General features: G+C 38.1%; 1 protein-coding gene across 5 annotated transcripts; it reads right to left on the minus strand.

Annotated features, from left to right (window-relative positions):
* Nucleotides 1-60,317: 60,317 nt before the first annotated feature.
* On the minus strand, nucleotides 60,318-104,188 carry CRISPLD1 (cysteine rich secretory protein LCCL domain containing 1). Of its 5 annotated transcripts, none has more exons than XR_012833786.1 (15): nucleotides 103,915-104,188; nucleotides 102,633-102,953; nucleotides 83,507-83,625; nucleotides 83,247-83,379; nucleotides 81,656-81,771; nucleotides 80,934-81,034; nucleotides 79,650-79,829; nucleotides 79,497-79,557; nucleotides 79,307-79,373; nucleotides 78,525-78,655; nucleotides 74,149-74,192; nucleotides 73,983-74,055; nucleotides 71,280-71,355; nucleotides 62,630-63,888; nucleotides 60,318-61,905 (listed from the first exon to the last, which is right to left on the minus strand). XR_012833786.1 is itself a non-coding variant. In XM_075743866.1 (15 exons), exons 5-15 carry the CDS (start codon nucleotides 81,715-81,717, stop codon nucleotides 61,854-61,856), a joined length of 978 nt encoding a protein of 325 aa, XP_075599981.1. In that variant the 5' UTR covers nucleotides 81,718-81,771; nucleotides 83,247-83,379; nucleotides 83,507-83,625; nucleotides 102,886-102,953; nucleotides 103,915-104,170; the 3' UTR covers nucleotides 60,318-61,853. The 5 variants fall into 5 exon arrangements, 4 of the variants coding, with proteins under 4 accessions (XP_075599981.1, XP_075599980.1, XP_075599978.1 ...); XM_075743866.1 differs by having other exon boundaries at nucleotides 63,758-63,888; nucleotides 102,886-102,953; nucleotides 103,915-104,170; XM_075743865.1 differs by having other exon boundaries at nucleotides 63,758-63,888; nucleotides 102,761-102,953; nucleotides 103,915-104,170.
* Nucleotides 104,189-144,179: the final 39,991 nt, after the last annotated feature.

Raw genomic sequence — 144,179 nt, forward strand, 5'->3', positions numbered from 1 at the left:
GTCCAGCAGAGGGCCAGAAAGATGATGAGGGAACTGGAACATCTCTCTTATGAGGAAAGGTTGAGAGAGCTGGGACTGTTTAGCTTGGAGAAGAGAAGACTGAGAGGGGATCTCAACAACGCTTATAAATATCTAAAGGGTGAGTGTCTAGAGGATGGGACCAGACTCAGTGCTACCCAGTGACAGGACAAGGGGCAACGGGCACAAACTGGAACACAGAAAGTTCCGTCTGAATATGAGGAAAAGCTTCTTTACTTTGAGGGTGACTGAGCACTGGAAGAGGCTGCCCAGAGAGGTTATCCTTCTCTGGAGTCTTCTTCTCTGGAGATATTCAAAACTTGCTTGGATGCAATCCTGTGCAACCTGCCCTAGGTGATCCTGCTTTAGCAGAGGGGTTGGACTAGATGATCTCCAGAGGTTCCTTCTGACCCCTACCATTCTGTGAATCTGTGAATCTGTGAAACTGGAACAAGAAGGAACATGGAAGAAGTTTCAGTAGCTCATTGCCAGAGGGACTTGACAAATCCTGGCCATCAGAAAATATTAGTGCCTGAACCAAATGAAAGATTAAAGGTCTGATTCCTTCTGAAATCAAATAGTTCACTGTCCTAGAAAATTTTTCATTGTTCCTCGCTATAAGACTTAGTCTGACTTCCATGGGGAACCCTGTGAGTTAGATCAGGCTATATGCAAGGAACATCTTTCTTTTGGGATGTGAAAGGAGAAGGAGGAGTGCACACAATCTGTGAAACCAGAGAAAGGTGTGAAGAGAAACACTCCTATGTCTCTGCTGCTTATAAAAGGTCATGCTTACATCAGTATGGATTTACTGATGATCACTCTTTTTTCATTCGTTCATTTTATATTTTCTTATAGAATTTTAAGATAGTGTCCTATTGACACTCATTTTAAGACACAATTACTCTGAAGAGTGTAACAACCTTATTTTCATAGCTTGCTCTATGTCTTCAATGACTTAGATTCTTCAGTGGCCTTCCTGGTATCAGCGCATAATGGGTTGTGCAATCTGAGCTCTTGGCAATTTCTGGAGGCTGACAGGCTGCTTGTGGGACGTGTGTACAAGTGGGGACCTGACCAACACTCAGAATTGCTTCTTGTGTAATAACGCAATAAATTAAAAATAGGAAATTGCTTCTGTTTTTTAAGATGCCAAGTCTACAATATAAAATTATCAAAGACTGCAAAGGAAGCATATGTTCATGTTTCGTATCAGAAGTCCATATGAAAATGCAATGGCAAAGGGCTGAGTTGTTTCCAGTTTGCTTTGAATAGCTGGCCTAGGATTACAGTTTGGAAACTGTATTGGCTTGAAATTAGGTTTTGATGATTGATGAGAGCTTTATAGTGCTGGCGTGACAAATAATATCTGACCTTGATGGGATCCTCCACACTTCTAATTGTTTGATCTTTGAAATTATTTTGACCAAAAGAATGCTTAGAAAGAATTTCAATTTTTATTTGGTAGGATTCAATTATATAGCCCTTACCTGGAAAACAGAAATCCCCTGCTTTTATCTTTACAGCATAAAAATACAGTATAAGGCATATTAAACCACTATGCACTTTTCCCTTCCTTATCATTCCTTAAAGAATGAGAAGACTGAACAATTCCTAGTCCCTCTGTTTCTGACCCTGGACTATGGATCAATACATGGAATTTTGGACATCGGGCAAACTTGTTTGCCAGTCCTGATTGAAGTTTTATTTATTTTATTTTATTTTATTTTATTTTATTTTATTTTATTTTATTTATTTGCTTTTTCCTGAAGAGATTTCACAGTATTCTTGGAAATGTTTTTATTTTCTGTTCTTTGAGGTGATAATACGTTAAAATAACTATAAAGCACAACTTCAGCAGCATTATTGGGGAGATGACAACAGAGGAAAGGAAGAACATAAAGGCATTTGCAATGATTGTAAGAGGTCAGATGCATACACGGAGCTCAGCATCTTGTCTCTGATATAGACCAGTAGCAGAAGCCCAGGGGAGAGTATGAGCAGGGAAAGGGCATACTGGTCCCCAAGCACAACTACAGGCTGGTTGGAGAATGGATTGAAAGCAGCCCTGAGGAGAAGGACTTGGGGGTATTGGTGGATCAGAAGCTCAACATGACCCAGCAATGTGCACTTGCAGCCCAGAAAGCCAACCATATCCTGGGCTGCATCAAAATAAGTGTGACCAGCAGGTCGAGGGAGGTGATTCTCCCCCTCTACTCCACCCTCATGAAACCCCACTTGGAGTACTGCGTCCAGCTCTGGGGCCCCCAACATAAGAAGGACATGGAGCTGTTGGAATGAGTCCAGAGGAGGGCCACAAAGACGATTGGAGGGCTGGAACACCTCTCCTATGACAACAGGCTGAGAGAGTTGGGGTTGTTCAGCCTGGAGAAGAGAAGGCTCCAGGGAGACCTTGTAGCAGCCTTCCAGTACCTGAAGGGGCCTACAGAAAAGCTGGAGAGGGACTGTTTATGAGGGAGTGTAGCGATAGGACAAGGGGTAATGGGTTCAAACTGAAAGGGGGTAGATTTAGACGATTCTATGAAAATGGTCTGAGCTAACAGGAAAAGCATTTATATGGAACATGGAATTATAAGAGGAAAACTGTACAAATGGTGGGTTTTTTAGAGCTAAAGATAAATTCATGCCTGAGAATAGTACCGATTAGGTCAAGTATAAGAAAGCTTTCTTTTTAATGCTCTCTGCCCAGTCCAGCATGGGTGGCCCCATAGCCCACAAAACAAGGTTTGTACTGAGATTGTATCCCATGTCCGTACTTAAACTGTAATATACAACGCACTTGTTCCTATCATTTTTTTTTCTTCACAAATGACACAGATATATGTTTGTGTAGAAATACATCTGTGTTTCAACTTTCCAGTTCTGAGCCATTGTTGAAAAAACTCAACTGCATTTGGCATATTTCATTTGGTTTGCAATGAGGCACAGTGTGATGAAAGTGTTGACTTCCCTAACCTGTAATGAAATGCCCAAAATCTTTCTGGAAGAAAAGTAGAAGAGTAGAACATAAATTGCTTCTTTCATCATGGGGAAGTCTCTTCCAGTCAAAAGTGACTTCAGCTGGAAATTAATGTAAATCAGAGAAACAAATACAAATTAATTGGGTTCATAAACTTGCCCTTATATTCTATATAATAGATTAAAAACAATTTTTTTTTTTTTAATTCCCATTCTTTGCTTATCAGAGAGGAAATAGGAGCAATATGGAGTGTTGGACATCAAAAATTTGTATTTACTGTGTATTTTAATGGTGAGCAGAACTGGAGATAGAAGAGAAATCTACAGTGATAGTAATTTATAAGTCGTAGACTTTAGAAAAGCTGGTAAACTGCTGCCCTTTTCTAGTAATAGCCCTGATTCATGAGAATCAAAAAGGGGCAATGTAAACATTTCCTTTATTATTCATTAGGAACCAGATCCAAAACTCACTGAAGTAATTTCAGTAATACATCTTTTTCTTCTGGTGATACCTTGCATAATCTAAGAAGATTTACTTTTTCATGGCTGTGTCACATCAGTGGCTGTAAACATATGGAAAAGTTAAGTATGAACCCCACTTCTTGAGAAATCAGGGGAAGAAACGAGAAACAGAGATGACTTCAGCTAGCGGCGTCTGTCCATGATAGCACACACTTATGTCAGGGACAATTAATGTATTAACTGTCTTCCTGAGTTTTTCCAAGTCATATTGTTTGCTTTGAATGATAAACATCCCGTTTCTAGCAGATTTTTCTACATTTTCATTGATTTCATTGATTTATATCCCCACAATCCTCTGATTGGGGTAATTGAATTGGGTAGTACATAACAAACCCACATTTTTGAAGGCCAGAAGCCTTTGTGAGATATTTATAAGCAGAACTCACTTTTCTGAAGTGTTCTCAGTAGAATAATGCATTTAATCTAGAACAGGAAATTACTTCTTTTCATTGCTGAGTCTATTGCACAAAAGTGTCTTAGACTACAAAGAACAGACATGCAGTATGTTATGAAATCATTAAAAATGTAGTAGCAAAATACGGATTTAGGTTTTATTTGCTCTGAATAGCTAGTATAGGACTAGGATTGAGAAACAATGCCAGACTGGATGTAGGTTTTGATAATTTATAAGAACTACTCAGTTTTGGCAGGTGTGAGTGAGATCTGAGCTTCACAGACTCTACAGAAGTTTGATAGCTGTTTGACATTATATGACAAGAGAAGAGTAGAGGTTTCTCTGTTAAAACCAAGTTAAATAATATATCCTAGAATTACATTTCCCTTCTACACCACTCTGATCTCTCATAGCCATATCAGCTGATGCATCTGGGCCTATCTTCTCTTATTTTGTTTCTAATGGAGAAGTTCCCATTTTATAGCATAAATTCTTGTTAGCATGCTTAAATGCATGACCTTGGATTTTTATTCTTGAATAAATTGCTTTTGAATTTTCTTTTTTTATTATGTCAGTCCTTAAGACATTTAGCAACATTAAGGAATTTAAAAAAAAAAAAATTCTATGAATGATAGAATGAATGAAACTTGGCTACTAGAATTTCTCTGCTGTATGGATTCTCCGATGTCTTATTAGGATTTCATCAAGGGTTTTAATTGTGTCTGTCGTCTTCTATCTAGCTGCCTTTTTCCACAATGCTTATAGTAAGTCTTGAGCTTCTAAACCCCTAACCCTCTCTCAAATAGGATTCAATCTGGTCACTTAATTCTGAACAGACACATACAAAAATGCATCAGGCAGACTATGAGTTTTATTTTATTAGGAAAATTGACTGAAATTGGATAAGCAGGCAGCAATAGGAGCTCTTTTGAACTATAAGAACTGGAGAGAGTTTGAATCTATTAAGTAATCCATTAAATAAGTTTATCACTGCATTAATATCTAGTCCTTCTTCAAAGCCAGTTTAAAATGTCTGTATCTATAGATCTTCCATTGCTTCCCATGATATACTGATCCCTGACATAGTATATCTCACTGATAGGAATTTATTCCATCTTAATTTCATCAAATTATTCATAGTTATATTCCCCTGTGACACCATAAATAATTTTTCTTCATCCTTGGGGTGAAATCTCAGACCCTCAGAAATTATAAGAGTTTTGCTGTTGTGAGGCCAGAATTTCACCCTTGGTTTTGCACGCTTGAGATACTTTAGAATGTTATAATAAGTTATCACTTATGTAGGCCATAAATATATATCTGTTTTAATCAATCACTGGAGAGAGCTTACAAGAGATATGAAGATTGAAATATGAAGTCAGAGCACCTCATTGGAAAGGCAAAAGCATTCATCCAATAAACTGTCATACATGATTAAACAGGTTAGAAAAGAAAGACCACCTGGCAAGTAGAGGCTAAAGAAAATGCTGAATGTTGATTGAAAAATATACATATCACAGAAGAATGATCTCTTAGAGCATGAAATCCTTCCCTTTGTTGAAATGTCTTTGTCCTTCTATATGAAGCTTTTGGAATGGGGGGGGGGGGGGAAGTAATTGTTGGGGGGGAAAGGCATTAAGTAGCAGAACAGAAGGACAAATGATTTCCAGGGAAGGGAAGGGATGGGAAGGGATGTAATTTTCCTGAAATTCTTTCCATATCTTTCTCCAAGTTCCAGGACTCATGATTATTCTTCCACCATATTTTCCTTCTTTCTTGTCCCTACCACAACGTTCAGAAGCAATAATTATTGCTACAACATTGAAAAATACAGTGGTAAAATGAGGCGGAAAATAGAATTTGGAAAACAAAGAAGCAGCTCTATGTTATAATTTCTTGTATATGTTTTTCTAATTTTTATTTTTCAGATTTCTCCTTTGACATTTCTGGTATTGTTGACCTTTAGCACAGAGTTAGGATCATTTGACTAGCCTTTTGCTGTTGCACAGGTAGGTAAGATCTAGGTAGAGGAATATAATATTGAAAAATCAAAGCCATGGTGAATATGCAGTGCCACGACATTCACCCTTTCAAAGAGCTTTATGGATGAGAACATATTTAAGACTGCCAAGTTTACATAGAGTAAACTCTTCTGCACTGAGGTCCCTGTCATTATGGACTGAGTGACTCGTAAGCCTTTTTCATACTTTACATTGTTTCCTTTCTCATTTCTTGCGCTTTCAGGCTACAGGCACAACTATCAGTGATACACAGCACAGATGAATAGTGTATTTCCATCTGACAATGGAAGGCTTTCCTTTAGGATAATGATGGCATGATATCAAAGAAAGAAGAGTGTTTTAGCAGAATGATAGGGTGGTGACGTGGTTTAGCTCACTCACTGCTCGCTCACTCCTCCCCTGGCGGGATGTGGAGGAGAACGGAAAAACAACGGCAAAGCCTCGAGGGTTGGGATAAGGGCAGTTTACTGGGACAGCAAGGGACAGGGAAACAATCAACAACAGTGCTGATAACAGATAGTAACAATGGGTGATAACAGAGAACGATTTACCGATCGGACGGAGACCAGACACTCGTCCCGGAGCCACGCCAACACGCCGAACCCGCCCCTGCCCGACTAGCCCCCTTTTATGGTGAGCATGATGTCACATGGTATGGAATAGCCCCCGGCCAGCTGGGGTCACCTGTCCTGGCTCCTTGTGAAATTAACTCTATCCTTGCCAGAACCAAGACAGGTGGCTTTAACTTTAAAAGAGATGGAATTAAACTTCAGTCTAAAAGACCCATGGCACTATTTTCAGCTTGTATTTTGCAACAGAAGCCTAAACAGAATATTTATATAGCATGAAGTTCTGATGTTTTGACTCTTATGTAAGCATTTTGAAATAATTATAAAAGACTCATGTAAACCAGATATATCTAATCTCTTTGCTTGGAATGTTTCCCAGTTGCTGGATCAGAATAACTCAGAAATTATCTATCATTGAAAACATTTGACAGAAAAAGACTAAATATGCCATCATCCAATATTAAATGCTGTAACCAACCAAAGTTACACCAACCTTGGCAAGTTAGCCTGCCAATCTATAGTTACTGCCAACACTAATAAGAAAAAATTAACTGTGCAACTATCCAAATAGATACAGTTGAAACTGCTACATAGTTTTCATACTATACTTTCCATTAGTCTCCTACTCCTTTCCCTATGTACAGAAATTACTTTTTCAAAACTTGCAGGCATTAAAATAAATGACTGAATTGTTCAGGTATTCATTGGCTTAACAAAGGTCTCTAATGTGGAGTTTAGGTGAAACAAGATGCCTAAATCCAAACTGTAATCAGAAAAACTCTTTTCAGCACTACGTGAACATGTAGAAATATTTTTTTTTCCTTTATTTCTTTTTTTTTAACTACAAAATTTCCCATGTGCCTATATTTATGAACAACTAGAAGAACCCATTCTGAACAGAGCAGTGCAGTTATGCACTTTGCTTAGAGGGCTAAGTCTAGTGGGGGTCCAAAACTGAGACTTTCCTCAGCATGACTACCCTCTCTGTGTGTTCTCTGGATACAATTAAATACAGGAATAAGGCTCGATTCCTTGCCTAGTGAAATGCTTCCTCCCACTTTCTTTAAAACACAAGTTGAAGAAATACTATCCATGTTGTTGGCTCCTCCACATAGGGTCTACCTCAGGGTCTGTGTGAAATAATAATATTCAGTTCTTGTGAGGAAAATCCAGTCACATGACTAACATCCAGTGAAGCACTCCTGTCACTGCCCATCTGTAGGTTGTTCAAGGCTGGGCTGATGCTCCAGTCTTCTTGTAAAAATTATACTGCTACAGGTAGGGATTTAAGCAAGAGAGGAGTGAATTGCATGGTGAGTAGGATATTCATTTGAGAAGCAAGACTCTGGAGTCCCACTTCTTCTTCCAAGTAATGGTCCTGAATTTTAAGAAATTACCAGAATTTCAGGATAGGCAACCTTTTGTAAGGATTACATTTATGGATGCAGTTAAACTACTCAGGATTTTGAGTTAGCCAAACTTTTACATGTATCCAAAAAAAAAAAAAAAAAATCTAATTTAAAGTTTCATTGGTATTTCAATTTCTCTGCACTCCAGAATTCTGCATAAGTTTTTGTCATCCCCATATTACATATCCAACCCAATGTTCCTATTGCAAATTTCATTATCTCTCTAGCCATGAAAATTTAATCTCAGATACGCCAATAGGAAACACAGCAGAGAAGTTAGCAGAGCTTTAGCATTAATCTTCAAGGTATTAAAATTTTCCTCAAGTAGAAAAGAAAATATTTTATCTCCTGAAGTCACACTGAATATTGGTAAGCATTAGAAAGAATTTTTTCAGTTTTTTTTTCACTTTATCTCCAGCAACAGCCATTAGGCATTCTGTAAAGAATCGAATCTGAAGTCACTAGATGTATTTCCAAAGACTTAGCAGAAGCTCTCTCAATGGCATTCTACCTAAGAATTTCTTATTACAAATGATGGAAATGCAGTTCAAAATAAAGGAGTTTTCCATAATGAGATGAGTTTTTCATAACTGAGATATTTTCTAAAAGTTTTTTTTAAAGTTAAAATATAGATAAATAAATACATCACCAAGCTTCATTGCCTTTTCCTATGATTTTTTCATAAAAGAAGTAGAAGTAGATGAATAAAAAATGAAGAAGAATGAATCAGATTAAAATAAAAATACACCAAAGAACTGGCATTTTTTCTCATCAGACCATTTTTCTACAATCATTCAAAATGAACTAACAAAAAAAGGCAATCAAAACAGACTTAATATTCCCTGCTGTAAGGAATTAAGTTAACACTAGGAATTAAGATGCAAATTACCTATCAGAGATGTAGGACAACATCATTTTGGTGGAAGAAAAAAGAGAGAGGGAATTCAGCTGCCAAATGCAGAATATTTCTACATATAATTTTTTTTTTGGTGAGTCATTTGGAAAAATGCAAAAAGAAGAAGAAAGTCTGCAAGAACTCAGACCCATTTTTTATGTTGTCTTCCAAAAATGCTTGATGTACCATTCATATTCTTAGGCATGGCCATTCCCAAGCATAGCTGCAAGCTGGCTTGGTAAACACAGGTTGTCACCATGCTATGCCATTGTTAGTTACTCTATCAAAATGGTCTGGAAGTGACAGATATGAGTTATCTTTTTCAAAGTGAACTGCATATTAGAATAAACTTTCTGAAATAATAATTTCTTTCTGAAATCAAAAGTTAGAAAATCAATCTTCCAACATTTTTACCATGTAGACTTAATTTTGAAAGTTAGGTATACAAGTTTTAATTAATTTTTTGGGGGAAAATGTTTTACTGTTATTTTATCAGTATCCATCAGAGATTTTGCCAGAACTTTTTCTCAGCTTAATTTTTAGGTTGCATCCAAACATACTGCATTTTTCTTCCCTCTAGTTCTCATAAAGGACAGTATCAATAATGACATTACTGAACAGAATGAACCCAAAAATGTTTATAGCTCCAAACTGCTGCGGAGAATCCTTACTTATATGTAAAGCACGTTGAATTTGTTTTGAACAAAATCTGTAGACAGGACTTTTTAATGCAACGAAAGAAATTTTAAATTGTGTCCTTTCTACCAGACTTTGTTTATTCTATTGAAACACATACTATTGTTCCCATCTGTGTCATATCAATGAAAGGTAAGGATTTTTTTTTTTTGTCTGCAGGATCTTGCTGTCCTCCTTAGTCACCATATTAACGAACAAAATATGAACAATACAAATGATAATACACAGCAATGTGCATTTAGCTTGGTAAACTTAGGTCAACAAATGCCTGTTGTAGTACTCTCTGATTGATAGGTAAAAAAGCCTGAAGACTTTTGTTTAAAAGTTGACAAAGTCATTCAGCATCTTGATGCTAGTGTACCATATCACGTAGGGGAAAATTGCACTTAATTAAATGTTCATGAGATTCAGAGCACTCATCTTCATCACTACTCTCTCCCTGGAAATAAAAGTATTATTTCTGATAGAGCTTGTCTAAATCAATCATGTGGTTTTATATTTCTCAGTGTTTTACCAAGTATGCCTGACAATTGCCTGAATTTCCTCCCACATTCAGTAGATTTCTCAGTGGACAGTGGGATCAGACATTCAGATCTGTGACTGTTAATGCCAAGGTACAACGCAATAGGCTTTCTTATGCAAGGATGAAACTGAGTATAAATACAGAGGACAAAGTTTCTCAGCCAAGAGGTGACTCGAGTCAGAGGCACATGGAAAACATGCCACCTTTCGATACACTTGAGTGTAGGAGGGGGCTGCAGGAAGTGGCATAAGTGATTGTGGGCAGAGTTGTGTTCTTTGAATCAGTAAAGAAGCTGTGGCTTTTTACGGTATTGGATAGATATGACCTGCACTGGTGTTTCTGCAGCTAAGAGTGCTTTTTGTCATAGCCAAGGGAAAATGGTTATTAAGGATCAATACAGAAGTGTCTTATCTTTCAGACTCACGCGTTAATCACTAAGAAGACTAAGAAGGAGTTGCTTGTACTTCCCCAACACTGGATTTGTTGCCATGGCCGTATTTGACTATCCTTGTCAGGGGCGCTGCTCCAGTATCAGGAACCTCTTCCTAAACCATACCTTGCCTCTGTAACATGCAGGGCTGCAAAGTGCTTGCATGACAGCAACAATCTAGCAGCCCCTCCTTATTCTTACATGCTACTTATCCTGTCACGCACCCAGCAGGAATTTCTGCCGCTGCACTTTATAGCCGTGAAAGATGGCAACAGCATTTGGCCTGATTTGATTTGTAAAAGTCCTCCCATTGACCCTAAGATCTTCTGCTGTTTAGGATGTGGTGCAAGGTATGGGCACCGCCTGGAGTTCACAGTTGTTTGTGTAGAAAAGATACTATAGTCATGATAGAACTGAGGAAGAACCACAACAAAACATGGGAATTATGCACATCTGTATTAGAGATGTGATCTTATTTTCCATGCATGATCTATATTTACATATCAGGACCTGCTATTTGTAGCTGACAATTGAGACAAGTTTTATAGTGAAAGTTTATACTCCGTTTCCTACCACAGCTCCCTCAAGCTATTGTTCTGATTTCTGTATTTATTTTTCATAATCTGAGGCAAGAGTCAGACCTGTTATGAGAACATACCTCTCTTAAACCTATAAGGAAGGAAATGCTTTATGTAAATATTAATTCTTACTAGCTCAAAGGGAGAGTTAGGAGGCAGGAACCAGCCCTACATAAAATAAGCTATAGAGACCTGGCTGTGTAAAGTTAAAAGAACCGGTCCCAGAAAACGAAAGGCAAGAAATGCCTAAATGATGCACAGTGAAAGAAGGAAGCCAACAGGAATGGGGCTCACAGGAAAGGACTCCGAGGTAGGAGCCTGAAGTACGTTGTCCTTGGTGTTACCACAGCACCTCGCCCTGTATTCATAGCCCTGTAGATTTAGCACCGCCCCAGAGAATACAGTATTTTTCCATATGACTCATTTGTTTTAAGACTTCATAGTCCCCCCATTAGTGTGGGATGCAATGAGTGGAATTATTGTATAGGTTTACTGTGCCCAGTTAAACAGTTCTTGGTTTTCAACTTACTGGCTGTTCTTCAGGAAGGTGTAAAGAGGTACCTCTGTATTAGATTCTGCAAAGCCCTCTGGCTGATATTATATAAATGCAAAATATTATATTATTTTAAAGCATGCTAACACTGGAACCCAGAGGGATGAATATATTTTTGGTTTTTATTTTCAGTGGAGAAGAAACTGAAGCTGAAAATAAAATATGGTTCCTGGATAGTCAGTCTACTGTATACAGAGGATGGAGAAACTAAATGAAACCCATTCACGTAGGTTAAAGTTGGCCACAGGAGGAGCTGACATTGGAACATTACTAGAGAGACCATGTTGTTGAGAATTTATTGACAGCTTCATGAACAGCAGAAATAAACAGAGCACTGGGTTTTAATTTTAGGGTATATTTGTACCCTACTAAACTAAAGACCCCAATGACGTCTGTGTCAAGTAACTGCACCACCTCTGGTTTTTTTAACGAATGCTGATAAAAGATAATTCAGCACTGGAGAGGTGCACTGAGCAGCATGTGTGTTGTCTTTATCTGAGTTATCAATAAGCACTACTTTCAATGACTGGTATAATCTTATTTTTACCTAATTTCATTGCATTTAAAATAATTCAGCTTTGAAAGTGAGAGGTACTCTCCTATGATGACAGTCCAGAGAAATATTGGCTGCATTCCCCAGCTTCCTCAGCACTGTGGAAGGGATCCACAGTGAAGGGATTGCACAGCTCTGATGAGAACTTGGTGCGTGGTTAAAGCATTTTGTACCCATAAAAAAGCAGAATGAGTGTTGAGGGCACATAACCTGTGAAAGATGGATACCTGTAATCAAGCAATGGCTTTCCCCCCCCCCCCCCCCCCGAAAGTGCTGACCTTCCTTGAATACTACAAGGAGTCAGGACAAGGACTTGAGAAGCAAAGGCCTGGCAGCATTCAAGAGTCAGATATAAGAGAATCTCCTTTGCAAGTGTTTGAACACTCCAAATACGTTGGAATCTTTAATTTGAAAAGTATTATTTAAGTAGTGTCTCTCATGTAGTTTCTCTCATGTTATTTAATTCCAAACTTGCTGCTTTTGGGTGCTAGGCAGCTAAGTAAGTCTAAGTGATCTGCCTGGATCCAGATACGTATAACAGTAGTCTGTCTCATGACAATTCTTTATGGATTTGTTTTGTTCTACAGACTAAGTCACAAGACATGAATGTTTCATGGGGTGGTCTTCACCCTGCCCTGGACATATGACCTGAAACACAGATCATTCCAGTAGTGTTTTGATGCCTGGTAAATATATACATTAATAGCTATGGTTCCATGGGGGCAGTAACTGATGACCCCTCCCACTCATTCACCATCTCTGTCTTTCTCCATCACAAAACATAGTCCCAGAGGGCAGATCTCCATGCCTCAAAGAAAATACATGTCTGCCTACACCCACAAAGACTGTCTTTGTCTTGACTCATACAATACAACTGTGCCAGTTGTGATACATTTCTTTGCTTGAGAAGAGTTGAATCTTACTTTTAAGTAAAACTTCTGGGTAGTAGATTCAGGCTACTTGGTTTAATTGTTTTTTGTAAGTCAAAAGACTGCTGAGAACACTTCTAAGCAGTTTATAAGTGTAAATAAGCAGTGCATAGTTAGCAGAGTCAGTACTAATTATGTTCACAAACTGGTGGTCATGACATGAGCAAAATTTCTCTTCCATGATGAATTCTTAGTGTTATAAACTTAGAGGTAAAATAAACAATTGCTGGCCAGAGAAGTGACCTAAAGCCAATGTGGCCTATTTTTTAATGTGGGAATCACATGAACTTCTGAGAGAAGCTGAGGCTCACTTTTCTGTTGTAATCTTGGTGGGAGAGCATTTACACAGACAGAAATGTAAGGAACTCAATATATGCAAAAGCACAAAGTTTTATTACTGTATGCAATGTCTTTTCTGCAACAGACTGTCTGAAAATACTAACTTGCTATTCCATGGTTGCCACCTTCTCCAAGCACAAGAGAATATCTTGTATCTATTGTACCAAATCTTCTAGCAGGAAAAGAGTATTTTAGTCTCAAATTGCCAAAATTAAAGTTGTCCACATGACAAATCTCCTCTCCAGAATTCATTCAGAGATTTGCCATTAAGAGTATGGTCAGACTAAATAAAGACAATAAACTTTGTTAGATAGAATAGAGTATAAATGTACTGAAAATTATTTTAAAGAAGAGATAAGACAAAATATTGCTTTAGAGAGAGGGTCTTCTAACAAGGCCCAGGCAGGATAGTGTTTGTGTTTAGAAATATTCAGACATCCTTAAACATCCATTTTCCCAAATGAATTATTTACTGTCTCACATACTGAACATATTTTTCTGTTCAGCTAGTGTTCATTAGTTAAGTGTAATTTCCTTGACTTATTCATTATTCAACTATACTTCACACTTATTCAATGAGAATTTCCCTACCAGGGATTGATCATTCACTCAGTATTTCAGTCTTAGATAATCCAAATTAAAGCTGTGTTGGTTAATTGTAATTATTCTCGTATGTCACATGCTATTTTTCCTGAATGAATGAATTTAGTGATTATAATCTGAACAAAGGATTAAAGAGGTCAGTAGAGTTTGAGGTTCCCAGGAACAGGCATTCATTTAATGAGCAGTAAAAGATAAAAACTGCATCCTGAGGATGATGACAGCACTATCTTAAAGGTCCATGTGGGAGGAGACAGGTCCATTTCATTCTGGCACCTTGATGGAAAAAAAATCACTTACACACCAGGTTGCTTTATAATGTCTATGGGCCTCAAAACAGATGGGCTAAAGAACATTGTTTTTGCTGAAAAGGTCAAATTTCTCACTGAAGCAAAGCGAATAACTGTATAAGGCTGTTTTGAAATATTATATCACAGTGCCAAAGTTATAAAACAATTTAGTTTCCTAATTTCATATCTTTTGATTGTTTAACTTAGAAGCTTACCTTCTGAATTGCATGTGATAACTTTTATATGACTTGATTACAGTTATATAGTAAAAAATTTTACTTGCAGCTGTATCTGGCGTTTGGGTTTTGGTTTGCTTTTGTTTGGGTTTTTTTCAGATAGATTATCTCTTTTTTTCTGAAAGCTAAACAGTATATTCAGAACCTTGGGAGAGCAACCAAAACATCATGTGGTAGCTGCTACTGTTTTCTGTACCTCTAATAACCATTTTAGTAATCTATAAGCTGCAGGGCTGAAAAAAAGTGCGCAAAAGTGTCCACATGCTCAACCCCATCCTTTTCTAGGCACTTTTAGAACATTAGTCATATTGGCAGGTGATCTTTTTTTCAATGTTTAGCATAGAAAATAAAATCTTTCAATTTCTTCTTTCTTTCATTGCTAATAAAAAAATGTAGACTTCTCAACCTTTCCCTTTGCACGTTTTTTTTTTTAAGCTTATGGCTGAAGTTGCCTTTACCCCAGTAACAATTTTATCCTCAACACACTCTTAACTTTCCCTGCATATATAATTTTAATTAACAAAGGATCAGAAAAATTCTTTAATTAACCTGTATTTCTGTTTTCTCCAAAATCAACTGCTCAACTTTCCTGGGAGTGAGAATTAACTTGGAAAAAGAGATACTGCCAGGGTATGCTGCATTGGTTATTTCTTTCTTTCACTGTGTGTCAGCACAGAAAGAAGCATTATTGGAACAGATAACTTAGTTGTTATTCTTTTACAGTTCTTCCAGGATACTCTTACTCAACATATGGCCTGTGAACAACTTCTGGTTCTCAATGTGTCAGAAGGTTGTCTGGGAAATGATAAAGACATCATTTTTTCCCAAGGAAAATTCATTCATCCACAGGGTTCACAGCATTTTGCAGTTTCCAAAATCTCTGTGAATTATCTATTTGAGAGCTAGTAAGATTTTGTAATTCTATTTCCAGAAAACTTTGATGAAATATTTTCACTAATTAAAGAAAGAACAGAAATCATCTTTTCTGTTCCATGTTGTTGTCTATTTTTCCAACAGCTGTAATGATTACACCCAGCAAAGGCTGGATGAACAGTGAAAATGAGATGTTTAAATTATTGGCCTGGGGTCTAGATGTGTGGTTTTTCTCCCATTTATATGTTTTTCCTTGGAACTTCAGTTTTATTCTACTTTTCAGATTCCAAGATTTAACACCATTTCCATGTTTTTCTGTCTTTTGAGTTACATTTTCTTTTTGTCTGCTCAAAGAAGGTAAAATTATTCTATAGGTTAAAAAATAAAACAACAAATAAAATTTCTAAAGAACAGTGCTCAATCCCAGACACATAATAAAAGTTTAATGTTGACCTTACATATTTTTGTGCACAACAGAGAATATTTCCAGACAGTGCTGTCCTTCCTCCTCTTTCTTCCTAAGGAAAGGCATGATGTTCTTTCACCACAAAACTTCTTTTAAACCCTTCTGTTAAAGGTCTTGAGTGGCACAATCTCTGAGCTTCTAAAATAAGCAGTTTCCAAGCTATAATCTAGGATCCCTGGGGAAATCCCTTGGATCACAAGTGGTCCACAAAAGGTAACTGAGAAAACTATGCCTACTGAAAGCTTACACACACTGTGCCCAGACCTGCTCCCTCAGTGGAAAAAAAAATCAAGGGTGTGCTTGTTGTAAACATTAAAATCCACATCTAAGAGACCTAAATTGTTTGTAAACAAACTCTTAATACAGGAAACACTTATGTTTATTGTTTATTTTACAATGTATTCATGTAACTATCATTATTTAAAGAACATGATTAGCAAAACAAACACACATATTAGAACAAACTAAACAGACTGTGAAGGAATAAAACATTAAACTTTTGTTTAAAAGTGGAATGAGCCTCACAGGTCAATGCTTACAACGTTTGTCTAAGGAGGTAATGAATTCTAAGACCGTCTTTGGAGAATATCTTGTCTAACTAAGTGCAAAGCTTAAGGTCATTTGACTAATGTCTGGCTACGTGTAAATGAAAGTTTGGATCTGGAAGGGAGAATCCATATCCAGGAATTAATCTGTATATAGTTTCATAAATTAAAGCCACATGACAAAAACTCTAAATTACAAAAAAAAAAAATAATTAAAGAATCCCATTTCATAGCCAGTACTATTAAGCAGTCCACTGCCTATCCTCTGTATTTCAGTAGTTTTGATGCCTCCAGAAGTTCATCTGAGTGCCTCCAGAAACTCAGTGTTCAATACTGGCTAAATCTTAATCACACATGACTTAACTTTTGTCATCCTTTGGCATGGATCTGTTACCACAGAGGCAATCAATTTGTCTGAATCAAGGCAGTCTGAACAATGGAGTAAATGGAAAACTCTTCACAGCAAGAAACATTCAATTTCATTCCTGAGCAAAGACAACTCAGATTGTCTATTCTGCCTGCCAAGCAAGACAATTCCATTGTTCAGGACTTAACAGGCATTGTGGCAAAGGACATGAAAACTCTTTTTGTTTCCAGCAATGTTATGGCACAGCACTCTAAATCATAGATCTCGATAACTATTTTACATTAGGACTTGTCAAATTTGAAACATAATATTTACCACCATGATCTGGGCACATCTCTTCACTCCTTTTGTCACAAACCATGTATCTGTATTCTGGTATTTCTGTGCAAAACAGCAAAGAGAACAGATAGTAAGATATTAACAGCCTTAAATAATAAAAAAACCAATAATAATTTATAATCACTTGGGGAACTTAGGGCCTGCTCAATATTCTTCCTCCAACAGATATGAAATCTCTGTTTTTCAGCTTCTTTCCCTTCCTAATTTTGTCCTTTCACCTACTTCCAAAAGTAGCCATAGTTAAATAAGCCACTATTTGCTCCATTGTTAACCACATTTAAGTAACAATTTTATTTACAAGTAATAAAGGAAATACATATCGATAAGCAAGGATTGTATTTTTTTTCAATAACTATGAGCTTATTTATAAAATACATGGCAGTCATCCATTTATCATCAATAACTCTATCACTTAAATTTTACTATCCTGGCTTCTCTTCAACAGTGAACTTTTTTTCAATTTCAAAGTCAATAGACGAAGTAAAATGACTTTGGAGTATTAAAGACAAATCAGTGTGAAAACCCCTTTGTTTTATACTGTTTATATCCTGCAAGAAGATTTACTTGCTGAAAACACACAGCATTTTTTTTTCTTTTTCTTTTTAGAAAGCAATGGGCTAAAGTTTCTGTAGAAATCTAAGTGTACCAGTTGTTAAACTCCATTCCACAGTTTTTGCTCCAAGATTGCCTTATTTTTGAAGGAAGATTTTCCTAAGGACAGGCTGCTACTAAGCTGAAATGATTACACAGGTGTCTGAAATATATTTTGATGGCTTTAATTTTTTGAAAGATACTAGCGTGATTCCAATACAGGAGCTTTATGGTACAATATTCACGAGAGTTATTAAAAGCATAACGTACTGAAAGACCTAAATTTCACCAAAGCAATGTTTTTGTGGGGAGTAAATCTTTTACTTTTGAAAAATAAATATTTCTTTAATCACATATTAGAGACATTTTAACCACGGATTTCTGAAGAGCACATCTGTTCCTATGTCCACAGTGACGCATCATGTGGTGACATATCCCATCTATTTATGTATGTCAAGTAGGCTACGTTACATCAGTAGGACACCATGTTTAAGAGAATAAGGAATTCTTATACATATAATACAGAGAAATATATACAGAACTGGGAATATGCATGTTTGTATGTGTGTGCCAAAAAGAAACGAATGCCTTCATATTAAAAAGAAGGATCTTGGATTCACTTCTGATTTCAGTGGCAGTTTTGGCCAGTTAAGCTCAGGATGTGGACTCAGGAAGGAAAATATGTGTGTATGTGGTATGAATCCAGGGGGCTTACTCTATTTTTTAATGGAAGTACAGTAAGTAAAATATCGAAATATGGAAGGGTATTGATGTCTTCCTGTCTACATTTAATACTACCATCCCATTATATATCTGATTCTGATATCCAAGTCCTTCTAGTTTTTTTCCAAGGGAACAGCAGTTTCTGAGAAGTTTTTAAATGTGATCTGCTGTTACTTGTTTCCTATTTGAGATACTGGAATTTGAAATACTGTCTGGTATTTCTGATTTCTTGGAATGTTTCCAAATTTTTTCTGGCTTGAAACCAAATAACTCGGCCTAAAAATATCACATTCTTTTGAGTTCAGTCAGTCTTGACTGTTAGTATCATCAGGTTTTTAACAATGATGTGCTCATTTGTTCATTGAAAGTTAGATAGATAGCTAAATATTCAAAAGTCAGACTAAAATCACAGAAGCAGACAGAAATGTTAACAATACAGAAAAGAGAAATTAAAGAAGTCAGCTATGCAGCTAATCCTGTAAAATTAACTATGCACTGCTCAAAATGAAAAATCAATTATACAAATGTAAAGTAATCAAGAAATTTCTCAACCTATAAATGAGTGATCAGGAAAAGAGAAAAAGGCTTACAACTTCTTAGAAATTCAGTGCTTTGTACATTGCTTAAATGACAACTTGAAATAATGCTGTGAATGTTTTCAGATAGTCATGGCAGAGGTAGACCAAAAGTGAAGTAATAAGAGGCTTTGTTACATGTCACTACAGGCTTCAATCTCCCTTCCAAACTCAAATAAATTTCCCATACTTAGAACTGAAAAATGTTTAAAGCTCTATTATAAAGGGACTAAATATGGAAGAAGACAGCCTAGGTATATAAAAATGTAATACAACAAATTTTTGGCAGTCTTGAGATTAATCTCAGGGACATCTACTTACTATTCTACTTGCTATGTTTATGCATGTTTACCTACAAAATGACCTTACTGTAAACACACCTAGCCCTTGCAGAGATCATGAGCAAACTTTGCAAATATGTATATAGTAATTTAAGAACATAAAATTTGCCCTGTTTAAGACCCTAAAAATTAAAAAAAAAAATATTTTGAGTTTATATGCAAGCTTACCAGCATAAACAAAATTGGCTAGCTTTAGCAAATTCCCTCTCTTTTCCATAAACTTCACTCCCTGCAACATGGTGCCTTATGACCCTCATTTACTTCATTGCAAAATGACTATGAAATGCTACTTTTCTGATAGTAACATTCATGTACTTTATGCAAAGCAGATACAAGATTACTTGGATTACTTTAGGAATGCATTTCCAGATTTGCAAACTTTTTGTTCCTAAAGTACAAATTCATTCGTTAAAGTAAAATACAACGTCTACTATAGCACTTTCTTGAGAGATACCAACGTGTTAAGTTCAAATTCAAACTAAATCTTTTATTTTATAACTTGCTCATAAGACTGCAAGTAGTGCTATATTTAGAGCTTCTCAATTTTGTCACAAGCAGTTTGGCAGATCTCAAAAGAAAATCTACTCTCTCATTTCCTAGCTTCTCAAGCTGTCTTTTGAATACTCTATTATTTTCAAAATTTTAAACAGGTGTAAAGCTGGCCTTTGTGATTAGGCAGCCAGCAAGACAGAATCCATTTCCAGCCATAATCAGAAGGATCTGTAGTATACCACAAAAGCCTGAAAGTTAAATATTCACTTCAGAATTTTAAGACTTGGCATCTATTCCACAACTGGGTCCCAGTTATTTCTGCTTTTACCAAATAATCCTCAGCTTTGTTTAAATATTCTTCAGCATTTGCTTCTTTCCTCCACCAGCTATGTTAAATTAAACCAGCTGACCTAGCAGTGGCCTGTGTGAATATATCATCAATGAACTATGAAAAATCTGTTTTCTAAAGAAAATACCAACCCATATCAAAATTTGCTACATGTATTCAAAAGGTATATCAGAATTATTTTCTTCCGTGAAACAATGACATGGAGGAAAGATCAAAGGCACTTTAGAGGTGACAGTCCACTACTGTTCATCAAATTGAGAAAATAAAATAAGCAAGACCCATTTATACAGCAGAGTTATCCAAAGCACAGGCCTTTGTGGCAATAAGGAATACAGCTAACCTCATATCTACTGGACAGACACTGTCCCATTTGGGGACATTCTGAATAATATCTAGAATAGCAAGTAAGGAAAGCAATTATTGGATAGAAAGAAGAATTATTCCAGGAACTGAAACTCAACTAAAGTCCTACAAACTGAAAATTGGGTCTAACAGCTAAGAATGAGTATTACATGAGTACAATATGAGTATGAGTGTAAACAGCTGATTGGAAGATTATTGCTGGTTTACTCTGAACCTAGAGGGATACATTCCACACTATCACTATAATTCCACAGCTGCCTGTCCTGGGTGCGGTCTATTTTTTCATTAGGGACATCGATGATGAAATAGGGAGCATATTGGTTCAATTTACAAAAATGCCATGCAGAGACAACCCACAAATATTTAGCAAGGCAGGATTAGAATTTTAAAATGTCTCAACAGAACCATCTTGAAAAAAACAGCATTCAGTTCAGTGAGAAAATCAAATGCTATCTCTATGTTAGAATAATCAACTGAATAAACATACAATGAGAAACAAGTAGGTAGACAGTGATGAGGAAGGGGTTTAAAGGATTACACACTGAATGTGAGACATCACTACTATATCCATTGTGGGGGAAAAAAATCTAAATGCTATAAAGAATAAAAGAATAAAGAATTAAATCTACATGACTAAATTTAAGAAGTAGTCATCAGAGATAAGAGACTCAAAGTGGAGTCCTGTTTGGAGCACCAGCAGAAAAGGTCTAGAAGAATGATCAATTGCCTAGAAAATATAGTAATCAGCAAAGATATAGCTACAGAGCAAAAGGTATAGGAGATAGATGAGAAATATCTTCATACAAAAATGTGATCACCACAGCAAGGAAAGAAATTAATTGTTTTCTATGTTTATTGGAAATAAAATATAATAGATTTAAAACTAACAGGGGCAATTGGACAACACAAAAAAACCCCTCAAAGAGATGGAAAGCTGAGCACAGGCAAAGACAGTTCAGGCATATTGCAATATCTCCATCATAAGATGAGGTTTACTTATGATTTAGATATAATCTATCCTGATTTAGGGGGGGAATATGGACTAGACAAGGACTCATGCTATGCTTAGGGGTTTGTGTCCATTTTCAAAATACTTGTCCCAGAATTGCTGAAATCTTGTGAATAATATTATATTATGAATATCCTATTCATAATGGTAGAAATAAGACACTACAAGCAATAAGACACTACTACTGTGGGCCAAAATCTAGCAAAAATATCCTTCAAGTTTTTTTCAGGTAAAAAAATCCAGCATCTGAATTTTAGTCTAACCAAGACTGCTAATGCATTTGTTGTGCAAGTGAAAGATGGTTAGGGTATCAGTGGCAACTCCCTACAATAAGCACAATATAGTTTTGAAAAAAAAAAATAAAATAAATAATCCAAGTGTACTGTGTAGAATTCATGTTCTTCAAGCCTTTGATGGTTGCATCTGAGCCTGACTATGCAACAGGAAGCATCTGAATTCTATCTTCTACCTAGATCAGCTATGTTTCAAACAGAAAGGGGTTGCATTGCAAGTCTTCAATGGTCTTTCAAGACTTTTCAAGGTCTCACTCAAATAATTAATTTTCTATTTGAGCAAGTCCAGAGGAGGGCCACGAAGAAGATCAGAGGGCTGGAGCACCTCCCCTATGAAGACAGTCTGAGAGAGTTGGGGTTGTTCAGCCTGGAGAAGAGAAGACTCTGGGGAAACCTTATTGTGGCCTTTGAATACTTGAAGGGCGCTTATAAGAAAGATGGGGACAGACTTTTTAGTAGGGCCTGTTGCAATAGGACAATGGGTAATGGTTTTATAATAAAAGAGAATAGATTTAGACTAGACACAAGGAACAAATTTCTTACAATCAGGGTGATGAAACACTGGAACACATTGCCCAAAGAGGTGGTAGATGCCCCATCCCTGGAAACATTCAAGGTCAGGTTGGACAGGGCTCTGAGAAATCTGATGTAGTTGAAGATGTCCCTTCCAACCCAAATTATTCTATGATTCTGTGATTTTATGGTTCTATGAAACAGGATAATATAGATCAAAACTAGAAAAAAGAAAGTCATACTACAGACTGGAAACATATCCTGTAAACAAGAATGAACGGATACATCATATGTAGAGATTCATAAATACTTTTATCAAAATATGTCAGTATTTACAAGATTTCAAAGACAGAAGAAATACATCCTTGATACTTCTTTCTTTTTATAACATTGCCTTTTCCATTTTTCTTCACTAACATTCAGACTAGCTGTAAGCATATTTTCACTTTTTCTTCAAAATTTTATGTCATCAAATTGTAAATCCATAGCTAACATATTTTTAGCCCCATCTATAATTTCATAAATCTTCTCATGCACACAATGGTTGAGAAAGCTATGAAGAGAAGCATGCACGGAAAATGTCCTGTATCTGTGTTCTCAATTACTATTTATTTGATTTGTGCTAAACCTTACTAGTGTTTATTTTAATATAAATTACTATTAAAAGTTCTAACTTTAAGGGTTTTTTTTTCATTCAGATTTGATATTTTAAAATTTTCAGAATCAGAGTCCCACTTACATTTATATGGAAGTTACATTGAAAATAGTCTATGGTCATACAATTAAAGTGCTTTATTTAACCATGGTAGCTAAACAGTAAAACCCAGATTTAGTTAGTAAATGTATCAAAAGGTCCAGGGGATGCTGAGTGCTGCTGGAGCAAGCCAAGAAGTGTTGGTTGGACACTTGGTAAATATTTAAACCACAGAAACTGGATGGGTTAAACGATTTTTCCTTCAGGGGTGTTTTTACTGCTAAACTGAAAGATGAAAATAAAAAACAGCAATAACAGGCAGGAATCCTATTCAGTGCCATTCAAATAATCCCCCTAAGGAAGAAATAATAAAGAGTGATCATCTTTTATACGTTATTACTACATTGTCCTAAGCAAGTAAGTATTGCTTGGATAAACAGAACTTCCCTATTATTCCCCCAAAATCACTACATTTACCAGCGTTTTCAAAGTAAACAAATTACTCCTAATTTTTGCCACAAATTATTCTCTCCGCTATGGGTCTCATGTCTTTTCATTTCTTTGATTATGAATTGCTTACACAAGAAATAAAGAATCAAGAAATCAAGGTTATGAAATAAATTTAATCAATAATATTTCAAAAATAAAATAGTAGATAAAGAAGCAAAATAAAAAGCCTCTGACTATCTTTTTACCTTTTTTGGTTGCTTTCATTAATTGCACACAGTAAGAAAATATTTGGAGGATCTGTAATTTTTACCATTACTACTTAAAATATATTTTGTACTTTTTTTCTGACATCATCATAACAACGTGGCCCTTACTGAGCTAGAAACTGACAATGCACTTAAGGAAAGATAGTTCCTAAACGGAGACTGCTCCACCTAAGTGAGAATTAATCACAGGCTCATTTGAGTGATATATAGAGCCCAAAATGCATTAGAATCTCAGAAAAACTGTCAGTTTACTTTTCTTTTCACTCTGCATTTCTTCACAAACTAGCAACTGCTGGTGCCATGCTTTTGGTCAAAGCCAGTGAGCAAGCATATGTGGGAATAGAGATTCAAGGAATAAAGTGCAGGTTACTGTAAAACATTATCTTAAATATCCTCAATTTTCTCTAATGAGGCATTTAAATCTTGCTTCATTTTAGGTGCCTTTTCACATGCTGAATAACTGGAGGTTTAAGTTTCTTCTCTGAATCTTGCTGAATTTTTAATTATTGTAAAATGCTCAAAACAATTAAGCAGAAGATTTTCCAGAGCAAATAATTATTTATCATCATCAGTTGATGAACCCATTAGAAAGTATTTTGAGATAAGTTTGCAGTATATAATAACTTGGGGAAAGTTTCCATTATGTGCACTATCATGAGAAAGTAATCAGACAGAAATCACAAATTTCAATGTTACGGTTCCCAAAGCAGTTGTAAGTAATCCAAGATAAGTTATAAATGCTTCAGGACCTCTAATTTTAAATGTCATCTTCTTGTTTATACGTAGCACTTTATATCTCTATAAACTGTACCTTCTTTATGTCTCACATATATGCATAATATGTTAACTTAATGTTGCTGTGGGAATCATAATTTGGTTGATAAGTTTCTGACTTGTGCTGTTTAAGTTCTCAACACATCTTATGACTAATGTTGCATTAACATATTATTTGCACAAAATTCTCTTGCTCTTAAAAACTGTGGTGAGTAATTGCACATAAAACAGAAAAGCATCCTGTGTCTCTTTTGAGGGTGTGCGATATTAAAATGTTAAAAAAAGAGATAAATCTGGCAAGGTAAAAAAAGAAAGAGCTTGCTTGATTGCAAATTGATATAAATGCGTGGAGTCATTTGTTTCAATGTGCAATGTGAGATTCAAATGTGATAATATGCATCCATCTGACATTCTGTGGAATGCTTTCTGAAATGGCTGCACGCTGAAATAAACATGATGAATTTCAGCCCAAAGAATAACCTTTCCAGAAAGTTATAAGGGCTTGAAAATTGCTGTTTGGAAAGAATATATCTCCTGAACCATAACGATAGACTAGTTCATCTAAAGTTTCTGAGGTTTTTTTCAGATCAGTCAAGGGCTACAAAGAAAAAACATGTTTAAAGTGCTATTTAAACAATAGATTATTTAAGTTTTTTACAGTATGAGGAAATGAATGACAGAAGCAAACAAAAACTCTAAAATTCTAAAACAGTTTTTGGGAAGTTATTTGAAATATCTTGGTCATTTGAGCAATTAAGTTGCAAACTTCTTGCAAAAATATTTCAGGATTGATAGAAAATGTTATTTTCCAGCAGCCAAGGTCTTTTCTTCACTGCTTTGATCTTGCCAGAGCTGTCAGTCCGGAGTAAAAAAGTCCTAAATTGGGTCCTAAAAGATAATTACAAGATTGTCTTCAAGTTTATGTCAAATGTATGTAGTTTTCTTTACAGGTCTGATCTTGGCTTTAGATCTCTGTCAATGTATATCTCATACTTCAAACCTATTTTATCATGAGGAAGCTCCACACTGAAATATTTGTGATTTGAAACAGTTTGTTACAGTCTTTCCCACTGTTTTTGCACACCACCTGAATCTCTTTGCAGAGTCACATTTTACTTCTTAACTGGGTACGAACACAGGAATTCTGAACTCACACGCTCTTTACTTAAGAGAGTGTAAGCAGGCCCATAGCCGCCTCACATCATCGTCGTCATCCCAGAGACTTTCCAGAAAATTAATTCCCCTTGCATAATCCTGTGTAACTCCATCATAGCACTTTACATGCCACAGACGCCAGGTATGGTGTTTTTTCTCTCACAGTCTTTTGAAATAGTACTTTACAAAGAAAGTACTCCTGTTTGCATCACTGTTAAGTGCTAGATGAGCCGTCTGGATTTTTCAGTAAGAAGTTCCAAACTTCTCTATTGATAGATCAAATGCAAGGATAGTTTCACATGGGGGAAAAAGAGAAAGAAAAAAATGAAAAGACCGACTAAACCGCACTAAGATCATCTTCAGCTTCCTATCAAACCTAGTAGATCATATTCCGGCCATGAACACATTAACTGAGTGAACGAAGCTATTCTAAAGGCTTTATATTTACATTTTTTGTTTCAGAAGATCTCGCCTGAAGCAGAATGTCTTTATTGAAAGTCTGCAGGAGACAAACTCATTAATGTTCTTTGTGGCACCCTGTCAGCAAAGTACCTTTGAACCTAAAGGTTGTGTTAAAGTCCAGTGTCTTACAAGTAAAGTACATCCTTAAATGGATTACAAAATGAAATGTATTTATGCTCTTGCTTAAAGGCAAGTATGTGCATAAACACTGCTGAACTGATAATTTTATGATTGCTCATTGTCTAGAATAATTGCTCTTTCAGAGTGTAAGATTCTTATGTAACTCCCATTTGCTTTGTGGGAGTCTTTTATTAGCTTCAAGGAAAATGGGAAAGAATTTGGTATTTGTATGCAGAGTTAGATGCCACCACTTCCCTCATCACCTGATCCTCAGTGTATGCTGGAGCAGTGTTCTTAATGAGGAGAGGAGGTAGGGTGGAGGGGGAGAAGGGGCTAAAGCCCATTAGCTTCCCTGTTAAATCCATGCCTGGGATTTTATGAAAGGACTCAAAGAAATTGTAATGCAATAGTATCCGGTCCTCACAGCTATTTGCTCAACAGCCAGTGACAAGTTCAGATGATGTAATGCTTCTAGCATGTACATTGTTACTTAAGTGAAATGCTAATTAATACCATGCTGAAAGAGCTTTGGTTGGGTGTCGAGCTACTCGGAGTTGGTCTCTGCAGCTTGGGGAATGTTTCTGCTTTAGTTTCCTGTGTTCTTACTGTGTGCACAAAGTTGTTTCTAAGCAAGTCTTTTTTTTTTTTTTCTTTTGGGGGTTGGGGTGTTGGTTGTTTTTCTTTTCCCCCCTCAGTTGCCTCAGGGCTCTTAATTGCTACATGCACAGCACATGACAACTGCTGTTCCTAAGTTATTCTAGCAAAATGAAATTTCTTGTGTGTCCTGGCAAATTATCATTAAGTGACACATTATCATTTAGTGACACCAGAAAATCATCCTGGTGTTACTTTTCTGGGACAGGACCTGAACTGTTAAAATATTTTTAGCATGGAATGGAAAAGCTATTTGAGAATGATCCTCTCCAAATATCCGTTAGAAAGCATGATATACACATCATATGCTCTAGGAATGCATGTGATATTTTACATGCAGTTGTTTTTCAGTATTTGGTGTGTAAAGCAGTTCTAGTGTTTAACTTGTATGCTAGGAATAAAATACATGTCCAGTGTCTGCAATGAGCTTGCTAGATAAATTGGAAAAGGTCTTCAAACTCAGTGATGTTTAGAAGTCTAATACCTACACATGGTGCCTATTTCCAACTGAAGCAGCAGAAGTTAAACACTTACCTAGGAACGACTCATACAATACTTTCAAGAAACTAGTCCTTAGCAGCCCTTTGCAATAGTAATACTTAATGTCTGATGTTTCCTGATATGTAATGAATGTAAGTAATACTTAGAGGAAAGGAACCGGAAATAGAATATATCGTGTGTATTAATAGAATCTCTTATTTCCTTCCAAAGACAATGCTTATTCTCTGAAGTGATATCAACCAAACTGTGACACTCAGCCTCAGATCATTTGTGTGTTTCTCTCATGTAGTTTCCCTTTTTATTTACAAACCAGACGCAAGTATATTTATATCTGCCTGCTTTACCTACAAGATTTATAAACTTCAGCAAGCTTTTTTTTTTTAAATTAAATAAAGACAAAACAATCAAGAATGACCACTGAATTACACACACACTTCTCATCGCTGAAGTCACTGACCAGGGTTAATATGAAATAAACTGTTATTAAAATGTATTCACAGTTAGAGCTGTCTCTGGCTGTGACTATCTGCTCTCATAGGTATATAAACACATCAGCATGCCTGCATCAGGATCACACTTCCGTGCCTGGCACTACATCAAAGGTTACAAAAAAAGCTTCCAGCAAACAGATAAACTTTTTTCACAGATCAGCTCCAGAGAGCAATACACCTAAGCCCATCGTCAAATTAATAATTAGATGTGATCTATTTGTAGCACTGGAATTTCATTCAGGATATCTACTTTTTTTGGAGAGTTCAGAAGAACTGGCTAAAACTGTATCTGTTGCAGCTAACGTCCTATTGTCTTGCTGTGGTGGGTTGACCCTGGCTGAGGGCCAGGTGCCCACCAGAGCCGCTCTATCACTCCCCTCCTTCACTAGACAGGGGAGAAAAGGTGTAACGAAAAGCTTCTGGGTCAAGATAAGGACAGGGAGAGATCACTCACTAATTATCATCACGAGCAAAACAGACTGAACTGAGAGAGGAAATTCATCTAATTTATTAACAAGGCAAAACAGAGTAGAGGAATGAGAAATAAAACCAAATCTTAAAACACCTCCCCCCACCCCTCCCATCTTCCCGGGCTCAACTTCACTCCCGGCTTCAACCTCCGCCCCCCTCAGCGGCACAGGGGGACGGGGAGTGGGGGTTACGGTCAGTTCATCACACGGTGTTTCTGCCACTCCTTCCTCCTCAGGGGGAGGACTCCTCTCATCGTTCCCCTGCTCCAGCATGGAGTCCCTCTCATGGGAGACAGTCCTTCACGAACTTCTCCACCGTGAGTCCTTCATGACCTGCTCCAGCGTGGGTCTCTCCCACGGGGTGCAGACCTTCAGGACCAGACTGCTCCAGCGTGGGTCCCCCACGGGGTCACAAGTCCTGACAGCAAACCTGCTCTGGTGTGGGCTCCTCTCTCCACAGGTCCACAGGTCCTGCCAAGAGCTTGCTCCAGCGTGGGCTTCCCACGGGCCACAGCCTCCTTCAGGTGTCTCCACCTGCTCCAGCGTGGGGTCCTCCACGGGCTGCAGGTGGAATCTCTACACCCCCTCATCCTCCCTCCATGGGCTGCAGGGGGACAGCCTGCTTCACCATGGTCTTCACCACGGGCTGCAGGGGGATCTCTGCTCCGGTGCCTGGAGCACCTCCTGCCCCTCCTTCTGCACTGACCTTGGTGTCTGCAGATGTTCTTACATCTTCTCACTCCTCTCTCTGGCTGCAAAAGCTCTCTCTAGCTTGTTTTTCTCTTTCTTAAATATGTTATCACAGAGGCGCTGATTGGCTTGGCCTTGGCCAGCGGCGGGTCCGTCTTGGAGCCGGCTGGCATTGGCTCTATCAGACACAGGGGAAGCTTCTAGCAGCTTCTCACAGGAGCCACCCCTGTAGCCCCCCCGCTACCAAAACCTTGCCACGCAAACCCAACACACTTGCAAAACTACCTAGACCCAGGACACATTTCAATTAATTACTAGGAATATCAATATTTCATTATAGCTACTTAAATGTGATTGGCAAATATCCCATTCGGTTTATCGGGAGAGAGATAACAGTCCCTAAAAGAGATTATTGTAGGTTTGCTGAAAGCCAGCTTCTCTGAAAAAGCTATGAAATATTCCCAAATGCCACTGGATTTTCTGCTTGAAGTAGAGCACAACGTCCTGAACACCATGCCTATAAAATGATAACAGAAAAGCTGTTTCATATGGTTAATCTGTATGGTTAATCTGTGAAGGTTGTGAAGGTTAATTTAAGGCAATATGACAAAAGTCAACCACTAAATGACTGATACAGTACCCATGTTATGTTTATATTACTTTTAGTTAAAATTTTGAGTATATGACAACTCATGAGGAATAGAGTGTGAAGTGTGGAGCAGGATTGATAGAAGTCCTTGGTCAAAATGCTTGAATGTCTTAATTGTTTACAAACAGTAAGACTAAAGTGATTTCAGGGAAAAAGTACACTAGTGTCCCTAGCCACATTTCTTGTTTAGAAAAATTATAATATCTGGTGTTGTTCTTAGTTAATATTAATCCTAGACTGTCTTCAGAGAGCCCTGGATGCATTAGCAATAGTTCCAATCTTCAGAGAAAGAGCTAAGTGGCAGAGCATCAGAAATAAAGTGCACATGTCATTGCATCATGTCTTAACTAGGTTGATGTCAGGATGATCTGTTAAATGCAAATTCAACAGGGACTATGTAGAATTATATCTTGGTTCAAGCTCCAGGTAAGTTTTTTGTGTTATACATAGTAATGACTCAATCAGTGAAAGAAAGCATAAGGAAGGCTTAGATGAAATTTGCTTATTTTCAAGCTTTCAAAACTAGAATATGCCAAACTGCGATATCAACATACTATTTCTCTGATACCTAAAAAAAAAAAAAAAATTAAAAAAAATCTTCAAGTATATAAAGCTAGAAATTTACCTTATTTTCTTTGTTTAGGCCAATTCAGAAAGCCTAAACCACCTAAAAGCTCCAGGCAGGTTTTCCTGTGGAAGCTGAGAAGAGTACAGAATAGTATAGAATTTTCCTTAAGGGCATTAATGGTTTTTGATACATATGTCTAAATTTTTATTCCAAAATCCTCTGGTAGGTGACTGGTCCTTTCCCTGGACAGCCATATAGATACGCTGAGACATCACAAGGATCCTGTCCTTACAAACATGTTTTTCCTCCGTGTCAATTCAATGCTTTTCATTTAATAACCTGAAACAGCTAGAAGAAGATCACATGATAGGATTAGATCATCCCCAATGAACACCTAAATCTGACTTCAAAGAGACAAGACACAAAAGCAACATTTTTATTTGTAAACTAAACATGAACATAAGGTGAATTCTCCAGCACCGAGGGCAAGTTGCTAACAGCCTGACTATACATAGTTTCATAGGTTTTCTAAATCTATATGTCTAACCTATCACACAGTTCCTAACTTTGGCTTAGTTAGTTCCTAACTTTGGGTTTTTTTGATTAATATTTACTTGAAAATTATTTGAAACCTGAGTCCAACATCTTGTATAATATTTTGATCCCAGGTTAGTAATACAAGGAAGCAACACTGATCTAGATGTGCCCCGATCCTTCTAATGAGACAAATTAAACAACATATTGAGAGGGTGCAAATTATCACAACTTTATTGACTTTTGCGATTTCTTTAAATTGTACATGTGCTGTGTTTGGCCCTGCTTTCCTAAATTGAAGGTGCTAAACACTTTAAGTAAAAACTCAAAACCTTTGGTGGCATAATGCATCATGCCCACCTAAACCTTATGGAGTACACTGTTTTAATCCTGCATTTTTGTGTACTGTTAAACACTTTCACATATATGGTTGGGTAAAGTGATCAAGATATTAAGCAGTTAAATCCTTCAGCAGACTTCTGGTCTAAAAATGCAAGTTTTTACTATTGATGATTATTCCCTGAATGGGAATAGAATGACTAATGGAAGACATCTAATTGTGTAGAGATAACAGCACGCAGCTTGCATAAGACCTTGTGTACAGTTGGCAGAACACAATAAGATTATTGTTCATAATAGAGACTGATTATTAAATGGTGTCATAAATTAGAGGAGATCCTGAATGGAAAAACACAGACAATAGGATAAACTGAAGCCACCATATCAACTCAGTTTAGAAAGGGATTTGCCAGATGACTGAAGACGACAAACAGCAGCTTCAAATGGCACAACCATTTATTCTCCCTGCATATATAGATGCAAAAAGCAAAGGCAGTTTGCTGTTGTTTTAAGTTGGCTAATCCCCAAACCTGATCAGCTGAGAGTAAAACCCTTCTGAAAATAGTAAAAGTTCTAATTATTTTAAATATCATCCGAACTAACTGTCCTTCTATCAGTGAAGATCTTATTGAATAGAAGGGTCAAAGGACAGTTTTTAAATGCTCCGTTGTATGACAGTGCTGCTTGATTTACTGATGAAGCCCTTTTCCAATTTACTGGCTTTTGCTTCTCCTGTTGCTTATGAAAAGGCTTCCATTAGGATGTGTAAAAATAAATAAGAAAGAACTAACAGAGACTCCTATTTTGGTTTTGAAATTCAGGAAATAATACTGAGTACTCTAGTCCTGAAATGTACTGAATTCTCGTACAGGGTGCTTCCTAGCATGGCCTAGTAGCTGACACCTCTGTTAATGTGAGAATAAATGCACAAGGTTAAAGCTTATACCTTAATGTTCCTGAGCAATTCCAGGTGGAATTATACACTATGTCTTTGACAGTGGCATGCCAGCTTTGGGAAGTTTTTGTCCCTATCCTATCTGCCTCTTGAATCCGTTTAATTCCAGTTCCTTCCACCAGAATTAAAAGCAACTCCCCTTTACATTAGAAAACCCTGTTTGTGGGACTAGGGCATAAATAGAATCTCTCTAATGAGCTAGATTTTTAAAAAGACAGTATTCTGGGGGAAGGGAGCTGGAAGGCAGACTGAGGAAAATGTAGTATATCACTATTCTCTGCAAGCATAGTGGAGAACAAACTCCAAATACTATGTCTAGATGTAAAATCCAGAAAGAAATCTTATCAGTAACATACTGGGTAGACCGTAGAACACTGTCTTAGAGGACATGCCAAACCCCTTCTCATGAAAAATGGGAGATATTTCCATAACGTAAAACAGGCAGGAACATATTTGTATAGAGTAAGCCAAGATTTGCCAACACATTCTTCTGAAGAGGGGAAACATTCGGCAGATCACCCATCCAGGAAAATTTCTGCCTGAACTATTCTGCTGCTGGATCAAGCAAGGAAGTGGGAGGAATTTGCGTCTCTCTCAATCATGTACCTTTGCCACACCTTCTGTGGGGGATTAAATAAGCAAATCCATATGAAAATAATCAGCTACATTGCTTTAACTCTATAGCGACAGTAGCATCTAAGATACTAAAAAAAGTGAAAGCAGGTAATTTATGCTTGAAAACAAACAATTTCTAAAAGAATAAATTAAAAAAACAATCTTTAAAAAATTGTTAACAAGATGCTCCAGCATTATTAGCTAAAAATAAAGAATTAAAAATAATTTCATGTATTTTCAGATAGATTAAATACAGAAAAATGGTGGGTTGAAAGGAAACTTTTCACTACCATGCCATTTTTCTGGTCCTTGCTAGGTGGGCTATATGACAATCAAATGTGACTAGCGAGAGGTATCAAGCCTCATACAAGCATATAAAACTAGCCAGGCTTTGGAGAATAGCATAATAGACTGGGACTCGGGAAAGGTGGTTCTAGTCCTAATTGCACTACTTTCCTTGTATGTCACACTTTAATATGGACACTTTGCTAATAATCTAATTTGCAGAACATTTTGAGGTCTCAATCTCAAAGTTATCACACAAAAGAAGATAGGTAGCATTACTGATATTCTCAGGTATGATTATTAAAATACTTTAGTGAGGCATACTTGCTACATATTTTTAAAAGTATTACACACAAAATAACATGGGACATTTTGAGGAAATTCAGATTTAGGAACATCAGGATATTTTTCATGTGTGAAGTCACTGATCTGTTCCTTCGTTTTGTTTCCTGTTGCATCTTTCCACCCTAAGCACAAACATATAGCTTAATCAACTCCTAAAGCCAAGTCCCATTTAATAAAAAAAAATAGCAAATTATTTGATTTTTTAAAAAAATTTTGGAGTTATTGATTCTGTGCGGTATGTTTCTTATATATATACATGATGAGCAGTACATGGACATTGTGTTCTGCCAGCTGAAGAAGAAGAAAAGAAAGAGTAAGAGGAAAAAAGCCTAAATGAATAGTTCTTCTAAAGGAGGCTGTTAAAGGTAAGGGCTAAGTATACTAAAAAACATATACAAGAGGCTGAGACTGATCTCTGGTTCAGTCTCAGCTGTGTGACCAAATTGTATTGTGTCTGGAGGTAGTCCTGACAGCAGACGATATTCTGCCACAATTAATTTTGAATTAAGTGTATTTTAATTTATGCAAGGTATTTTAAAATAACCGGTGTTAGGTTATGTGATTAAAGGCCCACCTCCGCACACAGAGAGGATCCCAGAGGCGCAGTGTCAGGTGGGGGAAACTCGATAAGTGTGTCAGAGATGCAAGACCCTGCCCGCGCTCCCCACGGCTGTCCCAGGGTCCCCTCGGCCCCATGGGACGGGGGACACCCAGCACCAGCCTTCAACCAAAAGGGTCTCCAGGGAGTTATGAGAGACCTGGGCATCGCAGGACATTTTGGGATTGCACAAGGCTTATTATGGAATGGTTACAGGAGGAACCAAAGTTGGGGAAAGCAAGAGATCAAAGTAGTTTGAGCCCATGTGTCTGGGGTGCCAGTGACCGGAGAGAGGGGAGTGTGTGTGCGTTGTGGGGTACGTGTGTCACTGTGTGATCACCAACGAGACACACTGGTCTAGCTGGCAAGTAGGAAAGGAGGCTTGGGAGCCAGGTTGAAGCACTACTGGAGGGACCGAGAGGTCCGAGGCAGCTCTGGGAAGACTGTAGGCCTGGGGTTGACCAAGCGACCTGTGTGCGCAACCGTGCGCACGCATGTGTGCGTGTGGATGAGGCAGCTGAAGACCAGGGGATCTAAGGTTGGCTACAGGGTAGACTGGGTGTCTAAGGCCAGTTAACTGGAGGAATCAACAGCGTCCATGAGGCTGTGTGTGTGTATATGTGCAAGGAGGTCTGAGTACCAGTAACTGGAGCAGGGCTGCAGCCTGGGGGACTTGTATCCCCAAGTGCCAGCTACTGGGGAGACTGGTATCGAGAGACAGCTACTAGGTTTCTATGTACTTTCTTCACAAATAAATTTGTAGTAACAGATACACTATGAACAATAAATAAATCTGTTACTTGAATATTAAAACCAAGGAAGTCAGCCAGCAGATTTGCCCACTCCATCTATGAACTCTGGAGACCCACATACTTCTGTCCTCTCTCAAGGAATTTTTCTCCTGAACTTGCCAATAACAGTCAGGGTCACTGGAGATATCTGTCTTCCTATTCTAGAGGAAAGTAGTTGGATATCTAATTAATCATTAATTTGGATTGTCTTCTGTGGGTGGAAAATTAGAGGACCTGTTTCAGGACTTATTCTTTGATACTCATCTATGTTATTGTGAGTTATTTTAAACTTATTTTAATGTGTTAAAAATAACTACTTAGGTAAAATCCAAATCTCATACTTGCTTGTACTTGAGCAAATAAATCTTTTGGATCTATTTGAGCATTTCTCCACTCTTTTGTGTTCTGGCTCATCACAACTTTAATACAGATGTCCCAAAGCATTCGTCTGTCACAGATTTGCTCAATGCACAAGGAAAGAGAGGATTTGCTCAGCATAATGATTGCCTTGCCCTGGCAGCCAGACAACAAGATCTGAGTTTGGAAACAAATGTGTGGGAAAAAGAATAGAGGAAAATGTCTGTACTCTGTCAGAGGAAATTGGTGATGGACAATTTTAAAGGAGACTTCAATCAGTAGATAAACTTGTTAAACCTTTTTGCTTACATCTCTAAATTGCAATTCAAATGTAATTCTACACTTTACCTACACGGATCTGAGCTAGCTTCCTTGTTCAGATACTGAGACAAAAGAAGCCTCAGACCCTGGGTATGTTGACTGAAAAAGTCTTCCAACAAAGTCACTAATTATATGCATAGTATATGTATATAAGATAGACTTTCAAAGGGAGCATCTCACATTACTCTTGTAAAGTTTCATACTGATATGTTGGTACAGGTGTTCTAAGAAAGTCCACGTGTAGTTGGTACTGCTTTGCCTGTTCAGTTGGTTACATGGATATACAGCATTCTTCAAGGCATCTAAATTTTGCCAAAGTTTTTTACATGTTCTTGTTCTGAGTATGCAAAGAAATAAAATGGCACAGCCCAATACATCTTTTTGGACAATGGAAATTGCATACTTTGTAATTGTAATTTAGCATTGTAATGCTGCATCAAATGAATACTAATCTCAAGCCAACCATGCCAAAATGAATAAATTGCCATTTGACTAACTGATTGCAAAAGTCTTGACAGACAGAACTGTTTCTCTTACCGGGGTTACTGAGCATGTTTTCAAACATAATATGAAATGTATGGCTTGATATAAGTGTTGGGGGTTTGAAATTATTTTATGCCCAATAATCAAAAAATATTTTGAGGAAATTAAAAGAGAAACCAGAACTTGTAAAAAAAAGTTCAGGATGAATTGCAGTTATCTGAATTATTTCTCCATTACGTGTACGTGGAGACAGTTCTAATAGGCAAATAACAACACTCACATCATATATCAGATTTTTAAATTTAAATTTTAAATAAATTTTTTTAATTGCAGTACATACTATAGATTTTTTTCTTACATGGTAAAAATTGTGAACAGTTTGTAATATGAATGTTCCTCACATAAAATTAGTTAAGAATTAAATTATCCATCTGTACAGAGAATTTTTATAAGGGTGCAGATATACAAAATGAATTGGTTGCTTAGAATGATGTCAACATTCATCACTGTGCCAAATTAGTCTAAGACCAAAGAAACACTTAAGCTCCACCTAAGAACTGATGATACAAAGTAAGTGGCTTTGGACACTCACACTCTTATGCATAATGGCAAATTTCATGCACAAATCTAAAGATAAATTGAATTTGCAACATATTCATTTAAAATATACAATAAATCTTCCTAAAAGAATACAAAAAAGAAAACAACTGCTCTGGTTTAAGAATGGAACTTATCAGTCTTTACCAGCAGTACAAAATAAGAGGCAAAGGCACTCTCCCAAGGAACAGATGGTGTAAAAATGTCAGAAACAGGCAGATCAAATAATGACAGAAGCTGAAGACTTCCTTTGTCTGTCTCCCATCCACAAATAAGAAATAATGTTTAGAAATAAAAACCTGGTTTAGCTTTTTTTCTTGTTTTGTTTATATAAAAGCATATAAACAGGCATACAAGAAATCACTAGGTAAGGATTTATGCTGAGATGTATGCAGAGTAATGCAAGTAAGTCTCACAAAGGGCACTTAAATAAATAGGGTTTTAAAAATATATTTCTTGTAACTTTTCTTTCCTACCCTAGAATCTGTTTGGTCATAGTCAAAGAAATACATAAAAAGATGGGGAAGATTGCTTTTGTAAAATGATCAGTGTTGAGCATTGAATCATAATATTTGTTATATCTTTTAACCTCAGCCACAGCATGTGAAGGGGCAAAGTAGATTCATGAAGGGACTTTTGTATAAGTCCTTTCATTCCTCTTATGGAATGAATAAGATTTCAATGATGTTTCAGTATATATTTCATTATTATAAAAAGGGCAAGAGGCAAAGGCAAAGTTTTACGGTTTGATTGTCCTCTCCAATCAAAATGTTCAATAACTGCAATGAAGTGAATTCTGCTAACGCTGCTCACCTTTGTTCAAGGGACAATAAAAGGACTACAGATTATTGTATTGCTTATTAAGCCCAGTAGTGCAAGCAATACAGTCTTTACGCTTGGTGTCTAAACAGGGGTGAATTTCACCTGGAGGCAACTTTGGCCTGTTGTACTAGCAATTATATTATTACAAAATATGAGTTTCACAGATGAACTAAATCCCATCTAGAATCTTCACCCAGAAAAAACAGCACTGCTGTGCCTTGTTCAGAATTTTTCTATTCCAGAGCTGGCATCCAGGTGTGTACTTGAAAAACATCTTTGATTTTACATCTACAATAAGCATAACACAATTTAAAAGCATAGATGCCACAGAGCTTAATTTAGAAACTGCTGCTTTTATTAAATTTAGCTACTTTTCCCCTGCAGCTTTATATCAATATTGACTTCAAAGTGCTAGTTGCTTTCATTAAATTGAATTACTTTCTCCTGTAATTTGAAAAGTAATGAGGCAGCTACTAAATGAAGCTGTTGACAAATCAAGAGCAGAGGCTATTAAAAATTGCATGGCAAAGTGTGAGTCATAAACAATGATGGTTAGTGTTCAAGGGTGGTTTCTGAAAAAAATTGCACAAAACCCACAAAATAAACAATTCTCCTTGGTCATCTTCTGTGTGCATCTAAGAAATGTGAAGTCTACTTGATTAATTCTATTATTTCTGTTCTTTTTCAAAAAAGTTCTATAATGATGCTCTGCCATTGCATCCAAGTATCTTCCAGTTGTGCATTGTGATACAATCAGAATCTCCTATAATTAACATCTGTTTTGTGTCATTTGTTCTTTCAGTCTCCCAAGAGAAGTGGAGTTTCTTGTTACAGCAGCATTTTTGTTTTGGTGTGCTTTGTAAGTGCCTTTCCAGGAGAGAGTTGTCTTGGATTTATACACAAACACATACATATGAGGTTCTGTAAACCTGATTATAAATACTGCAACCAGTATAGGAAGCAGAGGATGAGTACAATGTACATTCCATATTCTTCATTGCTCCCCATATAGCAGCATTCACAATAGCTGGAGTTTTCCAAATCCTAAAGCCCTTATACCTGAAGTTGATTTTCCTGAATTTCTGTAATCCTTTTCCAAAGATGCAGAAATGGGAAATTGAGGCTTGGTCCTTTTTTATCAGGTTAGAAAGAATTGCCCACTCAAATACAAATACTTTGAGCATACTTTCCTTTGATCTTGAGCTTTAATTCTATCTTGCTTGAGGTCAGCATCAGTTGCTAATTTCAGGTTGCAGGAATTGACTTTATCTTCGCAAGTGGTCATTTGGTTGTAGTATAGCAATCCAATACGATGGAACTTTTTAACAGTAGCGCATGATCAATTGAACCTTGGCCATATAATTTTATTGAAAAGACTTCCAGGGAGGAAATGGATGCACATATGAAGTGATGAATGACAGAAGATAAATTCCCCATTGGTACTTTTCAGGTATATCTCCCTTTCTACATGGTGCAGGACAGCAGGTTTGATTTGCTGTGATCTGTTATGGTTTCAGGACCAAATGGCTACATCACATTTTTACCAGCAATGACATTAATGTCATTTGCCAGTTCTAGTTCACACCATACGTCAATAATAAAGAAAATGCTGAAAAACTTTATGTACACATTGCAAGCAGGTCATTCTAGGTAGCACCTAGGTGCATGGCTTCAACCTTGATTCCATCAGAGGGTGCATCTTCAGAACATTAGTAATGCACTTCAGTGTGTACAGAAAGACTCCAAGTGTAGGCCTAAGGCAAATTCACACCAAAGATAGCCCTGTGTCACTCTGTCACTAATGTAGATATGCCCTTTATGTACATTCCTTTTATAAAAAGTCAAACTATTATAACGCTTTGTCTAAATAATTAATTCTAGAGAGCCAGCATTCTTCTATAATCAAGTGTGAAAAAGAGGTCTAAAAGATTAAAATAAATATTTCTCCTTTTGCAGGGATCGAAAAGATATCTATTGCTGTAGTTAAATTCTACTGTGTCCTGGGCAGGAATTCTGGTTTTGTGAAATTTTAGTGTAATGCTTACTAGCTGGATGGCCAGAACATAGTAGGCACCAGTGGAGGATGAGCATCACAAGAAGCATGGTTTTTGCTTTACCTATTAAACTGTCTTTATCTCAGCCCACAAGTTTCCTCACTTTTACCCTTCCGATTCTCTCCCCCATCCCACTAGGGGGGAGCGAGCAAGCAGCTGTGTAGTGCTGCCTACTAGGGTTAAGCCACAACAAATACAGAACAAAAATAAATGACAAAAAATCAAAGAAAAATAAATTTTTATTTAGATTTACATATTCTTTATTCATGTTCTCATCAAAATTAAAATTCACAAAGAACCCCCAGTGCTCAACAGCTGTGCATGTTGAGTTAATCATTCAGTTGCCCAAGTATGGATTCATATAGTTCATTTTAGACATTTCCTTTAGAAAATGTAAGTCTGTATCTTTCCTTGAGAGTTTAAATTGGTGTTAGTGTCTTGATCAAAAGCAAGGATCAGCTTCTCAGTTGGTGCATTTCCATAAACTAGTGCTAACTCACCACTAAAAATTCTTGGGGCAACCTCTCCCCACAACTGCCCCCACCCCAAGTATTCACATCACTATTTAAAGGGCCAATTTAGTAATATGACTGCTACCTTGGATGATTCAAAAACATTTGAACTAAATTCAGTAACTGCTGTATTATTAACTAACTCTCAAAGACCTTGCCCATTAAATAAGAAGCGTGTTCATGACTTCTAAATATACTTGCATTAAGTCTTACTAACAAGTGTTACATGCTTGGCATTTATCTCAAGAGTTCTTAGAAACAGGCACTAAACACAGTAATCAGTAAGTATGCTGCTTATTTGCTAGACTGCAAGGAGATTTACTGATGAAAAATGATTCTTAATTCTGCGTTTCATGGGTGACAGCCAACCCTACTATAACAAAATAAATGTGTGTGACAATATTATTGACTCTTCTTTCCAGAAGATCATGTTAAATGCTTAGTGTACAGCCCCATGTCTGCAGAGGGCTATGGATCTGACAGGAATTTCAATGATTTTTTGGTAGCTGGCTTGTTAGGAAGTGCAGAGCAATAGCGCTGAACACAACTGGATGCCTGCTTAATGGACACTCTCCAACCTTAGATTTATATCAGGTATGTTACAGATAAAGTACCAAAGAGGGGAAAAGAAAAACTATTAGTTAAGCATCTAATTTGTCTCCCATTTACTTTGCTGTCATTTGATAGCTCCTTCTATGGAAGTTTCATCAGGATTAGACTGGTTTGTTTTATTTTGTTTTAAAGACCAGAACATAAAGGATAAAATCATTTTTTGAGTAACTTTACTAAGAAAAACTTTACATTGAGGGAGGAATCAATGACCACTTAAAAAAATAAAACCTCTTCTGCTAGCTGAACATGACAGTGACAGTAATTGGTTCTCCTGAAGAACAACCCAGTGTAATACTTAACATTTTTACATTCAAATAAGTAATTGCATGTGTCATGGCATAATGCATTCTGCAAAACAGGACTACCAGATTTTTGTCATGATGTGTATCCTCCCTGTTTTTGCTGTCATCAGCCACATGAGGCTACAGCATTGACAGAATGAAGAACAGAGAAAGGAAGGAAGGAATTGTAGCTTTATATATGGAACTATTTTCTTAGTCTTATGTGAAGTATATGTAAATTTTAATAACATACTTGGTTCAGTTTCAAAACAAAATGACTTTTCAAGGGACTTTGTTGTAAAATTATGTTCTGTAGAAGCCATAGCAGACAGAACGGGAAAAGTCAATATCCAAAGGCACTGCACTCATTTTTTCTGACTAACCTTCATTAAAAATTTTCTTGCGGCAGAAAAAAAGTTAATTCAGCTTTAAAACTGATGCATTTTGAAACTGCTCCAGTTACCCATCAGCTTGTTGGCTTTTCTTGGTCCTCCATCTTACTGTAGCCTTTATGGCACCATCACACAGTGTTTTATAAACAGCTTTGAGATCATTGCACCCGCGCTCTGATCAGATAGGATAAAAGCTGTCATGGGCAATAAGCTTTGTAACCACACCGTCACCATGCCCAGCCTGATATCACCTGATGAGAAGTCACACAGCAGGGCAGCTCTCCAGCTCCCCACAGCCTAGCCGGTGTCCCAGCCCAGCCTTGGCCCGTCTCCACAAAGTGCTTGATGCCTGAGGCTGGAATTTCCCTTTGCCCCTGTGTTGGTTTTGTGTGGCAAGGTTTTGGTAGCGGGGGGGGGGGGGGGGGCTACAGGGATGGCTCCTGTGAGAAGCTGCTAGAAGCTTCCCCTGTGTCTGACAGAGCCAATGCCAGCCGCCTCCAAGACGGACCCGCCGCTGGCCAAGGCCAAGCCCATCTGTGCCTCTGTGATAGAAGAAGGAAAATAAAACAGTTAGAGAAAAACAGTTAGAGAGAGCTTTTGCAGCCAGAGAGAGGAGTGAGAAGATGTAAGAACATCTGCAGACACCAAGGTCAGTGCAGAAGGAGGGGCAGGAGGTGCTCCAGGCACCGGAGCAGAGATCCCCCTGCAGCCTGTGGTGAAGACCATGGTGAAGCTGGCTGTCCCCCTGCAGCCCATGGAGGGAGGATGAGGGGGTGTAGAGATTCCACCTGCAGCCCGTGGAGGACCCCACGCCGGAGCAGGTGGAGACACCTGAAGGAGGCTGTGGCCCCGTGGGAAGCCCACGCTGGAGCAAGCTCCTGGCAGGACCTGTGGAGGGAGGAGCCCACGCCAGAGCAGGTTTGCTGTCAGGACTTGTGACCCCGTGGGGGACCCACGCTGGAGCAGTCTGTTCCTGAAGGTCTGCACCCCGTGGGAGAGACCCACGCTGGAGCAGGTCATGAAGGACTGTAGCCCGTGGGAGAGACTCACAGTGGAGAAGTTCGTGAAGGACTGTCTCCCATGAGAGGGACTCCATGCTGGAGCAGGGGAACGATGAGAGGAGTCCTCCCCCTGAGGAGGAAGGAGTGGCAGAAACACCGTGTGATGAACTGACCGTAACCCCCATTCCCCGTCCCCCTGTGCCGCTGGGAGGGGAGGATGTTGAAGCCAGGAGTGAAGTTGAGCCTGGGAAGATGGGAGGGGGGGAGGTGTTTTAAGATTTGATTTTATTTCTCATTCCTCTACTCTGTTTTGCCTTGGTAATAAATTAGGTGAATTTCCTCTCTAAGTTCAGTCTGTTTTGCTCATGACGATAATTAGTGAGTGATCTCTCCCTGTCCTTATCTTGACCCAGAAGCTTTTCGTTACACCTTTTCTCCCCTGTCTAGTGAAGGAGGGGAGTGATAGAGCGGCTCTGGTGGGCACCTGGCCCTCAGCCAGGGTCAACCCACCACAGCCCCCCCCAGCTGCCCTGCTCCTGGCTGGGTTTCCAGGGACCCCCCACTGCCCCCAGTCCCCTGGGCTAAGGGACCTTCTGGCTTGCTGGTGCCCAACAGTCTAAAAGTCCATAAAGTTTCCAACTGAGGTGATAAAAGGGACTGGTGAATACCAGTGACAGCCTTTTTATCCACCACCAGTGTAGGATGTCTTTTCTAACTGGGGGAGTTATGCTAATATAGGAGAAAAACACTTATTCATTTCCAAACATCTTTAGAAGAATTGCTCTTAAAGTTATTGAAGGTAATTTGAATTATGGCAAAAACATTAATCTCTTTCTCAAATAAGGGTGGGAGAATTATACTGAGATATTAATAGTTCAAGTACATCAATAGAAATGTATTGTTGTAGCCCATAAAACTTTGCTCAGACAAGTTCCAATCAAACTGCTATTTTGGTTTCAATAACATTTTTTTTCAATAGCAACCAGTAGTTTATACAGCAACTGTAGATTTCTTTTTGCTCTGTATAAAATTAAAGATTTGTATAGAGTTTATTATAAAGGCAATCATACTTTTGTTTTTTCTCAAACATTATTAGAGATCCATCTTGCTATATTGACAAATGATTTTGCCTACATTCAAATATACTTATACTTTGATTTTACCTTTCATATTAACAAGGCTATTTTGTGCTGCGTATACAAACTTTGTAGTTTTGATTCTATTTTCACTAAGCCTGGCAATAACAAAATCAAAATTAAATTGTATTGCTTATACATCCAAATAAAAAGGAAACACTGCATATGGGGACAGAAATAGTCATATGCAATTTAAACTACCCCTTCAGGAGTCTCCAAATATTGAGGGTGTTAAACAATAAGATGTGGACAAAAGACTCTGTGGGTGATGATGTTTTACAAAAAGCAAATGTTGTCATGGGAATATAGTCAGTAATGGAAGGGAAAATACGTAAATTCTATTTCAAAATTGATCATGAGCTCCTACTTGTTTCTCAAGCAGGAATTTTTTTGTCTTTAAAGATGAACAATTATTCAAATATATACTTGCATGAAAATGTTGAAAATGTTCGCATAGCTCTACATTAAAAGCAAATTGAAAGGCATTCTTGAAAGGGATCCCAAGAGCTATTAGAAAGCTCCATACTTAGTTCTTTTTTTACATGGCAACTTTATTTTTAAATCCTAAGTTGTAAGCTTTCTGTGGGTTGTCTTATCACTCAAAATGTGTAGAGCACACTACAACTCTGCTCCATCTAGGGTTCCATGAGGCTTTTCTCACTAATGTTAAATGTAGGGGGTTTTCCTATACTTATTTTCATCACCAATACAAAGAAGACAAGGCAACCCAATAAATCAAAGTAGACATATTCTGAGTAACAAAAAATACAAATTTTTGTAATAAAGGAGGAATCTCTAGTTGAATTTCTAGGACCTAATTTACCCTGCTCACTCCTGTGAAAATCAGTACTCCGTTGAAACACATCAGTAAAAGAAAAGAAAAATTAGACCCTCAAAAGGCAGATTAATATTTAACATGTTAGATTTTTTTTCCTTTATACATATCCAAAAGGGCAGATCTTTATTGCAATGTATTCTTGTCACACCTTTTTTCATTAAATGAACTCTGAATTTTTCAAATTCACATGACTCCTGGAAGCAAAATTTTAAGGCAACTGGCAGGTATCCGAAATCAAAGGATAAAATTTGCAAGAAAAGACAAATGAAAACTACCAGTTTCAAGTATTGCTTGTAATACTAGGATCAGCATCATGAACCAAACTAAACTTCCAGTCTAAAATAATGTTGCAATTATGTCAGTTATTATGATTCAACAAACCTTAGCCTATCCAAAATTAAACGAAGCCCTAAGTGCTCTATATTGACACCTTGATATACATCAATAGGCTACATCTGTAGTGTACTCAGCAGCCTGTTTGCTGAATTTGCATTGGTTTTTTGGCAGTCTAAAAGTCTAAGCTCAAGCTTCCTATAAACCTCATTTGGTTTTCCAGGGCATGCCGTAGAAGCAGGCAATGTCACAAAAAGCAGAAATACAAGAATAACTCCCTTTCTTTACTCAGACTATTTTGTCTGGCTGATCTCATTCCTGTGATAATAACACAAAAATGGATGGGATACATGGGGTGGACTGACCAGCCAGAATATGTGGAGGTGCCCTGAAGTGAATCCTACCCTCAAGATTCTTTCTGAGTTTTGCCCCAGGAAATACAAGCCAGAGCTGTTTTAAAAGTGTTCCCATACAGGCAAATATTATGGACAACTGGCAAATTTCATCAAAAGCCTTCTTTGACCCAGCCACAAGAAATTCAGTGTAAATATAGCATAAGATTTTCTGCTTTAAATTCCTAGCAAGTTGGAGGAGACTTCAAACTCACTGAATCCATCATTTGACTCTGCAATCCCTTCAAGAAAACTGTTTTAATTATTTCATTCTCCCAAGTTCCTCCTGCTAAAAAAAAAAAAAAATCAAACACACAACTTCCCTGGAAAAAAAAAATCACGAAGACGACAGACATAAATAGAGAGATCTTTTGGATATTTTGCAGTCTTTCCACTGATTTCTATTTTTCTTCTCAGTATCAGTAAAAAAGGTAACTATTTAACCACTTTTCAAATCCAGCAAGGGAAAGGCAGTCAGTAAAAGAAAACATGATATGCTGCTCTATATGTCCACTGAGAGACTTCAGTGGCAGCAAATCAATTCAAAGGAAATTGAAACTATATAGTTTACTAAATTTTGGAAGGAAGAATCCTGGGAATTATTTAAAAAGATGTGCATCTGAAGGAAAACCAAGACAAAACAAACAACCAAAACAAAAGCAAAAACAATGAAATAAGCAATAAAAGAAATCCAAATCAGCTTAATTACTTTTTTTTTTTTTTTTTTTTTTTTAAAGGGTATGGAGGCCATAGCTAAGGAACATGAGACAATTTCCTGGCATAGATCCGGGAAAGTTCAGTGGGTTAATGTTCATGTATATTTTTGGTGTTAAAGAAGGTCTTTCATGTTATTATGGCAGCATTGGGAAAGTTTGAACAATAAATGAAACAAGAAATAAAAAATGAGACAAGGGGAGAGAAGGAAATTATGTTAATAGCAAAAGACTTTTTCAAGATAAAAAAATATATGACTGTAATTTTTTGCCATACCCCAAATACAGAGAAAATGAGTCATAAATTTGGTAAAATTATCATAAATGTCATCTTTGCTTTGCTTACAGATTTGAGTGTCTTGTTTTCACCTTGCTTTTTGTCAAGTGTATCACATCCTTGGATTGATGCAGCCTACTTTAGTTGAGTTAGGGAAAAGAGAAAGATCTTGTAACTGGGGGTTGTTCATAAGAAACCAACCAGCACCTGAGAATGTTTTGTAGTGGTTTTTCCTCTTGAAAGTGGTGGTGTCCTGTGTACGTTTTTTTCCCTTGTCTGTTTGCATTAAATGTCTGAGCCCTGGCACAAGTTGTCCTCAGAAGTTGTGGAGTCTTCATCCTTGGAGACATTGAAAAGCTGTCTGGACATGGTCCTGGGCAACCAGCTCTAGGTGGCCCTGCTTGAGCAGGGGAGGGGAAGTGGACCATATGACCTCCAGGGGTGCTTCCCTCCTCAGCCATTTTGTGATTCTGTGAAATGTGATGGTTAATAGTGCTTATGTGAATTATAGTATTCCATGTACAAATATATTACTGAAATTTGAAAACCACCTCAGCAGATGACAGTATTTTTTTTACAGTGGTCAAATCATTCGATTTCAAAGAAGTAAATGCCAGATCAATTGTTAGCATATTTTATTTACTGTCTGATTAAAAAATGGTTCTGGTCATCCAGTCCCAAGGACCAGCAACATTTCTGAAGTGAGGTGAGGAAAATCAATAATGCTTAAGAAAAGTGTTAAGCTACCTCAAGTATTAGGTTGCATGAATCTCTGCAACAGAAGGAAAGGTATAAAAAGAAATCAAAAGCCAAAGAGAAAGAGCAGGCAGGTTCCCAGCTGCAGGCTGCACTCAGGAGAAGCAATGGCCAGAGGTGAAATTTTGCATAAAACCCATCCATGAGAGCTACAGGAAAAGGCTGACAGTCTTTCAGCTTCATTAAATTAATGAACAGTCTCCTGGAACTGATCAAAAGTACAGAGCACAATAAATTATTTTGTTTTTCTTTCAATTTTTGCATATCTGTCTTTCAATCTGTCAACTACTTCGTTCATCTTTGGATTGTAGCATTCATATTTCCTTGTACCATCATTTCTGCATGGTGTTAAGCATGACTGGCATAACCATAGACATGCTGTTCCTGGCTGAGAAGAGTCCTCACTGTTCTCCTTTTCTGTTGTCTCTTTGAAAGGTAATTGGTGAGTAAAGATACAGGGAAGGGTTGGAAAAAACAGAAAGATCAAAATTTGTTCGCAAAATACTAGGACAATTCTTGAGGGTAACAACCACAGTTACAGAAAATCATGATCAGTTTGAGGGCAAGTCACAAAAAATATAAAGTGCAACAACTGTCACACATCTTTTAATATAGAAATAATGCTGCCAGTATATAAAAGATAAATTTCTTTTTTTTTTTCTCTTTTTCTCTTATCCTCCTCTTTTACCACCCCTAAATATTTTTGGCACATTATACTGGTTTGCTATTAGCAATAAAAATTGTACAATCAAGAAAGGCTGCTGGAAATGAACAGGAAAAAATATTACTATTGCACTATTAGTTGCATTACTGCAGTTTAAATGTGTTCATGATTTAGTGTATCTATTTTTTCACCCAGAAGGATGTATCATAATGAATAGATTTTCAAAAGACCTCTGATCTTGTCTAGTGTTTTCTGCAAGGGACAGATTTTCCAAAGGACTAGGTGCATTAGGTGTTGTTTTATTCTGTTATTATGTCCTCATCTGTTGTTTCTAGCCCTGTAGTCCAGAAATCAGAATTTTTAGAAAATTTTCCCTAAATGTACAGGTTGCGATATACCAACACATATGAATACCTATTTAATAAACAACTCACCATTGTTGCTTCATTAAGGTTCACTTTGGAACCCTTGCATCATTGGATTTTTGTCCTGATTAACAGAAAACAAGAGATATGTATATTTTGCCCTCTGAGTGTTCCTGAAGCGGTGCTAACGATGAGAGGTTTAGATTTTGCAATGCCATACATAATCATAGGATGTAATCTATATTCCACCTAATAATAGCAGGGAGTAAATCCACACAACTAATTTAAAGAAGTCCTTGTTCAGTCCCCATAAATATTCACTAGATGCAGAGAAAAAAATCAGAGCACTCCCATGGGTTTTGGGATACTTTGGGGGCCATGCAAAATATAACCTAGAACTGACTCAACATGAGTACCCTACGTCTATAAAAACAAGTACCTATTAGTTTGTGTGAGACTGCTCTAAACAGCTGGCTTTTTACATTATCCATTATTTTTACTGTGCTTTGGTTAAATTCTGGCTCTGCATTCAGCCCGCATAAACAGGCTGTGTGCTGGGGGCTCTGCAGGGGTTGCCCAAAGAGCTCCTCTCTCACAGTCAAAGAAAATTAATGACAGTAAAATTGCTTTGCAGTGCAGGGTAGAGTTTCTGTCCCATCCATGCAGCAAATCCAATTCTCTTCTGCTTTGTTTCCTGAAATCTTCATGCTGGAAGAGATATGCTCCATTGTATAACCAGCTATTTATGAAACATTTATTTCAATAGTAGTAAATTTTTAAAAATACCATCACTTTAAAGAGAGTCTTGTTTTCTTCCTGCATTACAATTTTGTGTGGTTGACCAGGAAATGAGCCTGGGAATGGGAAATCATGCATGCTCTGTTGTATAAGTTTATGGAGGTGACAGGCTACGAATCCAAATTAGATGCCCTCTTAAGAAGCTTTGGCAATGTGTATTTTCTGTTTGCATTTGAAGAATCTAGACTATACCATCATCTTGTGTAAATTAACAAATTTCCCTTGAAGTCAAGAGAGCTGGCCTGATTGACACCAGCTGAAAATCTGGCTCGAGCTTTTAAAAATCACTGTGATTAAATGTTGGTGTTATTTTTCTTGACTAACATTGTTTGCCAAAGTGGAAAATAAAGCAAAAGCTTCAGGGGTAAAAAAGTTTCAGCTATGCATCTCAAAGGCAGCTGTGACAATGGGCCATTACAGGGAGTTGCTTCTTCTACATGACAGTAAATTTAGCAGATTTTTGTTTTACTAAAGCTGTGTCCCTTAAACCAATAAACTCTGTTCATTATACCAGGGCATAAATGCCCTGGCAGAAAGAGGTCAAGGGAGCTGTCAGCTGTGTCAAGCACAGAGACTGTCTGAAAGCCAAAGAAACTGTAACTTCATCCCCAAAAGATTCAGGCATGCCAAGTTTGAGACCAGCCCACGTAAGAGAAGGCAGGGAATGCCAGGCTCAAGGCATATCTTGGGCAGAGAGGCCTCTTGCAATGAGACCATTCCCATGTCTGCTCCGTTCCTTTGGGTAAATTCTACCTTGCTTGGAAGATCTTCCTCTGCCTTGGTGTACTAATGCTATTCACAGAAGTAGGAGGTACCAAGATTAGTCGGCTTGCTGTGTAAAACAGCTGGCATCTAGAGGGATATACCCAATGGATCATAGCATAGCACCCGAAAAAGCATATGGGGATAAGGAGCAAGATTTGAGAAGACTAAGCCTACTCATGGAATTACAAACAGTCCTACTCAGGCTGTTCGAATTAAAATGGGAGCCAGTCATTCTTACGTGATAGAGAAGCAAATGATCTGCCTCCAATATAAGTATTTTGAATAATCTGTATACTTCTTTGTTAGTCTCTTTTTCCTCTGAAATAATCTCCCATTGTTTTGAATGTTCTATAATTCATGCCGCTTCCTGAAACATTTCTAACCCTGAATGCTTAACTTCCTCTGCTCCGCACAGAGCTGTTCCAGTGAAATCAGACAAAGAACTTTTCCTTACATTAGTTAATTCATCACACTTAAATCTCTCTGTTTTGCTTATGGAGCTAATGTAGAAAAGATTTGCTTTTTGCAGAATATTATCTTATCTCACAGTATTGCAAGGCTTCCCACCTTTACATTAAATCTTCTGTGTTGAGTCTTCAACTGATGTAAACAGGCATGAATAGACTGACAAAATACTATAGGTCTGAAGAGGTCTGCTAGTAATTGCAAGACAGAGTAACATCCATCTGAAATAGCAAAAGTGGTCATCACTTTCAGCAGACTGCCCCATTTTGTGAAGGACATGTTCTCTGGTGGGTTTTTTGGGCTCCTGACAGTGGACATTGTTGGGAAATTGTTCAGAGCTAGATGAAGGTCACAGGCATATACCGAGCTTGAAGAGTCATATGATGAGACTGAAAGGATTTTTTATGGAGGAGAATAATATGAAAATATGACTATAGTATAACATCAAGAATAGTGTTTGTCAGCGTAGGTAGACTGCCCCCACCTAAAGAATGAGAAACATCAACTAATCCCTACTAATCCCTGCATTAAACTTCCTGATCCTGCAGCCACTGTTTGAGCAGATTATTTGCAGACTAGTAGGAAGCACTAGAGGCAAGACATAAAGAGAATACTTTCTGTCAATAGATCAACACTGTCTCCCTTAATAGTGTCACAGAGAAGCTAATGAATTGTGGCCTTGATGAGCAGATAGTGAGGTACTTTAAAAACAGTCTAAATGGCCACACCCAGAGAGTGATGATCAGTAGCACAAAGTCTAGTTGGAGACCAGTAACTAGCAGTGTGTCCTGGTTCTGGCAAGGATAGAGTTAATTTCACAAGGAGCCAGGACAGGTGACCCCAGCTGGCCGGGGGCTATTCCATACCATGTGACATCATGCTCACCATAAAAGGGGGGCTAGTCGGGTAGGGGAGGGGCGGCGCAGCTTCAGCATGGTGCCGGGACAGGCTGAGTGTCTGGTCGGTTGGTTGGTCCTTGGTTTGGTAAATTGTTCTCTATTATCACCCATTGTTACTATCTGTTATCAGCACTGTTGTTGATTGTTTTCTTTTCCCTCTCCCTTGTTGTCCCAGTAAACTGCCCTTATCCCAACCCTCCAGGCTTTGCCGTTGTTTTTTCCCGTTCTCCTCCCCGTCCTGCTGGGGAAGGGGTGAGTGAGCGTGGCGCTCAGCTGCCGACTGGGCCTAAACCACGTCACAGTGTACTCCAGGGTTCTATACTGGGTCCAAGCCTGCTTAACAACTTCATTAATGATCTGGATGAAAGGGGAGAGTGTACCCTCAGAAAGTTTGCTAATGACACAAAAGTAGGAGGAGTGGCTGAGATGCCAGAGGGTCATACTTCCATCCAGAGGGACCTCAACAGGCTGACAAATGGGCTGACAGGAATCCCATGGAGTTCAACAAGGAGAAGTGCAAAGTCCTGCAACTGAAGAGGACCAAATCTGTGCACCTATATACGCTGGGGACCTCACAGCTGGAAAGCAGCTTTGAAGAAAAGGACCTGTGGGTCCTGGTGGACATCAAGTTGAACATGAGCCAGCGATGTGCACTTGTGGCAAAGGTGGCTAATGGTATCCTGGGGTGCATTAGATAAAGTATAGCCAGCAGGTTAAGGAAGGTGATCCTTCCTCTCTAATCAGCACTGGTGTGGCCACACCTGGAGTGCTGAGTCCAGTTCTGGGCTCCTCAGAAAAGGAGAGACGTGGACATACTGAAGAGTCCAGTGAAGGGCCACAAAGATTAAGGCACTGTAGGATCTCTCCTACGAGGAAAGGCTGAGAGTTTGGACTGTTCAGCCTAGAGAAGTGTTCAGCCTGGAAAAGAGAAGGTTCAGGGGGATCTTGTTAATGTCTATAAACACCTGAATGAAGGGTGCAAAGAGGACAGGACCAGGCTCTTTTCAGTGGTGCCCAATGACAGGACCAGAGGCAATGGGCACAAACTGAAACACAGGAGGTTCCCTCTGAACATCAGGAAACAGTTTTTCACTGTGGGGGTGTTGAGCACTGGCACAAGTTGCCCAGAGAGCTTGTGGAGTCTCCATCCTTGAAGATATTAAAAAACTGTCTGAACATGGTCCTGAGCAGGGGGGTTGGGCCAGATGACCTCAAGGTCCCATTGAATGTCAGCCATTTTGTGATTCTGTGATCACCTTAGACTTGAATGTCCCAATGAAATGGATTAGCTACCTTTTTATAAAGGTCTCTTCTTACTAACGCACCTAGTACCAAGATAAGACATTATTCAGAACAGGCAATGCTGATCCTTCTTCCACTAAAAACGTTTGAAACACTGACATAGCTAAAATTTGATGATGATGTCACAATTTGGTGAACAACCTTCTTCTTTCAGAAGTATTCTTATAATTAGGAAAAGCAAAGCTATCCTTACCTCAGTTTTCAAGGAGTTTCATAGATATTGGTGGGATTATTCTGTTAAATGATTTACACCAGTTTAACTGAAAAGATAACCCAATCTTTCATTTATCAAATTTGCAGCATTATACATAACAATGAATGGCTTGACTGCTTCATAGTACAGTTTGGTAAATTTCCTAGTGCACAAAAGCTGTCTGTTGTCAGTATCGGTACTGTGCTGAAGATGCCTTTGTTACCATGCTTACTTGTACATGCTAATGGTACGGCAGGACTCCCTCCCTCCCTCTCCTCTCTGTGATTTCACATGAATGTTTCCAGTGACAGAGCCCTGCAAGGAGTCTGCCATCCCTCCAGCCCCGCTGTGCAGTGCAGTATCACCACAGACATCCTCTCAAGATTTTCTCTTTCTTTGTAACTCCCACCTTTGACTAGGAAGGAAAAGAGGCATTTATGCTCTTGCTGAGACTCAAAGCAGCTGGGTTAGGTGGGAGGAGAGACACTACCTCTATTTAACAGTCACTTCTGTCACTAGGCATGAGTTATGAGAGTGAGAGTTGGGTAGCAACTTCAACTGTGCAGATACTTTTAGTAACTCCAGGGTCAAATCCAGAAGTTCTACTGAATAAGAAGTCTTTCAGCTAACACATACCATTTAGTCAGTAGGCTGAAAGAAGCTATTTCCTTCACATTGGCTTTTTGGGGACACAAACTGCATTCCTCCTGAGCAGATTATCTTCCTTGCACTGTGAGGATAACCAACAAATTATTGCATCTTTTATAACTTTTTGCCAGTGCATATTCTCTGGATTTTCACTCCTAAACCATTGCTGTCTAGGAATTTGTATATCTGGAGAATATTGCTGATCAATGAACTGGTAGCAATACACAGTGAACTACAGATTGGAAAGAGCAAGCAAAGGGGAGAGTTTTGACTCTCAGGACTACAGGAATTTAATTTTTTTTAACAGACTACAGGAATTTAAGTTCATTTTTAAGTTCTTGGTAATTCATTCAAAATAAAATTATGGATTGGCAGCTTTATATCTACCAATTTAAATAATTAAATACCTAGCTCTATAAATTAAGAGAAACTTGGTGAGTGTTCAGTTTAGAAGACCTCATAAGACGTACTTGATAATTAATCTAAGCAATTTGGGAAACCTCCTAGGGCGAAATAATAAAACAAACCACCCTGCATCCTGTCTTCTGCTTAGTGGATACTTTGTCCTGTTTTCTGAAGAATATGACCTTCATGATCAATCACCTTTTAGAGCAGAGATCCATCAGACTCTTAGAGCAGTTCTAAAAGTTACCAGTTCCCCAATAGTTTTTTATTTCATTAGAGGATACTGAGAGGTGTAGCTCTGTGTTATAAGCAGTTTCAAGGCATAAAGATGTATTTCTGAAATACAATGAGGAATATTTCTTATTTCACCTTACAATTATCACTAAAGAACCTTAGAGCCATATTTGCAAAAGCTTATTGCAAATCAGTTTCATCTGGCAGTCTTACAAAACAGGTAATTAACTCAAATGTAACACAAATAGACACTCATTTAAGTGATTTGGTTGCACAAAGAACAAAGCTTACTGGAAAACTGTTTACAGAGAGTTTGGGTGCCTATGAATAAATCTTAAAGTTTCCATCAGATTTTTCGTGCATCATAGAATCATAGAATCATAGAAAGGAAGGGACCTTAAAGATCATCTAGTTCCAACCCGCCTGCCATGGGCAGAGACACCCTCCACTAGACCAGGTTGCCCGAAGCCCCATCCAACCTGGCCTTAAACACTTCAAAGAATGGGGCATCCATAACTTCTCTGGGCAACCAGCTTTCTTGTAGGCCCTCTTTAGGTACTGGAAGGCTGCTCTAAGATCTCCCTGGAGCCTTCTCTTCTCCAGGCTGAACAATCCCAACTCTCTCAGCCTGTCTTCCTAGGAGAGGTTCTCCAGCTCTCTGATCATCTTTGTGGCCCTCCTCTGGACTCACTCCAACAGCTCCATGTCCTTCTTATGTTTGAGGACACAGTACTCCAGTTGGGGTCTCACGAGAGTGGAGCGGAGGGGCAGAATCAACTCCCTCAACCTCCTGGTCACGCCTCTTTTGATGCAGCCCAGGATACGGTTGGCTTTCTGGGCTGCAAGTGCACACTGCTGGGTCATGTTGAACTTCTTGTCAACCACCACCCCCAAGTCCTTCTCCTCAGGGCTACTCTCAATCCATTCTCCGCCCAGCCTGTACTTGTGCTTGGGATTGCTCCAACCCACATGCACTTGGCCTTGTTGAACTTCATGAGGTTCGCATGGGCCCACCTCTCAAGCCTGTCAAGGTCCGTCTGGATGGCATCCCTTCCCTCCAGTGTGTTGACCGCACCACGCAGCTTGGTCTCATCGGCAAACTTGCTGAGGGTTGCCAACAAAAATGTTAAACAATGCTGGTCCCAATATCGACCCATGAGGAATGCCACTCGTCACTGGATACCTCATCAGTATACCTCAGAAAGCTCTTATCCACCTAGCCATCAAACTACAGACAAATTCTCCTTCTCAGCCCCACTGACCCTGGTATTTGCCTATTTTTACACACTGAAGAAAAACAATGAGCCTAGAAATGTTATTTGAAGGTTATTTGGTTTGGGATAGCAACCAGACAGCTTTAAAATACTGAGATCAATCTTTATTAAGATTATTCCTTGTATTGTAGCAGCATTTACCAGTTCTATTCATGGATCACATGACACAGGCATCTAAGTTTGTCTCCTAATATATCAAAGTGCCCTGCTTTCCTGTAAAAGGCATTTCACATATTCTCTGAGACCTCAGCTATTCTAGCCTTCAGCTGCAAATTAGTCTCACCTTTCTTGTTAATGTCTGAGTCTTTGACAGACTATGGATGTGACGTTACCCAGTATATTACAAGAGACATTAAGTCGTTTGCCTATGCTTTTGACTAGTGCTAAACAAGAAGCTGCCTTGGAAACTCATCCTTCTGGGGAGTCATAGAATGCAATTTTTATGGGACTGGTTCTGAGTCGTTTATGTGCTGTACTGCTGTGAGATAAATAAGAGCTGAATGTCTTCTGAGAGACCATGGTAGGGATGGTGGTTTTCCTTAAGTATATTTTAGCTGTTTTGATTGGACTGTACTTCTCCAGGGATTGTAATGAAAACTACAAATTGAACTGAAATATTAGCAGAAAAGAAGTCCTCAATCAAAGAATGATACTTTTATTGTGTAGTAGATGCAACAGCACATATCATACAAGGTGTGACTTCCTCATTTCTAGGACAAATCTTTACGTATTACAAAATAACAACAAATTACAAAATAATTGCCTTCAAACTTTTAGAAAGCTGCTTTAAAATTATGTGGGCTTTGAAGCTGCTGGAGCAGAAGCTTCCAAATATAAATTGTTTTAACATTAGTGCCAAGCAAAAAAATCCCTGCATCTGCATGATCTGCACATCATTGAACATGTTTGATACAACATGCTTAAACCCTCAATCAGTGGCACAATGGCAAGTCTTTATCAGCAAGCCACCAAAGCCATCTGTCTAGTTATTTCTTTTATTTCAAAATGCAAACTGATCTAATTTACCCCATAATTCCCACTGGATAAGAGAGAGGCTCAGAGCATTTCACAGAACTATTCCTTGGCTCAGTTATAGCTATGCCGGAGTAGGACTATCACCTCCAGTACAGCAAGCATTAAATCAATTCATACAATGTACTTCTTTGTGTACTGAACTGGGCTAAATCCAAAATCTGAAACTAAGTCTTTTTGGGTAAAATGATTGCTCTGTTTCTGTGCTTAGTGCGTCTGCAGCCCCAAAGATCTTGGAGTCCTTCTGACACAATAAAAGAAATGCTTATTCAGACATGATTTTTCAGTAGGGAAAAAACCATCCACCACCAACAAGAAACAGATGAGTTTCAACAGATAAATAAGGAATGAAGATTGAACTGACTACAGGGAGATTTATTTAGCAAGTGTTTCCAATTTATCTTTGGGATGTACAGTAGCAGCAATTTATGAGAAGTCAAAGCCAGCTTGCTATTTATGTTGCATATAAACAAGCTGAAGTAAGCAATTAAGCAAGTGAAGTACTTGGTTTTTAAACTGTAGGTTAAGTTTGGAAGTCTTACTACCTCCTAGCACTTTTTTTTTTTTTTTTTTTTGAGCATCCTAAAAATAATTAGGACTACTACACATTCTTAGGAGTCTCTCAGCCTTTGGATGTAATTCCAAAAAGATATTCAAGCAAATCTAATGCAAGTTCTTGTATTTATTCTAAGATGATAGTCCTAATAAGGATATTGTCTTCATAAACAACATTCATTCAGAAATAACTGCAAACACACTAAATAAAGTTTGTTAAACTGCATAAGCAGTCTTTATATTAAATAAAATTTCAAGGAGATTATTGCTAACATTGCTGGTGTTAGCTACAGCAATTTCCATTCAGCTGAAATAAATGGGAATTCTTTGAACAACTGAATTTCTTACTAAACAGTTAGCATGTGCTGACATTTTTATTTTGTTATAATGCTTATGCTTTAAATGCAATTAGTGAATTTAAAAGCCCAAGAGTTACTGCCATTAGCAACTGAAGTCTTTTGTGTGCCTATTAGAAGATACAGTATTGCAAAATTATTCATGTTGTTTGGCCAGTGTATGTCAGTTCTTAACCAACAGCTTTGCTGCTAGCCTTCAGACACTCACCCCATTGTTAGTAAGGACAAAACCAATATTGGATACAGCACTGGGGGCAGATACTGAGTTGAGTAACTAGGGTAATTATTGCAGAAATCAGTGTGGATAGTAAGACATGGAGCATCATGGCTGGCTGTTTTGGTTGCATGTTCTTTACGTTCCTCCTTCCATCTCTCGTATTTTCCTGTGCCTTATTATACTGAGCTGGTCTGACTGGGGAGCTTTTGCTAGCTGTTGAAAATTTAAGACTCATTATAAGTACTTTTTGCAAAGTGCCAAATGATTTAATGATGTAGACATCTGTCTCCTAGCAAACAGGCTAAGATGAACAAGACATTTAACACAGATCATTGAACATCTGATGGCAAATTTCAGGTGTCACATTATCATCCTATGTTAAAATGCAGCAGAAATCACATTTTATTGTATTTTCACAGCCCTTTGGTACATGACAAGAACTTCTTATTTAATAACAATATCAACAATATCAATAGTGACCATACATAAAATACTAGTTCCATCATTTATTCCTGACAGCAAAGAGAGGCTAAAGCGAAAGCTGACAGCATGGCTTCTTTTCCCATATGCACAATGTATGTCTTTATAAAATCATATGCAATTTTCTGAACACTAAAGTATGCTATCATTTGTATATCTAAAGCTCTGTAAGATGCATGTTATACACTGAATGAAACAAAACTCTCCAGGCTTTTCACTCCTTGTATAATTCCCCAGAGTTCCACAGATGCTATAAAGAGCCTTAAGATATATAAGTGTGACAGTACAGTATTTCATACAGTATTTATATAAATTTCCAGAATATTGCACTGTATGAATAATCTTTGTAACTTCCAAATATTTACATTTCTAAATCTGACCCTTTGTATGACTACAGAAATTGCAGGAAATAAACCTTCCCTTGTGTATTGACAGGAAGCTGGGTTATCTGTTTTAAGCCAAATTCAAAACGTATTTCAAAAGCAATTGCCACGCAGAAGACACTGTTACTATGTGAGTAACTTGGTTACATCTCTGCCATATGAAGTCAAGTGCCATGCATTTTCCTGAGCATATGTATCAATACATACAAAAAGCTAATGTTATTTTTCTTCTTTTAAATCCACTGAGAATCCATAGACAGCTGACAGTCTGACATTTACATAAAACTTGGAACTGAGTACTTCATCAATTAAAAACCTGCAAACTCACACACATTATCCCAACCTGTGTTTCAGGCTTGGTTCCAAAAATACTTTATGTGTGATTTCTAGATCAGACTGTCCCCTATGCAAAAATCAGACACAAGGAAGTCTGTAAACTCTCTAAAGTTCCTCAATATCCACAAAATTTAGGAAACGTTTCTTAGTTTCCTTAGTTTATGTCCAGCTAGTACTATGAGCTGACTGCTGACATGAGTCCCAAGTTCCCTAAAACTACAGTATCCTCATATAGCTATCAAAATGGTGAGAGACTGTTAAAGAATTATCTGTTTGGGTCTGACCACTTTCTTTCATACAAACTTTTGTTTAGTATGAAATTAGCTACTCCAGCTGGAAGGGATGCAGCATAGTGGAGAAATGCCTCACTTGATCCTTATTGAAAAGCTCGTGAACTATGATTGACAAGTACTTGACTCCTCTCCAGATGACTCCTATGCTTTTCTTTTGTAAAGATTCCTCGTGGAGCAAGTGGTAATGGGAAATGCCACATGTTCATGGGAAAAGGTTCATTTCTATTCTTCTTTGCTTCATATACACTTTCAAAAGCCTACTGCATTTAGCGGGCTCACATTTCTTATATTTTAGCCCCTTCAAAATTATAAATGGCAGATATCAACGTACTGAAAGAGCTTTTTTCTTTTTTTTTTTTGGCAGAGGATTGTTATGTATCAGTTGTAATAATTCTTTTTGGCTACTTATAGGTCTTCCCTATAGCTGGGAAGCAAGCTAAATATTATAAATACCATGAATTAGGCTGTACTTTCTTATTGATTATCCCTTTTTTTTTATTTCGAGAATATAATTTTGTAACTGGTTAATGAAACAATTCTTCAGAATTTAAAATTTGACTTCTATATTTTCTCATTAGGCTACAACAAATTTTCTGATACTGCTAGTTAGTTACTTGGGCTTTCTGTGAATTAGTTGTGACCATCTAGTATACAGTTGCTGCTGGTACAGATAAAAATACCAGTGTGTAGCTCTCACCCTCCAACTGCTTGGAAATGTCTACTCATTGACTCATTACTTACAATAAATACAGAAGCGAATTTCTCAAAAGTCAATGTTAGCTGGAATAGTTATAATAGGATAGAATCATTGCATGTAGAAAAGCAACAGCAATCTAAAATTTGTGCAACATAATTTGTGACGAGAAAGAGTTTCCTCCATTTATTCTTGTCACTGTGCTGGGGACCATGGTTGCACAGAAGTTGCCCAGAGAAGCTGTGGATGCCCCCTCCCTGAAGTGTTCAAGGCCAGGTTGGATGGGGCTTTGGGCAACCTGGTCTAGTGGAGGGTGTCCCTGCCCATGGCAGGGGGGTTGGAACTAGATGATCTTTGACGTCCCTTCCAACCCAAACCATTCTATGATTCTGTGATTCTATGATATGGCAAGCTGCTGGATGGCAAGGCCAGGCTGCAAAAAAGTGTCCTGTGTGGGAAGGGGCACTATGGTTGCATTCACATAGGTTTGTTTCAAACTTCTCCCTCAGCAGTTCTGTGTGCCCTTAATTTCAGAAGTGGCCTTACTCCATTTTATGTTCTGATAACCCCAACTGTAGGTATTGCAAGGCCTTTCTGTGTTACTGCTTTGGTGCTTTTAAAGAAAGGTGGTTCAAGTCTATCTCAAGCCTTTTAGTGACTTGGAGTCCCATCACAGTCAAAGTCTACTTGCACTTTGGTTTCAATTCTGAAAAATGGTTAATGCCAGTATTGCAAAATCTATATAAAGCTTCTTTCAATGGCCTCCTGCCACCACTTGCAAAAAAGGGGGTTATACATCAAAGACTCTTTGTCTCCCTCATCAATTAAATAGATTTCCTAAATAGAACTCCCAAGTAGACCATTAGTCTTATGAGGCAAAAAAGAATGTGTAATATAAAAACCTGCTTGTTCCCAGCAAATGTAGCTAGGAACATTTGCACTAGAAACATTTACCACAACAGCAAAGAGTTGGACTGAATAAAAGGTGGTGGCTTTTTTATAATCACTTCCTGACAGAGAGTTCCCCATTAAAATGAGGTAGCAATCTGTTCCCGAAGACATTGGGCAAAACTTGAAAAAATGACCAGAAGATTTATTCATAAAATTCCCAATGCAATTAATGGAAGTTGTGTGCTTAAATTGCCTTTACAGCTTTTAGATTCTCAGAGTATGTATACTGCTTGGTCCTACACTTGCAATGTTTAGGTCACACAAAAATAAAAAAAAAGTAAATTTTGACTGCCTGTTATAGTTTTCTCCTTGAGACAGGACAAACAAAAAATAAAGGCTGTCAAAGCAAATCTTACTATGTAAATTACTTTTATTCAAAACAGATTAAAAAAACTAACAAAGCTTGCCTAACTACATGAGGTAGTACATGTAGCAAAACAGAAGGCAGAATATAGTATCCTGAAATATGAAGAATACAAATAAGTTTACAAGTTGGAAGGAAATAAATTCAACAACAGAAACAAAAATACCAAAAATAAAGTTTAACAGCTTTTCAGTCTTAAAGCACCAATACACTTTTCATAGAAAGAAACATAGTATCGCCACTACATGTTCTTCATATACCATAATATGGTAAAATTAATGCACAAGGCTGTTCACCATAAATTAATTTTTAAAAATGGTGAAGCAACATACGACAAACTTGTCACTGGGCTCCGTACCACTATACTTCCTGGCCTGCAGGAGTATTTGCCAGGTCATGAGGAGCAAGGTTAGCCTTTGTTACCATTTTCTTTAAGTTTTCTTTTGAACATTTACCCTCCTATTAATGTATAGTATACGGATACCATGTACAGCTTAAGGCCTCAAGCTTGCAAATTTTTATGTCTGTGTACAATTCTACATTTTTGCTGAAACCCAATTTAGGTAAACTGAAGAAGTCACATGGCAAAAATAAAGCATGTATGTATGCAGAACTGCATTGCAGAACTGATGGCTTATTCCTTAATTTCAGGTTTCTCCACTTCTCAATATGAACATTTTCTTAGATCCTTCAAGGTTATATATTTCTATCTCTCACCCACGCCAAGATAGCTGAACATCTGTGAAGGACTGGGCCATAATGAATTGCTTATTCGAACTAGAGCTTAGCAGCATCGAATAAACATTTCATTAACATATTTAAGAAATAATAAACATGAATGGCCCAGTCTCTTAAAAATATTTTTTTAGAGGAAAACATGCTAATATGACCCAGGAATTCCCTATATTTTATATTTTCCATTTTATTTCAAAATAGGTATTTTTACTTGTTATGATTAGTGTGAAATTGAAAACAGTCTAGCTCTTCATTTATGCTTGCATGGCTAATGCTACTGTAAATCATCAAAAAGTTATATATATATATTTTTATTTTACTTTAAGGCATGATTTATTATATTGAATTATTGGAATGGCTTCTTTTATGTACATTGGAAATAAAAACTCAGGCCTCCCTACAGTATAGTTTTAAGGTTACTGTTAGTGGCATATATAAAGCACCATACAATAACATACTCAGATGAAGAAAACAAAGAACATTTATGAGCTTTTACTTAACTGTATAGGAGTAACTGCTAAGAAAATATAGCAATATTTAACACAGGATTCAAAATACTGTTATATATCATAAATTTTCAAATGAATTTTTCTCCCATGTTTACTTTAACAGATTTTTTTCATTAAGATATATATGTAATTTAAACTTTTTGGCGGAAAGCAGTATACATCTTCTGTACAATAATGTTACAGCTTTATACAAATTTTAGGAATTATCGGAAATGGCCTTTATTATTCTCTTCCAAGTGCTCCAGTTTCACTTGTCTGTTTTACATTTTTCTTGCTAGACTCAAACAACAGCAAATACTCTGAATGCCTTGCTTCCTGGAGGATTCTGTAAACTGAAACATAAAAACATTCCTGATGTTATTTTTACAACTGCAACACTCCAATGACAACTGTTTTGAATTGTTAAATACAATTCTAGGATCCTGCAACTCTTCCTGTGACTACTCATTTCAGCTAAGACTTTTTTCAAAAACTGTTGCAAATAAAGATTACATAAATTTCAGATTACTTTTTCTTCCAAGCAGCTTATTAGGAACAAATCATAACATTAAAAAACCCAAGTAATCCTTTGTGATGAGGGATTCTGGTTAAAGAATAAAGCTCTATTGAAGCAAAATACTAAAAAAAGTTTTTATGAAAAAGCATGCATCTTATGCTCAATATTCTAATAACCATATTTGGAGAGAACTTGCAGATTTAGGAGATCACTTGTTTGTTAGTTGCTTTTATGCTGAGCAATACATTTCTAAAGAGAATATTTTACAAAAATAAAGGAAATGTCCTGAATGGATAAATATCTGGCTTCAAAAGAAATGAAACAAAAACACCCAACTGCAATGAAATTTTGTTAGAATAAAAATGAACTGGCATGTTGTATTTAATGGTCCTATTGCTTTCTCTTTTGCAAACACTGTCTGAGGTGTATTTGGGAAGGAAAGGGAAATGGAGGTGACAGTAAAAAGGGCACAATGAAACAGGTTGCCTGCAACGGCATTACAATCCATCATCTTCTGCTTCACAGAAAACTTGCATGAGACTGTTTTCCAAACCACTGACCTTCCAAACTTTACCAAGACGGTAAAGTACAAATAATGATTAAATTTGCAACACTTTTCCTGGCTACATCTCTACTCAATGAGGAGATTTCTATGGAGAATGAAAGCATCAGTAAGGAAGCATTCTTTCTGATGGAACTGGATGGTCATGGGGAAAGGCCAAAGAATATGTAAATTAAGTCATCCACTAAGCAAAGGAAGTCTGTATTTTACAGGCTTCCAGGTTTGTTGTAAGGTTTGAGGGAAAGAGGTAAGACATCCCTCCGCCTCCAATTAAAAATAAGAAAAAAATACTCTATCTTTTCCTACTTCCAACTTCTCTACAGAAACTTTTGGAGGTTTTTTCCCCCACAAATTTCTTGGAAAGCCTATAGTTTTAGAGGTAGCAATCATCCCTAGCTTTACAGAACTAAATTGGTATAAGAATTTTTTTAAGGTAATTTCTCTTTCTTCCTTCAGAACCTGGAGAACTCTTTCAGGGGTTAAATTGAATCTGCAACATGCAGCCATGCGTTATCATCACAGAACACATGAATAGACTGAATACAACTAAATGAACTATTACAGCATCTCCATGTCTTTCAGAAAAACATTGTTATAAACAAACTATTAAAAAAAATAAATTTAAAAATATGGTTTAATGATTATGACTTTTAATGTTTGTGAATATTTCTTATGATCCAGACTCACTGGTTCAATACCATGTAAATCAGCAATGAACCAATGAACCTGCCATCAGCTACTAGTACCAGTCTATTGCAGATCCTCTAACTTGGAAGAATAAATCACTAATGTTAATTTTAAAAAAATCCCAAAGAAAGCAAAGGCAATTTTCTTAACAAATAATGCATTAGTTGCAACAGAACCAGCAAAGTAAACAAGAGAGTTATTTTATTTCATAAGCAGCTTTTTAGAGTAATGATTTATGAGCTTAGAGGAGGCAGGCAGCTCTGGTACCACAGCTTCTCCAAAGTCACCACAGCTGTTACACAAGCTCTGTAAATCACCCATGTTGGCCTATTTGTTTGGTTTCTAGCGCTGCCCCAGGTACAAACAGACACAACGCAAGACTTTGTAAATCTTATCAAGGTGAAGGGTAAAGTGTAATCTTTGAAATTGGGCTCTGTACCTTTCCGAATATATTCCATTTTGAAAGGAAGCAACGTACACCTTTCTTTTGTCTACTGGCATAACATCAATGTAACCGCCCTGGTTGCGGACTACACCAGCATGTACTGCTGCCCGGCAGATACTAGATATCTAAGAAAGAATGAGGAGAAGATTAGTTTTCATTCATCCTTTTATTTCAAAATTATTTAGAAGAAAACTACTATAGACATTAAAACAAAGTTCTAGGAAACATAATTATATTTATTGCATGAATCTTACAATATTTAAATCAGTTTCACAGGAGTTAGGCCAGTTTATAGGAATACAGACACTGCGTCTTCAAAGATCTCCTGCAGCATGACCCCAAAATCATTTATTTCAGGCAATCTCAGTTCAAAGATCAGGAACATATTTGAATTCTACCAACCTTCAGTTCAACAGCAGAGAGCTAATAAAAAACAAACCTTAGTCAATTATTGTAGATCAGAGGATTCAGTTTACTCTCCAGCCAGAGCCAAACAGGGGAACCATAGAACGGCAAAGGCACGCTGCAGTCATATGTTTCTAGGAGGATGTCCTACCCCAAAGGTGAGGGATAGACTGCAATAATTCCACCTCTACGTGCAAAACCTCAAACAGCAGTGAAATGATCCATATTCAAAGGGAACATCAAAATTTCCTATCCAGGCATGGACAAATACTAAGCTGATTAGATTAAAATTATAATGTAAGCATCAAACAGAAGATAGAGGTCTAAAATCATTCCTTAGCTATGACAGTTGATTAATGGCAGGCTAGTGGTTTTAGCTTATCAACTAGGGTGGTGGTAAATAGCTCATTTTCAAATTGGCAACCTGTAACATAGTGGGGTCCCCCAAGAATTGATATTGGACCCGACACTGTTTAGTATCTTCATAAGTGATCTGGATGTTGGGATCAAGTGTACCCTGATGAAGTCTGCCAATGATACCAAACTGAGTGGGGAAGTGGACACTTTGGAAGGGAGAGCCACCCTGCACGAAGACCTGGATAGGCTGGAAGAGTGGGCTAAGAATAACCTTATGAAGTTCAACAAAGACAAATGTAAGGTCTTGCACCTGGGAAAACATAATCCAGGCATGCAGCACAGACTGGGATCTACCCGGCTGGGGAGCAGCTCTGTGGAAAGGAACCTGGGGGTCCAGATGGACAACAAGCTCAACATAAGTGAACAGTGTGCTGCAGCAGCACAGAAAGCCAACAGGATGCTGGGCTGCATCAACAAGGGCATCACCAGCAGAGAAGAAGTCATTGTTCAGCACTTGTCAGGCTGCATTCCACCTGGTATACTGTGTTCAGTTTTGATCCCCACTATACAAAAAAGATGCGGACAGGCTGGAGAGGGTCCAGAGAAGGGCCAGAAAGATGATCAAAGGACTTGTTCAGCCTTGAGAAAAGAAGGCTTAGGGGAGACCTTATTACCATATTCCAGTATTTAAAGGGTGGCTACAGAGAAGATGGAGACTCCCTTTTTAGAAGGAGTCACGTGGAAAAGATGAACGATAATGGGTATGAGTCACTCCTAGGGAGAATCCAATTGGACAAAACAGGAACATTTTTCACAATGAGAACAATCACCCATTGGAATAATCTCCCCAGGGAGGTGGTGGATTCCCCACCACTGGACACTTTTTAAGATTCGGCTGGACAGGGTGCTGGGCAATCTTGTCTAGACCGTGCTTTTGCCAAGAAAGGTTGGACCAGATGATACTTGAGATCCTTTCCAACCTGATATTCTATGATTCTATGAAAATGCTCTGTGAAGTTAACAGCAGCTTCATCTGAGTGAAATCTACATTCTGTGACCACTAATTTCTCTCCTGAACCTATGTAGCATAAATAATATCTACAGAAGGACTGCTCGGTGACAATCTTGATAATGTTCACTTAAATAATTGATTTAAACTTGCAGTCCTCTACTACTCTTTCAGTATTTTAAAAATTAATCACCAGAAGAATGAAACTTCTTAGATACTCCATAATGTAGGTCCCAATCTTCAACACACAGCACAGCAAAGTGTAGTTCCAGCTACAGTGGATCTCCATGTAAAGCCAAGTTGTTTTGTGGAAAAAGTCTTCACTGCAATAGGTCTCTCCACAACCAATCTTAAAAACTGAGCCAATATAAATATCAATAGCTGGTCACACAGACCACTATTTAAACAAGAATTGCACTACCGTATTTTATAATCTCAATGTTGTATAAAATCAGGAATTTAAAATAGCAATGATTTTCCTACTTTCATTCCAAGCACAGAACTTGCCAGTTTCACTGTTATATAGTTTGCATTTCAATGGTACAATATTTCTAGGAGTCAAGACTTGAATTTTTTTATGCAAATAATCTTTTACAAAGATGCTTTAGAGTTTTTCTCTTTACACTGCTGGCTGCAATTTTTGAACATGCCAGAAGGTATGCCACTTACGCTCCTCTCTACTTTTTCTCCTCCTCCCAAGGCTGCAAGACTTTTGTTATATCTTGAACACAAGTAGTTGCCTTATTTTTAGGACTGTAGCATCCTTTATGTACTCATACTATGGGAGTAACTAAAGATCAGACTGATCATGTGCAATTTCAAATATACAGGTGGAAAATGGCCTCTGCAATACAGGATTACAGTCTAAAGAAACAAAAGACAAGGTTTACAAGCAATTAACTACAGTGAAGAACTAGAACGCTATTAATTTCTAGTACTATAATATAGTAGCAACTTTGTTTTCAGTTCACATTGGAGATACAAAAAAAGCTAGAGGTATAATTGGGGAAAAGAAAGATCAAAGTTTGTCACCTCTGTAATCATAATCAAAAGGCTACACTTTGTATACGTCATTAGATAGGTAGGTATGTTCATAATTACATTTGAGGGTAGCTAAGATACTGGCTGTTCCAATGTTGTTTGGAAGTTTCTAGTCAAGTAAAAAAGAAAGGAAAAGTCAAGGGATGGAGATTCTGACTCAAGAGCCTGACTACTTTTTGGAAACTATTTCCAGTAAAGGATGAGGCCATTGTTAGGGTTGGTACCACAAGTGGTGACTGGATCAAGGAAGTATGGCTAGGCTAATGCACAACATTTTAAAGCTAAAGGCAAGACACTTATATGGGATATAATAAAAAGGAGAGGTTAGAAGAATGAGGTTGATAAGGCCAACTTAGAGACTATTTTTAGATGAAAAATAAACTGTTATTCTGATGCTGCTTTCCAGGAGAACAAATGTGCATAGTTTTGGAATATATGAACAATTAAATTAATATAAATGCATAACTACGAACTAGCTTGTAAAAAACAGAGATGAATAAATGCATATAGTTTTATGAATATATACAGAAAATAATTTTTTTAGGAAAGTATTATCTGCTTTGAGCTTTCAAGAACTTCTCATTGGCTTGGAAATCTTCATCTAAATGCAATCAGATTCCACTACTGATGCCATAATATTTCCTATACTTAATAATATTATGTCATGCTGATCACACTTCCTTGAACTGTTAAGGTGAACCCCCTGTTAATTTAAGCAGAGCAGGATTTCACACTTAGGTCTATCACAAATTTCAGTATATTATTGGTATTTTACGTTAGCAGCCTCATGCCACTTTCTGGAATTCTTCATCAGAGATTTGGGGTTGTTTCCTTAATTTTTATGAACTCACTCCAAAGGCAGTATTTTTAAGTTAACATAAGCATTTCATACAGCATTATATGACCCGGCTTTATTACTGTGCTGTGAACCCTCTGAAATTCATTAGTATTTAACAGGTCATAGAATCTGAATACCAAGCTGCCTAATGTTTTTCCTTCTTCAGCTACTCAGCAAAATACCAAATATCTACAACAGCATAGCAGTAATCTGCAAAGGCATTTTAACCATAAGTGTCTCTCCCTGACCATCACAGGACTATAGAATTATTTAATAGCTTTGCACAAGTAATAGGGAAATATTTCCATATATGGTTACTGAAACAAAAATGAATATGGCCAAAGTCCTCAGATGGTACAACATTATACAACTCCATAAAATTCTTTAGATAAGAGGCCTTTGTTGATCTCTAGCCCGTAGAAGGAGGCTCAGTTTTTTTACAGAATTGCTCAATCAGCACCCATAATATAGAGTCACTACTAGTAAGAGACTGTCTTTGGGAAAATGTTGCGGACTGTGAAAACAACAAGAAAAATTTAAACCTTAATCTCTTTAGAAATTCTTATAAGGCAACTGGAATGTAAAGAACTTCTACCATATACACATCTAAGGTGTGTCCATTAAAATAAAATTTTACCAAAAAAAATCTGCAAGTGAAAGAATTTTCAACTGAACTATTGTAGCCTCTCCTTCTCTCTATGAAAATGTTTGTTATTTTAGTACCTTGATAATCCAGGGACTAACAGCAAGGACAATCTCTGTACAGGCAGGTGCTGTAAGATCATCTCTAACAGAGTTCAGACAATCACATCATGCCTGACATGATTCAGTTTTTGGGAAGGTTTTTCTTTTATTTCACAAATGAGGTCATATTGAAAAGTTCTTTAAAAATACAGGTATTGTTAAAATGCTTGTCAACATGACATGATTCTGAAATTCCAGAAAAAGCCTCAAAAAGTTTTAGACAAAATGGATTAACCAAAGTTGAAAGGTGGAACAAATTCTTCAGTGCAAGATGGGAGGAAACTTCCTTTTTTTTTCCCTGGTCTCCCAACAAGACACAGCATTGCCATGTGGAAAATCTTAGCAGTGGGGCTGGCAGGGCACAAAGCACAAAGGTGGCATGTGTTTGGGCCATATGAAGAACGAGTAATTTGTACTTCTGTCTGCTGAGAACAACACATACTACAGTTCTTGTTCATATCATAACAGCTCTATTCAGAAAAGACATTAATTGTACTATAAACTCCGAATAAGAGATACTTTTGTTTTAAAGAGCTTGCAATCTACCTCAAGGCAAGTGAAACAAAAGGAGATCAACTAAAAAATACAAGGTATAGAGCACAGAGGGATTGGTATTACGTGAAAACTCCTCACACACGTAAGTTTATAGATGCTGGCGATATGAACCATGGCTGTGATTCATGTGCCACAAAGAGTCAATAGCTAGCAGACTGGAAGAATGGAGGATGAAATAATAGGGGCGTTTGTTTCAATCGAGTTAGGGACAGTGATTGCAATGCCAAAGTTAAAAAAGAATGGGAGAAAAAAAGGGGAAAAATTCTGTGGGGGCACTACTGATAAAGCAGAGAACAACCCTTCTCAGGAACAGGGAGGAAAAGAAGTCACCATAAAATATGAAATTAGTTTAAGAAAGAATGTCTGATCAGACCAAAGCCAGAAAAGGACAGGTTTAACAAGATTCTCATGAATACCATAGAAATGGTTTTGTAAACGTATCTTTTTGCATTAGTGACATCTATTAATGTTATTTTCTTTTTTTTTTTCTTAATATGTCTGCAAAATCTTCTTCATTTACTGAATGCAAGTGGCCTAAGCAGTAGTGCAAATGGTCATGTGCATATATGCATACATACATATAAATGCATTTTTGAAACAAAAGAATTTGCAGAAACACCACAAAAACACCATCTGTTTTGTGGAATCAGCTAAGTAGATCATAGACTGCAATTTCAAATACATTTGCTATGACAAGTGGGCAAATGAATTCTCTGTATCTATGAACAAATCTATCTGTGAATACATGAAAAACTGCAAAAGTGGACACACACTTATTAAACAGCTTATTCTCTATAAATACTTCACCTGAAACTAGTTCAGTAATATATTATAATGCACAAAATACCAAATCATATTATTTAGTGAAAATGTCAATAAAAAGTATCTTAGTTTCAAAATAACTTAAAAGTTAGGAACAAAGGAACATTGTAGAAAATCACATAATGCTGATACCATCGATGGGAACATCTGTACAAATATAGGTATGACACATCTGTCTACATCTGAGCTAGGTGCCCCAGGACTCTTCTGTAGGAAATGGAGAGGAATAGACATCTCTATTAGGCAATTCATCTCGTACTGAGGTAGACACTCTGAAAAGGTCAAATGAATTCTGCTCTGCAGATGCCTATTCATCTCCTTTACCACTATATTGTATGTACTACAGACTATTATAAACATAACCTAGAATAGCACCTTTGGTATAGGTATCTACCCTGACAGCATCTGAAGTTAAGACAACTCCCATCCCTGGTTTCTTACCTGTGTTTATGTCCATTTTTTCCTAAAAGCAGTATGGCTGCACACATTTCTATACAATGGAGATGAATAATGAGATAGTACATCTAAAATAATTTTAAAGCATAACTCTATAATACGAATTAAAGTCGTCTGGGACTTCTCCAACCCAAGCAAATACATATTCTGAGATGTTCTCCTGTGTAAGTTAAACAGAAATGGGTCTTCTTTCTCCTACAACAAAGTCTTTTCTAACTCACCAGGAAACTTTGGCTGTAGCCTTTGATTGCAACCACAGAACTGAAAGAAAACCATCTTCCACAAAATGGACTTTCATTGAATTTTATACACATTAAGAAGCCAGTTCCACATGCACATGTCAATTTACTTCCTGAACTGGAAGTACTTCTCACACATGTAACACTACTTACAGACAAGTGTATTTTCATGACAAGTTGCTCAGGTAATCTAAGGGACATTAGTTAGTTTCGAAATAATGATGAATAAATATTTGCATATTATTTTCACACTTCTCAAAGTGCTGGAAAGTAGTGAAAATCATCATCTGACCCAGCTGGTTGCCATTCTATTCCTTATGACAGCTAAAGGACAGGTAAAACATAAGAGTTTACTGGCAAAAATGTGAACTGCTCTCTCTGCCACTACAGTCTAGCTTTTCCATAGAGAGATGACAAAGGAGGGGCATAAAAAAGAACTTTCTTTTCATTCTTTCTACCTAATTCAGAACTAAACATGATGTAGAAAAGATGAAAAAAAGAAAGTTGATTAGGACACAGAACGACAAAACCCCCCCACAATATTAGTATGTTAAAATAATATAATGATGTGAGACACTTCATACAAATGTAACAAAATCCTGTTGCAAATATTTAGCTATCTATCTACACAGCTAACAAATATTCAAAATAATGAGACTGTGGACATTTATTTTCAGAATAATTTTTTTAGTTAGTTTAATCTGACAGAAATTATGGTTGCATCAGGGTCTGAAGAGCAAGGGTTTAAATAAGTATACACTGACAATACTGAACAAATCAGTGGGAATTTGGATGAAATATTGAAAATATGGGTCCAGAGAGTACTGAAGGCTACACTGAGTTTTCAAATAACTTTCCGTATCTTCAGCAGATGAGTACTACTAACTTAAATTGGAGCCTCTGAAAAAGAACTTTTGAAAAGACTGTGTAAAAAAATCAGCATATGGAGGAAAACTGGATATCTATGTTATATCTTATTATCTTTACATTATAGCTTTTCATAGGATTTTATATTTCATTATATAATGCAATGTAAATCACTATACTTACATCAGAATAAATTCGTGTTCCAATTACACGAGCGTAGTGTGGATTTGCCTGCATACAGTTGCGAGGACAATACACTCTGAAATATCAAAAATAAACCATACACAGTTCGGAAGAATGATGTCAGAATATTACTATATCATATTCAACGTGAGCACTATTGAGTATAAATCAATTTGATGATGAATATATATTGGTCCATACTGATACTACAAGGCTGACAGTTTTTGAGACTTTGACAATATGGGGGTTTTTTTGACAAAGTGGGCATTGCTGATGTAAGTTGTGCTTCATAATAAAGTGCTTGAAAACATATTTCAACAGGTCTGGTCTTCTTCCCTTGGACAAGCAGATGGTATTCTTGTTCAACATGTGAGGCCAGTAGGAAAGCCAGTAAGAACAGAGACTGTTCACTCTTATAATTACTGTGTCCAGTTCTGGGCTCCCCAGTTCAAGAAAGACAAGGATCTACTGGAGAGAGTCCAGGGAAGGGCTACAAGGATGATGAGCGGACTGGAGCATCTCTCTCATGAGGAAAGGCTGAGAGAGGTCTGTTCAGCCTGGAGAAGGGAAGACTGAGAGGGGATCTCATCAACACTTATAAATATCTAAAGGGTGGATGTCAAGAGAATGGGGCCAGACTCAATGCTGCCCAGTGACAGGACAAGGGGCAACAGGTACAAACTGGAACACAGGCAGTTCCATCTCAATAGGAGGGAAAACTTCTCCACTTTGAGGGTGACCGAACACTGGCACAGGCTGCCCAGAGAGGTTTTGGAGTCTCTTTCTCTGGAGATATTCAAAACCTGCCTGGATGCAATCCTGTGCAACCTGATCTAGGTTCTTTAGCAGGGGGGGTTGGACTAGATTTCCAGAGGTCCCTTCCAACCCCTACTGTTCTGTGATCTGTTTTGACAGCATCCTATACAAACTATTCAGTTGAGTACCTTCTCAGGAGAGGCAGATCTGAACGAGGACCTGCTCTGATGCTGATGACCTGGTGATGCAAGCCAATTTAGCAACTTTTAATGACAGTGAGCACTTGGCATCTGTTGCTAAAATGAAAAACTTCGGAAAGTAATGAGATTCCTAGCTGATTATAGATCAGAAAGCCACTGAAACAAAGACTGTCTTTATCCAACTGCATTTTGTTAACCTTTGAGAAAACTCTCTGATTCATGCCTGCTATAGCTCCAAAATGCACAAAAAAACATGTGGGAAGCTGAGAGTAGTACAGAAGGCATCAAGCATCTTGTTCGCTGAGACACACTACGAGGAAGAAGTGCCCGTCAGCTCCGGATCTACACTGAGTTGTTTCATTTGTGAAATGGGTCATGGCCTAAGAGCTTTGGAGCCACCTTACACAGGGCAGCCCTCGGCAAGCATTTTTCTCCAGGATGCTATCCATCCTCTAATCGATATTCAGCATGTCATACCACTTGGCCATGCTACAGTCTTACCAGCAGGGTAAACAAAAAAAGGCTGATGCAGCTAGGAACAAGATTTTTGTCCAAAGGAAGCAAGATGTCAAAGAGGACTCTTGAACACCTGCTGATTTATGATTAGGGCATGAGAGTGGAAAAGGAAGTAGTGCAATCATTGCCATAGCTCCTGAGACTACATTTTCAGAATTAAGAGCATGCACAGGATCTTGAATGAATGACTGATGCTGTCAAGTTCCCTAAGTTGATGCATCAGAATTAATCAGTCATTTTTAACCTTATTTTTATTTTTAAATTTTCTTGATGAGATGCTATTTTTCTCTTAATGAAGCTAGTTTTAGTTTTTAATAATGAAGAAAAAAAGAAAAAGAAGTATGAGATTGTACCCATCCATTCCTGCATTCCACTCCCTCGCTTACTGCTCCACATCTTCCAGCTAGAAAGCCAGGATTCATAGCCAACCACCAAACAAGTCCACAGACCCAAGCGCTACGTGAAGGGATGTTTTCCTAGCAGTTCTGGCTTTGTACTCGCTTCCTGTATTGGCTGTAGGATTGCTATGAAAGTAATCCCGTGGATATCTCCAGCTTAGCTTGCGGTAAATCATGCTACCATGTATTTACCTTTGACTCATCTACGGTTTTAAGAACTGTTACCGATTTCCTTCCTCAAAATATTGTGGCACAGGCTCCTTTCGAAGAGTTAAAACATAGGCTTCGAAGAAACAGCACATATATTTCAAGCTGTTAACTGACCTACAGACCAGACCTTACCTTAACAATATATACTTCAGGTTTTTTGCAAACATATCTGCTCACTCTATCCTCCGAAATTCCCAAACAAGTTGATAACTTCTACGAAAAATATCTGTATCACATCCTTTTATTGTATCTGTTTTACAGGGAAATAAACTGAAATAAAGTATATTTTTCCCAAGGTGCGCAGATTTAATAGTAGACAATGTAAAAGAAAAATACATCTTTCTTCACAGTCTTTTAACAACGATTTCATTAAGATTTGCCAAGGAACCAAAGAAAGATCTTTATGGGCAAAAGAAAATGAGATTCTCCTAATGAAAAAGCCTGTAGATCATCTTTACCTACCTGGCCTTCTGCTTAGACCAAAGAATAAAACACCACTAAAACACTTCTGGCTTCACTTTTACGGCTACTGTTGTCGTCTTTATCAATGACAACTACAGATAATTAGCAACTGACAGAAAATATGACAGTATTTTGAATTAATAAGACCAAAATAATCTTACCTTGGACAGTGTGAGGCTGGTTTTTGAAATGGGCACAGTTGTTCCACTGTTGTTTCACAGGTGATAGCTTGAACTGAATAAAGTAAAGCAAAAAACAATAAATGTGTGCTGTTTAGAAAAAAAAAAATAATTCAGAGTACTGAGTTCATAAGAAATAAAGGCTAACCTGTTACTTTAGAGACAGTGAAGGAATTAGCAGATTGGTATTTTCTGAAAAATCAATAATAAAAATAGTCAGTAAATAACATCTCTCAATGATTTATTTTTAGCTAGAATTTTTATTAAGAGAATCTAAGAATCTAGAAATACACTCAACGCATTGTCCCCAATCAATTTTTACTGAGTGCACCTCCTCTTCCCAGTCGTGAATTTATTTATTGTAATGACACATTTACTTTGTACTCCCAGTAAACCTGTTTGAGAACCAGGAATGCATGTTAAACTCTTTTAGTAATTTAATTTGCTAGGAGAATAAATGCATGAGGAACAAATTATGCAATCTATATGTCCCTTAACATGTAGCAATCAAAATCTGTGGTCGAGAATTGCTCAGAAGCATCCATCTACCAGAAGAGATCATTCATTTCCCCCCAAAGGTTCACTCCTACAAACAGTTCCAAGACTTAAAATATTTAGTTGCTCCTGACAGCCTTTTTGGGGAGAAAAAATTTTAAAAGTAAAAAAAATAATTTAAATTTTACTTTTGGATCTTGTGTCTATGTTAAATTATCACCAGTATCACTATAAACCCCGTACAACAAGTAACAGTTTGTTTTTCTCAGTAATCATATGGAACCCAGATGTATCCATTTCCTGATTTTATATAAAGTCAGATATATACATTCTGTTGGTACATTACAAATGATAAACACTTCTGGTTCACTCCTCTTTATCTCCTATTTTACCCCTCTTCTACTCCTATTTTAACTCACTGGATACACCTCTAATATTTTTTCATCAGTATCAAAGAAGCTGATGATGTTTTTTGGCACCCATAAGAGTATTTATTATTTTTTTAAAAAGAAGGAAATAATTCTCTATTCACCTTTGGAGCAAATTACTCCTGTGTGCTCCACAGCACTGGATTTGTATTCAGAAACTGCTTGCATTGGTTTATTTAGTTGCACGGCCCACCAACTTCACATTTGCTCATTTACTGGATTCCAATTTGCTTTCACTGAGTTAGCTCACACTTCTGTTGCTCTAGCATTGTCAAACGCTGATGGGGGAATAGTTGACTGTATTCTATTGTTGATTAGCTGGTTGAGATATTGTTACAAATGGTATCTTATACTACAAAAATCAACAGTTGAAAGAACATCTGTATTTGTAATCCTGATTATAAATCAAAGGAGCTGAAGATTGGGAAGTTTGCTGTATGTTGCACTAGTCCCTTGTCTGTCTTTCCTATTTTGCTATATGCACTAGAAGTGAGATGCACTTCATTTCATCTGTTCATTGAATAGATAACGTAGTTTATGCAAGGCTTCATCTAGAGACACTGGTGGGAGTCAGGTAGCTGCGAGGTATCCCTGCCCTTATCAATGGGCCTTTTGGAGGTTGGAACTTCAGTAAATCATTTTTATTTATGCCAAAGACTTTGATTTATAGACTGACTCATGAAGCTGATGCCTGATTACAGTATTTTGTAAATTCACTCTAAAAGGTGATGTCCTAAATACTGTAGGACATGAATGAAGAATTATGTCATCTGTGCACGCACATAGCAGCAGGAGTTTCCTGAACTATACTTGTAGATAGGAAGGCGTGTATTTGGTCCTTTAGCCGTCTTTTATCGATAAGGCATCTAATTTTTTTTTTTACAACATCTGAATCACAAAAGCAAAACCAAAATGGCCATTACTGTTCATCAATGATACGATTATCCCTGCCCATAGCAAACAAAGCCCGGCGTTAACACCTCGCTCTGAGTTCCAATTCTCAGAAGACAGGTGCTGAACACACTGTAGACTGGACACTCACAGTTTTGTCTTAGATGGCACAGAAACACAGATTTCAAGTGACGGGAAATCAATTCCTTCTAGACTGAAGATTTTCTACAGTTCAACTACTCCTACATTTGTAGGAAAGCTGGCTCCTAATACGTTAGTATCGACAGAATCAAGATTTACTTCTTTGTCTCAAAGCATTTAAAAAAGACATATTTGTCTGTACCTTCATTTTTAGGGGGAGTAACTTAAACCACAGTCAGATCATCAGATGACTCAAAGGAACAGATTGATATCAATGCCTTAAGTGCTACCGAGGTAGCCCAAATTATAGGCCACTGAATTTAGTCTACCTGGTCAGTATTTCTCTCTATTCTGGATTAGGTAGATCTGTTAAAAAGAGAAATTATGACAGGTGTCATAGCATGTGGTATTTGTTTGCACAGCACAGAGTGACAGCACAGCCTCTAACAATTACCTATGTCTCCTTACCCTCGGGTTCACACTTGAGCAAAATATATCACTCAGCAGAATTCTGTTTTCTTTCCATTCAATATTACTCATACATTAACAGTTACACACATACTGCTATTACACATATACTATCGACAGAAATAAGAATGGTGATGTACAGCTTTGCAGAATACATTAAGATATAGGGCAGTGTAATTTGCAAATACTAATAATAACTTAAATTCAAACACACTAATATTGATGTTGTCCTATCACTGGATAATTACATATGGAAAGAGCCAAGCATTTTCCACTTTTATGCACTGTTTTTCTGGGTTTTTTTCTTAGCATGTCAACAAGTATTTGGATCTGTTTTCACATACCAGTCCTAGGGCGACCACCTGAACAGTGTAGTACACCTCCGAATGAAGCTTCCACAGTACATGATATTATGCCATCACTGGCCAATGCAGAAATTGTGCAAAATACTGGCACAAAGTGAACTTGTGGAATTGTGATGAAACGATCAAACAAACCAGGAAGAGGTGTATTTTCTACTTGGTTCATATTGTTCTTATGTACAGTACAAGAGACCCAGGCTGGAGGCCCACCAAAGCTACTCCATCACTCTCCCCTCAGCTGGACAGGGGGGAGAAAATATAATGAGAGGCTCATGGGTCGAGATAAGGACAGGGAGAGATCCCTCACCAATAACCATCATGGGCAAAACAGGTTCAACTCAGGGAAATTAAACAGTTTAATTTATTACCAATCAAATCAGGGTAGGGTAATGAGAAATAAACCCAAATTTTAAAAACACCTCTCCCTACCCCTCCCTTCTTCCCAGGCTTAACTTCATTCCCAGTTTCTACCTACTCCCCCTACAGTGGCACAGGGGTACGGGGAATGGAGGTTATGGTCAGTTCATCACACGTTGTCTCTGCCGCTCCTTCCTCCTCAGGGGGAGGACTCCTCACACTCTTCTGCTCCAGCCTGGGGTCCCTCCCACGGGAGACAGTCCTCCACCAACTTCTCCAACGTGAGTCCTTCCCACGGGCTGCAGTTCTTCACAAACTGCTTCAGCATGGTTGTCTCCCACGGGGTGCAGACCTTCAGGACCAGACTGCTCCAGCATGGGGTCCCCCACGGGGTCACAAGTCCTGCCAGCAAACCTGCTCCAGCGTGGGCTCCTCTCTCCACAGGTCCACAGGTCCTGCCAGGAGCCTGCTCCAGCGTGGGCTTCCCACGGGGTCACAGCCTCCTTCAGGTGCCTCCATCTGCTCCGGCGTGGGGTCCTCCATGGGCTGCAGGTGGAATCTCATCCTTCCTCCATGGGCTGCAGGGGGACAGCCTGCCTCACCATGGTCTTCTCCAGGGGAGTGTCTGCTCTGGCACCTGGAGCACCTCCTGCCCCTCCTTCTGTGCTGACCTTGGTGTCTGGAGGGTTGTTCCTCTCACATCTTCTCACTCCTCTCTTTGGCTGCAATTGCTCTTGGTGTTGCGCAGATTTTTTACCCTTCTTAACTCTGTTATCCCAGAGGTGCTACCACCATCGCTGATGGGCTCAGCCTTGGCCAGCAGCGGGTCCGTCTTGGACCTGGCTGGGATTGGCTCTGTCAGACCTAGAGGAAGCTTCTAGCAGCTTCTCACAGAAGCCACCCCTGTAGCCCCCCCACTACCAAAACCTGGCCATGCAAACCCAATACACTTCCTAAGACAAACTTGTAAGATTATTGCCTTGTTAGCTGTCATAGATTACTGTGTCCCTGGAATAATATTTACCCTGGAAATATTACCATCTTTGTCCAAAATATGTAAAACAATGTACTTCAGTGTCAGTATGTACTAGTTTTCTACAAAAAATATATACGCTTACAAATGAATGAACTGAATACACCAAATATTGAGATTATTTAACTACAAATACTTACTGCCCAAGTGATTTTGTAAATTATTTCTCCTCCTTTTGCATCACTATTGCGTCATGTTTCTGTTCATGATTAAACACTGGCTAAAGTTTCAGAATGGATACAATACCTGTATATCCACATGCCTTTTTATAGCATTTTCATATTCTTTATGATAAAAAGTACGAATAGAATATTATTACTGTGATATATTTTGTAAGAAAAAAACTTACCCAATTGACTGAATGCCATTTCTATAAGACTTGATAAAATAATTTTTCCTTCCTTGCCTAGTGACATCAACCCAACCACCTTCATTGTCTAGGATGCCATAATGTATGGCAGCTTTACAAATACTGGATTGCTGAAAAACAGAGCAGGAAAAGCAGTTCCATGTCAGACAAACCCACTTTTTCACATTGTAATTTATGTGGGAAAAAATCAGGTTTTAATTACTATGTGTCATTAAAAACTTGGTAGATATATAGACTATTAAGTTTGATGTGGTCTATGTAGGTATTATTTCAAATGAAGAAAACACCACTTTGCCTTTCTCAGAGATAAACTATACTCATTTACAGCGTACTTATTCACAGCAGCTATTACTTCCTATACTGTTTTTTAGTTTTACAGAGTAAATTATGTATTTTCAGCTAGCTTTAAGCTTAATCAAGTAGGTGTGTCTTACTAAAACAATTTATATGAGTGTACCCACTAATTGTTGTATTTCTCCTTAAGTTGCACCTTTGCGTATTTACATGTAAATATGCAGAACAAAAATCCTACTTCTGTGCATGTGTAAGAAGTATGAATCACATTCAGACAGTACATGCAGAATAGCAGATGCAAACTTAGATTGCCTGATGCTATCTTAAACATTTGGTGTAGGCTTTTATTTCTAGTGAGTATTGATTTCTTCAAAATCCATCTTAATATGACTTTAACTATTATTCCAACAGAAAAGACATTTCATTAAACATTCTACTGGCACAAAATCTAATTTAAAACTGTTTACCATTTCATAATGTACACTTCCAATAACTTTGGCTTTGCTATCCAAACAGCCAGCAGGACATTCATACCTAAGAAAATAAAATAGAACTTGGTGTTAAATCCTGGGACTACAAAAAGGGAAAATATTCCAGGTCATACAAATACAGCCTTTTAGAATAATCTCAGAATGACAACTGTAAAATTTACCATACCTATTGCAAGTTGTTCCTTTGCACTGATCTCTTAGCCTTACTTCACATGAAACAATCTGAGCTAAAACAAGCAAAAAGCAATTTCACTGCAATGAATTCGATATTATGTAATTCAAATTTGTTGACCACTTGCAAATCAGGTAAATTCCTTACACATTTGCTGTGTGCTTATTACTTCATTTTTCTCACTGTCATCACTGCCTGTGGAGCTTGAAGGTGAATGTGTTCTTGGCCGGCTTTGCACTGTTGCATCCTGGGCTTTGGATCGCTGCCGTTCAATCTCATTGGTTTCCTCTTCTGGTTCATGGGGAGAATAAGGCCTTTCTGAATCCTCTGTTTCCAGAAAATGGGCAAAAAAATAATTTCTTAGGCAAAAAAATTCGGTGTTTGTGGAATGTAAAACCCTTACCATGTTTTGTTAACATGGCTTTGTTCTCATAAAATGGTGGCTGAATACAAGCAAGAAAACAAGGAAAACTTTCCACTGCTTCATAAGATGAAGACCTCAAGATTAATACTACATCTCAAGTATGTTTCTGATGCTGACAAAAGGTAGATTTTTTCTAGCACAGGCAGCACAACTGAGGTATGAAAATGCTCTTAACACTCCTGTTTAAGTATCTTCTTTATGCCATCAGAAAACCAACAGAACAAAGGTGACACCTCTATTATACATTGGAAGAGTTTTACCAAGTTCATAGATAACTTGTAATTAAAGAAGCTGATTTCATAAAAACATATACCTGAAAATGAGGCCCTTCGATTCATATATAATGAAAATAACTTTGAAATACTCATCACTGAATCTACATTTCTTACTTAACCAAGAACCATACGGAAGGTATTTGGGCACACTGGTCCAGCTTTTATGGTCCATATGCATAGATGAATAACTTTCAAAAGTTACTAACAAAAATTGCTAAATTACTTGTACACCGAGTAAAACAAAAAAATAGCAGCTTCATACTATGCTGTGTTTCAATACTATAAAATATGAATAGCATTACGAAAATTGTAAGAACTTAATAATCATCCTAGCTGACATTTTGTTTCATTACTACTATCTTCTAGTCTTCTTGATTTTTCTTATTGTAATGCACATGGCTATGTCACTGACGTAGCATGTTTCCTTATAAACAAATGACTGCATAGACTTCCACTATAATTACAGAAAGACATACAAATAGCATACCACAACAGTCCATATCTTTGTGTACTAAAAGCCCTCAATCAGCACTTAAATCAGCAGGATTTCGGTACGCTCTGCTCCCTCTGAGACTCAGCCTCACGTATCACAGTACATGATCTCATTCATCATAGTAAAGTAGGCCCCTACCAGTTCTATTCTACTATGTTAACGCATAATGAGGAAAGAAAGCAAAAAAAAGGTTATGCTTCTCTACCCATTTATAGTTGTACTGTTGAAATAGTACATACCTCTGTAACAAAGATTTTCTCTGCAACCTCCTCCAAAACTAGGGGGACATGCGGAACAGGGGCGGCCAGGTTTATAAGGAGCATGACCCCACCAGTTACCCCTTTACACACAAAAAAAAAAATTTAAAAAAAAAAAATTAGCAAAACATGCCTTAATGAATCAACATTTTAACATTAAGCAGTATTTAATATGTGGACAAATAAATGATGAAAACTAGCAAACACTTAGACCATAACTTTGTTTAGATATACCAAATGCACAGGAAGTAACTGAAAAGGTCATGAAGAAAAAAATGAAGTACTGTCGTAAGCTTCTGTAAGATCGTTTTAGTTTGTCACAGCACCGTAAAACTAAATTCCTCAATTACATGAAAACAGGCTCCGCTCTCCTAAATGGAATGTCCTACAGAATTTGATCTTAACCATAGGCTTCATGTTACACATTTCTTAAAGTCACAATGGGGAGATACATTTATCTTTCAGACAAATATCACACTACATCAAAGATCTCTGATCTTGTACGCTAAAATACAGGCCAGAAAACTAAGTTCTAGAAAATCACAAGAGTATTTGTGCAGCCAAAGGCTGCCTTGGGAACAATGCTCTACTTTGTAACAGTACAAAAACCAGAAACCCCAGGCTGATTTCCTTTCAGATTATTTCCTGGATTATTATAAAGTATTTTGCCTCCTCCAGATATTTTTGGGTGTCAGTCTACTTACTTAGGAGAATAATTGCATACAAGATAGACTGCTTTCGGCCAAATCTGTCCCCAGATGTTCATATTATGACACAAATTAATTGCACAACCAATTCTGCTACTTGTAGCCCAAACAACCTATGGAAAAAGAAAGACATGTGAAAAACAAAGCTGATTGATTGATTAACTGACAATCAAAACTGTCTCCAAACTTCAACGTATAAAACGCAAATCACAAAACTGATGTTATATATTCCCCTCTTACAAAAAAATGACCTAATTACAACTGTCAAAAGGCCATTCAGTCATACCCTTATTAGAATGAAAAGCTTTACCTTGATACAAAAGATATGGCACTCATTTTACAGAAATGATCTAAGCGTGTATTTGAAAGCGTAGCAACAAATTTGAAGAACTGATTCTTGGAATTACAGTTAATAGATAATCGTGAGTTAGAAGAAGTTAGGTCCCTGGAGTTCTCAGCACAACCTAAGGACCCAGAGGGGTTTAGACTGGTTAGACTGAGAGAACAGATACTTGTCAGTAGTGAAAGGATGTAACGTAAACGATAAAACTATTCACAAAAAATCTCATGCACCGAAAAGACTCAAGTCATGGATTTTAAATGAATATGCTTTCATGTCATTGCAATCTCAGGTGGCTGTGCTCAGATATTTATCTGCTGAAACAATTTTCATTGCAGATTTCATAATAATCTGAATGACAATACTGGAACATTCAAATTAGACAAATATGACAGGTGCTAAACTTGCATTAATTCACGATAAGCCAACTGCATAGTTCCAGCAGGATTCAGGAGTTGAAAGAGATAGAAACTGTGAAGAATTAGCACCACAAAGAACTATATATATGTATTGTAGATCTTGCATGTAATGGGTAAGTGTAATTTATAGGTATTTTTACAGAAATGGTAAATAGTAATATGGAGGAAATTCTATCTTAAAATTAGATACAATTGTAAATTGTGCTAGTAAACAAACAGCAAATATATGTTTAAAAATTAATCATTTTGAAGTTTTCTAATATTATATTGACTACTATACGTGGATTTTAATATAATCTGAGGATCACGTAATTCCCATTCACTAAAAATATGACAGGTTCCCCACTGGAAAAATTCAGGCTAGATACACAGATTTCAGAAGCACCAAATTAGTTCTTATGCAATTTTAAAATCTTGCTGAAGCTGAAGCAACATATTAAAACCTATTTTTTGATCTGAGGATTTCACTTAAAAAATCATTTTTCTTTTTCTAAATGTGCTGTTTCTTCAGCGTATTACAGAAAGGACTACCAGCATACCAGCACAGAGACTATAAAAAGCGCACTGAGCAGTAACAACTCGGTTTAACACTGGGATTTGTTGAGTTTTATCCTTAATCCTGCTAAGGTAGTGATATTCATGAGGATGAAATCTAAAGATTTGTATGACAACCCTACACTATGTCACCGATACCCAATGCTTGTAACAGCCCCTTCTGTGCTGTAGTGCTACTGCAAGATCAGTATGTTCTACATGTCATGCAGCAACCTAACTGGAGGTCTTGACCACTCTTCTCCATAGCTGACAAAAAACAAACCCACCTACGTACCTGTGTGTAATGTGTACAAACAGGACCAGAGCATTTGTACGGACAATATGGGTTGCACTCATGAGGATGGGGATACGTGAAATCTCTCACTTCATCGTACCATGCTTGGACATGAAATGTTGGAGGTCTGTACCTATGAAAGCCAGTAGTATTCTATTAGATCATTCAGAAGTTGTAGCTTCTATCATTCTACCTTTAAGAAAATATTGTTAGATTTAAAAAAGCAAACATATGTAGTATAAAACAGTATCTTAAACTACCTTCCCCAGTGTGCCCCCAAATTCTGTCCAATTGATGGAAGAAGGCTTGCAGGCCCATGCTCCCATAGACAGGTTTCAGCCCACGACTGTGCAGATCTCTCCAGTTCTGTGTCCCACGTCTGAAATTTGAAAGAAAAGAAAGGGATATCTTCCTAGAAATACATGGGGGGTATTTCTTATTAAAAAAAAAATAAAAAATATATATAGTCCATTTTTAACGTTTCTGTTACCAGAGCAGAAGACTGAAGAAAAAAGTGAGACTTGAGAATTGTACGCCCCATTTGTGTTAGATGATAAGAAAAAAAAGTTTCACCAAGAGAAAAAAAGTTTTAATCTTTGCACAGCATTCGCTTTAGAAAGCATGTGCAGCCATGCTGCAGTGAATAAAAGACAAATATGAAACTGAAAGGCTTAGTTCAACTTTCCAAGCTAAATTAAGTGCATTTTGTGTCTTGTGAGATTTCTTTTTAGTAATAGGCACTTTTCTTAGCCAAAAGGGTATTATCAAACCCGCTTTCAACATAAGACTTTATTTCCTCTAAACCAATAGTTTATTTGAAATGAAAGTAATTTTCTCTTCCTTTTCTATAATCAGCTTTTGTTTAAATAATACACAGTGCAAACACAAAATATGAAAACTAGAGTAAGGTTGTCATTCATTGGTTTTATGGCTAGGTTGGTAAAAAAGGAGGCAGTCATGTTAGTAAGAGGCATGCTTAGAACAAGTTAAAGAAAAATATTATGAATTATTGTTTATCACGATTTTTTATCCTTATTTTTTATTCTTTAAGACACATGGAAGAATAGGCTTGTAGCTGAAAGGCAAATGCAAGTTTCTTTCAAAAGCATACTAAAACCCACCTTTCTTGAAAGAAATTACATCATACTGTCTATGCATAGTTTTTACTGCGTTAAGCTGGGGTTTGCTCAAAGTGGTCCCTCTTGTGCAAAGTATCCATACTGCTGCTTGACTTTTCAAATCTTCTGACAGTTGCAGAAATAGTTTCCAGATACCTGACTCTCTGATATCAACTCTCAGGTTAGGAAACTGAAATATTTCCAGGAAGGAAACATATTTCTTGATAGAAGTTCAATTATTTCATCATAAGTTCAAAGTTTCTTAGAGTGAGACTGTGTTATCTAAATAACAGTAATTCAGTATTTCCAACCCCAAATTCCCATGCAGGCACTGGAGATCATGTCTACAATTTTTTGGCACAGGTTGAAGGTAAAAACTCCTTAACACAGCCAAAGAATACAGAAATACAACAGACAAATTCCATGTGCTAGAATTTATTTTTGTGTTGATTTTGACATGCAGTTTTCACCTTATTAATCAGATTACTCATTAAAAACAAAGATGTCATTGGTTATGCAAGACCATGATTATGTAAAGACTTTAATATCACCCAGTTTAATCCTAGAGTATCTGTTCTTGGTTCTCCAGCACTCTCTAATGCATTGAAATCCATTTTTTCTGTTATTATTATCAGAAAATAAGAAATTTACACGGTGCATTTTGACTCCCAAAATGCAACACTTATATTGACAGAATTACTCTAACAATATACTAATGACAGAACAAAGCTTTTAACCCACATACTGATACAAAACGCACTGACTTTATGAAACAGTAGGAATTTTCTGTTTACCCTACTGGGCCTGTATTTCAGTGTCATAAGCCATAACATTCTTTAATCTTCATAAGAAAATATTCTGATCCTGAATAAGAAAGTTTTATACGATAGTTTGCATAAATCTTTTCCCCTTCCTTGTCACACTGTCATAAATAGTTCTTCTTCATATTGTACCCATTGTAAAAGACATAAAGATTAACACGCTTCTTCCACATAAATATTTTTTCTTATAAATTGTAGTACAATTGCTTCATCATTCTACAACGGAATAACGAAACTGTACCATTTTAAAACACATGCCACAATATATTCCCTTGTAAAGTATCCCTCCACATTTTCAACTCTGAAAACAGGAGTCACGGATAAAGGAATTGTACTGTTGTGGGGTTTTTCTCCTCCATGCAAGTTTCAAAATATTTTATGCAGCTATTTTAGCTGAAATTATGATTTTTTTTGGAAGATCAGAGCTAGGTAGTCAATAGTAGCTGCTTGAATCAATTCCTCAAGCTTGTAAAGTAGTTTTCTGTAACAAAATTTTAGTTTAAAGACTGATGATAACTATGCATGACAGTGCCATCCAGAACTCTGCAAGAATAGCCTTTTGATGAAAAACTGAAATTCATCGTTAATCCTGACAGATGAACACCCACACTCCAAGGTATTGTTGAGACTGGATACTGTCTTCAAAAATAGTTCCTTCTTTTTTAATTGTTTCTCCGTCTTCATCCAAATATGAAATATAGTCTTTGTTCCCTCCCCGCTTGCCTAGCCAGAGACAGGCACACTTCTAGGCCACAACTTAGCTGCAGCAAAGAAATCATCTTCATGGCTGAGCAGATGGGATGCAGTGAAGCTCTTTGCAGGAAGCTTAGCGCAGGAGACAGTATCAGTAATGAGGAGCTTGGGGTGTCTGGATATTTTTGCTCACTGTACAGTCATTCCTGACTCCAGAAAAGGTTGGTATATGAGCTAGAGAGCCAACTCCCAAGAATGTGTTTGTGTGTGCGAAATTATCTCAGAGAGGAATCTGCACAATTAATTAAAGGCAAGAGGTCATAGCTTAAGGCTCATCATGAGGTAATCGCCCTATTTCTTTTTATGTTAGAGTTGAAATCTGTCCCATTGGTGCTTTCCAGGATTTTTATTTACTACTGTTTATGGTGAAGTGAGTCTCATCATAATGCACTTTCCTTGAAGCATCTTCATTTATAATTCTGTTCTGGAGTCCTCTAAGACAGTGATAACATCAGCCTTCCTTGGTCACTGCCCTTCCACGTCAATTATAATGACAAGTCTAATGACAGAAACTCCACAGAGTCATCAGTTCATGGCATAAATGAGAGGGACAGAAGGAAATGAAGTAATAGGGAACTTAAATTGCACTAATCACAATTTTTGGCAGTTTTCATTGAAAACAAATAAACAGAGGATTAAAACCAAATTTTGTTTCAATTGAAATATTTCAATTTTCCTTTCGCTAATAAAATATTAAAAAGTATTCTAACTAGCATTAACAGGCTAAATAACTGTTGTTTATTAGTGTATCAAAGAAATAAGAAATCTTTAAAATGTACTAAGAAAGTAATTATTTAGCCTGATGACATATATTGTTTTAATTAGCATGGTAAAATATAAAAATATCTTTGCATCACTTATTCAGTTATCAACGGTTCTCTAGAAACAGCTTTAGAAATCTACTTTTTATAACACTGGAGAAAGAATACGATTTTTAAAACTTGATTAATTCATATTTCAGTACCTTTGTAAAATGTCTGTGATACTACCTCATGGCAACTGTCTCATAAATCAGAATTTAACTACAAGCATAAAAAGACAGGTAACTTTTTATCTATGCTATAAAATTTCAGACAATACAACTCATATTCTCATTAATTTTAAGTTTAATCACTAAAATTTTGATTAAAAGTAGTGAATAAAAAGTTTAACGATAAAAATAATCAGAAATCTGACAGAAAATAGATGCTGCTGTGTAAGGATTTAATTCACCCAATTATACTGCCTAACCCAAACACACAGTAGACTAATCAATCAACAGATAACCCCAACTTCAAAATGTTATGAGATATCTGTAATGAATCAGATGTCAAAAAACCTGCACATAAATTTTGGGTTTGCAGCAAATGATGCCATGTCTGTCTTTTCTCCCTGACGCATGTACCATTCAATAAAGTCACTCCAGAACAGTCAGCTGGCTTGGAAATTCTGTGTGTGTGCCATAGAAGAAAGGACTCATTCATTCATTTCTCAACATTTAACACCTAAATCCTTTATTTTTAAAGCCAGATATAAAAACTACCTGGCATGGATATCACACACATACAGCTAGCATAGTTTATTGTCAGAAAATGTTGCCTATTATCCTGCCAGCCAATGTCTAGTTTGATCCAGGGTTTTTTTCATATAATAAAGAGGTCATGAAGAAATATCGACCTACAGTAGAACTTAACATTACTTCTTCATCAAGACTATGTTTGAGTTCTAATGTGCTCAAACATACAATGACTATTGTTACTAATGCAGCCAGTTATTCCAAAGCTATTTTACATATCTCAGTGCCAAATCACAGTCCACAGTATGGAGGTACACCAAGTAGATTACCAAGACATAGCTTAATTTCGTCTTCATTTTAATTATTTAAGTATTATTTTGGGGTGTGATGGAGTAAATCTCAAAAAAATTACATATTCAGATGTAAAAAATCTGTCAAGTGTAAATCGCACATAGCAAACAATCTCTTTAATTGCAGTAGTCATCATTCAACTGTCTCATTTTCTCTTTAAAGCCATTGCTTCCTGAAGTGTCTGTAATAGAAGTTAGAATTAAAATAAAACCTCTCCTAAGTTACATCAAAATTATGAAATATTCTGGAAGAAATGACTCAATGTCCCAGTACCAAAGAATTTCCTAGACATCCAAGTCATTTTCTTGATTGCTAGAGACTTTCAAAGGAGTCTGTATTTGTTCTGTGTTTGCTCACATAGCAGGCTAAATGAAACAAACACATAAAATAATTTGTATAAGTATATAAAACCTACCTCCTTACCGGAATAGGAGTTTTATTCTTGTGCTCTTAATAGCATTCTGTTGTTTCACTTACATGATGGCAAGCTTTGGGCCTCAAACAATGGAAGCATCTCCATATACAAAAAAAGATATACACATATGTTTTCATGTTTCATTTCATAAAATTCAAAAGTTCTCCTAGTGTTCCCTTCCTCCTTAAAGCAGTGAAGAAAAAAGATAAAGGCAGGAAAGCAAATGTATAAGGAAAGGTTTCAAAAAACACATAAAAATGTCCATTCAGAGCAAGTTACAGAACAAAGAACTTCAAACAAATATACAATTAATTAGTGAATCTTTAAAATGCCAAGCTGCTTGGGATTTTTTTAAAAAGCCAGAAAAAAAATGGAAAAATATGAAGACTCACAGCACCATGGGTACTTTACATCCTACCAGAAGTAGGCATTTCTCATGCTTTAACCACAATGTCATTAGTGTTATTAAAATCTGAAATATATACTGATCTGCCATAGTTCTGATGCTTTAAACTTAATTCAAAAACATTCATCTTCACACAACATTCATCATCATCAGCTGGCACTTTACAGATTTATACTGTAAAAGACCACTTCTTAAACAACTTAACTCTTTGAAACAATTGGTACAGAAAAAGTTTAAAAGAAATCTCTGCAGAGCTATAGGCAAGGATCTTTTTGCTTGATGAAGGATGAATAAACCTTTCAAAAACAATTACTTAAAAAACCAGGAAATTGTTTCTTTTCATAAAAAGGGTGACTAAGGTCTTTTGAAATGTAGGTGTGTGTGCAGCACCTGATTCCTAGTTCCCTCATTCAAGTTCTGACACGATCAGGTTTCAATGAATTTGCAGATTTCTTTGGTAAATACAGGGTATTGATGGAAGCACAAGAAGATGAAAGTGCAACTAGGCAGCTGATTCCCAGGTCTGACAAACACTTTGACCAGCAATTGTTTGGTACTATTTGCAAGGTAATTCAATCTGTTTATCAAGAAAAAGTATTTGTCACATTGTTCAAAAACTACATGTGGTCTACCTTTTGGATAAGAGATCATCACCAGGGTTGGCTTTCTACATTGAGATAGAGAGGCAGGTAGACACCAAACATCACCAACTGCTCAGCAACACAAACCTACTTGAAGCTATTCCTTTTGTTTCACAGAACTCAGAGTAGCAACAAATGTACAAAGAGTTGCCAGCGTGTCTTAAATTGAAAAATACTTGAGCCACTACGTACAGCAGGAGCATTGGCTAAACTTCCAGCCCCTGCAAGCATCTATTTACAGTAAGAGGTGAAAACATTTAGCTCTACATACTTCAGCCTTACAGTTTCAGTACAGTTGTATACTTTATCTAGCATCTTCCTGTTTCAGCTTTGGAAAACAACCTGCATATCATCTGAGTATCATGATTATTTATGCTATTTCTGCTGCATCTACTATCTAAAAAATTCCCGTTCATGAAGCCAGCAGTCAGGAAATGATGTTGATTTTTTAGACTGGGTTGCAACACGACCATGATTGAACTCAAAGTGGATTAGGGTTTGGTTTTTTTAATTTAGATCAGGAATGTGCTTTTGAAATTAAACTGATCACTCCCACTTACTGTGCATCACAGAGCATTCTTGGAGTACAAACTGGATCCTTTTCAGATAAAATTCCAGGAGTTGTGCTCCAGGAGTACATCTAACACTTGGCAGTTGCTCTTGGGTATTCAGTCCACACAGATTAAACCCAGCTCAAAATAAAACCCCTGAAATGCAGACAGCATGAATGTCAGGTCCTCAGCACCAATTCTTTTGCTCTACAGATCTGCTCCTATTGCACCACAAACCTTGCCAACACAGGCACTGCCTTCATCAGTATCTTGTTAAAACCTAGTGCACCGTCAAGGACATTCACACAGAAATGGCACTATCAGCATTTCAGAAATGTTCCACATATGCTAGACTAGCTGAGACTAAAACCCAGGTGGCAGATTAAACTGAATGGATACTAGCAGTTACTGGCTCCAGCGGCTGACTCTTCTTCTACCCTAGAAGGTTACAAGTTTTGCAGCAGGGGTATTGCGTGCAATACGGATCTTCTGAATGCTTCTGGTTTACAACATATCACATGAAAATAAACCACAACTAACATCAGTTTAACTTTACAGCCTGGACTACAAATTGTGGTATTTAACCTCTGTCAACATGGGGTTCAAGTAGTGTGCAGACTGAAACCAATGTTCTGCTTATGGAGGAGCTGATGTTTCAGTGAGGATACCACAGCTTCAATTACAATTCATCAAAAGCCAAACTAATCACATGGGGTGGGATTAACATCCCCTGAATTTAAACAGCCTCAAAGCAGATACCTACATCGGAGCTAATTATCTAAATTACCTTTGCAGTTACATAGACAAATAAGCATCTATAGAGGGAGATAATTTTAGCTACCCACCTTTAACTGAGATAAACTGTGTGTTGAAAATTCTCATTTTTCTCTGCTAATTATAAAGTAGACCGGCTCAAACGCAGACATCTACACCACAGACATCAAAAGCTTGGTGAGATGAATCCCACCATTTGTGTTGTGTGAGTGTTAAATCAAAAGAGAACATTGTCACCCAAGGCAGACCAGCATAAGTGAGTCCGCCAATTATACCAACTGGTATTGCAACAGAACTGGTAAGCCCAGTAGCTCAAAAAATGTTTACCAGTAGAATAGAAAAAATACAGTGATAACATTTTAATTGCAGATTTTCATATATGTAGGAAGGCAGAAAAAAATCATATGGGATGGGACTATATGGAAAGAAAAAAACGATCTAAAATTTAAGCTCAGGAAAGATGGAAAAGTAAGTACAGTGGGCACCACTGAAAGCAAACATTTACCATGGCATAGTATAAATACCTCATTGCTGTATACATTCTAAATATAGGGAGAGAGTGGTAAAGTAAATACCACAGTACAGTATGGGTATTTATTTACTTTTTAATAGAATCCACTGTATTATTTAAGACTAATGACACTGAGAAGGAAAAAAGGAAAGATGAAACATAGAATCAGAAATGCCATGAACAAATAAGCCAGAAATACAGTTAAAAACTAGAAATCCGCTGCATGTTACCAGCACAGAATGACAGAAAGGTACAGCTGAAAATGACTTCGAGACCAATCTTGACTGTAGTCTGTCTAGCCTCTTCCACTGAGCCAGAATCAAATATATATGTATTATCATATTTTTAAAATTAAAACTAGTAACAGTAGTTTCAGAATAGTATTTACCATAGTTTTCTTCCAGAGTTTTACGACTGTAAGAGTAAAGAGGATTTCCTTGGTATGCAATCTAAACCTTCTGCCCTGCAATGCTAGCTGATGTTTTATAGCCAAGAAAAAAAAAAGAATCACGTTCTTTCCTGTAACAACTTTATTTCCCAGATTAAACAAATTCAGCTGCTTCATTCCTTCAAACTTCCTCATAAATCACATATTCTGTGTTTATAATCAATCTCATTAATCTTACTCATTCTCTCTAGAATGGCTAGACCATTCTTAAAAAATGACCGAAACTGGACATTGCATTTCAGACAAGGTCTCACCAGTTTCACACAGAAAAGTCTCCTTTCAAAAATTGCTGACTCAGTGCAACTCCATGCAACTCCTGCATCTTTTTATTGTAGTGCTACCTCTACATTTTGTTCCTTGTATTTTACCTGTTTGATTTCTTCCTTATTCCACAACTTGCAGTTAAATTTCATCATGTGGATTCCAGGCCATTACTTCCACTTGTCAAGTTTTTCTAATTTTGATCATGTTCCCTAAAACAACCCCAGCCTGTGCCAATGTTAATGTATTCTGCAGTGTATTCTTTGCTCACATAAGTCATAACCTAAATGCTTAACCAAAAAGGGACAGGCACCAACAGCATCACCACCTTCAATCTTGTCAGTTTAACAGGGAGCTTCTTTCAATTTTCACTCGCAAAAATATCAGGGTGGAGAGTCTCAAAAACTTTCCAGAGTCAAAAATACGACACCTACTACTTCCCTCTGATACACTATGCTGGTTAATTACTGGGTTTAAAAAAAAAAAAAAAAGTAGAATAGATTGGTTTGATATGATCTCTTCTTGATGAACAGACATTGGCAGTTTTAATCTGCTTGGCTTTCACCTACACTTAGGTGAGACATTTTCATCCGTATCAAGGCTGCCAAAGAAACTCCATGGAAACTAATGATAATTAGCACATCTGAAAAGTCAATAACTTGCACGCAACTCAGATGCTTACCTTCAGTCATTTGAGTTTGAAAAAAATGTGGCCTCTGTACTAGTCCGAGGTCCCTTACAGTATACATCAGACTGACCACAAAAACTCAGGAGTACTGAAACACCAGACAACTCTCCTTGAAAATACGAAACTAACCATGCTAACTAGTACTGACATATCCTTTAAGCACAAAGAAAGAGGACAGCTAAAACTGTTAAACTTTCCACTGCCACAAAAGCCAGGCATGCATTTTCCGTTGGAGGACTACTGTCTGTCTAGAAATGAAATGGTAAGGACCTTCCATGCAACCATGTGGTAGACAAGAGTTTATAGAGCTCAAAACTGGGCAGAGATCCCTGAATAGACCTTGAGGTTTCAGCTACTCTTTCGGAAAAGAGTAAAAAACAGGAAAACTGTGGCTTTTACCTGGAAACAGGAAAGTGGTATGAGGCCAAAAATATTGTTCCCAAACACTGAATAAATTGCACCAACATTTAGAAGTATCTCCCTATTACAGTTTCATGAGTTTGAGCTTTTTGTGTTCAAAAAGTAAAACCAGGAACAGGAACCAGCAGACATGACTAATCACATTTAATTCTGTGTGTACTCTACACATTTTAAAAAAACCTTGCTGGAATATTCAGCTTTCCAAGGTGTTCTGAAACAGCACATTTACTTTGCTACTTTTAAAAAGCAGTGCATAAAGACTTTCTATTAGAACATGACTAAAAATCATCTATTCACTTCTATATTCTGACATGAATGGACGAGAAGCAACAGTGTGAAAGCTGATCTGGATTTCTGCATTTTGTCCACTGTTAAAAGTATGAATTACACACATTCATTACAAATAGTATTCATAAATATTTATAGCTAATTACAACTTGACCAGAGCACAGGTCCTTACCTCAAATCCTAGTCATGATTAGCACGATAAACTAGCTGTAACTGATTGCTTTTATACAGCAGTTTTAGAGATGCTACAGAATTTCCTGGACTTCGAACAGGAATTAGCTGCAGTATCTCAAGTATGTCACAGTGAATCTTTGCTTTTAAACGATGATCACTGTAACTTGACATAAGGGAACTGAACTTACTGCCAGAGAGCACCCATTGATCGTATGTGACTTGGCACTACTGTTAGAAATATGTTTAAATAAAATCTACAAAAAAAAAAAAAAGAGAGTTGGAAAATGTATTAAAGGAGTTCCTGACCATTTGGAGATCCAACAGGGAATTCTGGACAAATATATTGTGATATCTATCAGGCAGCCAAAATTCTGGATTTAATGAGTGAAATAGACTCATTTTAAGAAACTGTGATCTTCCTTCATAATAAAGTAAAAGTTGTCTTTTTCTATATGGACGGAAGATAGTCCTCTTAATGAATCACACTTTTCTATGATAGTGACTCTACTTATGCCAAATCTAAGGTTGAGGACTATATTTATAGACAAACAGGATAAATTCTTATCTAGCATTTCAGTGATATTATGTTAAATAATTTTTTTTCCTCAATTAAAAATCTTAAGTTAAAGAAGATTCCCAGGCAGATATCATAAAGATGACAGGCTATATGGAGTTACTTTTATACTCTCACTGATTCTTTCAGTGTTCTGTTCATATTTTGTACTTAAGCTCTGATTCTGCTACTACTGATTAATTTTTAATAATCTTCTTTTATATAGGGGATGCTGAAGTTTTCTGACAGCAAAAATAAAAGATGAACAATGCCTGTCCCGTGTTGTTAATTATTTTATTTTGGGAAGGCTCCCTTAAATTTTGAGACAGTGAGCCTTTCTGCTACTTTCCACTTTCAGTTTCTTTACTTGGAGTTCCTTAGTTGTTGTTGGCATTACATCAATAAAAGTCATACTGTGGACTTATCCACTTGCTTTCTTGGCCACTTCACATTGCACAATCCTTTGCTAAAACTGCCAGAGAGAATAAAAGGATAAGTCAACGTCACTCTGTTCTTTGATGCAGTGTCAGTAGCCTTTGAGCACAGGCAAAGGAGCTGAAGCACTTCCACCAACCTTTGAAGTGGAGCAGAAAAGTGGAAAACCAGAAGGGAAAGCAGGCAGGTTCACTCTGAAAAGAGCTGCTCTGTTCTTGGCACCCAAAGTGCTCTCCAGCCACTTAAGGGATTCCACAAACCAAAGTCCTCTGCTCGAAAGGAATGGGAATTGTTTTTAACCAAGCGTCCCTGAAAAGCTTTGGCACAACAGACAACATACACTAAATAGAGACAGGAAGAAATTTTGTCAGAAAGGACTATGAAATGTAACAGGGCACTGCTATTCAGCACAGAAAAAAATCACCAAAATGTGTAAAAGTCCACTGCAAGGCCTTCTTTTATGTTTCCTACTGCTGTTTCAATTCTCCTAAGTATACTACAGACAAAAAAATCTCAGCTAGGACATTACAGATACAGATAGAGAGAGAAACTGCTACATCCAGACTTATGCACACCATAGGATCTAAAAGCATCACAAAATAGCCAAAAATTTATTTCAATCCCTCAGTCACTATGATGACATAAACAATGTTTTACTATTATCCATGTAAGAGCTCTATCCGCTAGTGGGTTCATATCATCCAAAGTCCAATGATCTGTATTTAAATGGAGTAGGAATTTGCCTGAGGAAAAATAAAGAAAAGCCTAAATGAGAAATATTTACAGTCATGCTCATTTTTCTTCGGAAGAAGAAAATCATGAAGTTACTGAAAGGGAGAGGCAAACCTTCAAGCCTCCCAAAATATAAGGCCCCACAGAAGTCACGAGTCCGTCATGGTCCGGAAAGGAATTATATGGTATTAGAACTTTCAGCACATCACTATCAAGGTTTCCAAACTAAGACCTTCAGAGGTATTATACCAACACAAAGTAAGAATAAATATCAATGTATTTCTTTTTTTTTCCCCGTGAACAAAATATGGATCCACTACTGCTCCCAGATACATATCCATAATTGTCCCTAAGAACCATGCAGCTATACCAAATAAATTATACTAATATGAACTTTTTAAAAAGTACTTCTAGAAGTTTGTATTTTCTTCACAAGGTTTGCAAAATAAAACTTCATAGAAGCAAGGCACGGGCTTTGCAATGATATCCCTAGTATTTATTGGCAAGATCTGGCCAAAAGATGACTAAAAATAATTAAATAAGTAAAGACTTCCTTGTCCCAGATGACACCGATGCTCTCCAATTACAGTAATTACAAAATGCAGTATGTGGTGAGGTGCCAAGAAACACCAGGTTGAAATGCATTGTTATCTGTCAAGCTGGGAACCTAAACACTTTTCAGTACAGGAAAGGCACATGCATGGAATAAGGATCTCGCATGAGCTATCTGACTTATCCATTTGTTTGGGAAAATATGTATGAAATCAAGGAATGAATATTAAAAGAATGGTTTAAAATAGAATGCATTATAAATTCATTAATCAAAATTGCTTTTGTAAATGTTATTCTTGGTGGGTCCTTTTATCTTGCAGAGTACAAGTATTTGGAATATAAAGGAACAAACAACTTCCACAAACCAAATAATAATGACTATTTTTAAAGTGTTGACCATAATAACCATGAAAAAAATCTCAGTTTTCATTAATATGTTCAGATTTATTAAGGTGCAATGTTCATAGAATCACAGAATGGTTTGGGTTGGAAGGGACCTTAAATATCATCTAGTTCCAACCCCCAATGTTGGATGTTGCCAATGAAAAAAAGTTTTTGCAAATTCCGTCCATGATACACAAATAATACTTACAAAAAAGAGATCAAGAGGTTAGGAAATTGTAGGCTTATGGTGCCTAAAACAAGTTTTTTCAAGTTTTATTAACACTTTACAATCTAGTAAGATTTTATTAATAATGCAATAAAACCCCTTTCTAACTGAATCACATAGAATAAGGCCTTCCACATCAATCCAGTCTGAACAATAAGCCAATGGACTGATGTCCTGATTTGGTCACAGTCTCTTGTATGATACTTATTTAAGGGTAGGATTGATGGCAGTAGAGTGCAGAAGGTTGTCTAAAGTCAATCCGCCAAATAACGATTTTAACCATAGAAAGAACGTATTGCCTTATATATTCCAAGATTACTACACACATTGACAAGTATATGACAAAGTAGGATGGTTCCCATTTCTGTCTTAAAGCTCTTTGCCACAGGAGGCTGGGCAGGCACGACCAGCCCCAGCACAGCAGAGGATCAGGCAGGGAGACCAGAGCAGCAAAGCCACAACAGCACACTGCTCTGGTCAGACCTGACTACTGCCAGCAGCAGTTGGCTTCAGTTTCAGTACTAGTTCAGGTATCTCTTCCATATAGATGTACCCCAAGTGCGTAGAAGGTGTGAAGGCCACGCTGGTGTCAGTGGCCCAAGGTGGGAAATGTTGAAAGCATGCTATTTTGTACAATGCTCTGGTAAGCATTGTTCGGGTGTTTTGGAAGGGCAGCAGGGAAACGTCATCCCTCTCTGCTCTCTTTCCAGTGCTGTTAAATTCTTGTGCTCACCAACAAGAAAATGTTCCTTTCTGCTTTCTTTACCAGGAAACAATTGTTTACAGCATATGGCAGGATAAACATATATACAGCATGCAACTGCCATACATTTTCGTAACACACTGTTCATCATAACCTCAAGATTTTATTTTCTTTCTATTGAAGTCATAATGTTGACAATTCAAAAACTCTCCCACTATTGAAGGAAGAGGTGTAGGAAAGAATGATCTAACATGCAGTCATAAGGTCATAAAAGGCCACTGCAGAGGACTTAACTGAATTTGTTAGACTGTTATTCCCTACAGAGGAGCTTACGCAGGTTCTCACGCCAGAATTCTTCTATACGGAGAGATACAAGGTGAGTCAGAGGATCCACATCAGACTTAAGAAATATTAGACGAAACCAAAAATTGTAACAGCATCAAATTTCCAGGACCAGGCAATATCCTTCAAGAATCTGGAAGAACTTGATCAGGAAACTTCTAAATTACTGTGTGGTACACAACCTCTCTTAAAACGGCCTCATTACCACAGTAACAAAAAACAGCGTGTGGGTGTTAGCATTTTAAAAAGCTTCCAGTAGATCCTGAAAAACTGCAGACTAAAAACTGACTTCTATTGGGATGATTTCATAGGACAAGTTAAAAAACATACATACTAAATATATGGATAATATGAATTCCTCCTAAATATATTAGACTTTGAAGGTGTCAGCAACTGTGGAAAAGGGTTAAGTGCAGTTAAGCTTTCCACAAAGTTCCTAAGTTATTTAAAAATTAATTCATTAATAAAATTCAGCTATCGTGAGATAAAGAATCATAGAATCACAGAATCTTTAAGGTTGGAAAAAACCTCTAAGATCATAAAGTCCAACTGTCAAGAAAAAAGTGACAAGATGGAAAATAGATTTAAGAATATGAAACCATTTTTCACATTCCCTGCGAGATGTGTCCATGGTCTTCTGCTTTATACCTTCTTCACAATAGCCCAAGAAAAGGGAATGCAAGATGGTATTAACTATTTAAGGTAGTTAAAAAAAAGATAGGAAAATAAAAGATAGAGATAGGACACTCATGAATACTAAGTGATCAGAAGACAAAATGATACATAGCATTCATTGTTAACACATGCAAAATAATGAGGACATTGCTGTAGGTTACAGCCAACTATACGTACACTGCAGTGTAGTAAATGACCTCTTAGCACACTGGAAAGATCTTGGAGTCATTGTGAATAGCTCTAGGAAAATGTTGGCTTTAGTTTAGCCACAGTCAAAAAGTAAAAGAATGTTAGAAATTACTAGGAAGCAAAAAAAAGTACAACTGTATCAATTTGCAGTATGCCATAACTATCAACAGTTTGTCTTTTTCTCTTTGAATTAAAAGGGAAACAGTAGAACCATAGCAGATAGAAGAGGAAAACAAAATCGAACAGCTTTTCAGACAGAACAGTTTTGAAATTGAAGGAGTAGGACTCTTCAGCTGAAAAACATGTGTCCACTAAGGAAATTATTATTTCTCACAATAAAGCAAAACAAGGCATCAAATAACAGGTTTAAACAAAAAAAAAAGTACTTTTTCACACAGTCCATAATTAAATTTATAGAGCTGTGCAATTTGATGCCATGGATTCAAAGAATACAAATGGACTCAAAAGCATTCAGATTCATAAAAGAAAATTCCATCTAAGACTACTGGACATAGAAAGTACAACATCAGATTTAGGAAGTCCCTAAGCTGCTGTTCGCTGGAAACTGCGGGGTTTCATTGCAGAAGTTTCTCTGTTCACATGCTCTATTCTTATCCTCTTGCCTTAGGAATCCATCACTGCTCACCACCAGAGCCACAGAACTTGGGAAAATGAACTTTTCATCCGGTAAGTTCAGCCAGACAACCATGAGAACATTCTGTTCATTAGACATATCTGCTGTGAATCTTACTGCAGCTAGTAACTTTAGGTCTCTGAACTGTGACAGCTCAGTACCATTCTTCTTTTTCGAGGCATAAGGGGACAGTGTACAGATGTACAGAAAATCAGTAATTCAAGCTTTTTGTTTTCCTTTTTTTTTTTTAAAAAAAAATAGAACAAAGATCTTCTATGCTGGAGAATACACTCAAAAGCTTTTCTCCTCTGCACAACTTAAATCAAAGTGTGGCATTAGCCCTGCGGTTCTCTCAAAGGTAAGGCTGGACTTTGCAAGTAAGGCATATAACCAATAGGTCCTACTCAAAAGTGTGGTTCTTTATCCCTCCCACTCCCTAGCTATGCATTCCCACTCGCTTTTAGCAGCACTGGTACTCATCTGATTCAACCATGTAGGGAGCCAGTTTCATGACTCAGCCTGGGAAAATACATAGATAGATAGATAGATAAATAAATCTGATTCTTTAAGTATTTGGATCAGTCTCAACATCAACTCAGATACATGCCAGTGGCAGGAGTGGGACAGAGGCGTTTCAGCCAGAGCTGCCTGCTAGGTTAGCTTAGTTGTGACACACCAACAGTGCCATGAGAGCATGCAGCCCCCACATACCTTCTCCCAGCTCCAAGCACTCTTGGAGATCTTAAACTACTCAACTATACATGAGACTTCTAGAGAGACAGGTGTACCAGAGAGGCACCTGGACCTGGATCACCTCCATTCAGATTCAGCAAGACATAAAACTTCACTTCCAAAAGCAGAGCTAGCTCTACTTATAAGGAAAGGTTTTACTAGTACAAGGGGCAGCTTACAGTACATTACTGTGCCCATAGCAGGAGATTTTTTTGCCAGCATGTCTGTACTAATAAAGCACCCCAAAAGTAGACAAAATATTTCAGCTGTACTTATCTAGCTCACTAAACATCAGGAAAATATTTAGAGGGATTGCTTCCCTCTTCTGGAGCACTGGAACTCACTTTCGGTAAGACCCAATGTATCACATTGCAAGGATTTTTTTTTAGTGATATGGGGCTATCTGCTGACACTTTTTTTTTAATTAAACATCCTCATTTATCCCCATCCTTTATTTTACAAAAAAATAGCCAAGACCAGTTTTAATTCTATCAATACTTGGGTCTTTGAACTTTCTGTCATTCATAAAACTGATCCAGAGGTCACAAACCCTTGGAAAACCAGATCTAAGAGTGCTTACTTCTTTATCTGGAAAAGCGGAACTTGTCTATCCTTTTATGAATAAGCATCTAGAAAAATAAAGTGACTGTTCAGTGTCAAAACAGTCATTTGTTTTAATTATGGACAACAAGCTAGCAGTCATAGTTATACAGCTATATCTGTTAGAAGTTGTGACATGACAGGATGGAGTTTGCCTCTGTAATTTATTTCTTGCACGTATGCACTATGATAATGACCATTTGTTAGTCTTTTCAAAGGAATCTCTTTGCACAAAACAAATCATGCTTCCTTAATAAGCTATCATTTATTGCTCCTTCTTTCCTGTTCAATCTGTGGCTCCACACTGCTTTTACAATTTTGTACTCAAATTTCACTCTTTTTAAACAAGAAGCCAGCCCTGATTCCTTTATGACACCTCATATAGAAGAGAAGGTGGACAATCACACAATCACAAACTATATCACAAATATGTATGTGCAAGCAATCAGAAATCCCGTCATTTCCTCCTCCTGTTCAGGCAGCTGAGGGCTCCCAGTGTCCTACACCATCCTCTCTCGGTTGCCAATACTGACTCCCACCCGCTTCGTCCAGGTACAATCTTCCTTCCCACTCACTCCCAGGCTTAGTCTTCTTTAATTAGCCTCTTAGCAAATTCCTGTGCTCTTAACCTTGCTCCATGAATTTCTGCTACCAATTTTTCTTTGCCCAGAGAGTCACAGTTCTTCCCCTAACCACATCCATCCATCAAATGTTCTTTCCCTCCGCACCACTGATTTCTCAAGACCTTCTTGACCAGCGTCTCTGCCTCTCTCCATACTCGTCTCATGGGTTCCTGTCCCCGAATACGTATGCATCCCTTTGACCAGACCGTTTACACAGACCCTTTGCATTCACAAATCCCAAGCTCTTGCCCATCCCAATCCCTGATTCCCTTGGATATCATGCCAAAATTGAGTCCCACTCTCTTGGAAGCTGCTGTCCCATTCTGAATAATGGGACATAAAAATCTCTCCTTGACATTAAAGTTGGGTAACTTCTTTTCCATGCTACTTGTACTCTGGGTCAAGGGTAACTGGGGAGCACACAAAAAACAATAACAACAACAACAAAACTTGTTCCAGATGTAGACATAACACAAAGTCTAGGCCAAAGTGTGTGCATTGCAGGAGGAATCTTTGAAGACTACAGCTGTCAAAAATCTAACTCCAATGAAGACATCCAAATTCTTCTCTCCAAGATATACAACACAGGCAAATGTAGAATGGCATTAGGAATGGAAAAAGGTGCATAACTACAAAAAGGCTGGATGGCTTTTTCTTAAGTTTTCCAGAAGGAAATCAACTTGAGTTATTTGGAACAAAAAGGTAACCTGTACTGTAACAGGGTCTGAACAAGTCACAACAGAAAACAAAGACTGAGGCTATGTGCAGACAATTGTAACTGAAAGGGTTAAAGAGGTTTCAGATATTATCATCCGTTTCAAGATTATATGTGATAACTAATTCTCTGATGGCTCTTAGTCTCACTTATATAGGTAAATCTAAGTTAAACTACCTTTACTGATGGTTTAAGTAAGCATGGTTTCTCCAGGACACATAAATGCTCCAGATCAATCAGATCTCCAAGCTGACATCATTCCAAGCTGGGAAAGATATCTACATCTTGAAAAATATTAATATGACCTCTGTCATAACCTTGCAATGGAAAGTGTCTGGAAACCTGTGCGATATTTGGTATAAACAACCCAACCTACAGTAATGCTATTTCTCTGGTTCCTGGACAGATAAATAATACAGTGTTGACACACAATAAAGATTTGAGCTTTTCTGTAGAAACAAGAATACAGAAGAAAAGTTGCCCATTCTTGTCAGACCTCTGGGCTTCTTAAAAGCTCTAATGACCTGATTTGATCTAATTAGCAAGGAGAGACAGAGTTAGCCTTGAACTATGGCATAAAATCAAAATTCAAAAACATGGGGGATTTAAGTCTACTAATAGCAAACCAAATATAGAGGCTTCTTAAGGGAAAAGCACAAACAGAAATTATGTATTACATTATTAATCTGTTAAACACAGGAACATACAGGACTCCGGTCCAGTAACACATGCCAACTTAAACAGAAGACTTTCTTGTTATAGGAGCTTCATTTTGCTCAGAAATTCCATCAATCCTAGAAACATGGGAAAGAATCCACGTTATTTTGAAACTGCATAGTTCAGTACTCTTCTTAGATGGTAACTTCTTATGCTACAATCAACTATTCTGAGTAACACAATTTTAGAAATTGCCCTCTTAACACTGAGGAACTGCCACTTAAATTCAGGAGAGCCACGAGAGATTAAACCCATTAATATCAGTGGAACATGACACTTCACCCACAAACAGGCATTTTTATCTAACAGTTCACCCCTATACAAAAAAAAGACAAACAAGTAACAAGTGCTTTAAATGAGAAAACAAGCAAGCTAAGACTAAAGTATGCTGTTTTATAAAGAGACAGTCACTATTCTAAGAACATTTCTTTCTGTATGTCGCTATCAGTTTGTCCTTACCATATATTCCATATTGGAAGCTGGTGGATACACCTGACCCCGTAATTTATTATGAAGATCCAAGATACTTTGCATATCACTGTCTGTGATAGCCCTTTTCCCTCTCTGCTTGGCGATCCACCACTCACCATCTTCATCCATGTACTTTTCCAAAAGTTCCTCTAAGAGCGTGGCATTGGGAAGAACCATTGCGGAAACTGCTTGAGCTATGAATAGCAAGGTAGTTACTCTGAACCATTCCTCTACTACATACTTCATGATGAATGATCTCAAAATGCTCAGGAGTTAGCTCCAAGACAGTCTTTCTTCCAGGTCTGTTGGCTGTAAATGCATAAGAGAGAGTAATGTAATTTGGAGGTTGAAGTACTGGCCTGTATGAACTTACTAAGCAACAAAACCTGTAGTTTGTACAGTTTGCCACTGTTGTTTTAGGGGGAGAAACCAGGATGCTACCTTTTTTTTACTCTGTTAAGTATACACTGTTGATTTGGGAAGATAGCTTATCTTCAACCTTATGAACTTCAGTTTGTTCAAGTGTTTTTTAGATAGTACACTGGCATGCACACTTCACTGCCTGCATGCAAGAAAGCACGCTTTTCATATCTACTTAAAAGGAGTCAGACATCAATGAAGATTAGACTGTAGATAAGATCTTCCAGTATTGGAATTTAGGAACAAAAAAGGTAAAAGGTTTGCATTCAGTGCCAAAATGTGAACTGAAAAACAATAAAATTGATATGAAATATCCCCTCTTGGTGCATTTCAAAAGATGACTGATTAAAGCTTTTAAGATTTCCAAAAAAACCTAATAAAACTACAGGTACTCAACTTGGACAAGAAAATGAGGGGAGATGGGGTTATTCTATTCACCAAACAAAGGAAAACACAGATAACTCTCAGAAAAAGTAGCAGCGCTTCCAAGAATACAATATTCCAACACCGCCTGCAACATGACTGAGTGCTTTAGGTAGGAGAGCCACGGGCACTCCCTCGCCCTGGCTGAAAAAGCGTGAAACCCGCCACACCGACCGCGCTAGACCCCGCCGCCGGGAGGGAAACAAAAAGAGGCGAAGGGGGCAGAACCGGGCTCTCCCCACCGCGACGCCGCCGCCCGCACCCGGCGGCCCGGCCCCGGCCCCGCTCTCCCTGGGAGAGGAGCCGCTCCCCGACCGGAGCGCCCCGCGGTCGCCGGGGCCTGGATGCCGCCGGCCCCCCCCGTCCTCCCTCCGCCGAGGGGTGGATGCTGCGGTGAGCCGCCGGGCGCCCGCCACAACGCCCTTACCCCTCCGGCGGCGGCTGCCTCCTTTCTCCGCAGCCAGCTTCGCTCCGCCGCCCACCTCCTCGCCAGGCCCGTGTCGGGGCCGGGGCCGGGGGGCGCAGGCACGGCCTGGCCTCGCCCCGCTCGCTGCGGCGGGCAGCCGCGGTGGGAGCGGCGCGGCGGGTGCGGACGTGTCCAGCCGACCTCCGCGTCGCAGCGGCCCCGAGGAGCTCCGCGCTTCTCCTCCTGGCTCCCGCCCCGCCGGGCATTTATCGCGGGCGGCGGTGACGCGCGGCGAACACCCCTCCCCGGCACCCCGCGGGGCGGGACGCGCCGCGCTCCGGGCACCGCGCCCGCCCCCGGCCCGGGCCCCGACCGCGGTGCCCGCACCCGCACCCGTACCCGTACCGCCCGTCCTCCCCCGGGCGGGCACAGGAAGGGCCGGGGGGCGGCGGAGCCCGCACCAGCGCCCCAGGCGGTGCCTCGAGTCCCGCGGACAGCAGGGGTTGGCCGGGGCCTCGGGCTCCTGCCAGAAGCTGGCCTCGGTCCTGCAAAAGCTGTCGCCCAGAAAAGGTCGCCGGGGGCCCCGTCCCCCGCCGCCTCCATCCGTTGGTAGCTGGCAAGAGGATGCTCAGCCAACCTGCTCCTGCTGAGACACAGCTCAGAGAAAAAGTTAGGTGTTCACACACGAGCTCTGCAATAGTCCAGAAGGTGTGAATATGGCAGGAGGTATCAGGGCAGGAGTTTTGTTGTGGATTCAGACCAGCCGCATGAGACTTCTCTTTACGAAGTATAATTCAAAAGATTGTAACCACTCATTTCTGTTTCCGACAAGACTAGGCATCACATATGTACTTTTTCGTTGTATCTTCATCGAAGTCTTCTAGCCTGAAGTTTTTTTATGCAAGCTGATCGGGACAATGTTTCACTTATTTAGTATAATTTGGTACATTGAGCTGACGGCAGGATTGACCAGCTTCCAGTCTTCACAGGACTGCTGTACCAGCTTGCAAAGGTTTTCTGTATTTTCATTTTCAGAAACTTAGAGGCTGAGGTTAAAATTCATCAGAATCCAGCTGGCTTCAGATCGGTCTATAAATGCTTCCAAATTTCATGGGCCCAAGAGAAACAATGCCGTGCAAGTAACACACTGCTTCTTATTGTACTCTCTCAGTTTTAGTTATAATTTCCCTGAAGACTTTGAATCTAACCTGTCTGGCAGGATGCTATGGGTACTCTGTTACTTACACACCATAATACACAAAAATTGTTATGCTCTATATTGGTTGATCTTTATTGACTTTTTCTTTGTGATGCTGAGATGTGGACTTCTGCACTCGAGTATCGGGCCCTAAACCTTTTTCCTAGCAAAACCGCGTGAGGTAAAACACCACTGTGCAGCTGGATACACAGACTAGATGTGAGGCTTTTCAGGCTTTATGCACCAGGATGCCCTAACATCTGTCTTTTTTTGGTATGGAAGAATGAGCCTCACTTATAGTCTGGCCATCCAAAAGAGTTTGAAGGGGAAGGAAACCAAAAATTAGAAGAACTTGCTGGAGTCTACGTGTCAGATCTGGATTTTTATAATACTGACATCCCATTTGTCTCGCTAGATGGACTTACATCCTCTTCAGACCTCTGGAGGCCAAGATGTAGACTCTATCCCATTGAGGCACAGCTTCACCAGCATCACCTAATAAAGAATATGTGTCATACTGAGCCATTTATTCTGTGTACAGGCACAAGAGCTATTTCATTATAAAGCAGCAGAAAAGGTTTAGTTATAGCCATTAATGGTTGCACAGAAGAAACTGAAAAATTTTAAAGGATTGAAGATATTTATGGGGTTCCCATCAGTCATTGGAATGGGCAGTAGCTGCCCCTTTCCATAAGCACTGGACATCTGCTGGGCTTCAAATACAATATAGATCAAACATCACCTTCTGTCTTTCATTTTAAGTATTCATCACACTTTTTAGATAGCACTTGATCATATTTGGTCTTTGTCAGACTGAAGACCATATTATATTGTAATGCAGGTTTTACATTCAATAAAATAAAAACTAATAAAAAAAGAGACAGGCCTTATTGAAACGGATTTTTTTTGTTTGTTTATCAATTAATTTATCAGCTGTGAATAAACCCTCTACACTTTGTGACTGTGCCCTTTGTATTGGTTTATAGCTGTATGATTTGTGACCACATAAAAGTGTTGTAACGTGGCAAATGATATTTTGACCTATCCACCAATTTTATGTACATAATTAAACATAATTGCCTGGATCTGTTGTCTTAATCAGCTTGGGGGAGACCCTTTTCTCCTTTTTTTGTTATTCTGGACTGATTTAAACCTCTGAGACTGAGAATATAACTGCCATCCTTAATTTAAAATTGTTATAATAAACAGTTAAGCACAATTACATCTCCTGAAAGTAAAACTGACTATCCTCCCTTCCCAAAGGCACATGCAGACAGGGCATATGCGACAGACAGATTCAGTAACTGTTTCCCAAACAGCTGTAGCAGCAACAACAACAACAATAATTGCAACAAAGAAATCCACTTGAAAGAAATCAATAAGGGGTCACCAGGTACATGCTGGACAATCAATGAGAATATGGTACTGAGAAAATCCTAGAAAGAAAGATTTTTAGCCTAAACTTTGGCTGAAAAATGATTTCAAGTTTGAGGGAAAGACTGTCTTCTGCTGTTTTGAGTCTTCCTGGGTTCGAGGAGACAGAATTCCAGCAGTCATTGTAAATAAACAAGGGTCTGAATGAAAGATATTTTACTTTGTCAATTTGTTTTCCTAATAGAAATAATATAAAGGGCCCCCAAGTGTGGATAATTGGGTTAAGAAAGAGTGACACCTCCAAGTAAAGAAGACAAAGACTCTAATGCACATAAACACATATTTAGCAAATCAGCTAAATTATAAGAGCTGGGCTTTTAATTGAAAACAGAAGGAAGAAGAAAAATCCAGGCTATCTTTCTGTTGATTTTAAACATCTTTCGTTAATATACCTTCTGGTTTGCTTCTTGCCGTTACAGTATCACAGCACTGCATTGACCACAAAGAACTATTAAAAAGTCTGATCCATTACATGACTTTGGTGCCACTTTTTTTTTTTTTTTTTAAAAAAAAAACTAGACCCCAAAAAGCAGTGTTTAGTTGTTGCCTGGTCCTGTAGGCAACTGATAACCATGGAAACATTTTTTGCCAGAAAAACCTGCTGTATACCTAACGTTCAACCCCTGGAGGTGTATGTTACTGCATATAGGACAAACCTGCTGTCAGGCACGTAAGCTCCGGTAACTCTCCCAGATCAGGCACCCCGCTCCCTACATGTCCTAACAATGTGGTAATTTGCTCCAGACTCCCACAAAAATGGCCAAGCAGGAGACTTTTCAGGAGTCATGTCTGTAAGGTGGGAGATTAATTTTCAAATTTAATCCCTTCCTGACATGGAGCAGGCTCTTGAATAATCCTTTGCTGGAACCTAATATTCCCACCATGTTGCTGAGTGGTCTGATTTGATTTTGCTTTTGGTGGCTTTTGTTTAATCTGTTCCATTTTACAACTAAATACACATAGCACTAGGAAAAACAAATATATTCATCTGTAAATTGGTGGCTAAAATGGCGGAACTGTGTTCAGAGCTTTGCTTTAAGCTTTTGCCCAAACTGCCTCTGCAGTTTTTTGATTTTCTGCCTGATCAGGTTTAAAGAAATGTCACAAAAGGCTTCTGGCAAGGACAACAATAGAGTAAAGAGATGAGGGGTGTTGGTATTTGTGCTGTTCTGGGTGTGGTGGGAAACCTTTATCCAAAACAAAATTATTCCAGTGTTGCAAGATCTTTTGATAGATGGATTCCTTCAGCTGAAACTGTCTTGCCCACATCCATTGTTGAGGACTTCATGAACTGTTTTATTCCCAAAAAGCACTGCTATATTTGTAATTTGGAGACAGAACCCAACCAGAGCGAAGCAATGGGACATTGCTTTCCTATGGCCAGATTTACCAGGGTGAAAGATACATAAAGATCCCATGTCATCTATCAGAAGTCATTCAAGTGCCTGGACACTTTACATGTAGCACATGTAGCAGGTAGCATTTCCAAGCATTTCCTTTTATCAACAAGCATCACTATGCATTCTCTAGCACAGTTTGTGCAACATGCTGTTCATTCAAGAATTGGTCATCTTTAGACATTGTAGCATCACAGAGAAAATTTTATATCCATTGCTTTTGGTATTTCGCCAGCAGAGTTCACAAAAATCATGGTTTCCCATTGTCTCCCCAAGAAGCTTGAAAAATGTTTAAAAGGACAGGACTTAACAAAGACACTCGTAACACTCCACAGTTCTTGGCCTTTGGAAAAAGGAGCCATACCTATTATCATCACTATGATAAAGAGCAAAATTGGTAGAAATGTTTTTCTGCACGGTCTCCACCAGCTATTTCACACAAGTGACTGAAAAAGTAATCACAAAGGTCTGTAAAAGTAAATAGTCAAATATATATTGGGTTATAAAGATACATGAAATAGATGAAATAAAGTCATGCAACGATTCAATGATTTCTAGAACATTATTTGAATGTATCTTTTTATACTCTAAGTTATGAATAGATGGCATGAAGATTTTACTTTTATGTTACTAGTTTAAAAAGTTTCATTTTAAAATGTAAATACAATGATTATATGAGGACAGAACTATAGCTTTATTATCACTGTATTACTTTGAAAAAGTCATTCTTGTGTATTTACAGTGATTGGAAGCAATTATTTCTACTAAGGGGAGCTTCTACTTTGTTTCTAATTGAGATTAAGAACAGTTTTGGGTTTTTTTTAGTTTAATTTTGTCCAAGATCAACAATGAACACAATTTATCAGCAGTTAACATTCTGCAACTAATGTGAAATCCAAAAAAGATTTTGACAATGGAGAAATGTCAGAGCTGCAGGCCACTGGGGAGCTGGGGTGAATGGAAGGCAGGTTATCATTAAAAAGAAAAATGTCATGATTTAAATTACTTTGAAGATACATTTTTAAAGAAAGATACTGGAAATTGTTCTGATTTCTGAACTTTTGCTTATTATAAAGCTGGTTAATTTACTCTCCTTGCCTCTTAAGTGTATAAAGATCAAAAAGTATTTTTGATTACCAAACAAAAAACCTCCTGAAATGAAGAACAATTGGAGTCTCACAGAAATAGTCTCTGACATTTAGATATTACCACATATACTCATTGTTTCAATATGGCTGTTCATAAAATATTAAAAAAATAAATACATACTCCCTTTTCTTTTACACAGTACCACAAGAGATAATCAGTCAGCATCTGAAAGACTAGGTTTCCATTTCCACCCCTCTTTAAAAGGATTTGAGCCTGATTGTCCTTGATTAATTCCCCCAACCTGTACATTACAGTGAGTCAGGATGGCATTCTCTCTGTCACTTCTATTTCACAAAATAATCAAGTATACATTGAACCAGGAAGATCTGTAGTAACACTTTTGTAACCCAATGATGAAGACACTTCTGGTCAAATTAAATCACACTGAAAACTGATATTTATATTTAATGTATTTGAAATAAAGAACTAATTGGGCAAGATACATGGTACCATATATATTCTGGTTGATTTAGCCTCCTGTTTCTGCTCTCTCTCAAGCCCACAACCATATGCTTCTCTCTTTTTTTTTTATTTTTTGGAGGGACTGGGGACTTATGAGCATGCTGGTTTTTTCTGCCTAAACAGATACCCAGACAGCTCCAGCAAATTCAAGCCTTAAGCGCAGAAACACTTTGTTCCAAGTCCTTTTGCTGCTGATTGATTTGGAATAAGACTGAGAACTTTGCTGGTGGTTTTTATTGTCTCCAGCTATTTGTCCCATAAAATAACTTAACTGAATTAAATGTTGCTCTTGTGCTCAGTGTTGCTGCAGAGACAGGATTGGAGCATTTTGCCCCAAAACAAACTTTAACTCCAAGATCGGTGGATTTTGTCATGATAAGTTTTGAACAAAACCTAGTAGTGAAGTGCATATATTTTTCTTATTGCTTTTATATGAAATGTGGCTGACAACTTATTTATAAATTTATAAGTATGAATCACTTGAGTTGCAGGTACGAGGGAGCAAGCTGAAGTTTGAATCCCTTCATGCCAGTTAGAGCATTTAACATTGCAGTGGCTTAACAGTTTAATAGTTTAATTGTAATGGTGCAGTCCTGTCCAGTTTGACCCTGTGAGACTCTTTAATTCCTTGTTTGCTCTCTGGAAAAGAAATGGCTTGACTTAGCCATATCAGCCTTTGTAAAGTTAGGTGGGAATATCAGTATTTTTTCAGCATTGCTGTTAAAAGTAGCATCTTTATCAACATATGAATTACACCAATGAGTCAAAATAAAAAGGGAGAAAAATGTTTGAAATGAGAATTTATGGATAAGTACGTCCCTGGACCAAGCCCTTTCCAATGAAAATGCTCAAGATTTTTTGTTTGGTTTTGTTTGTTTGTTTGGGGTTTGTTTTGGTTTGTTTTGTTTTTTCCCCTGGGGAGTAAATTCCATCTGCCCAAGCATCCAGATTGCTTGTCTGAGTCGGCTGGCACAGAAACAGTATCACAGAGATGCTATGAAGTTTAGGCAGTTAGAACAGGATTTTGTGGGTTTTTTCTTCTGAACATCTAAATCTAAGCATAGGAAATCTTTGAATAGTAAGAATAAATGAAGGAGTGCCCTGCTGGGTCAGACCAATGGTCTATCTCTCCAATGCCAGCCATAGAGGAGGCTGTGCAGGGACCGTAGGTGAGCCTGGCCACTTTCTGCTGCCTTTTACCCTTGCAGCCCGAGCTGCTGCCCAGCAGAGGCCAGCCAGGACAGAAGGACAAGCCCTGCCCCACTGCCTGTGTTTGCAGCAGGGCCCGCTGGCCACAGCAGCACAGAAATGGAAATCCCTACTGGCTTGCTGGAGGCAGAGGAGAAGAATCAAAACATTTACCGTCTGAACTGCTGCAATCACTGTCGCTATTGCCAGGAATGATATCTCCTGCTACCCCTAGACTCCTCAGGTTATCCCCCTTGAAAGAGACTAAGAAAAACCCTTCCTGTTGACTTCTGTCTTCTTTCCCCCTTGCTTCACCTTTCTCTGTTGCTCCTCCTGAGTATCTACATAATTTGTTTTTGTTTGGGGGGGGTTAAGGTAAATTTTTACCCCCCTTCATCACATTGTCTTGCCCCAACCTGAGACCCACACTGACACTGCGGAGAGGATGGGGGTCTCAGCTGTGGTGGTAATTCTCTAAGATTTAGAAGAAGATGGTCATCTTTGTATTGGGGAGTAACACCCTGACAGCAGTGGAGAAGGAAATCTCAATGATGTGTAGTATCACCATCCTCTTTGAGGTCATAAGGAGTCTTCATCCCCCTTCTGCATCTCCTCTCTTCCCACCCCTGTGCTGCCCTTCTCCTTCCCTTTTCTAGCATCAATAGGCCAGTTTCCCCCCCCCAGCCCTCTCCCACCAGGCCGCCTTCTACCACACGCTCTCCTTTTGCCAGCAAAACATCATCCAAATGCCAGTGGCAGCACACAGTGTGACAGAGAGGAATAGAAATGTTCTTTTTTCACCCTTCTTTGTCAAGGAGACATCCCTCTACACAAAGAACTGTTTTTCTAGAGCAACTTGGTGCTATTCCTGCTGGCTGTGGGAGTACTTCAGGAGGGACAGCCCGTTGGTGCAGCAAGGAGGAGCTCCGGTGCCCCAGACAGTGGATAGCACTGAGTACATCATTGCTGCTGACTCACTTCAGCTGAACGTCACTCTTCCTTTGTAACACTCTCCAAAGAGCCCACCCAGCTGTGCTGGTTTAGCAACATAGGTACCAAGGTTTCCATGCCCCTAACCTACAGCCAAACTTAGCTGCAGTGGGGGAGCAGAGCCTACTTCTGCCTCCTGAAGACATCTCTGGCAGATTGGCAATCTTGTTCCCTCCAGACTACGTGCTGCAGGTTGCCCAGGCCATGCTGGTCACCTGCTGTATCACCAGGCTTACAGGGATAGATCAATCATTAAGTTGCTGGTGAGAGTTTTGTAGACTTTGTAGGTTTCCAGCATAACCTGTGCAGCTCGAAGTGTGCACAGTTGTGGCACATGCAGTCTGCAAGTATCAGCCTCATACGTTTTACCAGTGATGATGTCTGCAGGGCCTCATCTCTACTCCCTATTGAAAGTGGATACATAAGAAGAACAATGACTGATGACACTACGTCACTCTACAAAGATGAAGCAATCATTACTGGCTGGGAAAAATGATACAGGCATCTGTGCTGAGCTACTTTGGCCACTAAACAAACTAGGAGTCCCAGTGACAGTGGAGAAGATACTGTGGGTATCTAGAAGCTGCCAACTTTGGATTCCAGATATTATATTGCAAGTAAATTCCAGACTGGCCTTTATTGTATGACTGTATGTGAAAAATGCATTTTGCTTACTGGAAGGAAAGCAGACATGCATGAGTATCAGACTTGATGTCCTATTAATGTTTGCCTGCTTTATCCTTCACAGTTGCAGTAAGGCAGATGGTGACAAACTGTAACTGCAAGTGAAATGGTCAGATTTCAGCAGCACTATCACCCTGCGAAACTAGAAGTTCCCATCTCTGAGAAAAGCAGCAGCTGAGAACCGCTGTGAGTTCCACAGCACTGGTATGATCAGGGCTGTGACATACCTTGAACTAATATCGACACAGTGCTCTAAATCCTGCAGGTTCAGAGCTCTTGTAGGTGAGCTGGGAGAGATGCATGGCTGGTTATGGGGATGAGAAGTATAGAAAGTAGCACCCCAGAGCTAGAAATGGTGCAAGGCATAAATGTTTGACTTTCCTGCTGACAGAAATGCTTGGGTCCAGTTTGTCCTCATTATGTATGTATTTGTTTTTCAAATCAAACACATATGAAAAAGGACCTATGGAACTGCTTCTACACAGGCTGCTCTTCTTCTTTATTCACAGTTCCCTGCAGCATAATCAGAGGACTTAAGAAGTCTTGACTGGCCTGGACCAATCTAGCTCTAAGAAAACCATTTTCACCCTGGGACAGCCTCTGCCATGATTGTGCCCCTGTCTTGGACTCAGCTTCTGCTTCCCACATCCTCCTGAGTCTTAAGGAGGATGAGAGGTGGAGGAGAAGAACAGGTCTACTTACTTATGCCAAGCTTCTTATGACTGGAAGAGAACAACAAACAAGGCTGACAGTGATACCAGTAGAGCATCTTCATCTGAGAAGCATGTTCAGGTGCCCATACAGAATCATCTGCATCAGTATCTGTAACATCTCACACCATCCATGTCACCCTAATAAGTGGCTCCTTGACAGCAACCTTTCTCCTAGAGATCTGGTACATCTAGCACATCTGCCTAGGTACAGATGTTCGATATCAGATCCCACAGTGAAATACAGACTGATTTACAAGTCTCAGGCCTTGCTTAGGCTGAATCACATATCATTTTAACGTGGGCAAAGTCAGACAGAGGCATCATCATTCCACTGGTCATAGGTAGCATTCCTCTACGGAAAGGATTGATGCTTTTACGGGATTTTGGGGGCAGATGTCCCCAGGAGCACCAGAAGCCAAAGGAATGAAGGAGGTATTGGAGATCATGCCTGTGATACAGCTAGTACATCTAGAGCACAGGATAGTTTTAGATAACACAGAATAACTTCTTGCACAGTTAACCCTTTTTTTTTTTTTTTTTTTTGTTTCTCCTGAACAAATCTGAACTAGTACAGGTGTATAGATCAGACAGGAAAATTGTATTACTTAGCTTTTACAATTCTGAAATGGTGCTGGGAGTCCTTTAGTATCTCATCTCATGATACCACAGCCTAAAGGTCAGGTGAAATTACCCTTATCCACATCCTGATAGTACAATTGGAACACTCTGAAACAGCACTGTTAAAGGATCAGTAAGAATATATAATTCTGATTTTATGTTGGCATGACTAAGCATGCTAATTCTTCTTCTATTATAGGTTGTTAGTAATTCTTTTTTCTTCTATATAAATTAGTCATACCCTGGTGTGCAAAACAGGGTCTTTATAAATTAAACCAGCATGGACAGTTATGATCCACTTATTAAGAATTAATTTATATCATCCTACGTATCACCTCAGTTTTCAGTAGCAACTCGTTCTAGATGGCAAAAATCAACACAATGTTTAAAACAAAGATCTTAAGATTATTAATTTTTATTATTATTACATATCCTGTGAATTTCCAGATAAATGTAATTAAATATATGATTCCACAAGCACATGAAAGGAAGGAATGGTTTAAAAATTGATTCATAAAGGAAGATTTAATTAGAATTACAAAGGACAACGAAAGCAATGAACTTTGTCAGTTGGAATATGGCTTTTTCATAAGTAGATCTTTGAAGAAGTTGCTTATTAGCATATTTCTATATTTTGCCCAGGAGCACTTCAGCCAGACTTATTCAAGTTTCATTAATATTTTAAAATTTGTGGCAAAAATGTAACTTTAATTATAGGGTTGGATTATTTGAAAATTAAAATACTGCCTTTAGCTGTACTAAAAGAGCACTCAGAAGAGACCTTGTGAGAATCTTATTTCTCCTTAAATCCCACAAGATGGAATCAATTTCTATTTTAATTAATAGCTTATTTGCCAGTCATTTACAATTCAGTGCGTAGCCTTGACTGTTAGCACCTCTAAATACTCTTTCCCCGCACTGGGTAAATTATTTTCCAGTATCAGGAAAAGGTCTGTGACGCAGTATCTTTTTCTGAGGCGATGATGGCTTTGGGAATCGATCCATGTGGCCCATTTGGTTGTATCAAGGAGAGACCGATATGATCATACAAGAGCAAGACCGTGACAAGCACACAGTGATGTGGATGGGCTGCCACCCTCACCAGCAGCAGCGGCTCCCAGCTCTGCACCTGCAGTGCAGGCAGTGCAGGAAGAACCGTTCTTCCCTCATTTCTTTACACTTAACAGTGTCAAATGTTGATTGAGATCAGCCAAATACCAAATTCTCCTCTCTACTTCCTTCTGTCCCAGTCCCACGCTTCCTCCCGTCCTCTGCACTTCTGCTGTGTCCTTCCACCAACAAGCAACCAGTCCCCATACTCACTCTCTCTCACAGCAAGACCCAGCCCTTTATTTTCTGCCTCTTCAACTTTGTTATTGCTTTTACTTACCTACCTCATATCGGGACCTCCGACTCTTCCTCAGGAGCAATCGCTTTACAATTCCCTAACTTCCTACCTCACCATTTATTTATCACCTTTTTGTTTGTGTCCAATGAGTTATGCATTTAAAAAAGCCTACATTTGGCAGCAGTTCGGGCATGGGTATACAGATGGCTGAAAAAATATAAAGGCATGTTTATTAGAGAACTCCTTTTTCCTAGGAATCTCCCATTTCATCAGTCTTCCATACTCTGCTGTTCTGCATCCAGTAATCCCAACTCTCTCTTTCCTCTGCCCCACAGTTAAAACAGAGCATCGCTGCCAAGGACTGGGGAATACGCTGCATCCGCAGCTGCTGCAGTGGATGGCAAACCCACACAGCTACAGCTACAGCTAGAGGAGGGTATGTGAGGATTTGAGTCACTGCTTTGAAGGAATAGCACCTTTAAAAGAGTGCAGGTTATACACATCAAAACACCGACCTGTTCTCTGAATGCTTATGTTATAAAACATAATTAATCGCTTACAGAATGTGGGGCCCCAGAAAAGGAAGTTCAAGCAAGCAGTATAGTAAACGCTTTGCAAAGGAGCTTTCAGGCTTGCAGAGTCCATTGGCGCTTTCTGAAACGACATCGCCAACGTCAGCCAGGTAGGTGCCATTGAAAACACCACCAGGGTAAATACTGAAAGGTCAGCTTCCCTTTTGTGCCAGTTGTGTGTGCCTGTTCTTCAGCCTTCTCGCTCTAAACAGACTGATATCTGTATGTGCGCAAATATTATAACATACATTCTTACACTGGTGCCAGTGTGTGTTTTTTTCTTAAAGAAGCAATATTTATATATGCAAACAAGACAGTTACAGAGAGTATGGATTGCAATATTTTCACACCACAGTTCCTTCTTGCTTTGGAAAAAATGGGAAAAGGGACAGGTCTTTCCTCATGTGGATGAGAACTTTGGGATCTTGGCATCTTTGCAGTAGTATCGTACCTGCCCAATTTAAGGATAAACTTTGTGAGCTATACGGCCTTTTGCAACTAGTCCTCCTGAGGATGCTATAAAATTTAGTGCAGCCAAGTGGAAGCAACAATGTTTACTCAAAGTTTGCTTCCTTTGGAAAAGAAATTTGATGTGGCTTCATTTTAATTAGTTTGTACCATGCAAAAAATACACTGACTACAGAGGAGGTGTGAAATGTTCTAAATGCAGTAGGGCTGCTGGAGTCACAGTCTGGATCTTGCAGGGGACAGGTAGTTAGAAGGCTTCCTCAGTTTTTTGGCAGACATTAGGAAGGGGACATTTTTATTCTTTCGTTTCCTCTGTGCAAAACATATTGATTCAGTAATGGAGGAAAAAGGACCTATCCCTCAAATATTGCTGATAGTCTGTATGTCCTTTGCAGTTAGCAAATCAAAATACTGCTGTGTTTGTGTTCTCTGCTATTGCTTGTCAGTGTTGTAATGGAATAGCGTATGATTTCTGGTCTTGCATTAGGAAAGCAAAGGTTTATTACTTGAATATTTAGGGGGTTGCGGTATATTCTGTAATAGATCTGATAAGTGTACAACAGTTTTAAAAAAATAATCTCACCATAGCACTTTGAAAAATTGTAAAATGGTAAAATACTGCCACTTATGTGCAAAGTTGTCAGGGTGCATAGCAGAGAGATGTTATTAAAAGGTGCTTATGTCTGGGGTAACTATTTCTCAGAAAATTTTCAGAAGTTGAAAGTTTTTCAGGAAGATTGTGAAACCTGATCCTTGTGGTTTCGGTGAAAAGTTGTGGATGACATTTTTTATGTATTGTGGCATTTTTCTCCTAAATATTTCATATCACACGAATTTACAACTGAATTACTATGTATGAATGATAGCATATCACATACTCAAAATAATATTATCATAATAAAAAGCCACACAGCATTAATGTGGTGACCCACCTGACATTGGGCAAATTTTAACTCTAAGCACTTTTTCCCCTCAGCCAGGTTTCCCCTTCACAATCACTTCCTGACATCAGGACCACACATTCACTGACAAAAGTTTTGAAAAATGACCTGTCAGCAAGACTCACATCTATACTTAACTAATGATGATAAAAATAACTGAAATTTCTAAGGTTCCCAAAATATACATTAGAAAAAATGCTCTGAGGGAGCTATATAATGCATTATTTCCAGATGTATAATAAATAGCATGTTTCTTTAAAAAATGCTAGGAAAGCAGTTTTTTCCAACTTTTAAGATGGTTTAAGGGACAAAAGCACATAAAGGAAACAGTGTTAAGTGCAGGAAAGATGGTTTGGCATTGGTAATGTCTGTAGAGTGCTGTAAGGAAACTAAAGGTCAAAGTTCTTCCAATTTTAAATCTTTTTTATAAGAAACTTTAATTATAATGTATATATTTCCATGTGTAGAAAGAGTGATTTAAAACATTTCACAATTCCCATATCCAACTGCTTATCCAACTCCCACACCTCACCAGGCTGCTGCTCTCGGTACAGTGCCTTTGTCAGTTCTTAGAGGTATCTTCACACCTACTCCCAGCCTTCCCTTCCATATGAGATGCTACTTCCAAATCTGTTTGGGAAGCCTTTACTCTTTCTTGGACTGCAGATATTCTTCAAACCAGGCTTTGGACCCCTGGTGATTCAACGTTTTCCCTAATCTCACAGAACATTTGGTACCACAAGCCAAAGCAAGCTGCACGCATCTCCTGACAAAGTGGAAACTATCCAGTTGTCCTGGGGAACCCTCAAGAAGGCCAGCTGGCAGTGCAGATCTTGTGAACAACCATCTACTCTTGATAGAGCCTAAAAAAAAGCCTAACCAAGACTGAGAGATTTTGAAGCATTTCCAGAGGGCTTGTATAAATAACTCATGAACAGTTACATACCATCTACTGAATACAAGGAATCCACTAAGTTTAACTGGAATGTATTGATTTTTTTTTATTATTTTTTTTCGTGTGTGTGCAGTATTTAATATTATACCCTATACTTTGTGCACTTACAACCATCTTTTATCAAATTCCACATTTTTCTCCGGTTAGCCCTTTAAAAATATTTTCCACAATTTGCTTACCACAATAGTGTTTCAGCCATTTGTTGCCTGCCGGAATGAATTTGCTCAGTCTCTTTCATTTCACAGCTTTCTTTTTCTTTTTTTGAGCCTGAATTCTTCCCTGTTGCCTTTCTTATATACACTGTCCTTTTCCTTTCATCCTTGGAATGGGGTAGGCATTTACTTCACTGTCTGTTTCTCTTCAACTCCTCAGCAATTGTTTTCAGTTTCCTTGCCTTTATTTAAAATAATCATCTTCTCTCCACTGTCTTTCCCTTCTACTCCACCAGTCTGACATGGTAGTTCAGTCTAATACCGTTGAATGAGACTCAGGAAAACATGTCTTCTCCAGCTATAAATGCCAACTATAGCAAAGACAGAAGACAGCTGGGTCCTGTTACACAGATGAGATTTTTACAAAAGGTTTGATTGTTAAATGGACAGTGCCTGTATTTTCTTTTTTTTTTTTTTTTTTAGTCTACTTTTATCTTTACCCTTCACCATGCAATGCAGTTCAATATCAATTTAATATCACTGCTACAAAATAGTTAATAAAATAGAAATAGAAGTTGCATAGCATGTAGGGAGGGTATGGAGCTTCTGACATATAATACTGTGTCTCTCAAGTGCAATCATCTTCTGATGTCATGCATTTCTCTTTTTGCATCCTTGATTGAGACACATCTCTTCAGTCTCTCACTTGGCTACAGAATATAATATGAATCCCAGCTCTGATATTAATTTTTGGTTATTTTGTTATTAGAAATGCTGATATGATATCTCAGTGAGTGAAGAATAACAGCAAGTACCATTTCAGATTTTTGTAAGGAACTCAGAAATGTAGTCTCCCTTGTTTTTTTCAGATATTTTCTGTTCATTCTCTGAAATCATCTTCAGTGATCTTACACAGATAGTAACAAACTGGTATGGTTGTTATAATATTTCTACTGCTTTGAGTTCCAGGTGTGCCATTTAATTGAAACCATTTCAAAGATGATTTGTCTTTGAAGAAAATCCATAGATTTGTTACTAAGCTCTGAAGACAAGATGGATAGAAAGGAAATTCACAGAATCACAGAATGGCGTGGATTGGAAGGGACCTTAAAGATAATGTAGTTCCAACCACCGTACCATGGGCAGGGATACCTTCCACTAGACCAGGTTGCCCAAAGCCCCATCCAACCTGGTCTTGAACACTTCCAGGGAGGGGGCATCCACAGCTTCTCTGGGCAGCCTGTTCCAGTGTCTCATCACCCTCATAGGGAAGAATTTCTTCCTAATATCTAATCTAAATCTACCCTCCTTCAGTGTAAAGCCATTACTCCTTGTCCTATCACTCCATGCCCTTGTAAACAGTCCCTCTCCAGATTTTCTGTAGGCCCCCTTCAGGTACTGGAAGGCTGCAACAAGGTCTGCCTGGAGCCTTCTTTTTTACAGGCTGAACAACCCCAACTCTCTCAGCATGTCTTCATAGGAGGGGTGCTCCATCCCTCCAGTCATCTTCGTGGTCCTCCTCTGAAGTCACTCCAACAGCTCCACGTCTGTCTTGTACTAGGAACCCCAGAGCTGGATGTAGTACTCCAGGTGGGGTCTTACAAGAGCCAAGTAGAGAGGCAGGATCACCTCCCTCGCCCTGCTGGTCACACTGTTTTTGATGCAGCCCAGGACACAGTTGGCTTTCTGGGCTGCAAGTGCACATTGCTGGCTCATGTTGAGCTTCTCATCCACCAACACCCCCAAGTCCTTCTCCTCAGGGCTGCTCTCAAACCATTCTCCAACCAGCCTGTAGTTGTGCTTGGGATTGTGCTGACCAATGTGCAGGACCTTGCACTTGGCCTTGTTGAACTTCATGCAGTTTGCACGGGCCCACCTCTCCAGCCTGTCAAGGTCCCTCTGGATGGCATCCCTTCCCTCCAGCGTGTCAACCACACCACACAGCTTAGTGTTGTCAGCAAACTTGCTGAGGGTACACTCGATCCCACTGTCCATGTCACCGACAAAGATGTTGAACAGTGCCAGTCCCAGTAGCGACCCCTGAGGAACACCACTTGTCACTGGTCTCCACTTGGACAGCAAGTGGACAGCAACAATTTGGCAAGTGGACAGCAAGTGGACAGCAACCATCCAGTCAATTCTTTATGCACCAAGTGGTCCATCCATCCAATCCATGTCTCTCCAAATTAGAGGCAAGGATGTCATGTGGGTCAGTGTCGAATGCTTTGCACAAGTCCAGGTAGATGATGTCAGTTGCTATTCGTTTATTCACCAACACTGTAACCCCACCATAGAATGCCACCAAATTTGTCAGGCATGATTTTCCCTTAGTGAAGCCATGTTGGCTGTCACCAGTCACGTCCTTATTTTCCATGTGCCTGAGCATAGTCTCCATGAGGATCTGCTCCATGATCTTGCCAAGCACAGAAGTGAGGCTGACTGGCCTGTAGTTCCCCGGGTCTTCCTTTTTTCCCTTTTTAAATATGGGGGTTATGTTTCCCCTTTTCCAGTCAGTGGGAACTTCACCAGACTGTCACAACTTCTCAAACATGATGGAGAGCGGCTTAGCCACTTCATCTGCCAGTTCCCTCAAGACCCACAGATGCAACTCGTCAGGTCCCATGGACTTGTGCACCTTCAGGTTCCTTAGATATTCTCAAACCTGATCTTCTCCTACAGTGGGTGGTTCTTCATTCTCCTAGTCCCTGCCTTTGCCTTCTGAGGCTTGGACAGTGTGGCTAGAGGATTTGCCGGTGAAGTTTGAGGCAAAAAAGTCTTTGGTAAGCCTTTCTAAAAGAAATGTTGATTTGGCACAGGTAAATTGATGAATTGATGAAAACAACCCATAAGGAATCAAATGACATTATTTATAAGACAAGATCTCCTGGTGAGGAAATTCTGATTTCAATGCACCTCACTTTTTTCCCCATTAAAAGAAAATCTGTAATAATATTTCATTAATGAGGTAATCCTCCTTATTTAAAAGACTATCTTAGATCTATGCAGATATAGTTTCAGAGAGATACTTGCTTTTTGAGAATTAATTGTAGTTATCACAAAACTATTAATAGAATCTGAATTTATAATTTGCCATTTTTCAAGTAATCGAACACAGAACTCTGATTTTGCATCGTCATCTTCTTTTCATACCTATAAGAAGAATATTTTCCTCTAGGTCAGGGCTGTACTATAGTTGGTAATTCTTTGTGGTTCAAAATAAGAGAAACTGTCTTGTCTGTCACTGTTCTTTCCTGGAGTGCTGAATAAGACACCTCATTTGCATTTAGTAGTTAGTGCCATTTCTGTGCCTTTCTATTCTGCCTTTCTGTCTTCTTTTATGTGACTTTTTTGCTAAATTTTATTCTGTCTGATTACTTATCAATGTTTCCATTGGGGAAGCATGGTTTTCACTCCTCACAAAGAAGAGTCAATTTATTTCAATCACCTTATTTAGACTTAGTTATCAGTAATAAAACAAATAATCCATTTGTTAATTATGCAAATTGAAGTGACAATTTCAGAACACACATTCCTAACAAAATGTCAAATGGTCACACCTGGAATGTAGCTTCTGCTTCATGAGCAAATGTGCTGACTATTAATGTGTCGGGATCTGATAGGGATTATTCACAACTTTTAACTGGTGACACTTGAGATAGATAGGTAGCTAAGTAAGGATGATCTCCCTATTTCATCAGTTATGACAAATATGTTCAATATGAAGATGACTTTGAACATCCGAGTTAATCTCCTCATCTTGGCCAGCCCTCTAAAGAAGCCTACATTGACTATACAGAAGCCTAAAGTTGCCTAGAGTTAAGCAGTGCAAATCACTTCTCCAGGTCTCTGTGAATAGCCAGATCTCATTAAATGAAGTATTCACAAAGACACTTTAACTGTAGGTCTTGTTTTAGACACATTCACGTGGAGTAGTTTCCTGGTGATGCCTCCAACCTTCTGTTACCTGCAAACCTCCACCCACATTTCATCCTGACTGCTACATTTCTTGTAAATTTGTATTCATCAAATAATGGTCTAAAGTAAACATCGGCATGTTTTGTACTTTGTCTCAATTCCTCAACTTCTTTACATTGCCAGTGGACTAATTTCTAGCACTTTTGGTCCTGCCATTATAATCAACAGTAGATTGTAACAGATACAATTTCCTTCAGAAAATATTTAATGAATAAAATGTGAAAGCACCTCATTCTGTGTACTTCCTTTGGTTTTCTGATAGCTTCCTGTATGCAGTGAGCAATTCAAGCAACATAATTTCTTCCAGTATTGACAAAGATTTAGCTTACTTCTAATTCTTCATAGCACCATAATGCAGAAGAGTACAAGTGAAAGATTGCTACTTTTTTCTTGGCTTGAATCATATGGCCTAGATCAAGGTTATAGGAAATTTAAGCAGTCTGACATCTGTCATATAGCTACTGATAAACTAAGATTCCAATGACCACCAGGTTCACCATGGCTTGCTGGCACATCACTCTGAAAGGAAAGAGCACACACAAGATAATTTACAAGTAAGAATCTGTTGTTTTCAGAGAGGCTGCAACATAACCCTGAGGGGCTATGTGTGGAAGAGACGTACACACTTTTGCCATCCAGAGATTGAGCTCAAGTACCATCAGCAGCTTTACAGTTGTAATCCAAACCAAAACAGTGTGTAGGCTCAAGTATAAAAGTAGTTCACATCAGTAAAACGTTACTGAGTATTGCTGAAGTATGCAAGTGGATGGATATACAAGCAGAAATTATTTGCAAAACAAAAGTTTTCAGTGCTTGCATGAAGGGAAAGGTGAAGTTTTTCAGAGGTTATTGGAGCTATGAACTATCCTTTCCGTCTGACTCAATGCTCTGTTTCAAGCTTGTCCTCTTCCGTAGAGCTCACTGGCTCTTGTCTAATTATAGGTTAATATGTTAGGAAGCAGTCACACAGAATTGCCTTCTGTATATTGGATTTTACCATGCTAGCCTTTGGCTGCTATCCCCACCACAACATCAGGCTGCTTGTATAAGTGGTAAAAAAGACACACTGGGCAGTCAAGACAAACAGTAATCACCACTGCAGCCACAGACCCACAGTGGCGCAACCACAAAACTAGCATTCATAAAATAAGGAACTACATACAAGAAGCTGCCTACGCTGAAAAAAATAGACTTTTCAGATGCTGGAGGTGTTAAATATAAGCATGAGCACATTTTCACCAGGGTTCCACAGGAGGTAGCAGTGATATCTATATCTCAGTGGCTAAAACATTGTGCTGATATGACGTTTTGTGGTGTATGGCATTATAGGACAATCCTTTTAATTTATTTGCTTTAGCTCAAAAAATGATGTAGAAAAGTGAATATTGGGAAGACGTGTTGCATTGAATTGTTATATCTGAGAGAAACAAAGTTTCCCAGAGAAGCAGCTGCACTTTACTTATTGATACTGTAGTGCTCTCACTTTCCCAGAGGCCCGATGTATAAGACAGCACACACTGGGTCGTGTATCAACACAATCAGGTGAACACAGGGGCCCCCAAGTGCCTTGGCTGTGTTTAGTGTCACGCATGATGTAGCATCACATCGTTTCTTGTACCGAGGCACTATCTCTCGGGTGGGATTAGCGGTAGATAACAGAGCCAGCCAGGCAGCCACACTGGGACGTGGTATTGTGGAGCACGAGAGAGGAACTGGCGGTGCGGAGGCCGATGCAGTACGGACACATTGCAGAAGAGAAGCATAAGAAGAAAATCAGGTAAGTGTTTCTCACACAGAAAATAGTGCAGTTGAGTCTTTCTTCAGCCTCTCTTTCTGCCTCATGCAGCATTTGTGAATTTCTTAGTTTTACTCAGTTCTTCATAATGTTTTCAAGTTTGTGTTAGTGTGTGCTGGTAGCGGTAAACAGTAACAATTTGCATATGACTGCCCTTTTCTCACTTTTTTCTCCCATGCAGCTTGCAATATCTGCATAAACAGATATTGTTCAGTGTTGTTCATCATTTTGTCCATTAATACAGTGTGGTATGCTTCTCAAGAAGGTGATATAAGCCACATTTTTAAGTACAACCACTCATTTTCAACGTAAGTTTTTTCTTACGCCCAAAACTTGTTGTATAGTTGTCATGAATGCGAGTAAGCAAACGAGAGATTTCTCACTGACTTCTTTCCCTCCTTAGCATATATATATGTCCATGCAGAGAACTTCTGAGCAAGGGAAAAGAGCAAAGAGCCTTGGACAAAGAACCTACTATCTTGGTAAAAATTTTGATCCTTAATTCTATACTTCTGACATTTTAATTTGTGATTATAAAAAATATCTCTTACTAAGAACAGTTTCCTATATTATTTTGGTGTTTTCATTATATAATCTCTTTATTTATATGGCATTTAACCTGAATTTTAAGAGCTGTTGTGTGGGTATAATGGGAATATGGAGGGTACAGTTACACTTTCACTTCTGCAAATAAACTCAGTGATACCTGAGAACACTCAGCAGCTCTCTCATAACACTGTGACAAGTTAAAAAAAACTCAAACCCAGACCAAAGAGAGATATTTCTTAACATAGGTCATATTAAAACTACAAAATTCACCCTCACGTGGCAGTTTACATGGCAAGAGTTGTTATGGGCTCAAAAAGTGAGCTGACAAATTCACAGAGGAAAAAAATATCAAAAGATATCAGACACAAATATAGCTCTCATGCCTGAGGAAGTCCATGAGCCACAGATTGCCAAAACCTGGGAAATTATATCTAGAAGTATATATGGTTGCCTTGCTCTTATGTTCCTCCTGAAGCACCCATGCTGGCTATTTACAGAGATGCAGTAATGAACTAGATATATCTCTCCATTTTTATGTTTTGCATATTATGCAGTAAAGCTTAGATGCCCAAATGTAGGAGAAAAAATAGAGAAAGTAATTGTATCATAAAAATATAATGTAATGCTAATTTCTGGAAAACACTCCAGGAATCATACAACAATTCAATGAGGCATATGGTACTCACTGTTTGAGATCAAAACCCACTCCCTGAAATGCTAAAAGCTAATCATGTAGATTATTTACTGTTGGCTCTTGATGGTGATTTGGCATTTGACCAGTGAGTAATTCACAGATCAGGAGGGAGGCTTGCTTCCTGATTAAATGGATAACAAACATTTTAAGCAGATGCTCAACATGAATACAAACCAATAATAATGCACTTCCACTGTGAACTTTTGAAATTTATGGGTAATTTCACAGATACAGCATAGCAGCCCAAATACTTACTGGCAATAGATGATTGGATCTCACAGATAAAGTGAAAGAGCCATTATATTTTATGTTAAAGGTTATACATATATCCCTTTCATTGTCGGGGTCCTCTTTAGAGCCTTCCTGCTCTGGAATAGCCTGATAATGTTTAGCAAAAAACATTGGTATAAATTTAGCATCTGAGTTATTCTCACTGTTTTCCTTGAAAAAAATATACTAGTTTTACAGACAATATTTCCAATGTGTCTTCCACAGAGGACCATTTGGTTTCTGAGAAAGTTCTTAAAGAAATCATGCCTGAATTGATACAGTTAATGTATGTTTTACAGCTCTAGCATTTTAAGACTTGTGTTGCACTGGGAAAGATTGTCCCTGAGCTTTCGGTGTGACTCATGGGCTTGTAGCAGAGAACCCAAACTACATAATCTATGAGCTCTTTTTTTTATTTGTCTGTATTAAATCTCACAATTTCTCACATAATTAATATTTTTCTCCTAATTGGACTCAACTACAGAATTTCTAAAATTCAGTGAAGACTTTATTAAGCAAAAGTGGGAATGATGCAGATTATATATATTAATATGAGCATTGTTACAGAAACTAAGCTACATAGGTCACTTGGCAAGTCAGTGATAGGTTAATCTCAGAACAGAAAATACAGGGTCAGTAATAGTGGAACAGATGATTTCAAGTATTCAGAGTGGATTCTACACTGACTACAGCCACTAGAATAAAGTTCTAAGAATTTTTCCTTGAACAACACTGAAAATAACTGCTTATTATGCAGCAATGATCAGAATAATAAACAAGATATATTACAAAGATGCATCAACGAGTAAAAATATTATAACATTACCGTTTACTTACAATATTGCATTACTTTTGGTTACTTGTATTGAAAAGATCTAGCAGAAGGCAATTCAAATGATTAGAGACTTTGGATGATTCTTATATGAGAGAACAAGATCTGACAAGACAAGCATCTACAATAATCAGTATTTTAGAAGGAGATTACTCACATATGTATGAATTATTTCACAATGAAAGGGCACAAGAACATCTAAAAGACTTTTAAAAAAAATGTTACATTTCAAAATAATGAGAAGAATGTGTTTACAGGCATAGTTTGGGACCACTGACAAAAACCAAATGTGTAGGAATTTCTCCTGGCTCACCAGAGCCCTATATAGCCACTTGTGAGAGAGCACAGTCTGACTGCAAATGTGCTGCAGACCTCGGGCCCTTGCCTTGCGGACCCCGGTGGTATATGGAAGATACTTTGGGAACCACCCATCTGCACACTTAGCTGTGGAGCCACCTGGCACAAGATGTTACAGAGCAGAGCAGGGCTTTAAGGAGGATTCAGCCTTTTTACACCTGTTAAGTATGTTTGCAATTCCACTTAATAAAATACCATTATGTATTACAAAAAGATGCATACCTTCATAAGTCAAGACATTATCCATCCTGAACTTCCTGCATTGGAAAAAACTGTTCAGTAACATGCTGTTGCAAGGCACTGTGGGGATTTTTTAACTATTTGTTGGTTTGTTTGTGGGGTTTTTTTCTGAAAAGTTTGGTATTCTCTTGATTCAAAGACAAGACATTGGAAGAAATAGACTATTGGTTTGATCTGCTGTGACAATTCATATATTACTTGATTGGTGCTTTGTCATGTGAAAGAAACACTAGTGTTTTGGATGTTGAAGGCATAAAAGTTGTGATTAAGGTAAAACAGGGAGCACATAGTGTTGGAAAAACATCATAAAACAAAGACTGGGAGAAAGCAAAGCATGTATCACGGGATTATAATGACTAAAACCATCTGGGAAACAATAGTTGGAAAGGAAAATATTAATGAAGTAAAGATAATGTTGCTTCCTTCTAGCATAGTCAAATCAATTCATAAGGTAGTCTAGATGTAATACCTTGTCTGAGTCAGCCATCGAAAAGAAATTTGGATGATGCTGGACTTAGTCATTCTATTAAACCTAAAATGCTGATTTTAAGAAGTGTTGGAAGAGCATTAATGCAGAACTACTGAAGTTTCAAAAAGGAAGAACTGATTTTTAAAAAAAAAATTTAACCAACATTGGCTGCAATTTAAAAAATAGTGGGACATACATCAAGTAAAGTAAAGTTATTTAGCAAGAGGAAACATCCACTGGGGAAAAAAAAAGAAGACACAATGGACAGCAATACAGTTATTACACAGACACTGAGGAGATAATTTAAAGTGAAAAATAATAATAATGAATGGGAATGTTATAAAAGCAATAATGAATGCAGCTGAGAAAATTCAGAAAATATTTCAAATAATTTACAGAAATACAGCAGAAATAACAGATAGTTTTAGGGACAAGTATGTGATATGACAAATGCATGAGCTAGCCATGTGCCCTCGCAGCAAAGAATAGTAATGGTATCCTGGGCTGCAGTAGACAAACTACCCATCCAACTACAGCTATTCTGTGATTCTGTGATTCTAAGTAAAAAAAAGGTATTGGAATGGTGACCAAGTGGGAGATATTCATTGAACAAGAAATCTTGTCTACCTTGGAGAATTGGCCTTCTCATATCAAGAATGGAACTATTGAGAAAAAGATCTTTAAAAGAGGTAGGATACATTTTGAAGAAACTTTTGCAAACTCACACATAGGTTTATTGTACAGGTAGAGGTAAATCAGATGAATGGAGATGTAGCAATAGAAAAAGAAGTACTGAAGAGTAAGAGAAGAGACAGGATGATGAAAATGTGTCCTAATATTAATGACAATAAGAGCAATGCATTTACTGAGAGTATTATGTCTTACCCAGCTAGAAATAGATAGGTTCAGGGGAAAAAACACTGAAATATTTCTATAACAATAAACTTCAGCAATAAAATGAGAACTGCCTTAAATGCCTTACCCTCTGTAACGCAAAGAGCTTTCCGTTTGCAATTCAGTAGCCTACTTTTCACTTGTAGCTCTGCAACATCATTCAAGTTGCCCTGGCCAGTATTTTCTAGAGCTTCTCTGGCAATATTTTTCCCTTTCTCTTGTTCCCTGAAATCTTACACCTGCAAATCCCAAAACTATTGTTAGGGCAGGGTCTCATGGGAAGTCACCCTGCAAATGCATTTCATCATCCTGTGTGCATCACATGGACTCTCATGATTCTCAGGGAGGTCTGTCTAAGCATAGCAGTCATGAATGCTGCCCATGACTTCTGTCAATGTGGGACTCTGCTGAACTGAAAAAATGAAGGCATCTGGTGAGAAGCACTAGAAGTCTTGTGTTCGCCTGTGTGAAAGCTGTCTGGAGCTCATAGGTAAGCAAAAACTTGAAGAAGGGTCTCCAAGCCTGAGAGGGGCATATTAGGATTAATCATCCAGCGGAGAGGTCAGTAAAGAGAGCTCTGCCTAGAAAGTCAAGATATACTGAGATAAATTGAGGATTTTTGAAAGCTAAACTAAGCTCTATCTTTAAAGAAAAAAAGTTAAAACCAATAGCAGATTTGCGAGACATGTATCTGTGTGGGAAAAGAGGTCAAGGAATAAAGAATTATTATGCCATGCTGTGATGACTAGGTACAGTGTAAAGATAATCAAAATATAGTCTGAGACCAGATTAATATTTTGCTTTCCTTCTCAGCAAGAGTAATTATACTGGGGCAAAGACAGGATGCTTAATGGAAAATGAGAGTACAGAAACAAATAGGACTTCAACCAAAGTATAATCAAACTTCAGGACAGCCTGCTGTGTTACAGTGTGCTTTATGGGAAACTAGCATTTGAGCTGGATAAGGAAAGGATTAGCACAAAAGTTGAATGACCTTGAGGATCCAAGTGATAGAAATGGGAAGGAATTCAAGAGTGCAAAGTAAAAGGTCATGCACTTAGGAACTAATAACAAGAATCTCTGCTATAAACTTGGGACCTCATCCTTTGAGAATGACAGAGGAGGAGGAAAACTTGTGTATGCTGGTCAGTCACAGGAAACCTGGATGATGTGATGTGTCTGTGAAACAGGCAAGGAAGGATATATCCGCTATGAGGGAATGAAATAATAGTGCCTTTATATGAGTCATTGGTAGGGCTCCATGTATAACAGTAGCTGTCCATGTCCAGGAAGAAGGCTTCAGAATGGGAAAGTCTGCTAGGAAGATCCCAAGAATAAAAGCCTTTTATATAACAAGTGACAGCAACTGGATTTTTTTAACAAATCAAAGGTTGAGATATTCTCTATAAAAATGTATCGAGGGTGGTTTTTTTCATTCAACACCAGGAAGATAATACAGCTGTTTAAACTAAGGGACAGTGGTGAAAGAAGACAAAGTCATAAATTAGCTATGACAGTATTGAGGCTGGAAATTAGAAGAAGGTTTTTAACTACAAACATGAGACTATCAAGTAGTTTTTTAGTAAAAGATCTGGGGGCAAAGCTTAAATATTTTAAGTCAGAGTTTCAGCAATTTATAAAAACAATTATATAACCTTACATTATTCCATGTTTTTGTAGTATATCAGCCTGGAGGTTCCTTTCAGTCTTTTTAGATAAGATCGACGTTATCTAATCAAAAGGCAAAACTATCACTGACCCTCATAGCATTCTGTGAAAGCTACCAGCCAGTCCTGTCATCAGTGAAATTTTGTCAGAACAGAAGATCTCTGCGTACACACATTCTGCAAATTCTGCTGATTTGTTATTTCTCGATCAACTCTTGTATGGTTGAGGACAATAGGTTTGAAGAGAAAGATTATTTCTAGGAAGTGCCTCAAAGTATAGCTATGGACAATACCTGGACATCTTTCCTTCAAAGCAGTGAGCTTTTTCTCTCCTTTTAGAAAAATGTGTATGTGGAAGGTGTTGGAGTAAGGCCCATACAGGAAATGTATTAGGCATGGTAATTGTTCATTTAAAAGTTGTTGTGCATATTTCTCAGGTGCTGCCATAGGAGGGTTTTTTTAATCCAAAGTTGTAGTAAGGAATGACTTCATCTGTGTGTCAGTGTAGCTATCGAAAGGCTGTTTTACTGTTCTGGTGGCCACATGCCCAAGGCTATGGTAAACGCTGAGTGGCATCCTAAAGAAATTGTTCTTCTTGACCATGGATAGATAATAGCAAAGAGAGTATGGAGGACTTCACACAATCACATGCACACAAATGCACATGCTCAATATTTCCATACACCTTTAATATATATAACAGCTGTACATTATTTCAAAGCCTTTGATGATTTTTATTGGTGTACAAAATCTCTCTTTTGCTTTTCATTTTGGAAACACACAACACCCAGACCATTCGCTTGGTAGATCTGATTCCTGTGGCAGATTTTGTCCCATCTGCCTGAATTGTGATGGGAAAGGATAGCAGCAGACTTTCTCTCAGGTTGGGCTGACAAAAAGGCATCTTATCTACACAAGTGCTGTTACAGCTTCATTTTAACCTGCCTTCTGATCCCATGTCTGAATGTTGTTGTAACTAACTGGCTTGTTTATACATGCAAATACCAACACTCAAAGTGCTGGCTTGTCAGAGAATTTAGGCATTTTCCTGATTTTAGGAAGTTACTTCAGTGGGCCATCCCTAGTCAGAGATGTGTGTAAGTACCTGGCTGAATTAGAGTGAAGATGCTTGTGAGTGTAATTCTTGCCAGAAAAGGGCCTCTTTCCTTTATCTGCCCAAACCTGTCCCGCTGAGTTCAAAGAGAGATTGCAGATTCCTTATCTTTTGTTAATTCCTTTGGGTCACCTTATTCCTCCAAGTCTCTGACAAGTTCTTTCTGATCTTTGAGGTAAGCAGCTGGCAAAGAAATACTTCCTGAAAAGGTGTGCCTAGCCCAGCCAGGAACATGCCTTTCTAAAATGATGGCTGATTTTAATAACTATTATATATGTTATAATATATATATTTAAAATACATTATAACATATTTAATATAAATAAATAAATAATATAGTATGAGAAAATGATCTAGAACCTGGCACCTAAATGATGTGGAAGAGCTGCAGGTAGCAATCAGCTCTCCCAGGCCACAACTCCATGATTAAAATTTTAAGTTGATAAAATGGATTGTTGCAGAGAGTATTTCCTGGGGATAACAGATCTTCTGAGAGAACAGGGTGTAGGAAGCAAAGGGTACCCTCTCTTTTTAATACTTAGCAGCTCAAAGTGTGCTGAAGGGGAAATAGTTACTTATCCTTTTGTAGTGTCTTTTTCCAAATTTCAGTCACTGTCCTATAACACATATAACACATTTCCAAACTAATTCATTAACTGACACTATTTGCTCTGGACCTCCCTTTTTTGGCTCAGCATTCTTTGCCTTTTATTCACCCATCATTATGTGGCTTGGCACTCCACTTTCTGGTTCCTAATGTTGCCTTCTCCATATTCCAGTGCTGCTGCAGCTGGAAAAAGCACAGGGAGAGGTTGTGAAGGATGTGCACCCAGTGCTATATTTCTACTTGGCAGAAGCTACAACTCCTCCCGCCTCGGGTTTCTCTGATGGCAGGAGGCAACAGTGCATGCTGAGCACTTAGCACAGTCCTGACCCTTCCAGCAAGGTGTAAATCAATTAGCTGTTGAGGTAGCAGCCAGAGATAAGGCTGTAGAATGAGGAAGAAGAAAATTATGGCTATCCTGATTTGGATCTTAGGATGTCTTTTTTTTTTTTTTTTTTTTCCATGGGGACAGCTCTTCAGTGCAGCAAGGTATCTATTTTCAGTTCTCGTTAACAGTTTCGATGCATCTGATATGTGAATGTTTCCAAATGTGAGCCTAATTCTGAACAGCACTGAATTCCTTCAGCTCCCAGTGATTACAAGGGACAGTTCCACACCTCAGAGGTCTTATTTTATGAAAGTATCAGCTATCTCATCTGCGCTGATTAAGATTAATTAAGATCCACTGAGGATAAAATTCTGAACACTCTCACTTTTCAAAGTACTCCCTATGCTGAGTAATGACTATTTTCCTGGGTAAACTTTGCCAAGACTGGGACCTTAATAAAGCATTTAGGGCTCTAAAAGGCAGCATTTACTCATATGAATTATGCCATTTTACAGCAAAAGTTCCAGAGTGCTACTCACATGAGTAAGAATTGCAGTTCGTCCATCATTAGGAAAGCCATCAATAAATAAATATTAAAATATAAATACATGGACATATTCTTACTGCTGCAAAGCAGACTTTTTTAAAGTGTACTAATAATTTAGCCTGCCAATAAATGTTCTTAATGAAACCCTTCAGACTAGTGTTGGAAGAATTTTGCTTGATACAAGTGGAAAAATTGTGCATATTAACCTGATGGGGGGGTCACTCAAGGCAATGTGCTTCCAAGTGCGTTTGAGAGGCTCTTCACGTAAAGGAGAAACATTCAATAAGAGTAAAATACAAATATCACTAACAACATCAAGAAAATCAAATAAGGAAAGATACTTAAAGGATTTCAGATTATATTTACATAATTATTTTTACACATTTCTTCTTTTGAGTGAAGAGTGCTCTTTGAGGAAAACACAGACTCTGCATGACACAGTGAATGAATTTTAAATGCTTTTAAATTCACAGGTATACTGTGAAACACCTTCAAATGCAAGTAAAATGGTCATTATTTTCCTCCTGCCCTTAAATTTTTAAATGGTGATGCCTTTATTCATATGAGGACAATTTTTCTACTCCACACAGGAAGTTTGTGCAAGAAATTTGCCCAAATAAGATACTCCCTTGTTATGTTTAGCACAACCTTAAAAACCGGATTGTAAAACAGTTAGAGGATTGTCTACAGAGAACTACAAAGGCTGTGCTCCCACTAATTTCAGCTTTCACTGCCAGGCCTCCCGCCCTTCAAGACTTCAGCTGCAGCAAACTTTTCTTCTTCAAGATATAATTGAAGATTACCTCACAAACTCCATAAATATTTTTTGCTTCTCTTCCTTCTGTGTTACTGCTCTTAGACACAAAGAAAACTGTGACAAATGCCAGATTTCTAAAAGAAAGAGAAGTCTCATTCCTTCCTCAGTTGTTCAACGGGAAGGTTTTTAAAACGTAAGCAAGGCTGCTGAAACACTGCGAGTACGTAGGTAGATTGCTCCCTCTTCTGGCAAACCTGCATATTGCAGGACCATTTTTGGACCATCTACGAAAAATGAGGCATATTAATACATCCGATTTACTACTGATTATTATTTTTGATCACTTATTAAAAATTCATAAAAAATATTAAATATTTCATAATAAGGTCGTTATGCAGTGCTACACTATACTGGCTAGAATAAGGAAAAGAGCATCGCTAAACATGTGTAATAAAAAGATAGGCTGATATTTCTGTAGGCCTGGCTGTAACTGAATCTGCCATTTTTTGTGCAGAAGGTAGTGAAGCAGGTACACAAGAACTTTTACATACTTCTACAGAAGAGAAGCTAGAAAGGTGAGCTGGGCTTTACATATAATGGAGCATCACTTTAGCAGGACATCTGTATCTGTGTGCTCCATTTTATAGTTGCAACCAACCTGAGGTCATATTTGGTTCTCTGAATTTGCTATGCCCTGTTCCTAATCAAGTCTGAGGTTTCCCTTAGCCTTAGATATGACCTAAAACTAGTCAGAAGCCTGTATTTCTGCAGATATCCCAGTCAATAATGCCTTGACATAGCGGTTGCAAAAAGGGCACTAACACTATTTTCAATGTTGCCAGTGCTCCAAGATTTTATTATGCAGCTCAAAATATGCTTTGTTTGTTTGTTTGTTTCATGTAGCCAGAAGTCATGGAGCCAAGCGTCCATCAAGAAACTAAGTCTTCATTTTGAGACATTTTAGAAGCTGCTGGAATAAAACATCAGAAATAACCCCCCAAAACCTCAAAAGCTGGGATGAAAAAACAGCTATAGTCAATTTTTAAGTTAATGCCATGTGTGAGAGTTTGGTTTGTGATGGCTTTTGTTGCTTTCTGAATGTTTTTGATGTTATTACCTGAAATCTCTTACCATTGATAGTGTGAGGTTAGCTATTTTTTGGCTAGTTGTGAAAATAATAATCCCAATAATCCCCAAAATCCCAACCCAACCAAAAATTATAAAATATCGTAAGTCAGACTCATTAATTCATTTTGCCCCTTTGAGAACCATGTGGCCTAGAGATGCTCTTTTCTTTGTGGATAAATGTCCCATCCCACTCGGTGGGTTAGGGTGAGGTGAACTTTTTAATTCTCTGCGCAGTAATTAGGAGTAATGACAATACTCTGGTTAGACTCCTCTCCAAACTCCAGCACTTTGACTCCTTTTCCAGAGCGGACGAGCAATATCCATAATGATGTTATTAGCGTTGATTTCACAAAGGAAGTGAAAGGCAGTGTTTCCTCCAGTAATTGCATGACTCACTATCACCGAATTGGATGTTCCCCAACAGAACTTCCATAGCTTATGCAGCCTCTGATCAACAGACATTTCCTTTGAATAATGGAAAAGATTTTCACAAGTGGTAGTAATGCTGCGTAAAAATATAAGGTCTCCTTCCTGTAAAGCTTGGAGGCAAGGAGCAGTCTCTGTGGGTCTGGGACAGAGAGAGATTGAGCCAGGAAAGCTGGTTCTGGCACATGGTTTCCAGCCTTCTTCCACTCTCCATCAATCTTTTCTGTTACAGAACTAAACACCCCACTAGTACCATCAGTTAGATTTAGAAAAGAGTAAGTATTCAGAAGACAGAAACCAGGACAGATAATTTAGAAAGCGTGAAACAGAAAAACAAGATAAATTAAGCAACCAAAAATTCTTAAAAATATAATATCCATTGGGATTATATCTTGGAAATTCAGATTTAGATAAGAATTTGGATTTCACATCTATGTGCAAACCTCTGGGTTTAGGAAAGGTCTCATCTGAATAAAGCAGGAAGCTGCCTTTAAAAGTATACAAGCAAATCCTGTTAACAAAAGAAATTATATAGTTGCCATTCAGAAGTCTGATGAATATTTTACTCCCAAGAAAATAAAGCACCTGAATGGTGTACATTTCATGACACTTATGAGAGTTGGGAGAAATTGAGGAAATTTTTTCCAAATGCTCTTAAATGAGTCATGCTTGATTGCAGATCAGACACTTTGGCCAGTTTTGTTGTATGAGATCAGAAAGTGATTGTAGTCAGGGATTCAAAGAAAAGGAAAAACCTGTTTGAAGATGCAAATTTGGGTTTGGGGAAGGATCTGTCAAGCTGCATGCATCTCTCTAGACAGAATGAAAGACATCAAGATGGAAAGAATGCAAGAAGGAAAGAAAGCAGGAGGCAGTCACACTAAACAGGCTAACAGGAAAGAAAACTGAAAGGAAAAGACCTCAGAAGAGACTTGAGGGAGAAAGATATTGAAAAGCACAGATTTGCATGAGATAACAGCACAAGGAATACCCAACGTCCAGCAGCTTACAAACACAGCAACATCTGAGAAGTGCTTCTCAGAACATACAGATTCTGAATGCCTTACTGAAAATTGCTGTTTAGTTATCCATGATTTCTGTAAGTAAATAAAAGTTCCAATATTCAATAAGTTTCTGTTGAAAAAGAAAAAAGAAAAAAAAGGAAGATAAGAAATTACACGCAACTTTAAAAATCTGACAAGTAGAACCACTCTGCTATCAAGACCTGATGTGCCCTTTGTTGAAGGTCTCCTTATGGAAACTAAACATCACAAGATGGAAGGGTCAAAATTAAATGGATTCTTGTTGTGAGGAAAACTGCCTTTTTGTACTGCAACTACTACTTCCAGAGTTTCATGGGGAAAGCTGGTATAGGGTTTGGGGTTTTTTCAAAAACAATCAAGTGAGGAATGTCACAGAGCTGGAACTTAGGTCCACACACTAATGGTACTTTTTGCCCAGGAACTAAGACCACTCAAATCCCACGGACTCCTATGGAAACTCTGAGCATCAACTTAAAAAAAAATTCAGCATCTTGCATCCCAAATCCCTTTCTGCTCCGCAGGGAAAAGCTTTGCTCAAGGGAAAGATTTCCATTTGATATATAATGTCTAAAAAGTGCATCACAGTTAAGAACTTTTAAAACCAGATGAAATGTTAAAACCAAAAGTACTTCAGATAAACATGCTTCTTTTTTTGGTACTTAAATCTATTTTCTGTGAGTTAGTTGGGCTCAGATTTATTTTGGTTTTGTGGTTTTAAGGGGTTTTTCTTTCATTCTCAGGGGTCCTCTGAGTCAAAACCAAAACCAGATCTTGCTGTATTTTATAATCAGATTTAAATAAAATAAATTGGGTAATTATTTTTTGCAGGTTGTTTAAAATAATTAGCATGAAAATGATCAGAGGTAGTCTTTGAAGTTCATACTACTTAAGATGAAGCAATGGAATTTCACACCAGTATTGATACTACTGGTTCTCTGAGCACACTGGCAATAGCTTAATAATGTTAAGACAACGTGCAGTAGAAATTAAGGAGATAAAGATGCTTTTAAATGAAAATTTAACACCTGGTAGAGGCACAGTGAAATCTGCGCCACTAGTTTTTTGATGTACTAATACATTTAGGGTGTATTCCTTCCTCTCCTCCTCCCTTCCTCCCTTCCTCCCTTCCTCCCTTTCTCTCTCCTTTTCTCCCTTTCTCCCTTTCTCCCTTTCTCCCTTTCTCCCTTTCTCCCTTTTCCTTCCTTCCTTCCTTCCTTCCTTCCTTCCTTCCTTCCTTCCTTCCTTCCTTCCTTCCTTCCTTCCTATTTTGGTGTCAGGTATCTTTAAGAAAGAATGCATTTAGAAGAAGAAACATAGAGATCAGACACCAAACTTAGCTTGCAAATGTCTTGAAATTTGCAGAGGACGTCAAATTCCTTGTCAGAGACATTCTAGTCTATGAATAAAATTAGATTATGCCAATTTTTTTTAACAGGTATATTTAGAAGAAAACTTCATAGAAGATAGGCTGTTGCTGTTGATTTATTCTGCCTTCTTTAGTTTTCTTAGGTAAATAAGCCATCCATTACTGTTGGAACTAGGGAAGAGTACCAGGAGTTCTTGCCCTCTCTTTACCTGTTGAAAAGAACTATGCACAGCTACAGAGGCATGGCCCTAATTTTGCAGGTTTCTTAATGTTTCTTTGTACAGGCTCCATGACCACAATTCATGTTGGCTTTAGGTCTGGAATATCTTTGAAGTTGTTGAGAGGCACCACAGCACGTGACAGAGCACCATAGTTGCATCTTCATTTCTAATACAATTGGGAGGATCCTTTTTTAAATTTATAAAATGCAGTCAGTTCCTGTAAAGAAGGAACAGAAAAAGACAAGGACATAAAAGGCTGTTTCCTATAAAAAGGGCATGACTCACTATCAGCAATTTTGGATGTTCCCTCCCAGTAAAGCTCCAGTTCTTTTTTGGTCTAGTTTAAACAGAGTCCAATCAATAGGCACTTCCTTTGAACAATGGAAAAGATTGCTACAAATATTATCACAACTGTTAGCAATGCTGTATAAAAATAGACAATATCCTTTTTAAGGACCTGGTTTGTTTTATGTGCATAGCCATTTAGCAAACCATTTCAACATCTGCATGAAATACAGCAGAAAATTTATCAAAGTTGTCTCAACTGTTCTTTTATAGCAGACCTGGACTATTCAGGAAAAGTATCCAAAATCAGTGAATGTCCAGCATGAAAAATAACTAAGTCATTTCTCAGCTTTATTTGTTTAATGCACAATTAGTTGCTGTATGGATTACATAAACAGCATTCTGAGTTTTGTGTGGTTTATTTGTGTTCCTGTACCATGTCAAATTTCCCTCTCTTGAATTCTGGATTGTTGTTCAAAGTTTTTCCTGATACAGTCTGCAGTAGTTCCTGCTCTTTTAGTCTCAAATCACTTCTTTTATTTCTGAGTATATGTTGCATGTCACTCAAGTCGGATCCTTAGCAGAGCACCTGCCTCCCACTACTACGAGTGAGCCAGATCTGTCCCATGCTGCTGTCAGTGATCCGGCTGTTGGTGTTGACCGCTCTTGCTCCTCCTAGTCCTCAGTACATAAGCACCATTCATCAAGATGAAGAAGCAGTCAGTGTATTAGGGAATCTTTATGGTCAATGTTCTAATTCCACTCAGTGGTGTTTTTCCACCATTCTTTTTTTTTTTTTTTTTCATAGCAGACTAGCTGTGCCATTTCCTCATATGCTCAAAACCAAACAACTCTCCTCCTCCTCCTCCTTGTCTAACATCCAAAACAGGTATGGCTGGAATTCACTCTCACTCTTACAAAGAAACTTCAATACTTTCTTCTCAAATTCTGGTAAGATACCTACAATCACTGAAAATAAAAAGCAACATTTACTCTAAATAGTTCCTCATCCACAAATGAAAAGGCTCCGATGTATTTCTTACACAGGAAAATTGAGCAAGTATGAAAGTCTGATATATATATTAAAAACTAGCTCGGGTTCAAAAATCTCATGGAGGCAGAGATTCCAGACCTTTAAAAACAAGAAAAAGACATTTTGAAGAAAATTCTTTATTCTCTGCTGGTATCTCTTCTTGCTTATTCAGTCCATTTTGTCTTCTCTAGGCATGTGCTGTCATAGACAGGATCCTGGAGTAGATGTACATTATGTTCATTCTCATGCTATTTTTGTATGTCTTTCCTTGAACAGATGATGATAATGTAGCCAAGACTGCCTAACGATTTGCTGTGTGGCCACTAGTATTTTACTGTTTATTTTATTGCTTGACTTTATGGCATGAATTTTTTTTTTTTTTTTTTTTTTTTGCTTTGTTTCTGTCTTGGGTTTTTATAAGTTATTGTGAAGGGAGAACTATTTTCAGCAAAATATGTAGCTATTTTGACAGCAGCAGTGTAGACATTGCTGCACAAATGAAAAATTGCCTACCCTGTAAAAAAAACCTGATCCCTTGAAAACTCAGTTTACCCTTTAGGCTCATGCTAAAAAGTGTTTACATTTCACTCTGATAAGCCACAGAAACTGCTATTTGCAAAGGATAGGAAAGTTATGGACCTGCAGAATAATTATGTGCATGTTCCTTTTCATTTCATTGTTAATGCAGTTTTCCATTAAACATTAAAGTAATGCTCCATTAAATAATGACTGAAGTGTGAATGTAGTAGAATCCAAAAAAATCACATAACTCATAGACAGTATAGGTATGGACCAGCTCTATCTTCCAATACAAGACCTGAGGAAAGGAGAACCATCAAATGGAGCCAGGAGGAACCGAGACTGAAACAACAAAAGAAGTAGCAGCTTTCTGGATCTTGATCAGAGTTGGTAGGTATCCTATAGCCTCCTCTATGAAAACAATTCTGGATACTAGAGGTTGGATGGGCTCAAGAGGAAAATGGACAATATCATGGGAAAAAAAAAATCTTTAGAATGTTCCTAAAAACACAGCAGTACTAAAAAATGTCTCCTGAGGCTAAAAATAATTGGAAGGTGACATAGTATTAAGAAGTGCTATATAAGTTTGTCCAGTTTTTTTCCTTCTCTGGGCCTACATTTAGAGAAAGGACAGCAGGTTAGATAGACCTGTCTCCTGCCATTCTTCTGTTCTCACCTATTAGTTAAATGGGACAGAAGATACAAACCAACATAGATAAAAAAGGTTCTCACACTGGAAAAAATGAAATATACTTCAACAGATTTTAGTACACATATAGCATGTTTGAGCATATGTTTTATCTGGAGTATATATTAACTGATTTTGTTACTTCCATGATCTATTCCTGCTAACGCCAATAATATCAATGATAAAATAGAAAGTACTGGAAAAAACACAGAATCTCTTTTTCAGTAGATACCATGTATGAAAGAATCATAGAATGGCTTGGATTGGAAGGTCATCTAGTCAGGCCCCCCTGCAATGACCAGGGACATCTTCAAGTAGATCAGTTTGCTCAGAGCCCCATCCAGCCTGACCTTAAACACTTCCAGGGAGGGGGCATCCACAGCTTCTCTGGGCAACCTGTTCCAGTGCCTCACCACTCTCACAGTAAAGAATTTCTTCCTAACATCTAATCTAAATCAACCCTCCTTCAGCTTAAACCCATTACCCCTTGTCCTGTCATACATGCCATTGTAAACAGTCCCTCTCCAGATTTCTTGTAGGCCCCTTCAGGTACTGGAAGGCTGCAACAAGGTCTCCCTGCAGGCTGAACAACCCCAACTCTCTCAGCCTGTCCTCACAGGAGAGGTGCTCCAGCCCTCAGATCATCTTCGTGGCCCTCCTCTGGACTCGCTCCAACAGCTCCATGTCCTTCTTATGTTGGGGCCACCAGAGCTGGATGCAGTACTCCAGGTGGGGTCTCACCAGAGCGGAGTAGAGGGGCAGGATCACCTCCCTCGACCTGCTGGTCACGCTGGTTTTGATGCAGCCCAGGATACGGTTGGCTTTCTGGGCTGCAGGTGAACATTGCTGGCTCATGTCCAGCTAATGCTTACACTGAAAAGCAATCAATTTAAATCAAATGGCTCAGTTGTTAGTAACCCAAAGCATTCAGAAGTTCACTTGTGTTCATATCAGATTACAGCTGAAATAGTTATCTGAACATATACAAATAATCTGAACTTTGTGGCCTGTAAACCCATGCTGAAATTTTGGCAAGGACAGACACCTTGAACCTTGCATTTTTTAATCAGGCTGAAAATAATATGGCAGCAATGTTTGTGAAGTATTTTGGCGATTTTGTATTTCTTAGCAAGTAAAGACCCATATGACATATAAGCTTGTCACAATTATTTTTTTTTTTAATCTGAACAACAGCTTGATTTACATTTGTTTCAATTTCAGACTGCAACTCACCTCACTTTTTATTTTAATTAGACTTGTTCAACCCTTCAAATTTTCTGAGTTCTTTGAAAAGACAATTTTGAGATGTATACAGCTTGCTTGACACTGCTGATCTTCAGTATTTTATAAACTGTTGACTTGCAAAATTAGTTAACCAAATATAGCTCATCTATCTAGAACTGTTTGTATGGAGAAATGTATGTTCATTAATGTTACTGAGCTCTTACACAGTTTTGTGACTTGTGTGCTTCAACTTCCTTGTTATCCGTACCCGAGGTAGCTATTTAAAGCAGGATCAGGTCTAATAACATAATCTACATCTGGTTTAGTGTAGATATAGCTCAAGAATCTGTTTTTGTTTCCCTGAATCAGTTAAAAAGGAGTTAGGCGTATCACAAAACCAACAGACATACATACGTGTTAAGGTAGATGTTACCTTTCTTTATAGAGGGGGGCTTATGTACATCAGTCCTCACTTCTTCCTGTAGCCACTAGACTTTATTTCATAAGGGGCATATGCTACCAGCCTTATCTACTCTATCAATATGCTATACATCATGATATAGGATGTCCAGATGCAGTCCTAAATTTGGATGTAAAGGCTTTAGTTCACTGTGTGAGACTAACGAAGAAGAGGACTAAGCACACATGTCAGTCCTGTGCTTTCCTTCTGAAAAGACAGAGAGTATAAAACATCATAAAACTCCTTTGAGCCATGGACTCAATCCAGCAGAAATTTTGCAGGAAGCAAAAGGAAGCTTACCTTTGAGAGAACTGGGCTGGTCATGTTCCAGTCTCCAGCACATGTAAATAGACATAACCTCACTGTCAGGAGAACACAGACAGTAAGGCTGTAATGTTTAATCCTTTTGAATAAGCTATTTAAAGAGGGCCAAAGTGTAGTAAAAACAATTAGAGGCTGTTTACTCCTTGGCTAGTGAAATCTTTGGATATGTGGCATGTGCTGTGATGGGAGAAGAGGAAGTAGCCATCTCTAACATCAATGACTCAGTTTCTGTTCTGGATGTAAAGATTCATTTTTAAAATTTTCTTTTCCAAATCTGAACATTGTCTGAGAAAAATGTTTTCGAAAGTTTTCTTTGGATATTTTGAAAATACATGATCCAAAAGAAATAGTTATTTCAAAATTATGTTCTCTGTTTAACGGCATAGATGAGTCTATGAATATGATGCTTCTGAAGGCTTGTATTTCTGCTGGGAGTGAATCAGATTGACATGTGGGTGTGACATGCTGGGTTCGCACAAATACACCATGGGAAAGCAGTCTTTTACTTCTTTTGCGTGAAAGACAGCCTGAATGTATAAGTTTATCATTCAGTGCATGTGACTTGATACCTCTTATTTCTGTCTAGGCTTTAAGAGCATCTAGTTTGGTCAGTATGAGTGCTCTATCCCAGGAAAGGACTGATGCATTTTTTCTGCAAGTACCATGGTCTCTGTATAATCCTGCCTAGTAGGTCTAAGGGCAGTAGGATGTTCTCCATCTCCTAACAGAGAGTGAGCTGTCCCAAGACCCCTCCTCGTAGTCACACCATGGGGATTTACCCATGCTTCAGGATGAGCGACGACTGGGTGGCCGATGCCAGTGAGACCCTGAGTGCCAGTGCAGGACCCAACAACTGATGAGAAAGGAGTCTGCCTCCTCTACACTGGCTGTGTTTCAGTGCTGCTGTACAGCTGACTGTAAACATGGTTTCTTGACCTCCCATTTTTATGCCTTTCTGCAGGGCTCTGTCCATCATTCTGATACTCTTATTGCACCAAGTTCTTGCTGCTATGTCAAGGACACAGCAAACCTTCAAACTGCCAAATTAATGTTGTGGGCAGACTTGGAAACCAAGGTATAATTTCATGCCCTATATGTACATTGCATTTTCCACTCTTATGAGGCTGGTTTCTGGTTTAGTAGTCTGTAGGGAGGAAAGGAAACTGCATGAAAAGTTCCCAGGGTGTGAAGTTCTTTTTTCCTTCAAAGTGGAACAAACCTAGAAATATTGCAATGACCAATAATACAAAATAAACTATAAAGGGTGATCAAAATGACTTATTTCAATAAAAAATTCAAACATCTCATATAAGGGTACTTTTAACTTATAGGTTGTTTTGAAAAGAAAACAGAAATTTATGAATGTGTATCAATAAGAACTTTTCAACAATACCAGAATACATTCTCTTAGGTTTTTCTTCCCTCGGTTGAAATACCAGTCACTTTGACCACTTCTATTAAATATGTAATTGTGATTAGTTTTCATTTTCCAATTGAAAAGTTTTACCCTGAAGAATGCACGACTAGTTCTTCTAAATGGCAAATGAAGAAAACACACATTTCTTACGTCCTGAAGAGAATGCTGAGCACAGAATGTACCTGTTGAACATCCTTATTCTCAAACTTGCCTCAAAATTCAGGAAACTCTGCAGCAAGAGGCAGAGTTATTGGGATAACCAAACTAATGGTTATCCCAATATCCATTCTCCAGCAACTTATCCATAGCATAAACTACACAAAGATTAATCCTGCTTTGAGTGCCAGAGAATATTAGATAAAATTGATAATCATATCCAGTGTGTTTTTCAGTATTTCATTATTCTCTGTACTATCATAGTTCTCTCTAAGCAGATGGGTTTCTTATATATACAAATACAATGGAGAGAAAGTTGTGTAGGATACACTAGAAGCATTATTTTAGGAATTAGAGTAAATTTAATTTATTTTCTACACCAGCCTATTCTGGGTTACAATTCCTAATCCAGTTTCTAACACAATAGGATTAGCACCATTGTCTTCTGTTTTACTGTATGATTTTAGAGTGTTGTCTGTGTGTCATTTGATGAATCTAACCTCAATAACTTGAAGTGTCTTTTATGTACTATGTATTAATTTGTTATCTTTTGACAGCCATACTTATGTAAATATAATGTAAATGTGTTATCTTGACAACCAATCCTACTCAGCTCTACTTCTTATTCCTTTATA

The sequence above is a fragment of the Balearica regulorum genome, chromosome 2 (assembly GCF_011004875.1).
Source record: "Balearica regulorum gibbericeps isolate bBalReg1 chromosome 2, bBalReg1.pri, whole genome shotgun sequence".
NCBI classification, from domain to species: domain Eukaryota; kingdom Metazoa; phylum Chordata; class Aves; order Gruiformes; family Gruidae; genus Balearica; species Balearica regulorum.

Coding starts and splice junctions, on each gene's coding strand:
- CRISPLD1 (XM_075743863.1), bottom strand. CDS start 102,890: ATGAAGTATGTAGTAGAGGAATGGTTCAGAGTAACTACCTTGCTATTC. Junction 83,380..83,506: donor TTGGGGGCACACTGGGGAAG/GTAGTTTAAGAT, acceptor TGGCTTTCATAG/GTACAGACCTCCAACATTTC. Junction 78,656..79,306: donor GAAGTGTACATTATGAAATG/GTAAACAGTTTT, acceptor TCTGTTTTTCAG/CAATCCAGTATTTGTAAAGC.